Source organism: Anastrepha ludens, chromosome 6 (assembly GCF_028408465.1).
Source record: "Anastrepha ludens isolate Willacy chromosome 6, idAnaLude1.1, whole genome shotgun sequence".
NCBI lineage: Eukaryota > Metazoa > Arthropoda > Insecta > Diptera > Tephritidae > Anastrepha > Anastrepha ludens.
Window position 1 is genome coordinate 91,964,663 of NC_071502.1, and position 144,179 is coordinate 92,108,841.

At 38.2% G+C, this 144,179-nt stretch overlaps 10 protein-coding genes, 1 long non-coding RNA gene and 3 pseudogenes across 14 annotated transcripts in view; 9 read left to right on the forward strand and 5 right to left on the reverse strand.

The window, feature by feature from the left end:
* Positions 1-1,218: 1,218 nt before the first annotated feature.
* LOC128867172 (trypsin theta-like) lies at positions 1,219-2,611 on the forward strand (annotated as a pseudogene).
* Positions 2,612-7,912: 5,301 nt separating this feature from the next.
* LOC128866492 (trypsin-like) lies at positions 7,913-8,747 on the forward strand. The gene has a single exon (XM_054107289.1). It carries the CDS (start codon positions 7,976-7,978, stop codon positions 8,684-8,686), a length of 711 nt encoding a protein of 236 aa, XP_053963264.1. The 5' UTR covers positions 7,913-7,975; the 3' UTR covers positions 8,687-8,747.
* A 1,232-nt stretch (positions 8,748-9,979) lies between these two features.
* On the forward strand, positions 9,980-16,952 carry LOC128867173 (trypsin epsilon-like). Its single transcript, XM_054108267.1, has 4 exons — positions 9,980-10,009; positions 12,437-12,605; positions 12,933-13,084; positions 16,854-16,952. Exons 1-4 carry the CDS (start codon positions 9,980-9,982, stop codon positions 16,950-16,952), a joined length of 450 nt encoding a protein of 149 aa, XP_053964242.1.
* A 7,858-nt stretch (positions 16,953-24,810) lies between these two features.
* On the forward strand, positions 24,811-25,806 carry LOC128866617 (trypsin zeta-like). Its single transcript, XM_054107488.1, has one exon. It carries the CDS (start codon positions 24,869-24,871, stop codon positions 25,724-25,726), a length of 858 nt encoding a protein of 285 aa, XP_053963463.1. The 5' UTR covers positions 24,811-24,868; the 3' UTR covers positions 25,727-25,806.
* Positions 25,807-27,842: 2,036 nt separating this feature from the next.
* Positions 27,843-29,325, forward strand: LOC128867814 (trypsin zeta-like). The gene has a single exon (XM_054109339.1). It carries the CDS (start codon positions 28,364-28,366, stop codon positions 29,219-29,221), a length of 858 nt encoding a protein of 285 aa, XP_053965314.1. The 5' UTR covers positions 27,843-28,363; the 3' UTR covers positions 29,222-29,325.
* Positions 29,326-37,226: 7,901 nt separating this feature from the next.
* LOC128867174 (transmembrane protease serine 9-like) lies at positions 37,227-70,998 on the forward strand. Its single transcript, XM_054108268.1, has 5 exons — positions 37,227-38,114; positions 45,994-46,781; positions 48,571-48,616; positions 54,798-54,871; positions 69,809-70,998. Exons 1-5 carry the CDS (start codon positions 37,311-37,313, stop codon positions 70,722-70,724), a joined length of 2,628 nt encoding a protein of 875 aa, XP_053964243.1. The 5' UTR covers positions 37,227-37,310; the 3' UTR covers positions 70,725-70,998.
* LOC128866166 (trypsin beta-like) lies at positions 50,361-51,236 on the reverse strand. Its single transcript, XM_054106687.1, has one exon. It carries the CDS (start codon positions 51,175-51,177, stop codon positions 50,371-50,373), a length of 807 nt encoding a protein of 268 aa, XP_053962662.1. The 5' UTR covers positions 51,178-51,236; the 3' UTR covers positions 50,361-50,370.
* On the reverse strand, positions 52,888-53,068 carry LOC128868978 (U2 spliceosomal RNA; annotated as a pseudogene).
* Positions 53,134-53,250, reverse strand: LOC128868983 (U2 spliceosomal RNA; annotated as a pseudogene).
* Positions 70,999-75,237: 4,239 nt separating the features above from the next.
* LOC128866167 (trypsin alpha-3-like) lies at positions 75,238-76,192 on the reverse strand. Its single transcript, XM_054106689.1, has one exon. It carries the CDS (start codon positions 76,157-76,159, stop codon positions 75,356-75,358), a length of 804 nt encoding a protein of 267 aa, XP_053962664.1. The 5' UTR covers positions 76,160-76,192; the 3' UTR covers positions 75,238-75,355.
* A 4,795-nt stretch (positions 76,193-80,987) lies between these two features.
* On the forward strand, positions 80,988-105,570 carry LOC128868602 (myeloid leukemia factor). Of its 4 annotated transcripts, XR_008455137.1 has the most exons (6): positions 80,988-81,230; positions 88,368-88,579; positions 88,675-89,158; positions 93,679-93,993; positions 96,859-97,378; positions 97,443-97,956. XR_008455137.1 is itself a non-coding variant. In XM_054110881.1 (5 exons), exons 1-5 carry the CDS (start codon positions 81,178-81,180, stop codon positions 104,676-104,678), a joined length of 1,332 nt encoding a protein of 443 aa, XP_053966856.1. In that variant the 5' UTR covers positions 80,988-81,177; the 3' UTR covers positions 104,679-105,570. The 4 variants fall into 4 exon arrangements, 3 of the variants coding, with proteins under 3 accessions (XP_053966856.1, XP_053966858.1, XP_053966857.1); XM_054110881.1 differs by lacking the exons at positions 96,859-97,378; positions 97,443-97,956 and adding an exon at positions 104,411-105,570; XM_054110883.1 differs by having other exon boundaries at positions 96,859-97,956.
* Positions 81,237-83,032, forward strand: LOC128868604 (uncharacterized). The gene is made up of 2 exons (XR_008455138.1): positions 81,237-81,540; positions 81,607-83,032. It is a non-coding gene; the product is annotated as an uncharacterized LOC128868604 (long non-coding RNA).
* A 5,111-nt stretch (positions 105,571-110,681) lies between the features above and the next one.
* LOC128866113 (thioredoxin domain-containing protein 15) lies at positions 110,682-111,909 on the reverse strand. The gene is made up of 2 exons (XM_054106612.1): positions 111,719-111,909; positions 110,682-111,656 (listed from the first exon to the last, which is right to left on the reverse strand). Exons 1-2 carry the CDS (start codon positions 111,753-111,755, stop codon positions 110,767-110,769), a joined length of 927 nt encoding a protein of 308 aa, XP_053962587.1. The 5' UTR covers positions 111,756-111,909; the 3' UTR covers positions 110,682-110,766.
* Positions 111,910-140,738: 28,829 nt separating this feature from the next.
* The window catches only part of LOC128867175 (uncharacterized), a 5,669-nt gene continuing 2,228 nt past the window's right edge, over positions 140,739-144,179 (forward strand). The window contains exons 1-2 of the mRNA XM_054108269.1: positions 140,739-141,408; positions 141,729-144,179. The exon at positions 141,729-144,179 is cut by the window's right edge and continues 666 nt beyond it. Of these exons, the coding sequence (XP_053964244.1) occupies positions 140,739-141,408; positions 141,729-144,179 (3,121 nt within the window). The remainder of the gene's footprint in view (positions 141,409-141,728) is intronic.

The following is a 144,179-nucleotide window of genomic DNA, read 5'->3' on the forward strand; positions in this document are numbered from 1 at the left end:
CATGCTTTTGTCCCTTGGGCAGGGTATATATTATATATAATGTATAAGAGTGGTCTCAACATAGAATATAAAAAAGTGTCCACTCATTTCATTGAAATACAAAAAATTCAAAAACATATAAAGAACTCACGACACAGCTTAAAGATGCAACCAAAACAAAAAAAAAAAATCACTATTTATTTCTAATTTTTAACATTTTAAGGTATTTAGTACTTTGTTGGGTATTCTTTATTATCAATTACAGCTTGAAGACCACGTGGCATGGAGTAAACCAATTTTTTGTGTGTGATTGTATTTACCTACAGGACAACAAAGCAGCGAATAAAGAACCAGCGGCTTCATTGGCTAAGTCATTTCGTCCGAATGAATATTGATCAAGTTACATTTACACAAGCGTGAAAAATGACGAAACATTTATCAAATTCATGAAAGATATGTTCAATTTCGATTGTGCATCAGATGTTAATAAGTCAACAACACGAAGAGGCAACATCATCGATTTGACTTTTTCAAGAAACATTACACTCGAAACACTCCCTTTCATATTTCCTACTTTTCCTCTCATCGTCCTATTCTCAACAGAGAAATGGTTCATTACCATGCACACAGGAAGAAGGCATATATAAATACAAATATGTGAATTTATATACATATGCGCATATACATACATATTTATGTATGCTCACTCAAGTAGGTGTGCAGATGTCGAACGTTGCCGAATGCGGGGACCGATTGTGCTCTTTGTCATTCGTTCCGCGCTCTCGCTTGCAGTTCAAGCAAGGTAACGACCATGAGCAAGATAACGACGATTGAGCAAGATAACGACCATTGAGCAAGATAACGACATATTTTTTCGTGCGTGCAGCCGGCTAAATCGAATTATATGACGTTATCACGCCAAAAAAATTGGCACAATGGCGCGGGCTTGAATTTGACACTCTAAAAATCGGCTTTTTTCAGTTTTTTAATCAAAATGATTATGATTTGATGTTGATGCCGTTTTTATCTACATACATCTTTTTTTGTTTGTTTTAGATCACGACACTCTTGTAGCAAATGAATGATGTATGCTAAAACAGCTTTAATAAATATTTAAATTAATTTCAATTAACTTTGTTGTCAAACTTCTTGGAGTAGTAGTTACATAAGCGGCAGAATAGCAGAGTATATAAGAATGCAAAAACTTGAGCAAAGTCACAGTTGAAAGCTTTGCACCGAACCTAGCATATCCGTCAAAATGGCCAACAAATTCATTTGCACTTTATTGGTGATTGCCGTATGGGCCACAAGCACATCCGCCGATGGAATAGAGAATGGTAGTCCCACCACTATTAAGGCACATCCCTAGTCGTCTCTCTACAAGGAACCGATGGAACACGCGTATGCGGTGGTGCTTTAATCGATTCGAAGACCGTTGTCACAGCAGCTCAGTGCTTGGCTAACTACGACGTTTCACAATTGGTCGTGGGTGTAAGCAACGGTACTAAGACAGTAAAAATTGCAAAGAGTACCTTCGATGTTAACTTCGATTACGTGACCATGGAAAATGATGTTGCCGTCGTAATACTGGAAAAGGCAGTAAGCGTTGGTTCGATTCCAATAGCTAGCTCACAACCAAAAACCGGTGCCTCTGGTGTTGTCACCGGTTGGTCTGCAAGCAATGCTCTGGTAGATGTTTCGGAGAGCATCATAAGTGCCACTGATTGCGTTTCTGGAGACTACAGTTACGAAGAGGGTGAAGTTTTGGTCGCATCGTCCTTCTCTTTCGTGGGGGCGTGGGCGCAAATTAGCGAGATGTTAAAAAACCGCGCTTTGATGCGGATTATTGCGAGACGCTCGTCCACCGGAGTGAACACAGTACTTGGTGACGAAGTCTCTCTCCCACTACAAATCCGACACCGAATTTGCGCTCCTTTATATGGCAGCTGTAGTAGACGTCGCAAGGTCCTATGGTTTTCTTGCCTTGCCCCGTCCATCGCATCTCTTGGATGGCAGTGATGTCAGCCTTTACTCTCACGAGGACATCAACCAGCCGGGCAGAGGCACCTTCCCCATTAAGGGACCGGACATTCCAGGTGCATGCCCTCAAATCATAGTCCTTAGTTCATTTGCAGGGGTCGTCATCAGTGTTGGAAGTTCTCATCCGAGGCTTTGTTGCTGTCTTCATTGGGGGGGCTTTTTAAGTGGCGGGTCCCAAACCTAGCGCACAACCAGCTGGAATGCTTCGCTTTCTCACGATAGCTCACTTCCGAACGGGTGTTCGGAAGCTACCCAGAGGATACGTGGGCTAATCCCGGATGTTGTGAGCTGCTTGAGCCATATGCAGAAGAATCGTCCTGGCCACTCCCAAGTGAACGGCGGTCGGTAACTTTTCCCACTTGCGTGGACTTCTACACATGGAACCATCCTCCAAATACAAATAATTAATATACAAAAACAAAATTTAGTATTTGTTGAATAGCCACGATGTTTTGGGACTTCACTCACTCACTAAAATGACAAATTTCTGTGATTCCACAGTTGTAATATTTGCCCGTCTGCACACGTAACACATCGCAAAGCCACCTTACTTGAATTATTTTGTCTAACAGATCCCACAGATACTCAATAGAATTCATATTGGGCGGCTTTGGGGCATTTTAAGCTCAAAGCTCCATACCCAGAAGGCATCCCAGCTGAAGCCATCAAACTTTTGGCCGAAAGCCGATCAGACGTAATCCTTAAGGTTTACAATGCATGCATTGCTCAAAGCATCTTCCCCAAGCTGTAGAAAATACAGAAACAGACGCCGATCATTAAGGCTAAAGTCGACCCAGCGCAATTGTCAGCCTGGCGTCTGCTTTGTATGCTGGACAGCTTCGGTAAATTGATTGAGAAACTCCTATAGCGCAGTCTTGCAGAGTTTGTTGAGAGTGCAGGAGGGCTGTCAGCAAGGCAATATGGTTCCCGACTCGGAAAATCAACCCTTGGCGCAATAGAGAAGGTAGTAAGCAGCGCTGACGCTTATGATAAGGACGCAAATATGGCTCAAACCACGGCCTGGAACTTGGCAAACATAAGACCGAAGTCATCCTTATGACACGAGGTCACATGCCACTCGAGGTTAGACTTGCATGCTAACCCAAAAAGTAGCGAAAAATCTAAGTATTCAGCTTGACTGCAGGCTCCAGATACGGCACCAAATACCAAAGTAGCAAAGGTCACGGCCCACAACTCAATTATCCTGTACGGCAGCGAAGTATGAGGAATGTTGATAAACTGCAAAGCCAAGCGCAAAGCACTGGAGGTTGTGAAACGTACAGCGGCACTCAGAGTTGCCTCAACCTACCACACTGTCTGTGGCGCTGCAGTCTTTGTGATCAGGAGGGAGATACCCGTAGACCTCATGGCCCGGGAACGAATGGATGCGTGGGACTCTAAGAAGAATGGGCATGACAAACCATGCTACGGTGGCAAAGCCGATGGGGCACTAAACCGACTGGTAGAGATGGACGGTGAAACCATCAATAGGCAAATGTTTCCAAAGGAATATCGGGGAAGTGAATTACTTCTTAATTCAGTTCCTCTTGGGCCACGGATACTTCCAGAGATACCTGTATCGCATGGACAAGGTAAGCGATCCTAAACGCATATACTGCGAAGCGCCGAGCGATGACGCTGAACGAACGTTTTTTAGTTGTGACAGATGGTTCGCGGAAAGCGGTGCTCTGAGGAAGCAGATTGGCGACATCGCACCGAGCAACATAATCAGCAAAATGTTCGAACGCGAGGACAGCTGGAGCGCGGTAAAGAAATACATCGAAAACGTACTGCGGAAAAAAAGATAGACCTCGACACACTGCAACAAAGCGTAGCCGCTCAGATAGAGACAAAAGAAGACGAAGACGGCGTGAGAGTTGTCAAGAAATACGGTGGATTTAGAGCACAACATACTACAACTGAGCAAGTTCATCGAATAGTGTCCTTTATACGAAAGACCTTTAAGAAAAAACAGTACTGGACTGCACTGTTCTTAGACGTAGTACAAGCATTCGATAAGGTATGCCATCGCGGCCTAATTCACAAAATTACTAGTTTACTGCCTACAAATGTACATCTCTAGCTGCAAAACTGCATCACTAATAGAGAATCTGTTCTAAAGCAAAAATATTTTTTCTCTCGGCATTGTAGAATAAATGCTTGTGCTCCACTGGGCAGCGTTCTAGGACCTATTTTATACGTATTATATACATCTGACATGCCAACAACGAACCAAACAATGATATCAACATTTTCCGATGATACTGCAATACTTTGCACTCACAGAGACCCACAAGTGGCAACGTCTATACTACCAAGGCATATAGAAGCAATAAAAACATGGCTCAAAAACTTCATATCAAAGGTTAATGAAAACAAATACAAGGAAATTTGCAGTTACAATTAATGGTCAGAATATACTTAAACAAATGAAATAAAATATCTTGGAATTCACTTAGATAGAAGACTCATATGGCGGAATCATATTGAAAATAAAGTGACTTACCTGTATATCCAGCTTAAAATGAAAAACCTATATTGGATGCTTAATTCGAAATCGGCATTACCTCTAGAGTACAAAGTGCTACTGTATAACCAATATGGAAGTATGGTATAGAAATGTGGGGAACTGCTTCAGAGAGTGCAATCTAAAGTAATTACGGGAGCTCCATGGCATATAAAGACTTCTAACATTCACAGAAACATTTGCATACCTCGTGTAGCCGATGGAATAGTACGGTTGAACAAAAAATACCTACAAAATTTTGAAGACCATCTCAATAAACTAGTCCGAAATCTACTTTTAAAAGAAGGTCACATATGATTGAGTAAAAATAACATTTCTTAATTATCTCAACTTGCACGAAGATCCGTCCACGAAGGCAACGGAATCCCGGCCATTCTGATTTTTAGTACAGACTCAACAATCGCACTCAATCGTCGTGTGGAACAAAGGAAACTTTAAGGGAGACTGGGAACTAGGCCTTTCCGGTTCCCAGCTATGAAAAATCGGATACCGGAAACTCGTCCTTTTTAAAAAAAAAACAAAACTCGTCCCGAAAAAAAAACTTGCACATCTAGAATGATGGATAACGGAAGCTTTAAGGGAATCTGGAAACTAGGCCTTTGCGATTCCCAGCTACGAAGCATTGGAGACTCGAAACCCGTCCTTTCTAGCTCCATCCATTTATTTACTTTTTATTTATTTAATCATATATGTATGTACATACATATGTATCTCATTGAACAAATAGTTAGTTTCTTAGAACTGACAAGAAAAAATAATACTCTAGCACATAAGATTTGATAGCTTATTGCTAGTTTCTTATACAAGAAAGATTCAATAAATAAAGAAAATGAAAAAAAAACACCACTCGACTCAGTAGACGACGGTCGCTGTAAGTGCGAAGACATTATGAACCCTAACTAGCCCCAAACAAAATTTGTTTGGCACCCTGTTTGAAATTTCTTTTTAAAACCTTCAAATATTCCTGTTTAACCATTGACAATAAATTCGAGCTCCCCCTCCTAATTTGGGGTGTGCGACTTGATGTTGTTCCACAAATGGAAAGTATTACCAATTTTAAATAAACTGTGCAACTGAGTTCAATAACCGCCCAATTCTAATAGCAAAACATATAGGGAGAAAAAATCCTAATAAAATAACGGCATTGCTAAAAGAAACAAAGTGAACGCAGGCTACAATTGCTTGAACTAACGCTAAGTAAACGAAAAATATGTTTTGAATTATAAGTTTATAATGCGCTTATTTGGGCTAAGTTCATTTGTATAAATTGAACTAATTAGAACACTCACACATTTACTATTTGCATTTCATTCCTCTATTTACACATACATAGTTAGACAAACTTCTTAAAGTTACTCTGTTCATGAGTAATTGCGCGCTCCGCTCGTCGTGAGCTTGCTTTCATAAGCAAAATAGTGGGAAACGTGGGGTGTAGTTCATTCCATTGTCTATTAGCTTTAATATACATAAAATAAAAAAGTCAAATTATGTGGTATTGGAATTTAGGAATATTGCCTGAACTATATACATTTTATTATAGCCTTCACTTGCAAATTGGCGCATACTTTCATGCCTCGGTGTCAGGCCGAGCTTCTCCGCTAATTAATGGTGGACGCCTTGAGATAGTCTTACGAATAGAGTCTTACAGTGGCATGAGCCATTTTTTGAGTTTGATGCTTTATTTCCATGCGCATTGATCCTCGGCCCAACAGAATGCTAGTCATGTACAACTCACTCGATTACGGCGGCGTCTACATTTTAAAAGCTGCGCAAATATTTATTTATCTACTAATTTGGTTTGTAGAAACTTTCGTTTGAACAACTGTCAGCTTAATATGAATAAACGTACATACATACATACATAAGTGCGCACGTTTGAACTGATATAAGTTTGTTTGGTGATGTAATGTGTAGTTATCACCTCGATTTAAGTAAATACGTTTTAGTTATGCGTTAAAAAAGGAATCCTGATAGAGTTTTCGAACTTGGTATTAAAATTTACTTACATATAAATAATGGTCAAGTAGGTTCATATTAATCATTTTCAATAAGGAAAATTTTGTCAGAGCCCGATCGGACGTTGGCCTCATAGGCTTATTTCAAATATTAGCCAATGGGTGATCAGGAAACAAGGAGACGTTGACTACTATCTCACTCAAATACTGAGTGGCCACGGTTGTTTTTTGGAGTACCTCCAACGATTTAGTCTCGAGGACACCCCGTTCTGCCCAAACTGCAACAACGCGATAGAAAGTGCGGAACACGTATTCTTCTACTGCGGTCGTTTCAGAGAGGAGCGCCTAACGCTTGAAGTACTTCTGGGTGGTCAGCTGTGCCCGGAAAATCTAATCACCAAGATGATCGCATCAAATACTTGCTGGAATGCAGCAACAAATTTTGCAACAATGGTAGGGCTATATCGTCAACGCGTAGAGTGGCAACGCAACACGCAGCGAAGAATTCAGCAGCAGCTTTTGACTGGAGGTAGACTGCCTACGAACTGTCGGTAATACCTACGACACCTTATCCGATGTTCCATTTGCTGCAGAACCACTTATGAAGTGGAAGCAATGGCTACTATCGATAGCGTATAACCCCCATACGCCCATGTAAGAGGAACCTGGACACAGGTACCTGTTGTGTCAATAGACATGAACGCGGCTCCACCTTGACGAAATATAATATTACCACGGTCCCAGTAAAAGTCCCAAAGTAAAATTAAATGCAGCATAAGATTTATTATCTAGAAAAATTCTCTTTACAAAATTGGGCACTGAACAACTTGCATTATAGTTGTCCGAAGTTAATCAAATTGTTTGCTGCTAGTATTTCATATCGCATGATAATTCATTATCGCATGAGAGAAAACTATTTACCCTCAGCACAATAGTTGCTCGTGGATTGGCAGCACACAATGTCTAATGCACGCCAATGAGAAAGCTCGAAAAATAATTGCTTAAAGTTCGTGCGGGTACAGTTTACAATTTTTTATTATAATAAATGTGTCGTGAAAGTAAATTAGATTCCTTTCTTTTCCATTACAACGGTGATTTACATAATTATAGCAAAGGAAGTGCAGAAAACTTAGAATTTCATGTAATTTCACGCGAGGAACACTTCGCCAATTCATTAAAATTCTAAAGGTTTCAACCGAAAGGTTAAAACACCTTTTCGCTTTGACGAAAGCGCCACTCTTCCGCTATTAACATTTCGGATGCGATTAACATTTATCATATCACAAATGACTGGCGCGCCAAACAATAGAACACTTACCGATCGGAAGATAGCTGTAAAGAAATTATGGACTGAATACTCGTATAATTGATAATCGTAACTAGCTGGGTATATAAGCGCATTTACAATCTAGCAGAGAGCAGTTCAAAGTTTCGCACTAAACGTATCACACGATAACTGCTAATATACTTCAATATGGCCAACAAACTTATTTCCAGTTTATTGCTATTGATAGCGGCGTACGCTACAACTACATCTGCTGCTGCAGTTGAGAGTGGTGTGCCCACCACTATAGCGGCGCATCCTTACATCGCCTCACTGCAAGGCTCCGATGGATCACGCGTCTGCGCTGGTGCTCTAATCGATTCGAAGACCGTTGTTACCGCTGCAACGTGTTTGGCTTTCTATGATGTTGCACAACTGGTCGTGGGCGTAAACAACGGTGCTAGGACGGTGAAAATTGCCAAAAGTAGCTTCGATCCCTCCTTCGATTTTGTTACCATGGAAAACGATGTGGCCGTTTTGATACTGGCAGAGGATGTAGAGGCTGATTACATTCCATTGGCTAACGAGCAACCAGCAAGTGGTAGCAGTGGTGTAGTCACCAGTTGGGCTGCAAACAATTCTCTGGTAGACATTTCGGAGACTATCATAAGCGCCGACGATTGCGTTTCTGGAAAGTATAAGTACGAAGATGGCGAAGTTTTCAGCTCAATGTTGTGTGGTCTCGCTAAAAACGAAGCTTGCAACGCTGTAGCTGGAAGTCCTTTGGTAGCCAACAATCAATTAGTGGGCTTGGTTTCCTGGGGTCAGGGTTGCGCCAACAAGGACAATCCCGCTGTTTTCACCAATATCGCAGTACTGAAGTCATGGATTGAAAAGACTGCCAACAATTTAAAAAATTAGTAAAATTGTTTTCAAACTTAATAAGTGGAAAATAAAATATTAAATACAGCATTAAATAACAGAGGGTTTATTTAAAGTGAGATCGGAAAATCTATAGCTACTGCTTAATTAATGAAAATATAAAATTCAAGTAAATTATTGTAGAGTCAAACCACGTCAAGTGGGCCTCGAATTTTCCATCAAATTCCCGATTTTAAAATCAAATGCATTTTTAGATAGAGAATTTGTCACATAATAATTGCTGTGAATAGTTTTTTTTTATTTCGCTTTTTGTTTATGTTATTAACAATTGAATTTTTTTGCATGATATTCTTGTAAAATCAATATCTCAGAAACTACAATTGATATTTTGATGAAATTTATTTCGGTTACCGAAAAATATTTACTCTACCGACTTAACGTCCAAAGACTGTGTATTTGTTGAAACAATAATTTTTAACAATAATTTTTATGAAAAATCGCAATTATTTTTGCGTTCTTCCCGCTCTAAACGGACAATATTACAGTCAGATTAAGCGCACAATGCTCACCTTTAATAATCTGTAAAAAAAACTTTGTTCATCCAATCCATTCTGAAGATATCGAATTTTTTGTCAAACTGTGTAAAGTTTTGATGCGCAGTATAGTTTGGTGCAACGCGACGCGCTTCGCAGTTGGCCTTGCATTGTCCCATGGGATCATACGCTAAAACGTGTAGCACTTAAAAAATACATACAAAAGGATTGAGGATTCAAAAATGAGGTGTTTCATTACTAGAATTTTTATTACATACATCCATATCTACATGAAAACATACAAAATTTAATTAGTAATAATAGTCTCGAAACAAGATGTGTCCTCGGAGAAGATTTTACTTCGAATCTTTTTGTTACTTGCAGGTTCGAAGTGATGAATTGCCTCATTGAAGCGTTTGGAATTTTTTTTTTCATATGCATCATGATCTTTTTGCAAACAAAAAACAAAATCTATCGATTTAAACGCACCTTTTTTTTCGTTGATGATTTCTGCTATTATCTCTTTGACATTCATATCACTTAATTTTGAAAAACGTCGTTTTTTTATTGGCGGTTCACCAGGTTCCTGTAAAATATTGTTCACCTTTTCTAATTTTAGGTCATTCTGAATTTCCTGGTTTTCAAAATTAGCTTCACTATCCGAACAGACTCATTGTTTTCTGCTCCTTGGTCAGGACTAGAATAGATTAATCAAAATTTTCTGTCACAAATTTTGAGAACTAATTGACTTTATTTGCCTAAATAATAACTATTCAATGCAAAATATATGTATATAAATATGAAGATTATACCCACTGTGGACTTGGACGTATATACGCTGCACTTTCAGTAACACATCCATCTCTATGTAATATATCTTCATACGACATGATTTGCAAACGTATTTACCGATATTGTTTGAATTTTACATCCCAGTGAGCGGTTATTTGGAATAAATTATGACGTTCGCAATTATGACTTTTTCCCCCAACGGATTGCAACACTCATCAGGTAGAATTATTTTCATAACAATACATAATAATTTTTTTCTAACCCAAAGCATAGACAACATACTAGGAATCACAGCACACTGACACTAGAAGTTGCGGCGACTGTACGACTCAGCAAAGCCATGTTCATGCAAGTTCGTTTTCGTACGTAGTGCCTCGACTGACAAAAAATTCGATATCTTCAGAACGGATTGGATGAACAAAGTTTTTTTTACAGATTATTAAAGGTGAGCATTGTGCGCTTAATCTGACTGTAATATTGTCCGTTTAGAGCGTGAAGAACGCAAAAATAATTGCGATTTTTCATAAAAATTATTGTTTCAACAAATACACAGTCTTTGGACGTTAAATCGGTAGAGTAAATATTTTTCGGTAACCGAAATAAATTTCATCAAAATATCAATTGTAGTTTCTGAGATATTGATTTTACAAGAATATCATGCAAAAAAATTCAATTGTTAATAACATAAACAAAAAGCGAAATAAAAAAAAAACTATTCACAGCAATTATTATGTGACAAATTCTCTATCTAAAAATGCATTTGATTTTAAAATCGGGAATTTGATGGAAAATTCGAGGCCCACTTGACGTGGTTTGACTCTGTAATATTTTACATCGACATTATCACATGGTTTAGAGCGTGCAGAAACTTCAACACCAGATACCGCAACCTGTACAGTGCAGAACATTTACTTCGGGAGGCAGAGAAATTGTTTTTCCTCTTCATAGTACATTAAAATAGAAATTTCATTTTGGGTCATTACATGCCAAAAGAAGGCGCAGAGTTTTTAAAATTTGACTTTTTCTCCGTTACTGGAATGCAGTGGAAATATTATATATCAACTCAACTGTATCAGATAGTTTGACAACTGGTGGCAAATTTTAATGAAAGCACATTATAGGTAATATCATTCACTTGACTTAATATTCATTCATGTTTTTTATTTTAAGATAATAAATACTCTCAGTTTTTCGCAAAAACTGATTGAAAAACTGGTTGTCCGGAGGAGCTGCCCCCCACCAGTGCATAGTTCTTGGAAGTCTCACGGCAGCCGCTCTGTTGCGCACGGATTGTCGTGCAAAGTTGTAGCGACGAGTTTATTATTTTCATATTTTGTAAATAACCCGCACGAATAACGAAGCTACGCGCGTCCGTTCCCCACTCCACTTGATATTTAAAACCTAATTCCACCGGACACCCTGTGTAAAACTCGATAATTATATAAACCGAGCACTTAGCTTGTCATAGACTTATCGACCTAAAGGGTTAGAGGCCTAAATAATTTGAAAAAAAGATTGGCCTACATTGTTGTGTGCAATGTTGCTGGTTTGATTCGTATACCTCTGAAATATGCGGTTTGTTTTTTGTCAATCTGCGGAAGACAGCAAAGTTGGGAAATTTTACTTTAACAAAACTTCTTCTTCTTCTTCCATAGCATTACAGCGCGGGGTGCGTCAAAGCTTCCTTCAAAATGCCCCTCCAAAGCGGTCTAGCTTGAACTGTTGTTTCGTAGTTACGCATTCCCAACTTCTGAAGATCGAGCTCCACTGCATCTATCCAACTGTTCCTCGGTCTGCCTTTGGCCTTCATGCCCATTAGGGAACATGTGAAAAAAATAAAATAAATAAATAATTGGCGGGTACACTTCTGTTAGGTGTTTGGTCGAGCTGGTTCTTCTATTTGTGGCGTGCGTCTTGATGCTGTTCCATAAATGGAGGGACCTACAGTTTTAAGCCGACTTCGAACGGCAAATGCTGTTTTACTGGAAGCTTTTCTTGATGGCAGAAATACTCTCGGAGGTTTGTCAATACCTGCCGAGCGGTGATCCGTATTAGAAAACTCGCCCGAGCGGTACCAAATGGTAGTCACGCACCAACCCATTCGGCCCGCTTCCTACTCGATAGTACAGCAAAGCAAATCCCCTATTGCAAAATACATATTTGTTTTATATTGATTATATTGCTCATTGGATGCAAGCGTGCCATAATCCAAAAATTATATACAACTTTGAAGCCGTTTTTATTTACTTTTCTGTTGTTTAGATTAAAACAAGTGATCGATGTATGCAAAACAGCTTTAATAAATATTTAGTTTAACTCCAATTAACTTTGGTATTTAACTTCTTAAAAAGTAATTACGTAAGCCATAGAATGGCAGAGTATGGAAGAACGCAAAAACTTTTGAGTAAAGTCACAGTCGGACGTTTTGAACTAAACCTGGCATATCCCTCAAAATGGCCAACAGATTCATTTGCACTTTATTGATGATTGCACATCCGCCGATGGAATAGAGAACGGTAGTCTCACAACTGTTACGGCACATCCCTACGTCGTCTCTCTACAAGGAACCGATGGAACACGCGCCTGCGGAGGTGCTTTAATCGATTCGAAAACCGTTGTCACTGCTGATCAGGGTTTGGCTAACTAGTAGTAGTTTGAGTGTAAACAACTGCCAGATTGTAAATATTGCACGGTACTATCCTTCAATGTTGACTTCGATTATGAGACCATGAAAAAAGATGTTGCCATTATAATATTGGAAGAAGAAGTAGCGGTTAGTTCCTTTGAATTAGCTTGCAAACAGCCAATAACCGGTGCCAGTGGTGTAGTTACCGGTTGATCTGCAAGCAATGCTCTGGTAGATATTTCGGAAACTGTCATAAGTGCTATTGATTGTGGTTCTGGAAAATATTCGTACAAAAGGGGTGCCATATCCAAAACTATGTTGTGTGGTCTTGCAGAAAACAAAGCTTGCAACGCTCTACCTGGAAGCCCTTTGGTATCCAACAATCAATTAGTTGGTTTGGCCTCCTGGGGCTATGGCTGTGACAACAGTGCAAATCGAGCTGTTTTCACCAACATCGTTGTAGTGAAATCATGGATTAAAAAAACTGTAAAGAGTTTCGAAAGGTTTTATTTATTTAAAATTTCATTCATAAAAAAAATAGTTCTGCTTTATTGCTAATCGAACTAAAAAGTATAAAATAAATTTTAATGACAAAGAGACCTATAATGAAGTAATAGCACTTGAACGATCAGTCATAGTCAACTACCTCAGAACAGAATTATAACAAAAATTAAGATGCAAATAGAGTTAATTCAAATTAGAGTTAAAAGCGTGGGATGCTTGATATAGTAAATATTACAATCATTCTATTGGCAACTACCTATGTACAGAAGGTTATGAAAGTGAAGCAAAATGCTTCTACTTTTTAGTTCGATTAGCAATAAAAGCGTGTTTTTTAGTTTTTTTTAAACTATTTTTTGTATGAATGAAAATTATTGTTATCATTGCAGTCAGTGAATTAATGATTCGATATATTCGTGTTATATTTAATTCCTTTCTTATCGACTGTGAGTCTAAAGCTATGTAGTTATCGGCCGTGATAAAGAAGTAATCGGGATGAAGAACTTATTTTGTGGAGGGAGCCTGAGAAACGGCTACCCCACTCCTGAAACGGAGAAGTAACAACAAAATATACTGACATAATCAATATGTTACATACTTTTTCCCATATAGATCATTGATTGAAGGTCGAGCCTTGTTTTTCTGAATAAAAATTATTGCTTTCATTTAGTCAGTGATTTATAGTCCGATTTAATTGTGTTATATAATATTTAATTTCTTCTTTACCGACTATATGTCCAAAGAAAGGCCAGCATTGGCCTTGACACAGAATAGATACTCTCAGATACTACACAGAAAAAGGAGACCGTAGATTATATTGACACAATCAAAACGAGATTTAAAGTTACAGTTGGGTTTTTTTAGTTCATTTTTGTTGTGAATTGTACTTTAATCGATAAAATTTTATAAATGAAATTATGGTCATGATAAATTCCTTCTTTACTTGCCAAAATTTTGTTCCGTAAAAATTCAAATTTTAAAATTTATGTTTTGATTATTTTATTGTAATTAACAAAATTACATCTTATATGAAAATTATTTCATCTTATATGAAAATTGAATATAGTAAATTTGCGTGTATGAGACTTGTAGTATCTACGCATGTGTAAAGACTATACAAAGTGAGAATGCAACTACCCTGAAAACGTTTTAGCCTTCTATTCGTACTGCGGTGCCGCGTGCCCGAGCAAGTTCGAATTCGAAAGAGTAAGTCGTAGACTCCCGAAATCAGTAAGAGTAACTCGGAGAGTGCAGGCATGCGCAGACCGCGCGTTAGCTCTGTCTTTCTCACTCTTCTACAGAAGATCTAAAAAAGAAAATATTAATCCTGGCAATCCTCATAAGGATAATAGAAAACTTTTATCAAATTATTGCATTGTCATCGGTCCTTGATAGGTGTGCAATATTCCAAGTCGATCAGATTTTTAGAAGCCAGTGAAAATTAAGCTCAAAAATTCCGTTACATTCATACATACATACATACATACAATACATACAACCCGACCTAATAAAAGTGTGTTAAAAATAAGAGGCTGCTGATAACAATAAATGACAAAATTTTGATTTAAAAAGTTTTTATGTGTACTAGTGTACTCTAGTTTTTTGTTTCGCCAGCTAAACTTTTTAAGTGTTCAGCTCCAAATTGTTCCAAACTCTGTGATGGGTGCTTTAATTTGGCTTTGGTCTGTGTTTGATACAAGCCGCGAAAAATCACTTTTCTATGAAAGCGCTAATAAGACCTCGCATAAGACCATTCTGATATAATTTGAGTGCGCTTTAGCCCAACATCTGTTTGTTGTCTTTGTGTCGGCAAACAGTCATCACCCCAGAGAGGCTATGGGCCGGACAAGTGAACAATGGGATCCTGTGAGAGAATCCATTGTCAAATTGCGAAAATGAACAAGTGGCTCGCTACAATCGGTATTCTTGCAAGATTTCCCTTAAACGACTTCAACGGCAAGGTCTGCAAAGCGAGATGTGTTGCCTAACAGGCACCGTTTTGCTCGTCCGCTGTATGTTAGCAAGGCTGCTACCAAATTAGGCGTCAGATGTTGAAGCGCTCAATCAAACTCTGCATAGAAATCGGCGTATGCGCCTGAATGCAATATCTGAATATGAAATGAACAGCCGACAGCTTGGCAATCTTGGGATGAGATGTCGACTTTGATATTTAATTACACTATGCAACAACGTTGAATGCGAACTCGACCACAAACAGATAGAGTTTTGACAAAATTTGGTTTAAAGTGTAGAAAAAATGCCTGCCTGTTAGAAATGAGAATGAACACGTGTGTCGTCATTATCGTCATCATAGCATCATAGTTCGGGGGAACGATTGAAATGAAATTTGAATTGGTCGAGCCAAGGAACTCCAAGAGATTTGCTGGCTCCTAAAACACTCAGGCTAAAAAGCCCATTGTACTATATTTAGAGCTCTGGAAAGAGGGTAGATAGTCAAGGTGGAAAGGAGAAAAGTATCAGAGAAAGATATAGGAAAGAACAGAGACAGAGACAGAGACAGAGGTATTTCGTCCTGAGAGAATTTTCCAGATTCTTTGGAATCCAGTTTTAGAGAACGAATATTACTCATTCTCTCCTGGAAAGTAGTCTCGACTTCATAAACTTTGTATGTGCGAAGGAAGACGAGTGCCAACAACTATGTAATTGCAAACGAATTGAAGCTTTCTCTATTAAAACTTTCACGAACATTATTTGAGAGCCACCCCGGCTGGTGGAGTTGCCTGTCTTCCATCGGACGCGTCCCCAGATGGCGGATCGCGGTAGACTCGGCATCATGCAGGGTAAGTGGAGAATAAAAAATCACTCGCAGACCCAAACCCTGCTTGGAGGTGTGGATAGTTCAACTATCACCAAGCTGGGGTAGGAAGGCTAGCAACCTACGTTCAGCAAGTCGTACGTGAAATGTTGCGGTATGGCATTACAATTCTTTGCCTCACTGCAGTGCGTTGGATCGGCTCTGGTGAATTTCTATCCGCTGCCAGGCATACCGTCCTACTATACTCTGGCAAGGCCTCAAGTAGTCAGCATGAATTGGCAGTTGGTATTTTGCTGAACACTGCAGCTAGACACTTTACCAAGAAAGTCTTTTGACATCTACTAATCTAGCTTTCAAACGTATTGCTTTAGAAAATATGTAGTTTTGCATAGTTTTCTTGAGATCTTTGGTTTTATTTGACCAATATAAATAATTTATAAGCCAATATTTAGTAAAAGGTAAGAAAATGTGCACTTCAAATACAGCTGTCAAGAAAGTCTTTTTACATTTGCACTTAACATCATTACATTTATACATACATACGTTTTGAAAAATGTTATGTGAATCAGTAATTAATGACTACACCCAACATTTATACCACCTTTTAGTCTGCTTCTCATAACATGAATTAATTTTTGAACATCATAGTCCTCGGGTATCGTTTCCATTGGGGGGATTTGTACGTGGCGGGTCCCAAACCCAGCGCAGAACCAGCTATCCTGGGTTGCTTCGCCTTGTCAAATTAACTCACTATTGAACGGGTGTGCGGAAGCTACCTAGAAAATACTTGGGCGGAGCCCGGAAATTGTGAGTAGGGACACGATATCGAATATAAAGTATCGATCATGTACTCATGAGTAGTATCAAAAGAAAAGCATCGTACTCATTAAAATATCGGAACTTAAGTATCGATATTGCAAGGTATCGAGTATTTATTTATTTGCGCCAAATCTATTTTTTAACATTATTTTTAAATAGCCCACTCCTCCTCCGTACAATCCCCTAGGATCAGCAGCTTGTCAAGCCTTTTCGGTGAAAGTCGGTTGCGAGGTTTTGTCACAGTACTTCCAGCTTTAGAGAACAAACGTTGAGAGGGCACAGATGTCGCAGGAATTCCCAAATACTTCTTTGCCATATTGTATAGTTTTGGATATACCACTTTCATGTCATCCCATTGTTTTAAAGGGTCGATAGAGAGCGGCGAAACCTGGGCAGAAAGGTACCGACTTAATTCGTCATTATTTGTAACGTTCATTGCAGAACATGATTTTTTATGCAGCTTCTCTGTGTGCGCCAACTTCTTATAGTGACTCCAAAAATCGTATGCTGATTCTATGGAAGAATCACTTTCATTTTCACTCGAGTGAACACTTGAACTGGATGTTATATATTGTCTTAGTAACTTAATTGATTTCGCACAAGCTAACTTGCCTTTAAAAGGGATATTTTTGAATCTCGGATCCAGTAAACAAGAAATTGAAATTAAGTATATTAGTTTTCTTCAATGCATCCGAATCGGCGTTCTATTTGTTTAATCATTTCTTTTTTTACCGCATGTAGTACTGTCATATCATCGTAGTCCTCACCTACAGGCACATATACATCATTAATCTGCGCCTTCAGGCAATTCACAATCGGTATAATTTTGCTTATAGTCACATATCGTTCACCCGACAGCTCTTTGGTAACATATTCTAGTGGTTTCAAAATACTCATCAATGTTTTAATATTTTGAATTTCTAAAGCTGAGAGTGTGGGCGGTGCTTTAACATTCAACATTAAGACTTGATATTCTATAGGCGTTAGCTCAATAAATCTCTGGAGCATATAATAAACGGAATTCCACCGTTACATCCAAAATCAGTTTAAGAGGTTGAGAGCGAGCTTGCTTTTCTCGTAACGCATCGCTGGCAATTACACTGCTCTTGAAGTATTTTACAATGTCACACACTTTGCTTATTAATAAATTGAAGTCATTAACTGACATTGCAGATTCAGCGATGAGATTTAGTATATGGGCAAAGCAAGGCAAGTGAGCAACGGTGGCTATGCAACGAGACATAAGACTATCATTATGCAAAAAATGAGCAGTAACTCCTAAATAACTGGTAACAGTCATCATCTCGGTCCAAACATCACATGTTAGTGCCACGTGAGCTACATTTTCAAATGTGCTTTGAATTTTAGAATGCATTATATTAATATATAAAAATCATCCAATTGAGCTTTTAGCGTATCAACGCTTGGAATTTTAAATGATGGGCAGGCTTTCTTCATCAATTTGTTAAATCCACGCCCTTTTACGATATCAAATGGTCTTTTGTCGACGCAAATAAAGTAAAGCAACAACTTGCAGAGTTTTGAATGATCTTTTCCGCCATCCGAATACGAAAATTTGCGTTCCATTGATTGTGTAATGGACAGTTGCCTTTTTTTTTGTATGTGACTCACATATATTTTCCGCATAGATGTCATTTTCGGCATCAAGTGGTGTATGAGCTTTTACAATGTTTTCCAAAGCAGATTTTTTTGATAAAATTGTTGATGGTTGCGGCTCAGTTTCATGTCTTGATGGACTCAGCAGATCAAGATCTCTTGATAAAGTGGTTTGTTGTTTTCCAGTTTCTGTTGCACTAAAAAAATATAAAACATAACATAATTTGTTTTGTGCACATATGTACCATGAGGCAACAATATACATACATCGCATCGGGGTGGCTCTTTATATACTTATGCATGTTTGAAGTGTTTCCTGATGATTTGATAGTTTTGAAGCAAGTCTTGCACCTCACCTCGTCGTCGGATAGTTTGGTAAAATATCCCCAAACATTGCTTCGGCTTGGCGGCATTCTTCTAACGACACATATTTCAATAAAGTTCACATTATAATAGCTTTAATACTTACTTTAACTTTAAATCAAATTTACTTAAATGATAATTCACTTTTTCCTGCCGTTTATGAAGTGGCGTCGCAAATTGAGTGGTGTGGTTTACGTACTTCCGCGGAATTTGTTTACTCGATACCGCTCTAGAGATACTTGTTAAGTACAAATATCGAAACAAAAGTATCAAGTATAAAATATCGGTATCAATAACGAATATACTCGATACCAACAAGTATCGATATTTTTTTCGTGTCCCTAATTGTGAGTGCTTGGTCCATATGAAAAAGAATAGTCCTGGCCACTCCCAAGTGAATGACAAACAGGGACTTTCACCACTTGCCTGCACTTATGGACATATGGAACCAGATCTTATAGAACTTCGTTTATCTAAAAACCAGCATTAACACCGATAACAATGCCAGCCTTGAAATCCAACGGAGAATCTCTGTTGCCAAAAGTGTTACGAGGGGTGCCTTTTATATTTCGGGATTTGGCAACCCTGGTGTTGCAATCTGGCAACTGACAGCTGTATCGCAAAGTTTGACATTTTTTGGCTTTTACGTACTCAGAACGTTTTGAAATACCAGCACTATTTGTGTTGTTTACAGTAACTTAAAAGATTCATCTCGGTCCAAAAATGGAATTAAATCGTGAATATTTTCGAGCGATTATTTTTTACAACTTTCGACGTGGATTAACTCAGCAACATTGCATGGATGAACTTAGTTCATTTTTTGACGATGAAGCTCCATCAAGGACCAGTGTTTATCGATGGTATGGTGAATTCAATCGTGGTCGTAGTTCCCTCCAAGACGAATTTCGTGAAGGTCGTCCAAAATCAGTTGTTGTTCCGAAAACCATTGATGCTGTGCGCCAACTGATATTGCAAGAACGTCATGTGACCTATCGTGAGATTGAGACAATCTTAGGCATGAGTGGGACCAGCATACATTCAATATTGCATCAACATTTGACTGTCAAAAAAATTTGTTCGCGTTGGATCCCACACAATTTGTCAATCGCTCAAAAAAAGGCTCGTGTCGGACATGTCGCAACCGTACCACTAGAACAACGCAGAACAGTAAATTCTGAGTGGTACACAACCATTTGTTTGCCAGTTGTCTTCCAAGAAATTAGGAAAACCAATCGCCAAAGACGGATCACTCTTCACCAGGACAATGCGAGCTCTCACACATCGGCTCAAACAACTGCATTTTTGAGCACCCAAAACATCGAATTAATGGGTCATCCGCCGTATAGTCTTGACTTGGCACCGAATGACTTCATTTTATTCCCGTACGTAAAAAACAAACTGAGAGGTCAACGTTTTTCGACACCAGAAGAAGCGGTTGCGGCATTCAGAATGCATGTGTGGAGGTACCTCATTCAGAGTGGCACAACTGCTTCGACAATTGGTTCAAACGCATGCAAAAATATATAGATCTTCATGGAGAATATTTTGAAAAACAATAAAGTGATTTTCGATGATTAAAATTTGTTTTTGTTCTCTAATCCCGACATATAAAAGGCACCCCTCGTATAATACTTTGGACCATTGTTTTTTCTTTTTTGATTTTTCTTTTGGTGTTGAGGTTGGGTTAAAAACGCCTTCGCACCGTTTAGTAATCGACGTTACTACGTGCTGATTCCACTAAAAACATCCTTCCTCCTCTCTGGAATTGTTTCCTCAAGACCGGAACTGCTGCCGCATTGCTTTGAGGCAATGCGTCGAAGGAAAACCACTAACTTACGCACGCTGTGTCCAGGGCCGTCTGTTTTGAGAAACTCATCTCATATCTCAATCGTGGCGCTCGGCTTTAACTCCGCAATGGCAGCCGCGTGCAGCACAGTGCTTTTCAGCTGATGCATAAAACCTGGCGAAACTTTTTCTCCCCTGAATAGACCTTATCGCCAGCTAGCATTGTGAGATCGCATCTTCCTCTCATGTCCTCCTCATGTTTTTAATAAGATCAAGCCGAGGGACATTTCAATTGCGTCGATTAACACGCTCTTTTTTGTGGCGATCGTTTCTGTGTTGCCATTGGCTGGGGTGGGAGTGACGAGCCGTTCTGCCGCTGCAAGAGTGCTGGTTGGCGTATACTGCACTGGTTGTAGCCCTCCAATGGTGGTAGTGGAGGCATCCTTCATTTGAATGCTTATTTTAGTGTGCCCGTTGCCATTTGCGGTGCTATCAGCTTTGGTATTTTTGTACGCAATGCGGGCTGGTGCGCCTCCAGCTGCATTCAGAACAGGTGCGTTCTTTGACGGCGGGGATTTTAGCAGTAAGCTACATACTTTTTCTGAAGGCTGCTTTTGGCTCCACCATGTCATTTCGACCATCTCTCCTTCCTTCTTCTGTTTTTTGCTCTGTGGGTTGTTTTTGATTTTTGTTTCTCATTTTCAATTCTTTGGAGTTCCGATGGCAGGCCGCTATGCTAACATGAAAGTGCAGTATCCCCATGGTTATCTATGCAAGCAGGGAAGGCTTGCGAGGGTTGACTCTAAGCTTCATGGGCAATAGAGTTCTCAGAATTTCTCAACTGAGCCTGTATCACCAACTTAATGGTGACGTATAAGGAACGTACTCGAAGGCTTGCATTATCATAAATAAATTGTTAAATTTAAATGAGAAATAAATTAATTTGCTGCTGAAATGTTTTCCACTAACATTATCTTATTATGTTTAGAAAATATTTTTAATTAACACTTCAATTTCTTTATATGGATTCGCAAAATTGATCATACGATATCGTTAATCATTTGCTACAGTTTTCGTTTAAAGTATTATTAATAGACAACTGATAACACAATTTTGATAACTCGCAGGCAATCAGACCAGAGAATGATTAACATAACAGATTAACATTCTCTGCTATTAGGTCTATTATTAGGTCTGTTCGTGAAGCAAATAATTTGTAAGAATTTTATTACAAATTATTAGGTTTTGCTGTTCATGCATCTAAAAAACTGGCAAAGTAGGGGACAGCGAGAGAGCAAACGTACAATTAATTTTGAGGGGAAGGTGCAAGTTTTTGCTGTACAAATTTTTACTTATAAGAATTTGTAAGTGAGAAAAACAGTAAAATATATTTTATATAAAATTTATAAAGTTTATTTGAAGTCATATATTAAATGCCACGCAATGGACTAAATCAGAGTGAGTTCAAAGAGGTTTGAGGCACATTTTCTTTACCGATGGGTCCAAGAATGAAATAGGTTCTAGAGCCGTATGGTAATAAAACGGTAGCAATAAGTATCACGGCTGCTGTAACCGAATGGTTGGTGCGTGACTACTATTCGGAATTCGGAGAACGTAGACTCGGATCTATGTGAAAAACCATGTTGCAGAAAATGTTTTTTTCAAATAGTAGACGCCCCTTGGCAGGCATTGACAATTGATCGAAAAGTGAAGTTTGCGTGAGTTAGCTGACATCGTAAGGATATCGAAAGAACGTTTCGGCTTTATACTGCATGTGCAATTGACTATGAGAAAGCTCTATTCAAAGTGGGTGCCGCGTTTGCTCACTGTTGACCAAAAACAAGAACGTGTTGATGATTCTGAGTAGGGGCAAAACTACATGAATTGAACTTCGAATTGCTCCCATATCCATCGTATTCGCCAGATTTGGCTCCCAGCGACTGCTGGTTGTTCGCAGACCAAACAAAAAAATGCTTACCTGTAAGAAATTTTGCTCGAATGAGAGGTTATCGCTGAAACTAAGGCCTATTTTGAGGCAAAAGAAAATTGTTCTACAAAAGTAACATTGAAATATTGGAGCGTCGCTGGAATGATTGCGTTGTTGTTGAGGGAAATTTCGTTGATGAATAAAGCTAATTTTGAACAAAAAAAATGAGAAAATGTAACATTTTTATTAAGGTAATTACTTTTTAAATAAAGCAATTATATTTTATTACAAAATACGATTTTTATTTTCTCCTTAGATTACTTATAAATATCCATTGAATACTATATACAGTGGCTCAATAAGGAACTCGGACACCCAAGTGATATGCTTTTAAATAAAAAAATATATATTAAAATGCTATCTATTCCATAAATCTATTGCGTTTATGGTATAGGTCACATTTATTTTCGTTCTCCTACAAAAATCATAAACAAACTTCAACTCATTCATGCATAGAAAATGTAAATATAAAAACTAAGCAAAATACATGACAAAAAAGAACTCGGGCATTTATATAAAGTAGAGTTAGGCAAATAATATTTAAGAAAAAGCAAGGTAATTAATATTTAGTTGGCAAGCCTTAATGTTTTCTCCCGGCATTCAGTCTTCGTGGCATGGTTTCGACCAGCTTCTTGCATGTTAAAGGATCTATCTATTCCCTCACTCTTCTTTAAAAACATCTTCTAGGTCTTTCTTGCTTCTAATAACAAGATTTTTCAGTTGGTTTTCCAAATGAGTCTACAGCTGTTCAATTACAGTGATGCCTGGAGGTTGTGGAGGTGTTTCAAGTACTTTAGGACAGTTGTATATAAGCCATAGACGGACATCAAGTGACTTATGCTTGGGATCGTTGTCTTGATAGTACTGGAAATTGTATTGTACTTAATTTCCAACTTTTCAGCACTTTGTACCAAAATGTTCTCTCATAATTTTTAGGTATTGTTTGTGGTCCATATTGCCGTTAATGAGGCACAAATCTGTAGTACCAGCAGCAGACATACGACCTTATACCATTACCGACCCACCTCCATGTTTAACTGTCGGACGTAAGTTTTTACCCAGCAATTCTTCATTAGGTCGTCACCACATATATGATTGTTCATCTGACCTAAATATATTAAACTTGCTCTCATCTGCAAATAAAACGTGCTTCCAGCACTCGAAATTCGTATCCCTCCTTAATGTTTTGCACATTTTATTCCTTCGTGCCGGTTAATCTCGTTGATGAAAGGTTTTTTTTCGTGCAACTCTTCCATTATAATAATTCCTTCGCGGCACTATACACATAATTTCGGTGTTGCAGTTAATATTAAGGCGTTGAGTGATTTCTGTTGCGAGCTTAGGAACGCTCAAAGTTGGATTTGTCTTAATTTGTTGCACTATCCACCGTTCATCTGCACCCGATAACAATTTTGATCGTCCTGATTTCTTGTTATTTTCAACGGATTTTGTTTCTTTGAAACGTGTTATCACGTCGTACACAGTCGAACGGGATCTATCCACTATTTCTGTGATTTCCCGAACGGTTTTACCCTTTTCATGATGACTAATAATTAAGTTTCTGACTTCAATTGAGCTTTGTCTACGCTGTTTACCCCTGATAATTTGGATTTTTATTCAACAAAACACTACTGAAATTTTATTTTAATTTATTACGTTTGGTTTTTTTGCACTGTTCTACCAAGAGCAAATTAATTGTGGAATTCCCCGTTTTAAAGCGCCAAGCAATCGCAATAATGCCAGATGTCCGACTTATTTTTTGACACCAATTTTGCGAACGCTGCATGATAATTGTATTATAACAAGGAGGTAATGGATTTGTAAATTATTATTACTATTTTTAAAATCCTATTTAAATACCCAATAGAACAATAAAAATATTTAACTTGCATTTTTTGAGCCACTGTAGTTCGGCAGCGTCTACTCAATTAGAATTACTTCAGTGTAGGGTAAAGCTAACCTCAACAGGTATTTTCATTTGTGTGGGGTATACTTTTTTAACTGTTTTCGCAATTTCGGTTTTTATTCAACTCATTTGCTCCACATGTTATTTATTTGAGCCTCTTTGCAAACTAACAATAGCTTCTAAATTATTAAACTATCAAGTATTCTATGTACAAATTTCTGCTTTATCAGCTTAGCTGACCACCTCATAAATCATAACTTTTTATGTTGCCCTTAAAGCCAAGGGAATACTGCGTTAACCAAATTATATGGACATCATAGCTACCGATAATATCGATAAGACGCCAATTATCGCACGTATATATACAATTATGAAAATTGTACAACCATTTTGGGGAGATGTTTAGTAGCGTTTGACCTTCTGTTTGCCATTTAGTCTTCGGCCAATCGACTGGCCGACTAGTTTACCACGTACTTAATCCACTTGTGTGCTCATCTCTACTATCGCTAAAGTTTCATGATGAAAACCGGTACCATTTTTGGCGCCATATTGGCACTCATCCTAATGGGTACATCCTGCGCGCGTACTTTGAAAGAAGCTGATACTGTTGTTGTGACAGACACGGACTCCGCCATAAATGGACGTATTGTTGGCGGTAGAACCGTTGATATTTCGGCACATCCCCATCAGGTTAGCATGCGCTTGAAGAGTATTCAATCCGCCTCGTACTCGCATTACTGTGGCGGTAGCATTATCTCGGAGAGCATAGTCCTTACAGCGGCATATTGTGTAATCGGTAAAGAGCCTAGTCAATACCAAATTGTCGCAGGAGCGAACCAGCGCAGAAGTGCCGATGGTGCTATTGCAACCGTTAAGGAGATCATTATGCATGAGCAGTACACACCCAGTACGTATGACAATGATGTCGCTATTGTAGTGCTTGGTACGCCACTGCCAATCAACAATTTCACCATCAAAGCAGTGCCATTGGCGGAAGAGGGTTCGCTGAATGGTGCTACTGCTACGGTCAGTGGTTGGGGTACGCTTAGTACGGGTGGTTCCAGTGCAAATTTGCTGCAGGAAGTTAATGTGCCGATTATCAGTAATGAGCTATGCAATGCGAATTACTATAATGGACTAATTACGGACTCTATGTTGTGCGCTGGCGTACGCGACACTGGTGGCAAGGATGCTTGTGATGGTGATTCGGGTGGTCCATTGTTGGTTAATAACAAACTAGCTGGTATAGTGTCGTGGGGTGTTGGCTGTGCACAGGCTAAATATCCGGGAGTGTATGCGAATGTGTCATATTTGTTGCCATGGATACGTGAAAAAATCGCCGAGGTAGAGTTGACGCTTTTGTCGCAGAACTGAGAGTGGGTGTTCGGAGACGAAATTTGAATAAATAATTAAAGAGAAATGCATGTATGCAAAAATAAAAATTTGAGACGAAATATGGATTTTTAATAAAAATTATATTTTGTATATTTTATTTATTTTAATGTGATAAACTTACGTCTCTGTGGGGTTTGGCTTGAGTTTTTTGTTCTTTATCAATTTTTTTGTTGTCATGAATCTTTGTAGTATGTCACGGGAAAATCTCTCGACCCAAAAATGTTCCATTTAAGTTTGCTGAAGGCCGGGTAGCGGCAGAAAAAACGTTCTGTTGTATCTTCATAATTCAATAAAGGTGTACACAGTTCATTGAATTTTGCTACTATCGTGTACAGACTTTGGTTTTTTCAGGTGTGAGTAGGCGCTCCAAAGGTGCGCACCTTGTCAATTCATCAGGTAGTCCGTTGCCCTGTACTCCACAGTGTCCTGGAACCAACACAAGCTCACGATTATTTCACCTTGCTGAGGAGTTCAGCCTCAACTTACAATCCTCAACTATTATTGAAGAGGTGTGCGTGGCTCCTAAGGTTTTTAGAGTAGCTTGGTGCACTGTAGGTCCAGATTTTATAAGGACGTCATTTAGTATGAGTGGAGACACACTACTACTACTTCCTACTGGCTACAGATACAGAAATCAATCATAACTTTACTATTACAAAAACAACATTAATAGTATCTATGCATCAGTATCCTATAGAAATTATCTGCTGTAACCCTCTGAATGTGATATCCTAATTTATCTCCAAGAGCCAGCTGAATGGACGCCAAGTTCGTGCATGGCATAACAGTAACTGATCTTGGCTTCGACTAAAGGCATACAAAGTGATTTTTAATCTCCGACTGCATGTTTTTCGTGGTAAACATGTTGCCTTCGGCGATGAAACTCTAGTACCCTATATTTTGTAATAAATCATAAAGTTTATGTAAAAGATTGTACCAAATATCTGACGAGACTGTGCGCGCTATTAGGTCTATTATTAGGTCTGTTCGTGAAGCAAATAATTTGTAAGAATTTTATTACAAATTATCAGGTTTTGGTGTTCATGCATCTAAAAAACTGGCAAAGTAGTGGACGGCGAGAGAGCAAACGTACAATTAATTTTGAGGGGAAGGTGCAAGTTTTTGCTGTACAAATTTTTACTTATAAGAATTTGTAAGTGAGAAAAACAGTAAAATATATTTTGGATAAAATTTATAAAGTTTATTTGAAGTCATATATTAAATGCCACGCAATGGACTAAACCAGAGTGCATTCAAAGAAGTTTGAGGGATATTTTCTTTACCGATGGGTCCAAGAATGAAATAGGTTCTAGAGCCGTATGGTAATAAAACGATAGCAATAAGTATCACGGCCGCTGTAGCCGAATGGTTGGTGCGTGACTACTATTCGGAATTCGGAGAACGTAGACTCGGATCTATGTGAAAAACCATGTTGCAGAAAAAGTTTTTTTTTCAAATAGCAGATGCCCCTTGGCAGGCATTGACAATTGATCGAAAAGTGAAGTTTGCGTGAGTTAGCTGACATCGTAAAGATATCAAAAAAACGTGTTGGCTTTATATTGCATGAGCATTTGTCTATAAAAAAACTCTGTTCAAAGTGGGTGCGGCGTTTGCTCACTGTTGACCAAAAACAAGAACGTGTTGATGATTCTGAGTAGGGGCAAAACTACATGAATTGAACTTCGAATCGCTCCCATATCCACCGTATTTGCTAGATTTGGGTCCCAGCGATTGCTGCCTGTTCACAGACCTAAAAAATGCTCGAATGAAGAGGTTACCGCTGAAACTAAGGCCTATTTTGAGGGAAAAGAAAATAGTTCTACAAAAGTGGCATTGAAATATTAGAGCGTCGCTGGAAAGATATCGTTGTTGTTGAGGGAAATTTCGTTTATGAATAAAGCTAATTTTGAACAAAACAAAAAACCTGGTTTCTTTCCGGATTTTTCAGCCTATGTGTTATATTGAATGTTTTACGAGAAAATGTAACATTTTTATTAGGATAATTACTTTTCAAATAAAAAAATTATATTGTATTACAAAATACGATTTTTATTTTATCTTTAAATTAAATATTCATTAAATACTACTTAGTACGGCAGCGTTTACTTAGTTAGAATAACTTCAGTGTAGTGTAAAACTAACCTCAACAGACATTTTCATTTGTGTGGGGTATAATTTTTTAATACAATAGTTTTCTCAATTTCGGTTTTTATTCAACTCATTTGCTCCACATGTTATTTATTTGAGCCTCTTTGCAAACTAACAATAGCTTCTAAATTATTAAACTATCAAGTATTCTATGCACACATTTCTGCTTTATCAGCTTAGCTGACCACCTCATAAATCATAACCTTTTATGTTGCCTTTAAAACTAAACGAATACTGCGGTAATCAAAATTAGCAATAATTCAAATGTATATGGACATCATAGCTACCGATAATATCGATAAGACGCCAATTATCGCACGTCGCGCACACTAATTTAAAGCCCTAAAATTATAAAAATTACACAACCATTTGGGGAGATGTTTAGTAGCGTTTGACCTTCTGTTTGCCATTTAGTCTTCGGCCAATCGACTAGCCGACTAGTTTACCACGAATTTAATCCGTTACACAATGAAAACCGGTACCATTTTTGGCGCCATATTGGCACTCACCCTAATGGGTACATCCTGCGCGCGTACTTTGAACGAAGCAGATACTGTTGTTGCGGCAGACACGGACTCCACCATAGATGGACGTATTGTTGGCGGCAGAACCGTTGACATTTCGGCACATCCCCATCAGGTTAGCATGCGCTCGAAGAGCATTCTATCCGCATCCGCCTCGTACTCGCATAACTGTGGCGGTAGCATTATCTCGGAGAGCATAGTCCTTACAGCGGCACATTGTGTAATCGGTAAAGTGCCTAGTCAATACCAAATTGTCGCAGGAACGAACCAGCGCAGAAGTGCCGATGGTGCTATTGCAACCGTTAAGGAGATCATTATGCATGAGCAGTACACACCCAGTACGTATGACAATGATGTCGCTATTATGGTGCTTGGTACGCCACTGCCAATCAACAATTTCACCATCAAAGCAGTGCCATTGGCGGAAGAGGGTTCGCTGAATGGTGCTACTGCTACGGTCAGTGGTTGGGGTACGCTTAGTTCAGGTGGTACCAGTCCAACTCTGCTGCAGGAAGTTAAAGTGCCGATTGTCAGTAATGAGATATGCAATGCGGACTATAATGGATTAATTACGGACTCTATGTTGTGTGCTGGCGTACGCGGCACTGGTGGCAAGGACGCTTGTCAAGGTGATTCGGGTGGTCCATTGTTGGTTAATAACAAATTAGCTGGTATAGTGTCGTGGGGTTATGGCTGTGCACAGGCTAACTATCCGGGTGTGTATGCGAATGTGTCATATTTGTTGCCATGGATACGTGAAAAAATCGCCGAGGTAGAGTTGACGCTTTTGTCGCAGAACTGAGAGTGGGTGTTCGGAGACGAAATTTGAATAAATAATTAAAGAGAAATGCATGTATGCAAAAATAAAAATTTGAGACGAAATATGGATTTTTAATAAAAATTATATTTTGTATATTTTATTTATTTTAATGTGATAAACTTACGTCTCTGTGGGGTTTGGCTTGAGTTTTTTGTTCTTTATCAATTTTTTTGTTGTCATGAATCTTTGTAGTATGTCACGGGAAAATCTCTCGACCCAAAAATGTTCCATTTAAGTTTGCTGAAGCTTTGGTTTTTTCAGGTGTGAGTAGGCGCTCCAAAGATGCGCACTTTGCCAATTCATCAGGTAGTCTGTTGCCGTGTACTCCAAAGTGTCCTGGAACCAACACAAGCTCACGATTATTTAGGAGTTCAGCCTCCACTTACAATCCTTAACTATTATTGAAGAGGTGTGTGCGGCTTCTAAGGATTTTAGATTAGCTTGGCGGCTACTGTAGATCCTGATCTTATAAGGACGGCATGAAGTATGAGTGGAGACACACAGTCATAACTTAAGCTATGACAAAAACAACATTAATAGTATCTATGCATCAGTATCCTATAGAAATTGTCTGTTGTAACCCTCTGAATGTGATATCCTCATTTATTTCCAAGAGCCAGCTGAATGGACGCCAAGTTTGTGCATATTTGTTCGTGCCATAACAGTAATTGATCATAGCTTCGACTAAAGGCATACAAAGTGATTTTTAATCTCCGACTACATGTTTTTCGTGGTAAACATGTTGCCTTCGGCGATGCCATAAAACTCTAGTACCCTATATTTTGTAATAAATCATATAGTTTGTGTAGAAGATTGTACCAAATATCTGACGAGACTGTGCGCGCTATTATTTCCATTATTAGGTCTGTTTGTGAAGCAAATAATTTGTAACAACTTTATTACAAATTATCAGGTTTTGGTGTTCATGCATCCAAAAAATTGGCAAAGTCGGGGAAAGTGAGAGAGCAAAATGACATTTCATTTTGAGGGGAAGGTGCAAGTTTTTGCTGTACAAATTTTTACTTATAAGAATTTGTAAGCGAGAAAAACAGCTGATCGCGAATTAAAAGTAAATTAAAATTTGCGAATTCAGTCGAAATTCTAAATTTAAATAAAAATGGTGATTAAAATGGAGAATGTAAGTAAAATATATTTTGCATAAAATTTATAAAGTTTATTTGAAGTCATAGTCTTTGGTATTCGTTTATTTTTCCACTTGGGAACATTGGGCGCCGTAGCCGAATGGATTGGTGCGTGACTACCATTCGTGGTTCAAATCTCGGTGAAACACCAAAATTAAAGAAAAACATTTTTCTAATAGCGGTCGCCCCTCGGCAGGCAATGGCAAACCTCCGTGTGTATTTCTGCCATGAAAAAGCGCCTCATAAAAATATCTGCCGTTCGGAGTCGGCTTGAAACTGTAGATCCCTGCATTTGTGGAACAACATCGAGATGTCCGCCACAAATAGGAGGAGGAGCTCGGCCAAACAGGGGGTAAGCGCCAATTTTATGTATATACATATATAATATAATAAGTATCATTACGCAATGGGAGGAATGGTAACTGTTTTCCAACCGGAAATTTTTACCATTCTGAAAGTAGCAGCGGGAAGCAGATTGGAGTCTTTAGTGATAGTCAGGCTGCACTTAAGGCTGTGGAGAGCGCATAGCAAACCTCAAGGATTGTTCAAGAATGTAAGAAGAAGCTTAATTCTGTAGCGAGACAAAATAAGCTTTTACTTATATGGATTTCTGGACACTGCGTTGTTCGAGAGAATGAAATTAGCGATGAATTGGCCAACCGTGGACTAGCGGTTCCCCCACAGGGAACATAGCCAATAATCGGAATCAGTTCCGCAGAAATCATGAAGTGGATCAGTGATTATGTTTGCAATTTACATAAAAAGCGATGGTCCGGGCTAGAGCGCTGAAGAACTGCAAAGTATTTTGTGACAAGCCTGAACAGAAGACTGTCGAACTTTCTTCTAAAACTTGAAAGAAAAGACGAGAGGTTGATGGTCGGTATTATTAAAAGACATAATTCATGGCCTGTCACGATTTGCCTGTCTTGCTTAGAGCAGCCGGATAGCTCTGCGCATTTTCTCTGTGGGTGGCCTGCATTTGCTAGAGCAAGGTTGCGAATTGTAGGTTCCGATGTCATAAGAACCAACTCGAGTAAAACTCGTTCCCTCAAACTGGAAAATTTACTGTTACTTATCTTCCTTTTCAAAGAAACAGTGGGTATAACGAATTATTTCGAGTAGTTCAAAGCACCTTGGCGTATTTGCTGCCATTTCAAGCTAATTAATCGTAGGCGCTTGTCCGTATTTGGTGACATAATTAGAGGATGCGTCGACTCACCTTCGAGCCATAATCGTCAATAGAGAATAATATCGCCGAAATTGTGTGTTGTGTATATCAATCCATTCTTCACCACTTCACTTTGATTAGATAGTCAACTTTTGGACGTTTATAGTTTTTGAACACCTTTCAATTAAAGTCACACAAGCAAGCAAGCGTAGGAAAAGAAAAATAAAAAACCCAGCAGGAAAATCCATTAGAGTCCAAGTTGGTGATACTTTAGTGAATTTGGAACGATGACTAGTGCATGTATTGTATCTTAATTTTTTGTATTAATTGGGGGATTTCGCTCAGGAATTTGTTTTTTTTTTATTTTCTGTTGTTAGTTCGGATCTACTACTTGAGTAGACAAATTAGCTATCCAACATCCTATCTAGCGTTAATAATCGCCTAACGCTTTTTCTTCGCTGGTTCAGAAATAGTGCCGCTTAATTAAAATTGGCTCTGATTATCCGAACATTAGTTTTTATTTATCTATTTCTTCCTCTACCTGACTATATGCATAACATTTCATTTGCACAGCACTGATCCCGAAAGGGGATTCGGAGTACGCTTGCAAGCTCCAAAGCCTCTATTTACTATAGAGACCCACGAACCATAGAGCTTGCACAATTGAGCACATCATGTGCTTGAGTTTCGTTCGTCTATCCTATATTTCACAATTCTCATTTGGCTTATGAAGTAGATTAATAATAAAAACGCATCATGTTATTTTATAAAAGTAAATAACCACGTCCGCTATGTTCAGCAGTAGGCATAAGAAATGCTCACCTTCTTATGAAGCTGGTCACAAGCATGGTGAGTTCAGACTTGTGTGAATAGAACTGGTCCATTTCATGGACGTCGTTGTGTGGGTCCACCCGAAGTAATGCAGAAAGTAGTCCCGAAAAGTGAGTCTCCGCAGAAGAGGAGGAGATATTGTTTTAGTGACCCCACCACTCGACGCAATAGTCGACGCTCGCAGATGGACTGCCTCACCCACCATACATACAACATAATCAAATCACTGGGCGAATTTTTTTGTCAAAATTAAAATATACTACCGTACAATGTCGAGAACTGATTTATTTTAAGTTTTGCTGCCGGCGACAGAATCGTCTCTCAGTGAAAAATGATTGATGTGGTGTGGTTATAATAAGTTTTTACAGAGTTGCATTCTGGTAACCTTCAAATTGAGTTAGTTGAGTATTATTTTCTTTTACCTATTCTCAACACTAATTGAAGTACATATACATATTTATTCAGAAGGTGAGACCATTATCAGACCGTTAAGCCACTCTCAGTGGATTTGAAAGAATCAGTTGATTGGCTGACGTCACCGGGGTCATGACGCCGATTCGTTTAAGAAGAAACTGAAACATGTTGACGATATACGAAAAAAATCAACGCAGCTACTACTTCTGTTACTTCGTTGCCCTCTGAATAACGATTGATTAGCCGAGTGTGTGAATACGTGTGAAATGAGCGGGCAGAATTCTACTGCCAAGGTGGCGTGGCAGCCGAAGTTACTTTCACAATTTTGTTTTTCATCACAGTGGATCAAGAATGATAGAGAAATAGATTGCGCCTTCTGAATTCGCTGTGTCGTAAGAGACCATGAATAAACAAACAAAAGGAAGGGTACGCGAAAGCAATGGTAACAACCAAACTCAAGAAATTATACGCTGACACACTTCCGTGTTACGGCGTCTTCCGCATAAAAACGCAAAAAAATGCATTTGGAGGATTTGTATTAATTTGTGCCTTCACCTTTTTACTCACGGTACTCCGTTTTCATTAATTTGATTAGTGTGAATCTCACTCATAACAATATTACCAACTCCTCCTCTGAATTTTCAGAATCATGACCATTTTCTTCTCCTTTTGTTTGTTTTGTATCGGAAAGGGAGCTGACGTCTAACTTTTCGCAATTTCTAAAAATAAAGTAACTGTTTTTAAGGCGCCACCTAAGGTACTCAATTCGCCTTGATAGTGGATGGTCAAATCTGGTAACCTACAATATCATTCTTTTTTTGGCCGGATCCTTTTTGTGTGTTCGCTGGGAAAAGCAAACGAACACTCTCTCTTCGTTCAAAAAAAATTTTAGCATAACCACGTCCATATGTAAAACTGAAGTATGTGATTTGAAGTAAATAATTGAAAAAATTGGGGATTCATCGCTCGTTTTTGGTGCGAATTTTCGATGCCAAAACATAGTCCAGCGGTTCCGTTGGCTGGGTCATGTCGTCCGAATGGATACAAGCGTTCCGACTCTGAAAGTGTTCGATGCGGTATCAGCCGGTGGTAACAGAGGAAGAGGAAGGCCTCTTCTGAGTTGGAAATATCAAATGAAGAAGGACTTGGCTTCATTAAGTTAGCCCAACTGGCGGCGGTTAGCACGAGAAAGAAACGACTGGCGCACTTTGTTGAACTCGGACAAAATCGCGTAAACGGTTATCGCGTCAATCAAGAAGCAGTACAATAAATTTTTTATATTTGTGGACTTAACTCAAATGCACTTTCCACCAGTGAATATTTAACCACTTTCAACTGGTGCGCATTCCGATAAATCACAAACCAGTTCAAATGAGCACATTATTTCTCTGCAGGGCACACGAGTACGATTGATTTCAGTTGATCACAAATATTACTTGTATATGACTTTGGGCTGATAAACAGTAGACGTGCGCAGTAAGTCACGAAATGAAACTATAAAAATATTATGAAAATTTTTACGCATTTAAGTGGTTTTATTGAAGTTTCTATGTGAGTAAAATGTTTGTGTGTGCCAATAAAATTTATAAACTTTGATGTCATAAAATTTATGTACAAATAGGAACCGCTTTTACAAACAATTAACCTATATATATGTATGTATGTACATATTTTCTTCTGGGTTGGTTAATTGCAGTGCTTCCCAATTGCAAAAATTATCATAAAAACCGTCTATTTTCGGCAGCGGTATACAGCTGAGACACATCAAGCTATACACAATAAAGCAGAGCACCTGCTAGGCACTAGGTTGTATACGCCACACTGTTCGTTGGTTGCAATAGTGTTTTAATTATTTCATTGCCTGTTTATCTTAACCTTGAACCCGACGATAACTAACCGCCAGATAGTTTGAATTTTAATTTAACCAAAAAACTAATCAACTAAGTAACATCGGAATAGTTCTTGAAATACGAATTATGTATGTACTTCAAAAAACTTAAAGTGGGATATGCCCAGTGTATTTCTAAAAAATTTCCTTTGCAGGTATCATTTTGATAACAATCGAATATTTATTTAATAACTCCCATTCAGAATGAAATATTTGAACCAGATTGGTTTGGTTGGTTGGTTAGAGTGGTGATTCATCCAGAATTCAACTAGCGCTTCCGCACCATTTTGTTGCCACATCCTCGTTACCAACTTATTTAACAGTTATTTACAGCAAGACTCTATCCAGTCTGTGCGGTTCAGGAACCTTATCAGGTTGTTGACATCTAAGCCAGACAGCTGTTCCAGACTCTCGAACAGCGGTTTACCCAGGGTTAACATTCTGTCCTTCCATAGGGCAGGGCATTCGCAGAGGAAATGGAAGATTATTTCCTTTTTCTCCGGTTGTTTACAACTGTGACAGTATGTGTTGTGAAGGATGCCCATTTTGGCGGCTTGTTCTCCCACATACCAAAAGCCAGTTATGACTGCCGTTAGTCTCCAGGCGTCTCGTAGTTTCATGTTTATCAATGTCGACGATTGCTTGAGGTTGTAGGTGAGCCATAAAGTTCTGCTGATTTTGCATTTCGTCTGGTCTCTCCGTCTACAATTTGCGATTCAAAGGTATTTTAGGGAAATTGCATTCTTGACTGCACCTAATGGTGTGAACACCGCTACTGTAAGAACGTTATTCATTGCCAGGTCATCCGCTTTTTCATTACCTTCAATGTTCCGGCGTCCCGGGACCCAGATTAAGGTTACTTTGTGGTTTTCACTCACGGTGGTAAGGCTATTCCTACTTTGCTCCACCACTTTAGAGATTGTTATAGACGAATGCAGTGCCTGGATTGCAGCTTGGCTATCCGAAAGAATAGCGATATTGCCCTTAAAAGAGAAATCTGTGATTAGTAGCCTAAAAGCTTCCCCAATTGCCAGTACTTTCGCCTGAAAGACATTACTGGTTCCATTTAATTCTTCAATTCCATGGGAGACGCACAGATTTTTCAATTCCATGTAGGTATATGTACCAGCTCCAACACCACAATGCATTTTACTGTCTTGTGTATAGATTGTAGTATAGAAGTTGTTTAGGGAAAATTCCTTATTCCATTCCTCCTTAGATAGAAAGAGAGTGGCAAGATCCCTGTTTAAAATTACCGTTGGGACAATGTAATTAGTCCTCTCCGAGATTAATTGAGTTTATTGCAATAAAAGATTTGCGTGACCATAAGTCTTTTCTTTCCAGATTTTAATTTTTTAATGTTCAGTTATTAACTGCACAATCTTCATCAGTACTAGTGACCTCAGAATTGATTTTATTTACAGCTTCGGATGCCATTTCCACCAATCTTTACTTCTAAAGGCAAAAATTTCCTCTTGAACGTGGTTTTATCTTTCTCGGGCATGGCTTGGGACTGAAACTTAATGTTAAAAAGTTATTCTTCAACAGACCGCGGCTCGACGCAGACTGCGGATCAGCAGCGGGAGACACTTTTGATTTCAGGCCACGGAGATGAAAAGAAATTATTTCCCGCAAACTCGTTGAGATAGAAATGTATACATTTCAGTGGCAATACTGATCTTCAAGATGACAAGCCTCGCCGCGGCTGTAGGAGTACAGTACTTTACAAAGTTGAATTCCCTATTTGAAGCTGAGTTTGATCAATTGAAGAGAAACAAATGAAGGGATGCTGCTGTTGGAGATCTAGCAAACCTGTCGTCTATTTATTAATTTGTTTTTTCGTTCGTTTTCGTCACAAAAATTTCTCATATTAAGGGGTTTCCAATAACAGGTGTTAGGTGTTAAACAGGAGAGATTTTTTATGACCGGAATTGGATTTTATTGATCTGAACAACGCTTATTTTCAACAAGATGGCGATACGTGCCACACAAGCAACGAAACCACTGATCTTTTACGGGAAAAGTTTCCGGACCGTGTTATCTCTCTAAGAGGTGATCACAATTGGCCATCGAGATCTTGTGATTTCACACCTTGTGACTTTTTTCTTTGGAGCCACGTGAAAGAGAAGGTCTACGTAAACAGCGCAGGGTCGATTCAAGACCTCAAAGATGGAATTCGTGAGGTTATCGAGGACATAGGGTAGCCATTTTGCAATTCGGTTATGGAAAATTTCATGTTTAATTCATTTCTGTGCAGCAAACTTTTAAGCTCCGTCGTAGATTAAATTTGTTTCCATCTCTAATAATAATAATACAAATAATTCTTGATCGAATTTATGCTTTGGGTATAAAAATTCCAAAGCAATAGAATTTTCTGGGTTTTACAGTGCCAACTATTAGTATATGACATAGATATACGAGTAAGTATCACTCACAAATACCAACGGAAAGTTTAATCGCATATGAAAATCGCAAACACGATAAAGCGCTATCGATTCTTCGTCAACTTATGATAAGTTCTTCACTTTCAACAGAAGACAAAACTACACTGATTTTGCACTGTACGATTTCAGTATAAGGAGAGCTTAGTTCTACGCCAAATTCATTGTCTAACGGCAGCGTAAAACAATGTTCACGCATAACGGAAGATCACTAATTTTTCTACTTTTGGGCCTTTGCGCTTCAATCGTACCGAGCGGTGCCGCATCTGAAGGCCGCATTGTTGGCGGCACTACCGTGGACATTTTCGGTGCGCCACATTTGGTATCGCTACGCTACAAGCACAACAGCTCAACACCCTTCATACATCGCTGTTCCGGCACGATTTACTCACAGGATGTCGTGTTGACCACTGCGCGTTGCGTCATCGGTTTGACGCGTCAACAATTGCAAATTGTGGCCGGCACCAGCTATCGTTCACAAACTGATGGTTCTGTTTATCTCGTCAATACGACCGTCATACATCCGGATTTTAATATTTGGTTTATCGACAATGACTTGGCGCTATTGCATTTGGAATTTCCGCTAGCCACAAACAATTCAAAGGTGATCAAACCAATCGATTTGGCCGCGGCTGTGCCCGCAGCAGGCAGTGCAGCGACAGTGGCTGGTTGGGGCGCTACGGCAGAACAGGCGGCACTGGCAGAGCAGTTGCAGCAGGCGGACGTGCGCCTGATAAACGATACCCAGTGCAAGGCGACATACGGTACGGGACGTATTAGTGCGGCTATGTTGTGTGCAGGCGGCGTGAGTGGAAGTGGCAGCGTAATCGATGCCTGCCAGGGTGATGCGGGCAGCGCACTGGTGTCGAACGGCAATGCGGTGGGTTTGGTGTCGTGGGGAAATGGCTGTGGACGCGAAGGATACCCCGGAGTTTATACGAATTTAGTGCATTTCAAGGAATGGATTGAAAGTGAAGCCAATAAGAAAATTTAAAGCAAATAAGTGACGAGAAAAGCCAAAAATGTTTATTAGACGTAATTGAGTTAATTGCCAACATTTTATGATCACAAAAATAGAGTGGAACTACAAATTCGAAATGTACAACATAGTTTCTCCATGCACTGTATACTTATTAAAACTAAAGATAAACACAGCTAGATACACAGGTGCACAGGTAGATAAGCAAATATTTGATACGCCTTAACTGTTTTATTGACAAGCGACGACGATTACTTTGGTATGGTAAATATGAGTCGCGCAGGTATTGTGGGTGCATAGGTCGATTTGGAGGAAACGCATAACTAGAAATTTCTGCCTAGCTGATAAATACGATGACTAAGTAGAGAAAATACCAGAAATACAAATACTAAAATTTTTTGAGTAAAAAAGATACTGAATCCACGAAGCAGATATAATACATATTTTACGTCGCACTGCGAAATGCCCTCATAATAATAATCTAAAGAAATGTGTTTATAATAAATCAATTGAGTTTTCGAAGGAGTAGAGACATAAACATACAAATATGTAAAGTTCTTAACATTATTTGTCTATGCGTATTTTCAAAGACTTAAATACCTGCAATAAAACTCAGAAAAGTTCTAACAATTTTTTGTTCATATATATGTAATACAAGGTGCAGTCCAAAATAAACAAGATTGAACTAAAATAGAAACGACAGAAGCTTTGTTCTGATAATTTCGAGTGTATTTATTCAAAATAGTCCCCTCTGGTCTCGATACACTCTGTTTTGCGCGATCTAAAAGCTTTTCGAAAGAGTGTTTCAGAATGTCCTTCAGGATGTCGATAGAAGGCTTTTGGATAGTCTCTACGGACACAAAACGTTTTCTTTTCATGACCAAATGCAATTTTCCGAATAGGTAGAAGTCACAGGGAGCCATATCAGGCGAATACGGTGAGTGAGTGATGGTTAAAATGCTAATTCTAGTCAAAAAATCAGTCACAAGAGTGGATCGATGAGATGGTGCATTATCATCCAATAAGTGTCAGCTTCCTGCTTCACGGTATTCAGGGCGAATTCGATGAATGTGATGCAACAAACGCTTCAAAACGCCAATATAGAAAATTTCATTGACGGTTTAGCCCGTTGGCACGAGCTCCTTCTGGATAATTCCCTTGGAATCGTAAAAACAAATGAGCATCGACTTGATTTTTTGGGTGTTGGCTCGTCTGGAGCCTTCCATTCGGCACTTGACGTTTAGTTTCAGGTTCGTGTTGAAAATACCACGTTTCATCACCAGTTACAATGTTGTAAAGGAAGTTCTCGTCTTTTCTCGCCTCTTTAATGAGGTCTTTCGAATGTTGAATTCTGAGCAATTTTTGGTCCTCAATCAACTTCTGCGGAATGAAACGTGCATAGACCTTTCGTAAGCCCAAATGATCGGTTAAAATGCGATAAATCGATGTTTTGGAGATATTCAACTCCAATTCCCTGAATTTCGGTCCATTTTTGATAAATTTACGAACAATTTCGATGGAGTTTTCAGTGATTACTGATTTTGGGCGGCCCGTATGTTCATTGTCATTTATGGCCTCACAACCATCGCTGAAACGTGTAAACCACTCACGGACTCTGGCACTAGATAGACAATCATCGCCATGAACTTTTTTCATCAATTCAAAGTTTTCGGTAAACGTTTTACCGATTTTAAAACAAAATTTGGCATTAGCTGTTTGTGCGAAACTCAAACAGACGCAATAACTTCGCTTCCACTGAACCGAATGTCACCAAGCTTTCACTGGAAGTCAGCTTGGGATGTAACTTCCAACGCACTAACTCATTAAAAAGATGGCGCCATCTATAAAACATTTTTATGACGCCAGTTTTGTTTATTTTGGACTTCACCTTGTATAGCGCCTAAATAATCATTTATTTGTTGTTTTTTTTAGCAAATCAAGGGATATTAATCTCATAAAGATTGTATGTGGCGTGACTAAGATGGTCAGCCGAATACCGGAATTTTTGCCTTTAGTCACCAAAGCACTAAAAATAATTGACTAATTACTAGGTAATAGTTATTAGTGACTATAAACAAATTAGGGGAGACCCACAAAATGCCATCAAATGTGTGAAAATGGGGCTGATGATGAAAATTATAACCTCTCCCTTCCGAATGTGAACCTCACCTTCATGCGGTACTCCCTGTTTTAAACTAATGAGTTTTGTTTTACAACTAATGAGACTCTAACGACCGAGAAAATAGGCGCTATATCCTAACCATCTGTAGCAGAGGAAATGATGTTACAAACAAAGCTGGCAGCACGTCTTGGAGCTAAAGCCGACATCTCGGCACCAGAATCGGAGAAGTGGGCTGATAACCTGCTAATCTTAAACTCAAATCTATCAACGAAACTACAAATGTGGCCTTTTGTGCCCTCGCGGATCCATACAAACTTGTATATAAACAAATTACTATAAGGACTTCTCAATAGTCACTCACTGTAAGTTCCATTCCAAGCATTAGTGAGCGATTCCATGTGAAGTGACCCAAGTATTTTGGTAACTGTCGTTAATTCTTCTATAAATTGGTTTATTTGTAAGCTTGAGGTTGGCTGGTTGGTTAAATTGAAGATTCATTAAGAATCCAAAAAACGCTTCCGCACCATTTTGTTGCCGCATCCGCGCTACCAACTTGTTTATTTACAGCATGACATCCAGTCTGTGCCGTTCAGGAACCTTATTAGGTTGTTGACGTTTAAGCCAGCCAGTTGTGCGAGACTCTCGAACAGCGAATTACCCAGGGTTAACATTCTGTCCTGCCATAGGGCAGAACATTCGTAGAGGAAATGGAAGATTGTTTCCTTTTTCTCCGGTTGTTTGCAGCTGTGGCTCGGTGTGCTGAGGTATAATAAGAAGTGGACTGAAAGTAAATGTTGAAAGCAATTTTATAATTTTGAGATTTATGCAATTCAAATTGTCCATTGCCATTTTTAAAAACCCAAAGTTTGAAGCCAAAAAATATTTACAAAATATTAATCATCCAATTTTCTTTATGAATAACTTTAAGTAAAAAAAAAAGTAAATAACAATAATTATTTTGTGTGTTGATCAATTTATCATTTCATAAGCCATTTGAGAGGAGCGCAGATGTGCTAGGCGAATGAATTGATAAAAAATAATGCAAATTGATACATACTTATAGGCGAGGAGAGTATTAATGCAGCGTATACATAATGCCTAGAGGAAGTGATTTCTAATGAACTTTTAATGACACCTATTAGCTTCTTCTTCTTAATTGGCGCGATAAGCGCTTAAGCGATTTTGGTCGAGTTTATCAAAGCACGCCAGTCGTTTTTGTCTCCTGCTAACCAACGCCAGTTGAACACACCAAGTGAGGCCAAGTCCTTCTCCACCTGATCTCTCCATCGCAGAGGAGGCCTTCCTCTTCCGCTGCTACCACCAGCTGGTACCGCATCGAATACTTCCTATCACCTCCTGATTCAAAATTTGGTTTAGGAAAAAGCTCCGACCGAAATACGTTGCATTTAACCAATTCTTTACTTCTACCGATCGTCTGATCGGCATCGGAGCAGAGCGCGAGTATCGCTGAAGTAATGGCGAATCTTCTTCTTGTTGTCTTTTTGATAGCAAGGCATCAAGAAAGATTGCTCAATTATTCGATGTGGGTTTTGGGAAGTAACTCTTGTTTCTTAATTCAAATTTAGCTGCCATCCGCTTCGAGGCTAACTATGGAGGAATGGGAGATATGGCAACTATTTTCGAAACGGAAATTTTTGCCATTCTGAGAGTAGCACAATGGATAATTGAGAGGAAATGGAGCGTGAAACAGATTGAAGTCTTTAGTGATAGTCAGGCTGCACCAAAGGCTTTGGAGAACGCGAAGCGAACCTCAAAGATTATTCGAGAAAGTAAGAAGAAGCTTTGGATGGACTTCATCTTCCAACACTGAAAGGTGTGACATTTGGTCGTTCCGATAAGTTAAATGTCTAGGAGTAATCTTGGATAAGAAGCTGACTTGGGAGATAGACGTTTCACTGAAGGTGAATCGCTCATTAAAGATTTTTCAGCAATGCCGCAGAGTCTGAAACCTGCTGTGGTCCTATGGATATACACAGCACTCATCAGACCAATCATCACTTACGTCTCTATAGTCTGGTGGCGACGGACCATGGTTAAGTTCACACTCCGGGAGCTATACAGGCTGCAAAGAAGTGTATGTTTATGCATTACGGGTGCCAAGAGTACAACCTCCGGCGATGCTCTAAATTCTATGCTTGATTTACTACCCTTGGATCTTAAGGTACAACAGGAAGCAATAAAAGTAATGTGTAGACTCCATAAATATGGTTTCTGGCACGAAGACGGAACTTCGGGACACAGAGAAACCTTTAAGATGCTATCTGCGCAGTATCCACTGTGTTTGGAACCTAAAGGCATTTGGAAGGAAATTTGACATCAGATTTCCATTGCGTGAGCAATGGAGGAATTCAGAATGCATTCAGGGAGGTTTGGCGGATATTTTCTTTACCGATGGTTCCAAGAATGAAGTAGGATCTGGAGCCGGTTGGTACTTAAACGATAGCTATAAGTATCACTATGTTATGGGGGCAATGGCAACGGTTTTCCAAACGGAAATTTTTGCCATCCTGAAAGTAGCCGAATGGGTAATCGAGAAGAGATGGAGCGGGAAACAGATTGGAGTTTTCAGTGACAGTCAGGCTGCACTAGAGGCTTTGGAGAACGCAAAGTAAACCTCAAAGATTATTCAAGAATGTAAGAAGAATCTTAATTCTGTCGCAAGACAGAACAGTATTGTACTTATATGAATTCCAGGGCATTCCGGTGTTCAAGGAACGAGATTGCCGATGAAATGGTCAACCGTGGACGAGCGGTTCCCCCACAAGGAGCAGAGCCAATAATCTGCAGGAATCATGAAGTGGATCAGTGATTATGTATGCAATTTACATAAAGAGCGATGATCTGGTCTAGAACGCTGCAGAACAGCTAAGTATTTTCAGACAAGCCCGAACAGAAAACTGTCAAACTTTCTTCTAAGACGTGGAAGAAAACACGTTCAGTTGATGGCCGGTACTATTACAGGACACAATCCATGGGGTCAATATAAGACCACCATTGGAATCACTGAGTACCCGATTTGCCTATTTTGCTTAAAGGAGGCAGATAGCATTGCGCATTTTCTTTGTGAGGGTCTTGCATTTGCTAGAGCAAAGCTTGGAATTTTGGGTTCCGGTGTCATGAAAACGAACTCGAGTTGGAATCATTGAGGACCCGATTTGCCTGTCTTGTTTATGGGAGACAGATAGCAATGAGTATTTTCTCTGTGAATGCCCTGCATTTGCAAGGTTACGAATTTTGGGTTCCGTTGTCATGAAAACGGGTAAATTTAGGATAGAACCGGCCTTATTATGTGTAGTTTTGTACATCTTGTGCTTTTATTCCTTTGGCATCAATGAAGACTTCATAAGTTTGATCTGGCCGAAGTATGCTCTGTTAGCTGCCCGAATACGGTATTGTATTGATAAGGACAGATCCTTATTTATGATGAGTACTACGCCTATTATTATTATTGATTGCCTGTCTGTGCACTGCGACCTGAAGAGATCTATTGTGCATCCATGTAGCCTACTCCAACAGTTTTAGGCTGTTAATAAATCCTAAAACTGCTGTAGGCCTAATTTCGACCAGGAGGTTTGGATCTATAGCCCCATTTCCCAGGTAATTTAGTCTGCGTCGTGCCACTGCTGGGTAGTCGCATATAATCGTTTTCTATCACACCTATCTTTTTCATGTGATAATTAAGTTTACAGTGTCCTGTTAGTAGTTCAGTGTACAGTTGTATGTCCTTTTTGCCTAGGTTAAGGATTACTTCTGCCTTTATCCGTTCTGGAGCTATGAGCCTTTTCGATTGCCGCATGCCCGATTGGGCTCTCCAGTAATCGATTAGGCCTCTTTGTTCCAGCTCACGCAAAAAGGCACTTTTGAAGCTGTTACTTACCCCGCAGAAAGGTTCAACACCTATTAAGGGAGTGTTTACCCCCTTTTTCGCTAAAGTGTGCGCAATTTCATTCACTTCGCGCCCCTCATGTCCCAGAACCCACATCAAGGTAACAAAGTTGCTTGATGCTAGGGTGCTGAGGATTTTCAAATATTCCCAGACCAATCTTAACTGGAATGAGAAGCTATGCGCGAATTTAGAGTTGTTTGACTATCAGAGAGAATGTTACAATAATATTTGCACCGCGCGTGCCTCTTCGTAGACATTCTCTGGCACACAGCTTTAAGGTGTGGACCTCCGTCTGGAAAGTGGAAGTGGTTTTTCCCATTGCAATTGCTTTTTTGATATGTGGCCCGACAATTTCAGCCCCGGCACTACCGTCTTCCATTTTGGACCCGTCAGTTAGCCACACCTGTGCGCCCTGTTTTAAGGATATTTCATTGTTTCTCCACGCTGAGCGGTTCCTTATGACCACTTTGAATTTCCTGGAGAATTCTAGTTTCCTCTCCATCTTGTCTGGCACGGAGAGCTTAGAATTGAACCCAGAATCGTTACATGTGCTGTAAGATTGCCTTCTTTGAGATGGAATAGATTAGAAAGCCTTAGAGCTGCATTGATTGCCGTCCCTTTGGCTACAAGATATAGTGGAATGAGTCCAGTGACCATTCCTAAAGCCGCTGTGGGGCAGGCTCGCCTTGCATTGGTTTGGTCTATTTTTGGCCACCATACCAGAGAGGCATAGGTGATCACTGGCACTATTATTGCCTTATAAGACCATGCCATCATCTTTGGCCGCAGACCCCATGTTTTACCGTAGAGCCTTTGGCATACGTATATTGCTCTCAAGGCTTTATTTTTACTACGCCTATGTATTTCAACTCTTGTAAGAGCTCAAAAATATAGCTTCCGATTCTGATGTGACTATCACGAAAGGGTCGTGTCATGCATTTCATCTTATCTTCATTTATCTTGACACCCGCAGATCTTGTGGCTTACACTAGCCACATGAAAACGTTCTGAAGAGCCTCGGTATTTCTCTCTAAACCTTGCACTTTATTGTGCCAAAATTCAGTCGGCTATAAAACTGTATACTCGAAATTGTTTTGAAATTCAGATTGAAAAGAACAAAATTGAAATGAGAATTTGTTGAATTTTTCAAAATTTTGTAGTGAAATTAAAGTTTGAAAATTTAATTTATCTGATTTTGGTTAAATAATGTAGAATATGTAAAATAAATTGTTTTACCATGACTAGACGGCGTGCAAAAAAACTTGAGTAGAGCTTTAAGTTGGCGGCACCGAATGAATGATCTGTTAAACGCTTAAAAGCATTTCAGAAGCGATCAGCTTTGCATTAGCGATCAGCTAAAAAGCTTTAATTTTGCGCGAGTGATAAGAGAGAGTGACAATTAGGGAGAATGGGAAAGTTTATGGGTATAAGCTGCTTTACCTAAATCATAGCTTTGGCAATTCACCTGTAGAAAATATTTGTTATTTACACTTTTAACTCCATTGCATACAGGTTCCTCAATGAAAATTGTTAGTAAATTTATTTACGCTTAATTTACAATAAATATATTAAATAAAATATTTACTCTGTGCATAGCTTCTACCCATATATACCTATGTACTTATATGTATGTCTTTGTATAATGAAGCACCCATGCATACAAAAAATTCGTTGCAATAATCAGCATTCCTCATTTAAAGCGCTTATCACTGGCGCCGATAAGTAACCAACAAACAAACTTGACCATAAAACACGATAATCCAAAATGCTAAGTACCCCACACGATACTGCCCGCCATTGAGATCCGATCAGTTCTATTTAGTGTGTTTTGAAAATAAGTCTTAAAATCTGATCTACTTTAAAAAATGCAGCTGCAAAAACTGTTTATCTACATTTTCATCGTCGCCATTTCCTCCGCAGCGCTAGCGGCCACTACGCTAGAAATTCAACCCCGAATCATTGGCGGCAACGAAGTGGACATCGCCAAGTATCCCTACCTTGTGTCCATACGCTACCGGCTCGTAGAAAATGGTCCTTATTGGCACAAATGCGCAGGTGTTATAATCTCAGAAGGAGCTGTCCTAACCGCCGCGCAATGCATACACGAAATCCAAACGGAACGCGTTATGATCGTAGCAGACGCTAATCGCCGCACGGGTGGCGATGGCAAACAATATCCAGCTTCCAAGTGGGTTGCACACGCAAACTTTTCAACCTACACGGCCGACTACGACATTGGTCTGCTGTTCGTCGACTTGCCTTTCGAATTGTCTGCTGAGAGTTCACTATTGCGTAGTATTGGCATTCGTGCACAGCGCCCGGCAGTCAACCGATTAGCAACAGTTGCAGGTTGGGGATATCGCGAGGAATTCGGACCATCCTCAAACAACTTAGAAGAGACTAAAGTGCCGATTGTCAGCGCAGCGGAGTGTATGGCTATTTATGGTGCGGATGAGTTGAGTGAACGGATGATTTGTGCGGGTTATTTGCAAGCGGGCGGTCATGATGCGTGCCAAGGCGATACTGGCGGGCCGCTGGTGTATGGTGGAGAGTTGGTGGGCTTGGTATCGTGGGGGCGTGGCTGTGCGCGTCCCGGCTATCCCACGGTTTACACCTATGTGGCCAGTTTGAAGTCGTGGATTGACGAGGAGTTGCAGAAAGCGAATGCATGAAGTAGGCGTGAATGGAATAGATTAATAATAATAAAAAATTTAGGTTTGATTTTCAGTCGATTATTTACTATTATGGATGCTCAAAACTCTATTAAGAATAAAATGTCTTGTAGTTTTTACAACATTTTTTATCAATTTAACTTAATGACGAGTCATTTAATTAAATATTTCGCAGCTGATAACTTCATCTTCTGGTAAATAATAATAAGTTTGATCCAACAGCAATGTGGTCTGCGGCTCTCATGGCTTTGTAGTTTCGATAAGTTGACAACAGAAAACTTCCAACCTAAAACATCCGTTTATCAACGGGTTTCCAAAATTAGTGCAAATAAAATAACTGCCTATTGTATTTTGATGGATGACCATTTTTAATAAATTTTAGTGAATTGAGCTAAATTAAATTTATTTACATTCTGTCTAAAAAGTACCGGGAATTGTTCATTTAAAAAGCGCGCGTTACACAGATGTCTAGATTTTCTTTACTGGAATGTTTGCAGCTGTCCTCCATAGCGTCGCAGAGTCTGAGGATGATCTGTCAATTAGCTTGTTTATGGCATTTAATTATATCAGTCAACCGCAGTTGTGCTCTGCGATGTTCAGTATGGATAAAAATATCGAAGAAAGAATTTGTCTACAATTTTTTGTTTTGAACGGGATTTCGTGTGCCGAATCGTTGAAAATGTTGCAGAAAGCCTATGACGAGTGTGCTTTATCAAAATCACGGGCCTACGAGTGGTATAAGGCTTTTGCAGAGGGCCGAGAAGATTTGCCCCGATCTGGTCGCACATCAACGTCTTCAAGGGATGAAAACGTCCACAAAGTTAAGGAAATGGTGCAGGAAAACAATCATTTTCGTTTGAGGGATGTAGCTCGTGACCTTAGCGTGTCTCACGAATCAATGCCCAACATTTTACACCATCAATTTGACATGAGACGCGCGGCTGCTAGACTCATTCCAAGAGAGTTGAATTTCTTTCAAAAAATTCATCGGAAGAAGGTGGCTGAAGACAGCTTGAGCAAATGAATTCGGACCCAACGTTTATCCAGCGCATCATAACAGGTTATGAGGCGTGGGTATATGAGTTTGAGGCGCTATCCATGTGCGCCGAAACCCAAAAAACCGCGTGAAGCTCGGCCAAAAGTGAAAGTCATGCTACTAGTTTTCTTTGATTATCATGGTGTCATGCACTCGGAATTCATTTCAACTGGTTCTACGGTAAATAAAGAATATTATTTGGCAGTTACGCGGCGAGAGAGAATGTGCGTAGCAAATGACCCTATTTGTGGAAAGAAAACTCATGGATCTTGCACCATGATAACGCAGCGCCGCACAAGGCTCATATTGTGAAAACTTTTTTGACCAAAAACTCGACAAATAGCATTGAACAATCACCTTATTGACCGGATTTATCTCCTTGTAACTCTTTCTTTTTCCAAAACTTAAATTGCCACTCCGCGGACGCCGCTTCGAGTCGATTAAGGAGAATTCCCTGAAGAAGATCTCTTCAAACGCGTTTAAATGGAGTCTTGATGACTGGACTAATCGTTGGCATATGTGTATTGCTTCGAATGGAGCCTATTTTGAAGGCGACAAAAAACATTTTGATGATTAAACAATTATTTAGCGTTTTATTGAACAATTCCCGGTACTTTTTTGACAGAATGTATTTTCGCAAAGATTGCAGGAAGATGCAAATATCTAAAAGTATGTCCACAGTGCTTAGCAATAAATCCTGAAAAATTAATCTACCCGTTCACATATGGCAGATTAGCTGCAAAATTGACAACCAGCCGTCAAGACAGTTTTGAATGGGTTTTTCTTCATAGAAATTGGTTTAGTAGAATATTTCAGTGTTTTTTGGTTTATTTAATTATTATTAACGATATGAAGATAAGCCAAAGAGAAGCAATAGTTAAGCTAATTGCGCAATTTGCATCATTTACTTAAATGTCCACCATAAGCATGTCTCCAGATAAAATCAGACAAACAGAAAGGACTTACTTATATGCCGCAAAATCCTAATTTGGTATCCCCGCAAAATTAATACGGCTATGCAAAATGACGTTGCTCAACACCAGCAGCGCCGTCAGAATTGGAAAGGACCTCTCCGAGCCGTTTGATACCAAGCGAGGTTTCATACAGGGTGACTCGTTGTCGTGCGAGTTCTTTAACCTGATGTTGGAGAGTATCGTACGAGCTGCAGAACTTAATCGCTCAGGCACAATTTTTTATAAGAGCGTACAATTGTTGGCGTATGCCGATGATACCGATATCATTGGCCTTAACAACCGCGCTGTTAGTTCTGCCTTTTCCAAACTGGATAAAGAGGCAAAGCGAATGGGTCCAGTCATCAAACAAACAGTCGGTGCACTCGCGTGTCGGCACCCACGTCACTGTTGACAGCTATGAGTTCGAGGTTGTAAAAGACTTCGTTTATTTAGGAACCAGCATTACCACCGATAACAAAGTCAGCCTTAAAATCCAACATAGAATTTTTCTTGCTAACAAGTGCTACTTTGGACTTAGTAGGCAAATGAGTAGTAAAGTCCTCTCTCGAAGAACAAAACTAACACTCTACAAGACTCTCATGCCCGTCCTGACGTATGGCGCAGAAGCGTGGACGACGACAACATCCGATGAGGCGACGCGTGGAGTGTTTAGGAGAAAGATTCTGCTCAAGATTTTTGGACCTTTGCACGTTGGCGACGACGAGTATCATAGGCGTTGAAACGATGAGCTGAATGAGCTTTACGCCGACATAGACATAGCGCAGCGAATAAGAATCCAGCGGCTACGTTGGTTGGGTCATGTCATCCGAATGGATACAAAGGCTCCGGCTCTGAAAGTATTCGATGCCGGTATCAGGCGGTGGTAGCAGAGGAAGAGAAAGGCCTCCTCTGCTTTGGAAGGATCAGGTGGAGAAGGACTTAGCTTGACTTGGTGCTTCCAATTGGTGTCGATCAGCACGAAAAAGAAACGACGAGAAGAGAAGTAGGTACCAGAGATGCTTTAGGCTAATTTAATTGATTTTCGTTTTTAATCCGATTTTTGTGCTTTTTACATGTTTTATAAGATTTACGTAGATTTGTGTCAAAATTTCAAGCAAATCAGAGGAAAATTGAGGGAGTTATGGAACTTTGACCAAAAGAAGTTAGACAGGGCAGCTAGGCACTAGTGAGGCTTTAGGCTAATTTTGCCGATTTTGGTATTTAGTTTGACAGTTGTCACGCATGATCTGTCAAAAAAACTATATTGGAAAAAGTGAGTGCCTCCAATCTCATCACCCTTTACTATATGTTAGTAGTTAAAAACGTTCCACTCTAGCATCCGGTAAATTTTGTGTCGGTAAGTATAAAAAAATACCCAACGCAAACAAATGTGAGTAGCAAACGTACTTTCATTCTAGTTCTCACGTACTTGCACATAATTCTAATGCAATGATTTACAACCGTTATCGACACTTGACGCTACTGCTAGTAGATTTTGCCACCACACTGAAATAACCCAAAACCACAACCATAAATAAAAGTTTTATTTTATTCATATTATTTCCTTCTATAAAGTATTTACGAAATTGGATGTTCCAAAATTATGGTATTGGCTTTGGCCGTCGCCTCGATCCATTCGGCTAAATCTGGCACTGATGCATACACACCTGGGAAGTTTTTGCGCGCACATCCAATACCCCACGAAACAATGCCCAACAATTCGTTGCCAACGATCAGCGGACCACCCGAATCACCTTGGCAGGCATCTTGACCGCCGCCCACCACAGCCGCACACAACATACGATTCGTTATTAGCAGAGGATAGGATTTACGACAGCTCGAATTGGCCACCACATTAACATTGACTTGCTGCAATTGATTGCTTACGGTTCCATTCTCTACGAGTGTACCCCAACCGGTCACAGTAACCTCAGTGCCAGCAGCTGGACGCTCCTTCGCCAGAGCAATGGGCTGAATGTACTCGTTGAATGGCAATTTGCTGGCCAACACCAAAAGCGCCACATCGTAATCGTTAAGCGAACTATAGCTTTCATGCATAATATACTTTAGCACTGGCACTTCGGTACCTTGCTTACTCAGCAGCGAGATGCCAGCAACAATGCTCAATTGCGAAGCTTCCACACCGGTCACGCAATGTGAAGCGCTCACGATGATGGAGGGCGAGTAAATGCTGCCGCCACAACGATGACTTCCTTTGTAGCGCATGGAGATCTGATGTGGATACTGGCTTATGTTTGCGTCTGTGCCACCAACGATACGCCCATCGGGCATGGGTACAGATTCCAATGACTGGAGGCCAGCATTAGCGCTGCCACTGGTGTAGGCGATGACAAGCAACGCGACGAGTGTTGTGTGTGCAAACATTTTTACTCAATGCAGGATTTACGCAGTGTAGCGACACTTATATTATGGCTAAAGGCAAAACGCGCCTAACGATTATCAGCTAATCTCTAGGAGTAGTAAATCAATGCTTAAGTACCAGACAAAGACTGTCCAACTTCGAGCGTGTAGAAAGTGATCGACTAATAATACCGCAGGGAAACAAAAAAAATAAGTAATTTTAGAGTGCTTTAAAAAATGCTCATTATCGTACGCAACTCTTCACTAATCAATTTCCACGCTACTGCTACGAGTGCTTGCTTTAGAACACTTTCCGGCTGTCGAGCAATGCTCTCAACGGCAGTGCTTGGCGCGATTTTATATGAAACAAAGCGTATTTTTAGGCGAAAAAGTAATGTAAAATTCGAGCTGATGCTTTCTGTAAACCAAGAATGAAAGCCAATGGGTAGGGAAAGTTAGGTAGGGTTTATCAATAAGAGCATAAAATAACTTTTGGAGTGCCCAAAATGTTTAAATTAAAACAAAAATATTGATAAAATTTGATCATTTGAAGTACTAATTAGCTACTGAATATCCGCAGGAATGTATTGAAAGTTGCGCTTGAATCAAATCGCTCTTAATGATCGCTTCATTGCCATACTAAGCACTTGTAAGTGTCAGAGCAAAAACAATACGAGCAATGTATTTTGTATTTTCTTTGGGTCCTTAAAATGTTAAAGTGCCCAAGCAAAGATTGAGAGTTTAAAGTAATTTGAGCAAAATTTAGAGACCAAATAAATAGAAAATACATCAAATTGGCTACTCTACCGATGCAACCTGTTCAATGTGCCTTGGTATGAATGAAAAACCTACCGCATGGCACAGGAGAGAATATCAATCTGTTCTTTGTACATTCGGCATTCGCACCAGCCACGATTCATACTCGGCGGAACTGGGCAACCACTAAATTCGCTTACTTTGGTATGAATTACATTCATTCTGGAGGGTGGAAAGTAGTGAGTAAAAATTTTAGCATCACTTAATCGAGTCACTTCCGAAGAAAGTGGATTATCTTTGCCAATTTAAGATATTTAATGAGATCAAAATATAATTACGTACTACTTAAATTTCATTTCTCCCCATTTCATATGAACATAAATTTTATGCCCACAAAATATTTTCGAATGTGTAAGTAATACGAAATTTTTGACTATAAAAGAATTAAATTTTTTAATAAAATAATTCGGCTTTCTTTACTTACTTTATTTTTCGATGCCGTGCAATTTGCATAACTAAAAAAACGCAAAAAAAGAAAAAAATACCAGTCTAACGGTTAGACGCGATAGAAGTGAAACCTTCCGTAAAACAAACTGAGAGAGAATAAGACGAAAGCAGCATTAGGAGCGGGATAATTATAGGTTCATTATAATATTGCTATAAAGTTCATATTTTATTTTCTTCATTTTATTATTATTCATCCTCAATGTTTTCAATTTCAACAAATGATACGAGTGGCTTATGATAGATAAAATATGATACAAATGCTTTGGTTTCGATGTTGTCAACATATCTTTGAAATACCGCGTCAATGGTTGTTTTTGATCGTGTTGTCGATTCAGTGCGATTGTTACACATTTTTAAATTGAATGTTGTATTGAGAACGGACCGAAGAAACAGACTTACATTCATATAAAAATTTATGTCTCTTCCCACCAAAGCTAAATGTATTAGTATATTTCTTCTTGTATTTATTCAATAATTTGGGCCGAAATCCCGGCGGTACTGCAATACCGGGCCAACCCGTGGCAGAGGTGGAGCAAGCCCCTAAAACACTCCGCCCATTTCCAAAAATCAGTTTAACATTTGTTGTCCTCCGATGGAGGATCTGTCAGATGTTAAGCTGATAAGAACAGATAAAGTGGGCTTCAAGACCGTTTTCCCCGGGGGGACATTTCCCCCCCGGGGTGATACATAAAAAATTCCCGCACTCTTTTCGAGAGTGACGGTTCGCTAGATATATTAAAATCAGCTTAACATTTGTTGTCCTCCGATGGAGGATCTATCTATGTTAAGCTGATACACTACACTTTGATCTTAGCCATAAGGCCGAGAAGCGATAACCATACACAACCAACAAACTACCTTGTCAATACATTTTCTAATAAACCTTTTGAGAATTACACGCTCACAAAAATTAATGTACGAAATATTTATACCGATTCACTTAAACTGACTTTCAGTATCTAAACCAAAAACTATTATGAGCGTCGTAACGCGTATAATACACACAGATACCACACTTTGATCTTAGGCATAAGGCCGAGAAGCGATAACCATACACAACCAATAAACTACCTTGTCAATACATTTTCTAATAAACCTTTTGAGAATTACACGCTCACAAAAATTAATGTACGAAATATTTATACCGATTCACTTAAACTGACTTTCAGTATCTAAACCAAAAATAGAAAAGCCAAAAAACTGTTTTCAATAAATAATCAGAAATGTCCTACAATGCAAATTTCAAAAAAAAAAATTTTTTTTCATTTGATTCGAACCAAGAATTTTGGATCGGAAGCTCACATTGCTAGCCGCTCGGCTATCGCGCCATACTGTCGGCGCTGGCCTAAAAGTTATTTAGTTCGTCGCTACGTTTATATGTAATATTCGTAGCCAAGAGGGTCGCTTTTTTCGTTTCACTTTTTCTCAAATCACTCCCAACGATTCTAAAGAAGTTTTCACTTCAAAAATTATTAAACAATTAATAAACGAAACCGAAAATATCCTTGAAAATTATAATTTTAAATATTTTTGGCATTGTCATGGAGTTTCTTCAAAATTTATTTAATATTATTTCCTTCAAGTATAATAATAAGACATGGGTTCCTACCCATCGCGACATTAAGGGTAACTGTAGAGTCGATTAACTAGCAAAGCTCGGCACCAAATTGACCGATGAGTACATAGACAATGACATAGGAACGGCCTTACAAACATGTAAGCTACTCATACTTGTATAAATCGTAAGTAACGCAAACGAAAGATGGCGTTATGAAGGCACCTGCAAAATCGCCCGTCAGCTGTGGCCGACTCTCAATGCTAAACGTACAGAATCTCTGCTAAGCCAAAATAAATACAGTCTTGGCACACTGATTTCGGTTATAACAGGGCATTCGTTAGGCACGGCCAGAGGATGGATGTGCAAACACATGGCTTCTGTAGAAGTTGTCTAGATGAGGACAAGGAAGAGAATATCTCGCACCTACTGTGCCACTGTCCTGTTCTATCCAAACGCAGGTTTACTACTCTAGATAAACAATTTTTTAATGAGTTGGAAGATCTCAGTTCTGCAGAAATCAGAAATATTTGAAAAGCACACACTGGTTTTAAGAGAGATAGGGACAAGCTTCCCACGCGGCATCACAATGGGCTATGAGCCTGAAAGTGTCCCATAGAACAACCGCTTCAACCTAACCTAACCTATAATAATGAGAAGTACAAATTTAATAATTTTTAGATTGATGATCTTCGGAACAAGTTTGATTAGATGTTGAAATTTTGGTATCGAATTTTTTACTACAACGCCCACTCTATCGAGGTTTAAGTTGAGGGAGCCAATGAGAAACTGTTTAATCTGCCTCTGTTCTGGACTCTCCATTCAGTGTCGTGCGAATTTGGCAAGCCCACAAAAGGGACCTAGTCCATGCAGTTTTGAAGTAGCGCCTATTTTCCCAAGGTAGTTCACCTGTTTGGTACGATCATAACCTTCACGTCGTCATACTCAATCCAACAAAACGGTGTTCTTTGCTTGGCTGCTTGACTATACAATAAAATCTAAATAAACTTTGAAGGAATACGTCTCTTAAGGTATTCTTTGCGACAGATTTCTATGCCATTGAAATAGTATCGGACCGTCCATGGGTATCGATCTTCTAAAGTTCATCCCAAAAACACCCGCACTAATCCCACCATCCGTTAGCTTTGACCTATCTCTATACCCATTCTACCTATCTCTATACTCATTATGGGTTACTGACTCCCAGAGTGCCCGATATAAAATGGTTATCTTTTATTGCGAAAATGAAACTTAAGGTTTTTCGGTCAGGAATATTGTTAAGCCCAGTGCTCCTAAGGTAGCCTCCTTCTTTATCATGATAGGGTATTTCTATAAATGTAATGAGGGCATTCGTGGAGTAGGTGCTCATCGCCCCAGTAATGTCGATGCACACCAATCTTAGCAATTTACTTAATTTAGTTCTTCCAGCTCTTTGCCTGGTTTTAGGTCATCATCCGAAAGCAGGATAAGTGACAGTGGTAAATGACCACTAAGTCATTTTAAGGGACAGTGCTAATTTGGAATTGTGTCCGTAAATTTTTTATTAAAAAAAATCGTGCATTTGTTAGAACCAAGCTAGGGATTGTGATGCAAAGTTTGAGGAACTTTTCCAATTTTTTTCTTTTTGTACAAAGTTTGAAACTTGGATTTACTTATATGGATTTTGTTTGACAAAGACTTATGCTTTTATAAAAAAATAAAAAACTTTCAAGAACAAAAAAGAGGAGGCAGGATCGGCAATGACAATAAGAGCTTAATATATAACGTTGTGAGAGGAATCGTGGCAGACCACTAACTAATGATTGAAGGTGAAAATATGGAGCTTCCTCTTAAGTCCGCGTGCGTGTTTCTCATCTAATTATCTACGCCCATTAAATTGATTGTTCCCGTCAAAAGCAGGTAACAATCAGCCCAATACTACATATTCTCGCGGAATTTCTCCTTTCCGCATTTTTAATTCCCCTAAGAAAAATTCCTCCAATTTTAAACCCTTAGGGAAAGGGATTTTTGGCGAGTAGGATTTTTTCTCCCTTGTGTTTTTCGAAATCAGCTGTTTTGCTTATTGTTGTCAATTTTGAAATGCGTTTAAAATGTGAATATTGTTTATTTTTGCGAAATATAAATTGCATTTAAATAGGAAAGTGAAAAATGAATAGCTTAGCATTAAATATGTTAGTGAGTGAAATAAATGAAGAGGAAAGGGAGCAATTAAACGGGCCACGAGTGGCGAGGAGGAAGCTCCGGGACTTAATGAACCCCTTGGAGATGCCTCAATCTTTGTAAGTAAACGAGTGAAGAAAAGTGTGTTAAAATAACTAAATATTCAACTTTTTTTAATTGTTTAAACAGATTTCAGAAGTATTTCAGGTTGAATAAACCAGCGTTTGAGTACTTGTTAAAAGTGGTGACGACTCATACACAACCAGCTAGGAAGCAGTTTGCTGTTACTCCAGTAGTAAAATTAAGCGCATGTTTGCGATTCTTTGCAGAAGGCGGTTACCAGACGGGTGTGGGAAAAGACCACGACGTGGGGCTAGCGCAGTCCAGTTTCTGCAAAGCACTTGCGGACGTCCTCTTTATATTTGAACAATATCTATGTCCAAGGAGGATACAGTTTCCAGTGACAGCCGAAGAAAAAAGTAAAATTGCGACTGCTTTTTACATTGACGGTTGCGTTGATGGAACGCACGTTAAGATAATTGCGCCATCCGAAAATAGTCACCTATACTAAAGGCTGTTTTTTTTAGAGGTTAGGTTTTCAAGTTGGCACTACTTTTTTCGTAGATGGTCTTTTTGACAGCTGTCACTTGATTTATGCTCAGCTTGGTTTGCCATTTCATAATGAATAGACTTACACCTGAACAACGTTTGCAAATCGTGCAAATTTATTACGAAAATAATGGTTCGGTTCGCGCGACGCATCGCGCGCTGCGTCCAGTATTCGGTCGACATAATCGTCCATCAGAGTCACTAATTCGATTAACCATGGATCGGTTTCGCACCACGTTTGCTCTAGTGGATAATACGCATCCTCAGAGACGTCGTACAGTGCGCACCGAAGACGCTATTGCTGCTGTGGAGCAGAGTATCGAAGAAGACCCGAATGAGTCCATCCGCCATCGCGCACAGCAATTGGAGATGTGCCCATCCACTTTATGGAAGATTTTGCGGAAGGATCTTGGTTTGCGGGCTTACAAAATCCAACTCGTGCAAGAATTGAAGCCGAACGACCATCAAGCGCGTCGCACGTTCGGTGAATGGGCCCAAAACGAGATGGCCACCGATCCCGATTTTCACAAGAAAATTTTGTTCAGCGATGAAGCTCACTTTTGGTTGAATGGTTATGTCAATAAGCAAAATTGTCGCATTTGGAGTGAACATAATCCACAAGCCATTACTGAGACGCCGTTACATCCTCAAAAAATCACTGTTTGGTGTGCTCTATAGGCAGAGGGAATCATTGGTCCATATTTCTTTAAAAATGAAGCCGGCCATAATGTTACAGTCAATGGAGAGCGCTATAGAGCCAGGATTAATGACTTTTTCGTGCCTGAATTGGACGATGTTGATGTGGACGACCTTTGGTTCCAACAAGACGGCGCTACATGCCATACAGCCAACGCAACAATCGATTTATTGAAGGAAACTTTTGGTGAGTGCATTATCTCGCGCCGTGGACCTGTGGCATGGCCTCCAAGGTCGTGCGATATAACACCGCTGGACTATTTCTTGTGGGGCTATGTGAAGTCGCTCGTCTACGCAGATAAGCCCGAGACGATTGATGTCTTGGAAGAGAATACTCGGCGCGTTATTGCTGACATACGGCCCCAATTGCTGCAAAAAGTGGTCGAAAATTGGGCCTCTCGTCTGGAATTTATTAGAGCCAGCCGCGGCGGCCACTTGCCCGAAATCATTTTTAAAACATAATGGCAAACCCTTATCTTTATAATAAAGCTAAATTCTTGGCCATAACATTAAATTATATACGTTTTATTTCATCTTGAAAACCTAACCTCTAAAAAAAACACCCTTTACAACAGAAAGGGTTATTACAGCTTAAATGTTATGCTGGTAAGTTATTAAATCCTTTCTGAAGTACATTTAATGATTCTTTATAATAATAGGTATGTGACCATGAATTAAAAATACGCTACGTCGACGCTTCTCATCCGGGTGCTAGTCATGATTCGCTAATTTGGAACGTTAGCGAATTACGTTCACATTTTGAGATACAATTTTCAAACCACCAAAGAACTTTCTGGTTGTTAGGTAAAATTTTACATTTGTAGAAATTGTTTATTTATTAAATTTTATTTTATAAATTTATGTACTCACATAATTATAAATGTATCTTAACCGAGAAAATCTATTTCCAATTATTTATTAAGGTGATGCTGGATATCCGTTAGAACCATGGCTTTTTACTCCTTATCGGACGCCGAACCAAGCAGAAATTAAGTTCAACGAAATGCATTCAAAATGTCGCAACATAATTGAAAGAACTAATGGTGTTTTAAGGAACCGATGGAGGTGCATTCTTGGTGGACGAGAACTACACTACGCTCCAGAGAAAGCATCACAAATTGTAAATGTTACTTGTTGCTTGCGTAACATCTGCATTCATTTCAGAGCGAATATACTCGATACACCCGATGCCGAAGCGGAGTTAAACCTTCCTGAAATTCACGACGTACATTCCAACATACCACACAAAATATGGGGGTTGCGAGATCAATAAGAAATAATATCCGTGATTCCCCCAATAACTAAAATGTAAGAACAGAAATGTTTGCTATTTCTACGCTCGATCATTTAATTTTCGTAAGTTTAGTTATAAGTAAAATGCTTATGTTCTAATAAAAAATCAGTTAAATAAAAAACAAAACACAGGTAATTCAGTTACATAAAATCTTAGCTTATAAGTCTCATTATGAAATTAATTAATTGTTTTGGCGTTTGCATGTTTCCAGTTCTTGTATTCCAAGCAGTCTTTTATTTTTTTCTAATTTGTGTTCAATCTCTTTCCCTCTCATTTGTTCCATTACGTAGTTATGCCTTTTATTTTCTTCCAGCTTTTCTCTTTTGATAGCGTTAGCAATTTTGATTTCCCACAGTTTCTCCTTTTTAATAGTCGCGATTGCCTTCAAATGCGTCTTCTTTAGCTCATATAATTTATCTAGCCTGCATGAAGGAAAATGTTTAATTACTTATAAATTTTTGTAAAATTAATATTAACCTCTGGTATATTTTTTTTAAGTTTTCACGTTGCTCGTCCTGGTTTGTAACCGTATTTGTTTGTATTTTTATTTCCTCTTCTAGTGCATATAAGGAACTTTCTTTTTTCGAAGCCTTTTGGCTAGAATATGCTTTTTTACTTGATGATGCTACTTCGCTTTTATCTGCAGAGGGGTCTTCATTCGTAAACGCCAACGAATCTACAGAGACAACTGGTGGACTTATAGGACTTACTCCGCTGATGTCCATAGATCCATCCAATGCGCCAGTTTGGGTCAGATTTAATGACTCCACTTCTGGGCAGTTTTCTTCACAGGACATATCCAAGTTCTTCTGAATTCCCAACTTCTTAATCGCCAGCCCCTCTACTGACTGCTTAATGCCAATCAATTTGAAAATTGCTTCTTCAAGGGGGGAAAGTACCTTCTCCATATTTGGGCCGCCCCCAGTACCTTTTTGCATTTTTATAATATATTATTCGCTACTTTTTGGCGAACATATTTCTTCTGGTCTGCCCATACCTAAATAAAGGTTTCAACAATTAAACAATGTACGCATTTGTATAGTGGAAGCATTTACAAAATATTCTCCCAATTTTGCATGCATACACTGATTAACTATTTGAAACATTGGCAACTAACGAATCATTGCCACTAAGAACTTATAAATCTTCAAGTTACCTTTTTCCATTCGACAATTGTTTTAATTAGGGGACCTGCCGCATTCAGCTCCACATTCACCTTTTCCCAAAATCTGGCGGCCTCCTCCTTACTCCCCTTAAAAAATCCCGACGCAATAGCAGGATTACCTTCCATCATATTTACCAGCATTCCCATTTGCGTTTTATTTGTTGATTTCGTCTTTAAACAAACAAATTCTGTATTTTTCTCTCAATTTATTAAAATACTCACCTTTTTGCTGCAAATTCCCTTTCAAAATACAGATGAAAAATTTCTAACGGAATGTGAAAAGTTTCCGCAATTATTTCATGTTCAAAATACCTACTTTTCGTGTTCGAAATTTTCGAAGATGTTTAGGATAGGAAGAAAGCGGAAAGCGGGATATTCCGCAAAAGCATTTTCATTTAGGATAGTAGGATTACGGAAAGGGGAAAAACTCGTTCGGAAATTTTATTTAGGATTGGGCTGATAATTTAACTGTTCGCTTCGCTCCTGTTTTGCGGTCTGTCATACGAATGTGAACTTGAGATATGGCATGTGAACGTGAGCTCTCTGCATTTGCATCCGTTGGATGTTGAGTGCGATTGGAGTTTCCTTGTGCCAGCAGCTATTACAGATCACCAGCGCTATATACCACTCCATTCGAGTCCTCTCGAAGTTTTAATGGTCCCGTTTTTGTCAAAAGGTTCATTACCAATTCATTGTACACTTCTAAATAACTTACACCCACATCAAATTTATGGGTAGAACTTTGAGCTTGTATTTTTTCAAATAATTCACGCATAGTTAGAAACGTTAGTTCCGGGCAATTTTCATTGCCGAGCATAGTAAAGGTTTTCCCTGCTCCAGTAGCACCATAAACAAACACGGAACAAATGTCCCCGTTCAGAACTGAAACAACTAAAGGTGAAGTGCATTCCTCAAAAATTTCGTGATTTTTTGCTTCTGGGTCGAATACTCGATCAAAGTCCATATTAATCTTCTTGTTCACTCGTTTTGTAATATCGCGATAGTTCTGTTTTGTTCCTTGGAAAAAGAATTCATCATCTTCTTCATCGGGATTAAAGAGCAGCGTGTTATTATTCAGTACCTTGACGATTTGTCGCTATTTCTGTTCCAGCTCCCTTCGGTTGTAAGGCCGAACGCGCACAACCACTTTTATATTCGTTTGCTCTGCTGACATTTGATATAATCAGTAAGGGTAACTACAATAACAATCAGTAAGGGTAACTTTTTTCTAGCGTAGTTTTTTACAGTCCGGATACAATTTTCTATGTTCCAGGACACAGCGCAGCAAGAAACGTTTTTGTTCTTCTTCAGCCGCGATAAGACCGTTAAAATCTTGCAACCCTTTCAGCAGTATCATTCACATCTCCCATGACTTATTCTTCTTTTATCTTTCAGAAAAGCGGAACTATTTTCCCAAGAAGATACATCGCCCTTGGGAAAACTGTCGTAGATCTGCAGTCTTAATCGAAATGGTTTGCTCTTCTCCGCTCCCGTGTTTTGTCCGAAAAATAAGTTATGTATAAAAAAGAAAAAAAATCAACAAAAGATGAATGTTCCAATCAAAGAGAACTGTTGAGACGGCTTGAGCTTGATATATTCCAGAAGACCTCTCTAGGTTTGGCACTGCAAGAAATTGTTCTCTATCGTCAAACAAAGCAATAACTGGCAAACGTTCTCCTTTTGAACTTCGTAGATCCAACTCGGGTAATAGTTTTCCATTCCAATGGACTGTGACTTGATTTTCTAGTTTCAGTACGGAGTCGATGAATCGACGATTTGTTAATAGGGAAACCATCGCATTTAAAATGTAAACGGAGTCTCTAATGCTTAAGGGGACTCGGTGGCCTAGAAATTTCAAAAAATCGACTTTTTGTTTTTTCAATGTTTCAGAAAATTTTAACCGCACCATTTTGTCAATATATTTTTTTTGTTCTAGTCCCATAGCTACAGTCATACTGATTAATAATTTTTTTGGGTTTTTTGTTTCAGATAAATAGAAGAGCCAAAAGGGACAACACCGTCCAGGTGCAACTTTTCGGGAGAGTCGCTTTTCCTTTTTTCATTGTAAAAAAAAATTCCTGAAAATTAGAGTATTTTCGAGCTCTAGACCACCCGTACCCCTCACTGACGTCGATCTAAAGCTGCAACTAGTTTATGTGCTATGAGATTTTTTCTATCTCTTTTTGAACTTTGCTTATGACAGGGAACGTCCGGCAAACTAAGCTCAGAATTCAATATTTGTTCTTCGGCTGAATCTTCTACACCTTCTAAGTTATTTGTGGTGGAAGTAGATGCAACAGCCAGCAGTGATTCTCTTTGTCTTACAATCCTTTCCTCTTCTTTCAGTCGTCGTCGCCTAGATCTTTCTTCTTTTTCCGCCAATTTTTTGTCTACACCACCTAAGCATCCCGAGCAGGCTCGCTTTCTCTGTTTCATTCAAGCTAATTTATCTTCCTCTATTTTCATTCTCTCAAAAACCATCAGCATGTGCAATTTCAAACAAATTATCGAGATCAATTTTGAAATGGTTCTCACGGCTCTTGAATGTGACTTGAGTTTTCTCACAGTTTTTTTGTAACTCTTTCCAAATATGATATAAATCAACAAGTTTCTTTACAAAGTTAGTAAAAGCTCTTATTAGAATTCTTGCTTTTTCCCAATATATAATGCGCTCCCTAATCACAAGACTTGCACTTTCTTTAAGGGGGGAAGTCCATGTAAAATTTTCAAAAAATCGATTCTTTTTATTTTCGATATTTCGAAAGTATAAGAATGTACTGTGAAATTTTCATGCGGAAACTCCTAATATTATAGCTTCTATAGCCCATTAACTATGTAGAGAGCGCTCCGCGCGCTCCTGTCCCTCAAACTTTAAACTCATTTATCCCGAAACTGTATTTTTAAAAACTGCTCGTGCTGTAACTCAAAAAGTTATCGACCGATTTGTTTGCAGTTTGATGAGGCCTTTCTGTACATTACTATCGGAAGGATAAACCTACAATTTCAGATATTTCGCGTTGATAAATAACTTTAAAAATGTCAATAAAATAGCCCTAAATTTTGGCTTTTTTTCAAAGGCTTATTTTATAATTAATTTTATACTTGTTTTCTAATTTTATAGGTCCATCCTTTCGGTTAATATGTTATAAAAAAAATCAATTTAATTTTTTCGATAGATTAAGAGTAATAAATAGCGAAGTTTGGGACCTCGAGCCGTAGGCTGCCGACAAGAAATGGTCCTGAGGCGCCATTTTGGAAAAAATGAAAACAATTTTTTTTTGTACTCTCGAAAGGTTAAATAAAGTGTTAAAGCTTCAAAATAATATAATTATTTTATCACCTCTAAAAATATGTTTAAAAAGTGACCGATTTTGAGGCTTCTACATCGACTTGCCCCCTTAACAGGCAGTTTAACTTGACGAATATTTTAAAATGGGACTGACAGAACTTGTCGATTAGATGGTGACTTTGCACCATTTATTTGATAGCGAGACAATCCGATAAGGAAAATATTTTGTTTGTCACTCCGTAATTCCACCGACATGTTTACACACTAAACAATGGAGCACTAATAATCTCAAAAATCACGTATGAAATGACACATGAAAGTATGTAGTCACAGCTCAGTATACCTACAAGTATATGCAACTTGTATGGTCATGTTTAAATTGCAAGACGGCACGGGTTATAGTTTATAAATCTAGCTAATATTTTTTTCTAGACAATAGAGGGTTATTACGAAACTTTTAAGAAGGTATGCGTAACAAGTTATTGAACTTGAAATTTAAGGGACACCCTAACATGCATCTTATTGACTGTATGAGGATATTGAGATTTTCAACAGAAGCTGAACAAAAGGTCGACTATTAATAATGTTGCCGATGCTATCGATGTTCGATCTTCTTTGGATTTTTTCTCTTTCAATGCCACTTGGCCGCCTATATCGGTAACAATGGTATCGTCTTGACTAAATAATTTTTTCCTAACCACTCGAGCATTGACATCTACCAAATTTTTTTGATATCATTTGGGGCTCTGTGATTGTATGCATGCCTCTAGCGAACTCTTCCATGGAGATGTAGGTTCATATGTACGAATGAATGTGCTATATCTGTAGGTAGTTTATTCAATACAGATCAGCGTGGCATACCTTTCCAATAGTGATTAAGCTTTGCCCCATCTTACGCATTCCTTCACTGTCAGCCTTAGTTTACAAGAGGGCATCATCCTCCGAGGACTCTTAGGCTCTTAGTATTATATATACTTTTAAATAAATATGCTGAGTTCAGATGTGTTAGATGTGTCAGCCGGAGCGGAGGAGGCTTTTGGGGAATTTTTATTTTCACATTATTCCATAACTTTTTTTTCATTGCAAATTAGGCAATAAATTTAAGTTGCTTTGTATCACTTATCAGTTTTTAATAATTTGGGACTTTAAATTCTAATTAAACAAGCCGATTAAAAGAATTATTGTAGTAGTATTAATAGCATATGTAATTTATCAGTTGATAATATGCGCTAATTACTCATTCACTCAACAATGTCACTAATAATGTATATAATCGTATCAGTAGTCTGTTTCGTATCAGTAGTCCGATTCGTGCATTGTCATGGTGCTAAGTAAACGAGTTGGTTTCCCACAAATCCTTTTTATTTTGGTGAATTGCTTTAGGTAAACGGATTATAATGATAAAATAATAGTCCTTATTAAGTGTCTGACCTTCTGGCAAAAATTCGTGGTGTACAATACCGTTGCAATCCATAAAAACCGAAAATTACGTGGTTTTGTTTTTTGGTCTTGGTTCGTGCGGAGCTCTCCACTTACTCACCTGTCGTACTCATAAATCTACGTCTCATCTTCACTGATGATGCGTTTGATGAATATTGGGCCGAATTCAGCCTTGGATATCATGTCTTTGATTAAATCAATGCGATATCATCGCTTTTTTGTATGAAATTCAGGTCCTTTGGGGCCAACTTTGCAGCAACGCGAGTCAAATCCATATCATTAACTACAATGTTAATGTTCTGAACGGATCCTCTGCCAGCTCTCCTAAGCGGTTATTGATCAACTCTTCTTTCACTTTACTGATGTTTTCATCAGTTTTCGATGTCGACGGCCTGCCACTCACGATCTCTTCTGAAGCGTTCATGCCATTCATAAACGGCTGACATTCTACGAGGATATGAGGGATCGTAAGTGCGGCTGCGCAGCAAAATCGACATGATGGTTGTGGCTCATTGCTTAGCACAGGTACATGTGTGATGATAGAGTGTCCTAAGCGAAGTCTAACGAAGCATTTGTTCATTACAGCAGAGGTCGAAGGAGGAAATTTTACGGCCGAGCAGTTGTTGTTGTTAATATTTTTATACGCATGAGTGTAGTTGAGCCAATGTGACATTGTTCTATTGGTAGCGAAGCAGGAGACGACTTTTGATACTTTTCTACTGAAGAAAAGCATACAAGTGTGAAGAGGAGATTTCACGGGTAATTTCGCGACTTCATCTGCACGTTAGTTACCAGTTATGCCAACATGGCCATAACCACATTAGTTTCACGTTCTTCCCTAGCTCGATTAGCATTTACTGTATGCCCACTATGGGTTCACTGGTGTTGGTAAGGTTTCTGATGCCTTCAAATGCAGAAAGGCTATCAGTGCATATAATGTGGCGTTTTTCCGTAGATTTGGCAAAAAGAAGGTCTGCTAAAATTGCTTGCGCTTCCGTGTCAAATGCGCTTGCACTTCGAATGGTACGGTTTGAATCCACAACAGCAAAGGCTGCACCGGCATTGGATTTTGAGCCGTCTGTATATATATAGAAACTCTCAATGCCTTTCCAAGAAAGGCTGAATTGCTTCCAGAAACAACTGTAAGTACTCTAAATCATTTGTATCATGCTGGCGTGCCTTGTAAGATCCGTAATGAATGATTTAGTGTAAAGCAACCAAGGTGGCTGTTTTATAGCTGAAACCGGCAATGGAGTAATATCCAGTTGTATTTTGTCTATTAGCTCCTGTATTGTGCTAATTCCAGACTTGTGTTTCAATGGACATTTTCTGGATTTCAGCTGTTGAACCTCTTTAGAAAGGGCTGAGTTAGTTTTGCAGCATAGTTTTGATATTTCACGACGTCGAGTGAAAATTATTCAATCTTCAATGGAGGTTAATCCGCCCTCAGCTAGTAGGTTAGCCGTATGAGTTGTTCTAAACGCACGCAGGCTTCGTCGAACGGCGGCATGGTAAGCAGATTTATTATGCTATAAAGAGCTTCTTGTTCTTGCAAATTAAAATATATTTTAAAAAAATCAAAAACACCTGCAGCTGTGGATTTACTCTAGACGGCGCAACCTTTGCAAATGTCAAGCAGAGACGGTGAAAGTTTGGCAGGAATGTTAATAAAAAATCTGGCAATCTAGCAAAAAACAAAATACAAGTAGAACTCGAATCGGTTGACTTAGAGCACCTAGTTCACCTACCAGTTGTTCCGGGAACTCTTTGATCAAGGTGCTAGCTACAGAAACGGGCTACTGAAGTAGTCACGTGATTATGTCGCGTTTTGCATGATTTTTTATATAGTCCCCGTAAAAGCCAACTACAAACTTGTGCAAGTAATTGAACTTATTCAAGTGCATGCAACAACAATTGATAAGTTTAATTTTTATTTAGGCGTAGATTTGTTTACTAATATTTCTATAGCAACTACCGAATTTTTATGACGAATATAAAGTCTGTAATATGGAAATATTTGTGATCATAAACAGCTTTTTTTCATTTTTTCACCCAGCAGAATTTTTTCAAATTTTTTTCGTTGCATTTTAGTATCTTTTAATTTTTTGCGATGTTGTATTATTTTAATTTTTTATTTTCGATAATTTCTTTTATCTTTGAATTCCATTTTTAATCACTTATTTTATGGAAGTTCTTCAATTATTATCAATATCGTTCATTGCATTAAGTGAATTTTAATAGCGACATAATTTATTTACTACCGCTAATTCTTGCACTCTTATCTTGCACCCTTTAAAACGCAGTGAATTTAATCGCCTTCTTAAGGGGTCACGCCTATGGAAAGTCTAATTGCAGAACCAAAAAGGAAAGAAGAACAATACGCACAAGCTGCTATAGGAAGAGAAGAGTAGTAGAAAAAAGGCTTACTTTACTTTCGAACTTGAGAGCTGAGAATTTTGCAGGTATTTTTGAAGAGTTCAAAGAGTGGTATAAGAAAGCTCTACTTGCTGATGATAAATAGGATTAAAATTCCAAAGGTATGATAACTACTTCAGTGGCTACAGCATAGCGCTACAGCCAATTTGCCTACAAAATGGGCATCCAAAGGCATTGCACAGATCCATAAGTAAAAACACTCTCAGCTTGTTGTCAAAAAATGCTCTCAGCTGAGATCACCAGATTCCAAAACACTCTTTTATGTAACATGGTTGCATAAAAATGATAAATTTCATAGAAAATCGTATCAAAAAAATCTAAGAAAGGAAAAAAATCATTATTATACCTAGGAAATTTATAAGAAATATAAGTGGGCGTAGCAACCGCGCCCCCATCACACACCTGACTGCCGGTCAAACTCACACCAATGGTGCCTGTCAAAAACTAGGAAGAAGAAGAGAGTTTTTACTTGTGTTTTTGTACAATGTCCAAAGGTTTATGGATTCTCAAGTAACATTTTTTTGGCCTACTTAAATTTTGATTTATTTATCTGAGCGTTTATTGTTCTGAGGTTTATTGTTCCATAATTTATATGAGTGCACGGCAATACCACCGAGGTGGTGTAGCCTTTTTCTGCCGAGTACAGGATATTCACAAAGAATGTGTTCTGAATTCTCAGTGTCCGTTTCACAGTATCGACAGATGATAGCCTCAGAAAAACCTATTTTGCTTAAGTGATGTCTCAAGGCTACAGTGGTCTTAAGTTAAGTAAAGTATCCAGTTAAAACTTTTAAGTCTACTCTGCTGAGTGAAATTACATAGGTTATCAGAAATTCCTCTGTCCGGTGTTGGGAATTGTTTCGCTTGTCGCTGACCGATAGAATTTCGAATTTTTTTTATAACAATTTAGCTAAGAAAAGCGTCATCATATACTTTTTTATTGATGATTTCCAAAAAGTAAAAAAAAAAAAAACAAAATTAATTTTTGGAGGTCCCGAGAGGATTAAAATGTTTTATAAAACTATTTACCGAAAAATGTTACTAAAGACGAGTAATGTCTAAAACAGAGAATTTGCAACTCATGCGCCAGAACTCACAATGAAATTCACCATGTCAAAATCTAATTTGATCCTATTTAAATCAAACAATTGGCTTTTTGCATGGTGAATTTCGTTCGCGAGTTTTTATAGAAAACTTGCAAAGATGATAGATTACTAGGTTTGGCCGATAAATATCTATGGTGAAAAACAAAATTGTGAGGGCAACTGAGGCTGCTACGTTATGGGAGTAATCGCAAGCTGAAATCTGCACAATAATTTTACACACTCATCTAATCTGGTGCTGTTGAGACGGCAACGAAGTGACATTGTGTTCATTTTTTTCGTATATCACTAACAAACTCTTTTTCGTAAACAAACCGGTTCATAACTCCTGCTACGTCAGCCCATCCGCTGATTCTGTCAAATTCGCTGAGAGTCGACTATTGGCCACACCATTAAAAATCTGTTCACCATGGAAAAGTTGCTCATTCTCTGCATTAGGCGTTCTGTAGGGTTCTGCACTAAGCTTTCTAAAGGGAGAGAATATTGCCTGTCTGCAATTTTAATGAGCCGAAAGTTATGCACATTTTAGTTGCCATCAAATTCTTAAAGCAGATTAAAATAGGCCAAAAGTAACTACTCTTTACCTGTTGAAAGAATGAAAAAGGTTTAAATCAATATTATATTCCATTTACTTAATACATTATTTTTTTATTATTTAATACATACAAATATAAAATAAAATAAAACAAAACAGGAAAATAAGATTGGAGGTCTATTGTAATGACCAAAAATTTGTCCCATCACACTCCAACTTTTGCCAATCTTCAGTCTATATTTCAACCTTAACGGCACCTGAAAGGCTTTCTTCCCTTGGACATTCACACAGAGAAAGCTTTTAATGAGGGCCGTACTGGGGATCTCCCGCCATTCAACTTCCAAACTTTTAGCTGTGTTTACCGGTCATTGGACGATCGGAATACACGCAGAAAAGCTAGAGTGACCAATTAATCCTCATTACAGTAGATGTGGTGGCCTTTCAGAGGAGGGGACTTTTGAACACTTTCTCTGTGAATGTCCGGGTGTGGTAGTCAGGTGATTAAGGTCACTGGGTGGTCCATTATTCGACGGCCTGCAGCAGTACTCCAACTTCAATCCCATCAACCTTCTCCGTTACATCAATAGCTCTGGTTGACTGCAGTTATCTGTCCGTTGGAGGTCTCATAATGGTATCGAAACGGCACTTTAGTGCTACTTGCGGAGAGCCCATTTGGTACTTGAACCATTTCATCTACCTACCTACCTACCTCGTTTTTCCCAGCATCGTCCGAATACTGGCTAAAGTAGGCGCATAACACTGAGGATGGGAAGCTTAACCTGTCAGTTTTGCTCACTGGCATTGCTAGTCTTGAAAAGAGTTCACCGAAATAATGCAATTTTTCTTCAGCTTTTTTTTAGTTTGGAAGTTTCGGAATTGATCTTTGTCAGGTAGTTGAGAAAACAAAAATAGCTGAAATAGTATTCGAAATTTGGAATAGTTTTCATTGCCGAATCTATCGGCTCGGCTAGTAAACTTCACACCGAATGTTATGCCACAGCATTTTGCCTTTGCGACCTCATATAAGATAGCGGATTAGTTTTCGTACTTCATTCAGTTCGCCCCTTGGCCAACTAACATTTGTCGTATAAAAACACTTAATCATCGCAGATATGCCAACAGAGTGTTTGCGCAATTCGCCTTAAGCACATCGATTACTATTCGTTACTTCGTATACGCAATTGATAAGCTCAATAAGCTAACGATGAGTGGTGTTCTCCATTTCCGTCTACTTACACTAGCGAGCTTTTGCTTGCTAGGACTACAGGCCGCCGTTGTGCCTATCAATTCCGCCTTGCCAAACGCTCAACCGCTGCAGGATGGACGCATTGTAGGTGGCTATCAAGTATATATCGGCAAATTTCCTTATCAAGTTTCCATACGTCTCGACTCGTCGGTGCTAATACACATCTGTGGCGGTTCGATTTATGCGCCGCGCATTATTATTACTGCTGCTCATTGTCTGAAAGGACGTTTCGCTTCAACCATACGCATCGTGGCCGGATCATCCACGATCGCGAATTCCACAGAGGAGGGCGTGGCCGTGCAGAAGCTAATCTACCACAGCGGCTATGTGAAAAAGACGCATGACAATGATGTGGGTCTTGTCATTTTGAAAACAGCTTTGGTGTACTCCAGCACGATTCAAGCCATTCCATTGGCACAAAGCTCTGCACTGGTGGGCACACGAGCCATCGCCACCGGTTGGGGCAAGGACGATGAGAAAGCACAGCAATTGACCAATTTATTGCAGGCAGTCGAATTGCAAATTGTAGATAGCGAGGAGTGTGCCGTGCAATATGCAGTGAACAATTATGTAATCACCGATGAGATGATATGCGCAGCAGCGGAAGAAGGTGGCAAAGACACCTGCCAAGGTGATTCTGGTGGTCCGTTGGTGGTGGATGGCAAGTTGCTGGGCATTGTTTCGTGGGGCATTGGTTGTGCTCAACATTATCCTGGCGTGTACGTAAGTGTACCATATCACGTCGAATGGATTGTGCAGCAAGCAGCGCAATACTTGTGAGAGTGATAGTGAAAAATAGAAAGAGAAAATGCAAGTGTGGCGAGGTAGTAACAACTTGAGGAACAGGAAAAGGGTGCGTGATTATAAGTTTTTGTATGAAATGAGAAGACAGAGTGAAGAGGATGCACCATGCAAACAAAAGCGAAAAGAACAAAAGGCCAATGAACAAATATTACTTAATTTACATATTTTTTATTATATTGATAAATGCATGCGCTTTGATTTTTATTATAACAATTCAGGCTTACCTGTTTTCCAACTTTACTTGTTGAGAAATAAAACACTTTAGTTTAATATAAAAAACAAAAAACGGTTTCCATTTACATCGGTGCTCTTTTCCAAATATTTGGTAAGTAGCTGAATGGGTTGGTGCGTGATTACCATTCGAAATTCACAGAGAGGTCGTTGGTTCGAATCTCGGTGAAAGCAAAATTAATAAAAACATTTTTCTAATAGCGGTCGCCGCTCGGCAGGCAATGGCAAACCTCCGAGTGTATTTCTACCATGAAAAAGCTCCTCCTAAAAATATCTGCCGTTCGGAGTCGGCTTGAAACTGTAGGTCCCTCCATTTGTGGAACAACATCAAGACGCACACCACAATTAGAAGGAGGAGCTCGGCCAAACACCTAACAGAAGTGTACGCGCCAATTATTTATTTATTTTTTAAATTAAAAATATGCCAGATACGATTTCAGAAACACTGATTGCTGATGGTTTTGCCGAAAATCTTGAGAAGGTGTTGGCCTGTGGGTGATAATTTCAGGGAAATGCTGCATAATTGCATTAACTCTCCAACGGTCAATTGGGCAACATGTGACCTGCTGTGTCATGAAGGATAGTTGGTTCACATATGCCTGTTAGCCAGCTCTGGTAGGTTATTAAATTATTGCCAATTGCCAATTCAGTGCGCTTTCCCTGAACAAGACATGATCAACATCTTCTTCCCTCTTCGTGCAGGTAGGGCAATTAGGTGAGCTGTGAAATGACCAAATCTATGGAGGCATTTTCTAAATACCCCATGCCTTGAAAGGTATTGGGTTGGCTGATAGTTTGCCCCCCATGGCTCCTTTCTAGCCACATCGTGAGGATGGGTATTTGCTCATGCGTTCATCTACCCTTGGGTGTCCTGCTCCACCGGTCCTGCCAGTGGGCGATCGAACGACGTTTTTCCTCTACTGCAATTTCTTTCCGCCTTGCTTTATAGTTCTGATGACACAGTCAATGCATGAACAGTTACAAGCAACGGGACTTAAAATCATTATAGGAAAGACAAAAGCATTTAACCTGAATTGCTCATCGGATTCCTTAAAAGTGAGTGCGAAGATCTTTGAAATCGAGGATAATTTCCTTGGGATGTATATCACCGCAGATGGAGGAAGTGAGTCTGACGTTGAAAGCAGTACCAAAGCCAAAGCGACGTTCGGCACTCTTGCACCACTCTGGCAAAATAATAACATAACTACACACGCCAAACTGCGAATTTTCAACTCATGCGTCAAGTCAGTTCTGCTATATGGCTTAACAACGTGGAAGGTCACCGCAACGATCACAAGGCGTCTCCAAATGTTCATCAACCGCTGCTTGCGCCGCATAATGTGAATTTTCTGGCCTCGAACTATATCCAACACCGTTCTACGGAAGAAGGCTAATCAATCCGATGTGGCAACTGAAATCCGCAGAAGAAAATGGCAATGGATCGGCCACTCCCTGAGGAAGAGCGACAACAGCATCGCCAAACAGGCGATGCGATGGAACCCCTTACAGGACGAAGTGCGGGCAGACCACGAACCACCTGGCGCCGCTCAACGGAGGCGGAAATGAGGTTCGTAAATAAGGCCTGAACCGAACTGAGAGTCCTTGCACAAAACCGTGTTCGATGGCGAAGAGGAGTTGTTAACGTCGTATGATCCAACTAGGAGTTAGACGATCGTATATATACATATTTACAGTTTTGTTCATATAGTCTTATATTATTATATCTTATATAAACTAACTTCATTTCTTTTGCCAGAATGTTTATCGGGAGTAGTCCTGCAATGACGAAGAATGCGTAATCGGAAATTGTCCGGAAGCCGCAGATAGTTCGCAAAGTGTTTAGCCCATAGACGACTATTCTTTTTTTTGTTTTTTTGCACAGCTATTTATATTCAGTGCATCAGCCCAAAACGGTGCCGCGTACAAAAGGACAGTGCTGATAACCCTGCTATATAATATTCTTTTGCTATGGCTAGGGCCTACGTTGTTTGACATTATTCGTGCCAAGACAAGACTGTACACCAGATACCTTCTGCGCAGCATATTTTAGGTACATTTTAAAGTTTAAACGACTATCAATCATAATCCCTAAGTATTTAAAGCGGGTTTTGAATTGATAGTTACAGTTCAAATATAAATTCTTCTGACCTGCTGCTACTTATTAGAACCACATCAGTTTTGTGCTCTGATAATCCCAGGTTCATGGACATCAATCAAGCCTTGATCCTACCAAGGGATTCGATGGCGATCCACTCAATATCTTGGATGTGTTTTGCCACTATAACCACCGCGATATCATACGCGAATGGAATGAGTTTGGTTCTATATACCGTCATACATTAGGTGCCATAGTAGTGGGCCTAAAACTGAACTTTGGGGGACACCTGCTGTTACATTGCACAATGCCTTTGTCAGCTCTAAACCGCAGTATACGGTCCGAAAAATAGCTCTCAATAGTTCTGATGGTATAACTGGGAGCCCCTACTTTTATGACGGCTTCTATTATATGCTGCCAGCTAGCAGTATTAAAAGCATTTTTAACGTCCAAAGTTACCACAGTTGAGCGGGATTTCCTCAAGCCGAACTGGTATGTGGAGCAGCGCCGTTAGAATTGGGAAGGACCTCTCCGAGGCGTTTGATACCAAACGAGGTTTCAGACAGGATGACTCGCTGTCTTGTGCCTTCTTTAAGCTGACGTTGGAGAGAATCGTAGGAAGCCGTAGAACTTAATTGCTCAGGCACAATATTTTATAAGAGCGTACAATTGTTTCCGTATGCCGATGATATTGACCAATGATTGACCTTAACAACCGTGCTTTTAATTCTGCCACCTCCAAACTGGATAAAGAGGCAAAGCGAATGGGTCTGGCGGTGAACGAGGTCAAAACGAAGTACCTCCTGTCGGCGCAATCGCGTATCGGCACCCACGTCAATGTTGAAAATTATGATTTCAAGGTTGTCTGAAACTTCGTTTATTTAGGAAGCAGCATTAACACCGATAACAATGTCAGCTTGGAAATCCAACGTAGAATCTCTCTTGCCAACAAGTGCTACTTTGGACTAACTAGGCAAATGAGTAGTAAAGTCCTCTCCCGACGAACAAAACTAACACTCTACCAGACTCTCATCATGCCCGTCCTAACGTATGGCGCAGAAGCGCGGACGATGACAACATCCGATGAAGCGACGCTTGGAGTGTTTGAGAGAAACGTTCTGGCGCCGGTTAGCATGAGAAAGAAACGACTGGCGCGCTTTGTTAAACTCGGCTAAAATCGCGTAAGTGGTTATCGCATCAATTAAGAAGAAGAACTGGTATGTGGATAAAATGCCTCTACATATCTTCTGCGAAAGATGATAGACTGTCGCAGATAACTCTCTCGTGAATTTTCCCCATTATACCTATTAAGCATATCGGTCGATAAGATGCCGGTTCACCAGGCTTTTTATTTCCCTTGGGTAAAAGCACAACCTTACTGGGCAAGTAATTTGTGGTGATTGTGCGCTTTATGTTTTTGCTAGTACCACCCGGTAAGCTGCGGCCCAAGGGCTGATATCAGCTTCTTCGCAAAGTTTCTTAAAACTTTCTTGTTTACTTGTTTTCATAGCTGTTTTTAATGACTGCCTTGCTGATCTGAATATATGAACATTGTCAACGAAATCGTGTCTCCCTCTATTGCGCTGCATCTTACATCTAGCACGAAGGCAAATTGATCTCAGTAGTTTCATGTTTTCGTTCACCATAGCAAGGAGATATGTGTTTACGTACAACTCGGCTGGGCGTGGAAGTATCGCAAGCTTTACGTAGTCCATCTACTAGGAGTTTCATTCTAGTCTCGGCTAGACCTGCTGTGGGACTTCGCTGGCAAGTCTTTTGTCCTGCCACTGTGGACCTGTTAGTTTGGGTGCGACTTTGGTTCTTCTTTCGGTAACGTCCATTATGATGGATGATGTGTTTTTCGCTATGTATTTGGCCGAGCTCCTTCTCCTATTTGAGGCGTGCGTCTTGATGTTGTTCCACAAATGGAGGGACTTACAATCTTAAGCCAACTCCGTGCGGCAGGTAGTTTTTATTAAGAGATGGCAGAAATACACTCGGAGGTTTGCTATTATCTGCCGAGGGGAGATCGCTATTAGGGCTATGAACCTGGTAGTCACGCACAAACTCATACGGCTAGGACAGCGCCAAGGATCCATAATACAAGAAGAGCAACAAACCAACAAAAATTTAAGTCCTCTCTTCTTAATTTGAAGGAGATTTTTTTATTTTTAAACTTTATTTATATTTTTTTATTATAATTGTTCTCTGGGATAAATACATATACAAATCTACAACCTTCTTGTGTTGAATTTCGTTGCCCCTTATTCCTTCCATCATTTCACTTTTTAATCTGTTTATACAGCCATGTCCTTAACGTGTGCACATTACTGTATACTCCTGGCAAGTTAGGGCGCGCACAGCCGATACCCCACGACACAATACCCACCTGTTCTCCATCAACCACCAACGGCCCACCGGAGTCACCCTGACACGCATCCTTACCACCCTCAGGTACGCCCGCACACAACATGCGCCCTGTTACGGCATTATAAGTATATGGCGCATACTGCTGCTCGCATTCGCTGTGATCAACTACTTCAACGCTCACTTGTTGCAATGCGGTCAACAGTTGGCCGCCCTCCTGTCCACTACCCCAGCCAGTTACCACGGCGGCTGTACCGGCTGGCGGTGTCGCGTTGGCCATTCGTATCGGTTGTGCTTTGTCAGAGAATGGTATGCGCGTCATCAGTCTGATCAAAGCAATGTCATAGTCGATGGTATTTGCATTGTATTGCTCATGTCGAAAGATGCGGTCGACAAACGCTATGCCACCGGATTCATCTTTGTACTTCGTTACACCATATTTTATGCTGTGTTGCCGTGGTAAGGTGGGCGTAACACAATGGCCCGCTGTGACAACATATAAACCCTTATTTTTCTCATCGCCAGTGTCCAATATGGAGCCGCCACAGCTGTGTGAACCCAAGTAGCGAACAGAAACCTGATAGGGGAAGTTTCTGATATTGGCATTCTCACCCCCAACGATGCGACCGTCCAGTGCGTAGAGACGTGATGTGGAGGTGTATGCTGCATTGCCGATGGCCAATAGCCAACCTACAATCAGGACAAGAAAATGTAACATCGCCGAACTTTGCTGTAATTATTTAGCTTAACGTTTAATTGTAGACGTCGTCTGTCTTTATCTTGGGCACGCAATGCATTTTTATATGAAATCGAATGTATGATTTCAAAATTTTCTTTACATATCACTGCAAACCATATAGATAATGCAGTGCCAATTATCGTTCAATACAAATCATTTGGTCTTATCTATTCCTTATTGCCCATAGATACAAGTATGTGTAAGATAACCGATCTGGATCAAAATTTTAACTAAGGCGGAAATGATGCCTTCAACCTATGCAAACAGCTGGCTTGAATTTATACAAGCACTGATATTGAAAAACGATTGCATTAATTTACGAGTATTGGTTCAATGATATGATGAAACCATTAAGCCAGAAAGAAGCTTAAGAGTCATGAATTGATTTCCCCTGCTGGTTAATGGCCAGAAGAGTCACACGAACTCCAGTTAACCTTGGAAGCGGCCTTATGGCCAGTTCCAGATCTCTTTACGCTCCAAAATAGGAGGTGGGTACGGGAAGTAGGTAGATTGGTGAAGTACCAGCTTGGCACTACCCAAGCAGCACTAAAACGCCGTTTTTATTCCATTATAAGATCTCCAACGGGCAGATATCTACAGCGAACCAGAGCTGTTGATGTAATGGAGAAGGGGGAATGGAATTTAGGTTGGAGGACTGCTCTAGGCTGTCGTAGAAAGGAGCACACAAAGACCGTAATTGGGTACTCTGGCTGCCAAACCCGGATTTTTACAGAGAAAGTGCTCAACAGTCTTCTTTTCTGAAAGGTACCCACAGCTTCTGCAATGGGGATTAAATGGTAATTCTAGCTTTTCTGCGTGTGTGCCGATGGTCCAATGACCGGTAAAAACAGCTACGAATTAGAAATTTTAATGGCGTGGAGTCCCCAGCACTCTCTGCGTCCTGCATCTATTCCACTCTTATTAAGGGGTTTTCGAAGTATATTAACACACGCAGAAATGGAGTTCCATTTGTTCTACGCTTTTCTGCGAGATAAGTTGTGCAATTCGGTTTTAATAAAATACCGATAACCGTGTAGAAGACCTCTGAGACCAATTCAGTCGACCCCTTCCTGGCAAGCTCGTCGGAAATTTCATTTCCCTCTATATTCCTATTTCTTGGAACCCAGATCAGATAAATGTCACCTGCACACCCAAGAGATTTGATCTCCTCTCTACAGGAGTTGACCAGTTTGTATCTGCACCGTAGCTTCGTCAGAGCCTTGATCCCGGCTTAACTATCGGAAAAAATTTTAATATCTCCCTTGCCCCCGTTGCACATTCCTTAAACATCCTACATGTTTGCGGGATCCCAAAGGCTTCTGCCTTAAAAACACTAGCAGTATTCGGCAGTTTTAAGGAAATATATTAGATAAATTGGCTGATTTAGAGAAAACCTTTTTTCGACTCCCAATTCTATCTTGGAATCGTCATTGCAGACAGAGATACCAGGCACAACCTTCAAACTCCGGTATACGGGTAGAAAGATATTTTCAAAGTTCAGAGAAATGCTTGCGAGATTGCCTCCAGAGGCCAACCTCCTTTAACCTCATTGCACTTTGAGCAGCGGTAGAAATTACATCAAATTCGATGGGAAGTAGGTGCGAAGCGACATTAAGGGCAACACAGCGACAAGTTATACATGCGATAAAATCTTTTGCACGCTCTTCAGTTTAGTGACACTATAGCCCTTCCGAAGAGCTTCCCAACCAACCAGGTATCCGTATTTTAAAATTATCAGAACCACTACGTTGTACATTCAGAGAACGACCTGTGGCTTAAGTACCCATTCTTGGCAAAATATAGATTTACAGGAGTAGAAATCTATGCTGACCTTCTTTACCCGATTTTCAATGAATAGCTTCCAATGGAGTTTGGAGTCAAGTATCTCTCTAAGATACCTAACTTCTGTTGAAAGCGGGAAGCGTGCTCCCCCTTCAAGTTTTGATATGAGCCTTGATGGAGAACTCCACAGCTTATGCCGCCCCGAACGCTTTTAGTACCAGAACGGAGGTTTGCCATTGTCCTTTGCGGATCTACGACTATTAGATACTTTTGTTTTAATTTCCTATCATTTGATGTTCCGTGTTTATAGTGGGCATCAAACGTGAGACGAGCCGAATGGCAGACTTGCACAAATAAACTTTGTTCCAACGGCTGCAATACTTCTGAAAAAGAAGAACTTTCAAGATTTACTCCTTCGCCTGTAGATACAGACTTGGTGCTACCAAAAATATCTGAACCGCCTCACCTTAGCGAATATTGTTTCTGTCCAGAGTGACATGTAGATGAGGCCGTGGGCTGGGGCAACCAAAAATAAGTAAACGAAATTTAACATATAATAGAGGGAGGAGTCTAGCTCATCTAACGGTGGGCCCACGAAAGTTGCTGTTTCGACTGGTTGGGTCCAGAGGGAAAGGAGTGTTGGTGAGTAGGTTTGATTAGGCATGTGAAAAGGTGGCTAGTATCGTGCGGAGTGCCTTCACACGCTGGACATATGCTTCAGTATCCAGACCTATCTGTGCCAAAGTTACGCGAGTCTTTCGGGGTAACTGAATCTCTTCATCGGCCATGAGTGTTGTTTGGACTCTGTTTACGGCATTCAGCGGTCGGGAGATTAGAAAGGTGGAAAGTATCTCCCGATGAATGTCATTGAGCGTATGTGTGTCCGGTTCAGTGGTTGTCGCTTCGTTTTGTCCTGGATCTCGTCGGAGTAGTTGAAGAGATGCATTCTGATGAGCCTGGGAGGCGACTCAGGTTCTAGGAGGTGTCTAAAAGGGTGAAACCCGAGTAGAAACTGTTTGTTGTGCTCCTTGACTGGGAGCATTTGTGCCTCATTATGTAGGGCCTCAGGAGGCATCCCGTGGCTGTCCCGATTTCAGCGTTTTGGCATGTCTGGAGCTTTGTCGCAGCATAATTCAAAACCGGCCGCCCAATTGCTTTAAATGTCACCAGCAACATTTCTTTGTAATGGACCCAAGTACTGCCGTAAATCGATTTGAGGACCTTGTTGCGGTTGTGTACACAGAGAAAGAGAGCAAACTATCGAAGGTAACACCTAAAATTGTGGTGTTGTTTACTGTCGGTATTAGTATGGCGTCGACTATACCCTTAAACTGTAGTTTGACCTCCCTTGTCCAGGTGATAAAGAGGGTTGCCGTGGATTTAGTAGGGGAAAGTTGGAGATTGCTCGCAGAGAAAAAGCGAGAAAGATTAGTGAGGTAATCGTTTACTTTGTCACACAGGTCATCGCTGTCCTTGCCATACGCCATTAGCGAACAATCGTCAGCATAGGAGAACAGAGAGACCTGTTGGTTGGGGAAGCTTGGATATGTAGAAGTTGATAGGGTGATAGGATACCACCCTGTGGAACCCCTTTTCAACTGTATAATATCATCTAGTAGCGTGGAGTGGTTGACTGTCAGGTTTAGCGCTACTAGGACAGTCCTTTCGCAGGAGCGATTTTGGTTAAGCCTGCGCTTTATTTGGGTGCTAAGGCGGTGAGTGCAGTGGTGGTACTGTACACGCTTCGGAATCCATGCTGATGTAGGGCTGGGGGTTATTAAAAACAAAAAAAAAATAAATAAGCAACATACATATGTACATTGTATATCACTAATTTTAAATAATAAAAAAAATATTTATTTATTTATTCATTCTTTCATCAATTAAAGTACAACTCAAATAGATTACTAACACTAAAGCTTAATGTAGTATATGATAAACAATTTCCTAATTAGCATTTAAATGCATACTTGCTCAATTAAGTTAGTTATGTGCGACCACCACTGTAGCCAATGGCAGTCAACTCAACTATAATCATTATTCGTATTTCCATTGTGGGAACACAGCTGAAAGTGTCGTACGGGAACACACCTATACCTATCCTTTTGGCCACACTGAATTCATTATTAATTTCAATTTAATTTTAACGTCGTTATTCGTTCTAAGAAAGAGATGATTCGAGAAGCGTTCTTGCAAACGACAAGACATATAAAAATTAGAGTTCCTTTATAAGTTAGTAGTTTTATTTTAACTGCCTTGAATTAAACATCACAAATAAAGAGTGTTAATAAAATAAAAAGCATATGTGGGGGTTTTAGTCCCCTACACCTTCTCGAATTTTCTTAACATTATGGGAGCCAACCTGATTGCATCAGTGTTGCCAATTTCCAAGCTTAAATATCCCAGTCTGAGTGTAGCAAAGTTGCAATAAAATCGAAAGGATAATTTATTTTTATTTTTAGCTGTTTAACCAGATAAGAATTTCCAAAAGGCAGAAAATTTATAATTGACAAATAAACTTTTTTCAGCTATATTAAAAGAAATAATGAATAAATCATATTATGAGTCTCAAATCCCACGTGCCTTATTTTGTGTGAAAATCCCATATTATGAGCTTTAGCTAAAAAGTTGGCAGCACTAATTGCATTACGTATTGAAATTTGGAAATTCAAAGCTATCTCTTTCGCACTAATGACGGACGAACCTTTACACGAACCTCAACACTCTCAGGGTTGCTGTTGTTAATTGTAATAGACCCATTTTTTGTTTTGGATTTTAGAAGGTGATTTACAAACATATTTTGTAAATTTTACATCTGGCTGGCGGCATAACAGTTGTTTAATAAAATATAATTTAAAAAACACGTACACAAAATTAACATATGAGAGTAATTTTGTATATTTATTTATATATTCAACAAGCATCTAAATATGGTAAGAAAATTGTAGTATGAAGCGACATTCCATGCAACACTGCAAGGCACACACAAACACACATTTGATGCTCGTTTTCAATACAAAGCTAAAGAAATTTGTAGAATTTTGAACGAAGCATTGAAAGGTTAAGACGAATACGAAGACGCGTTTTACATTTTACATCCAAGTGCTTAAGCTCGTGTTTTAATTAATTTTCAACACATTTAATTGCTCATAAATAGCAAAATAATTGAGAAAAGTTGTTGAAGAAAACATTTGAAAAAAGAAAATCACTACAAAATGTCGCTATTCGGCTCATTGATGGGAGATTTCGATGATGACCTTTTTATGGGGTAAGTTTGTGGTTGTGTTGCTGTGTCTACTTTGCGCTTGGTGCTTGATGTTCGGTATTGGGTGCTCCGTTGCCGATATCGTTGAAAAAATTTGTGTTCACCACCATAACATGTGTACCAGTATATGTGAATGTGAATGTTATGTCTTAAAAAGATGTTACGCGGTGAGGGGAGTGAGAAAAATTAAGAAAATAAAATCCAGGTGTATGTAGGAAATGAAAATTTCGATTTTGTTTGCCACTACAGCTGTCATCAGAATAAAATCTAAGTGAAGAAAAATAGCTGAAAATGTTGATTGCGCACGATTGATGTGTGTATCATAAATTTCTTCTAGGTGGCTGATTGATGGAGAAAAATAACCTTTTGATATTTCCAGAATAATTAACATCAGACCTCTTCAAATGTATTATATGCCTGATTGTCCAGCTTATTGTTTGGTATAGATTAAATACACACTCTTGCCCTAAAGAAATGTGAGATGTTTGATAGCTACTGCTTGCGGTGGCCAATTTCTCCATCACTTAACTACGGTTATGTACAAAATATTTATGTATGTATAAATGTGTCAATATATTTGTACGTCAATGACGACGTCAGCTATAGCGCCGCCGCAACGACAACCGCGCATCATAGAAATCGATAATTTTTATATTCCTGCCGCTGTTGATGAAATTGCCTTGCATTTCCTCATAGGCCCACCATTCCCACCCTCTCTGGAACTTTCGATTTTTCCAAACATACTTTTTAAACTTTACTGACACTTGTATTAATTAATTTCTCACTGGTAATTTTTTTTTTTGACTGTCGGCAAGTGTAGATATTATTTCTAACTGTTGTTTATGATGTAAAGCATATTTGTTTATTCATAGTGTCCTAATTGATTTAGCGTACATGTTGAGCTATTAGGGTTAATGGCTCAATTTGCTAGAAGACGGGGGAAAATTGCACTTAATTGTTGATCGCCTATAATATCGTGTAATATTGGCTTAATACAAAAATAATGGCTGTAGCAACCTTTATTACACTCATTTGTATAAAATCGATTGTATCGCAAGTAATTTTAGTGATTTTCAGTATAAAGTATAGTATAAATATGCACGGTTAATCCTCTCTACATATTTTAGTTCAAGATTTTTTGGCTAAAGTGTTTACTTAACACGAAATGAAAATTTTCCAGAATTGAAAAGTAACTTATTTCGTTTGTCCTTAAAAAGGTTTTTCTAAACAAAAGCTGGTAAAAAATGTTTGAGCCTAAGAAACGAATTATGTCATTATAGGCAATATAATATACCTACTACATATTTTCCATTCTTTGGACTATGAAAGCTATATATTTCCTGCCACATCACTTTTTCATTAGGTATTCTCGTTGTGCCATCTTATGATAGGCCTTAGATCTGTACTGATCCGATTGAGTTGAAGAGTCAGAGAGAAAGTCATTAAGAATTAATTGAAGGAGTGTAGTTAGTTTCATCCATATACATACGTTCATAAACAAAATATTTGATGACTATGTCTGGGTCAGTTCGGGATATGAACGGGTTTAATCTACAGAACTTCAACATTTTGATAGTTTGGCGTTGCTTGCTTTATAGGCCTGTCACAGTAGGTTCCAAGACCAGTTTAAGGTGTTAGCAATTGTACAAAAGCAAAAAGCTGCATGTATTTTGTTTTTGTTCTTTGGGCTCAAATATCAAAATGCTTATTTCCAAGGCGAATTAGTTGAATAAAGATTCCTGAGCGATGAGCAAAAAGTTTGAAGCTTGTAATTTGCAACAGTGGAGGATATGGAACAGCAAAAACTCCCTCCTTACCGAACTATAATATCTGAAGGCTTATATTGATCCGCACATATTCTCTCTTTTTACTGTGATTTCCATACAACAAGTTCTGCTCCACACCAAACGCGTTTCTACAAATTTCGGTTCTTGGAAAAAAGTACCCATTCTGCCTTTCATTACTTTTACGCACAAAACACATTTGACCAGTTTTTTCACTTATATCAAATCTTCGTCGAAATAACATTTCCATTTCTTTTTGTTGATTGTTTGGATTTAATAAAAATTGCCGGAACCAAGATGAATATATTAAAAGTGGTCTCGGTAAATCAGCTGATTTGTATTTTTCTTTCGCAGTGGCTGCCAGTACAGAAAGAATTAAAAAGGAATTCATTCTTTGTTTTCTACTTTGCTAATAGGTACTTTGTCGTGACAATCCAACGTACAAAACATTGATGTTGGTCTAGTGCCACCGTTGTGGCAACGAATTCGCTGAGAGCAAAATAGATATATGTACTTGAGTCGAAGGCGCCACATACGTGCCGTACATGGAGTGATAGGACTGTCAAAAGGGGTCCTTTGTGTCCGTTGGGGCGACGTATTTGACTGACGTGACGTGCAAAACGTACAGTGGTGCCACAACGAAATAATTGCCGCATTTAAAAAAAAAACAGTAGATGTTCTTTTCGTGAAAGCAAATATGTACCATATTTCGTGTTGTATAAACCGGTTTTTGTTGATTGTGAAATATTTTATAAAATTAATGCTTATTGAAGCGAAAGAGGGTTTTAATAGAATTTATGGTAGTCGTAGACGGTGGGTGTGACCGTAACTTCGAGATCTGGGCGGACATTCATTTTGCGGGACAACTTGGTTAAGCCTTGCGTGTTCTCTATTCTTTAAGCTTTTATCGAAGAAATAAGGGTGCACTTGAATTGACTCAATCCATTTAAATTCCGTTTATTTTATGTATTTAATTAGATATAATAAAAAAACACCATCGATAAAAATTTGCGCGATACAAACTTGTTCTTCTTTAAACAGTTGTCAATTTCGCCGGACTTGTTGTACGGCAAAAGTAGAAAGTTGCCAAATTCTGTGCATTCTGCCATGACGCCTTCGAATCAAATACATGTAATCTTTTTTGCTCTCGGTCAAATTCGTTGCCGGAACGGACGCAACTGACCCATTGTAACATGTCTATTAGATATGTCAATAAGTGTCTTCAAATGAGTGGCTTGGGCAAAGAACTTATTTTTTCCAAACAATTCTTGTTGGTGTGCCTCCAAACTAACCAACAACCCTGCTTTGAACATTTCATCTTTACCTCAGCCTGAAATTATAAAGCTAAATTTTGTTTAAGCTTTGAAAAATTTTGGTATGAAACTCTTCTCTAAATTAACATACATACATATCTTTACCTTTTACCGTTATTAGTATTTTAATTTGTATTTGGGCACTTCCAAGGTTAGAGGAAAATTAAAAAAAAATTAAATTTTGATATACCTACACACAATTTAATCAATTCCTATACGACACTGTCTACTGAAAGTTTGTTTTCTTAAAAACCTTATCTTTTTTATAGGTTTGGCTTTTCGATTTTTTATTTACTTTCTATGCCAACAAATATGTATGTTAGAAAAAAAATCGAGCTTGAGAATTCAAAATAATAATACACAATAGAAATATTGTTGGATACAATTTTAGATTATTATCTGGTAGATAATTTCATGGCATTTATTTTTCCAACAAATGTTAGCCGCACCTACGAGTTACATAGCACATTTGAACAGTCCGCCTTTTGTCTACTACTTCCAATGAATCTGAATAAAAATTTTAAATGAGCCCAATCTGAAAAAATGCGACTCTAAAGGTGGTCATTTGACTTCTATTATTTTCAATTCTTGCACGAGCTGTATTTTATAGGCAAGTAAGCCAAGACCCTACGTAAAATATTCCATATCGTCGTAGGACTAAGGGCAACAAATTGAGAACGACGAGGAATAAAGACCGACGGTATCTTTTTCAACACTTCGCTCTATGAACTTCGCGAACAGATTTATTTTTTCAAAGAAAATTTCACACAATTTGTAAGCGTTGTTCTGGCCTTAAACGATTCATGATGACTTGTAAAACCATAATGAACAGAAATGTCAACAGTTTGCCATTCTCATAGTCCGGGAGCCAGTCGATTTTGGACTGCGTTTTTATACCGTTAAATTCTTGACTATACATACTTGTAATTTAGCTGCCATGAATAACGAAAGTGAACGTCAGCTGGCGCACCCACGGTGGGTGTGATTGTGAGAGGGTACGAAACGTGCCAAGAGCAAGAATGTATCATTGCGTTCATACATCTTCGCAGCGGGCGGAATTTTCAATGCTTCGGCTGACGGTCTTCCCACCGCTATAAACGCAGCTGACCATCATTATTATATTTTCATATGTGTCCAAAATTATGTAAAAAAATTTCAATTGGTATAAAGTAGTTTTACTTTTTAATTTATTTTACAAGTTTGCCTGTACAGCTGACGTATTTTTCCCCCTCTACCGCGCAGCTGACTATTTTTTTATTCTATATTACTAAATGTCAGCAATACACAAAAAAAATTTCAGCCGGTAATTATGAGTTAAAATTTTATTTTCGACCCGTTTCGCAGCACCCCACGCACGTACCCACCGCTACTGGACCAGCTGACGGTTGGTTTCGTCATCCATTGGATGGCGTCTACCTTCAATATTAAAATCAGTCGGCATGAAATGATGAGATCAAAATGACCCCTGGCTCCTGGACTATCAGCTGTTAAATCGTAGTTATCGATATCGATTTTCCGAGTGAGGAAGGTACAATGAGTGAGGAGAGTGAAAAAATAGTAGCACATTTTTCTGTTTTCATGTGGAACAAATATAATGCAACAATAAATCAGGCATTCAACAATGAAATAGGCATTAATGTGTTTCAAAAATTGTAACTTAATTTTATATTCTAGTTCTAGTACCATCATATTTTTTTCATTTTATTTATTTCGATTTTCCGATATCGATGTTCCATTCCCACGACAGTCGGGTCTAGGGAGCGGGAAAGACCCGGATTCAATGATGATAGATACCAGGTTTGCTTGTTGTTGTTTTAACAGTAACAAAAGCCCCGTCAGTGGGGTTCGTCTGGCTCATCTAAAGGTAGGCCCAGGAAACATGCTGTTTCGACGGGTTGGGTCCAGAGGGAGAGGGGTGTTAGATGAGTAGGTTTTATACCATACTGGTATAACAGTATACCAGGTTTGTTCGTTAGGTATGGTCAAAAAAAATTTTTGAGGGTAACTTTGGATTCTACGTCATTCGTTTTGTGTTTCGCAAAATTTAACTTTAGCGTAGTGAAATACAGAACGTATGACGTCGGCATATCTGTCAAATTCGTTCAGAGCCGAATAGCGGTATGCTAGATAGTACAAATCAAACAAATCTTTTCACCATGGACCTGAATTTATATTCCGCCAAGGACTGTCACTTCAGTAGCACTCCTTGTATAAGAGTGGGGAATATTTATGATGCTTCAACATCAACAACAACAACAACATATCGATTGTTCTCATACAGCTGCAAAAATTCCCGATACATAACAAAAACTGCGGGGTATTTGATGGCGATGACATATCAAACAGCTTACAGCTGGAATCCTTACATTTTTTTACATATTTCGGTTGCTGCAGCAATAGCTTCAAACAGACTATTAGTAATAGATTTTACATGCTAAAAAATTATAAAATTTATTATTTTTAACCCTATGCAATATGTTTGTGTTAATGTATGAAAACTTTAGTCTTGTAAAATCGTTTGCAAGGATCAGCATTGATTTTTTTTTCAAACTTAGCGGAAGTTTTTGGACATCATCACCAGCAAAAACGGCAAGAAAACAAATAAAAGCATTTGAGCAGCTCAAAGGTTCAGTGACATCATCGCAATTTGCAAGCCTATTCGCATTTCTTATATAATCTTTTTTTTTATTGTTTTAATATTAGGGTGTGCGCGAAATTTGACGAAATGGAATGGTTAAAATAGATTTTCACCGAATAAAATTTAGAATGCGTACTATATAAAAATAAAAATGATTGAAACTTAGAAAACAATATGAAAAAAATTATATGAAATTAAACTTTGAATGCTTGCCATTTACTGTAAACGCAAACTTCCACCTTAAGGGAGGGGTCTAGGGTTTGAGCATTTTTTTTAATGAATTTTTGAGACTTTGCTTTAGAGATATGAATAGTGAAAATGTATTTAAACTTTTTGTACATTATAAAGCATCATTTCAACAATATTGTACTAAATTTTTGTAAGAAAATATCGGGAAATAAGCCGGTGAGGTAACTTTTCCGAAAACGCCTTTTCCAAAAGGTGATTTGCGGTGACTATCGTATCTAGTTGTAGAATCACCTGAAATAAAAAAAACAGAATTATTTGGTTAAATTATCACCAAAACCTCCCCCCCACTGGCTCCGATTTTTTTTTTGCCAGCGCGTTTTTGAAGCAAAAAGTGCGATTTTCACTGATTTTTTCGCTGTATAAGTGTAAACCGCCCTTAATGTAAAACAAAAAAGTGAAAAATCTCTCAGTGGGGGGGAGGTATTTTATATATAGAAGTTGTATACCAAATTTGAAAAGGATCGGTTAAATATTGTTGAAGTTCTAATAGTCACGGACTTTGAAAAAGTGGTTTCGAGAAAAACGTAACGCTCCGCTCCAAACGCTCGCAGCTGTCGCAGAGGAGTGGGGACAAAAAGGTCTATAACTCCAAAAGTTTTGCTCCGATTGAGCTGAAATTTTGGGACAATATTTTTGAGATGATTTACTATAAGAAAAAGCTATTTCCAAAAACTCGATTTTTTGAAAGTCAAACCCTAGACCCCTCCCTTAACATGCATTTCTTATTCTAAAACCCATTCTGATCAAAGCGAATCTATTAAAGGTGGTGTTGGTAAATCAGCTGATTTGTTTTTTTCTTCTTTGGCTGCGTCCATGTAGCTGTCAGCACAGAATAAAACAAAGCGAATTAGTGCCACCACCTTCAATAAATGCGCCTTGATTTTGAACTTTGAAGAAAATTTACCATCAACTCAGTTAGCTGGGTACTTCAAAAATCAGAAAAGTCATGTTTTTGGCAGAATTAATTTTGTTTTTGGGCGTTTTGTTATCTACATATAATTTTTGGAAGTAAAAAATTTTGTTCGTGATAATGCCTGCAGGCGCACGTCGACGGTCACAACCGTATGCTACATTTAAATTAGTTTTATTCCTTAAATACCCACCTAGAATACCTTGTTTTGCTCAATCATTTACTAATAAAATTTTCACATTTCAGCAATCATATGAATGCAATGAATATGCAAATGCGTTCGATGAATCGTCTAATGAATTCACTCATGCCCGATCCATTCAATATGCTGACACCGTTCGATTCAGGCTTCCAACAGAATGCGCTCATGGAACGCGGCAATCCACATGTCGGTAATCCAATGGGTGGTTTTATGGGTTTTCCCCCAATGGCAAATATAAATCGACTACTCAACTCAGGTAAGTTGCCGCCGCCGAACAACACATTCGCGTCCTTGAATTTGAATTTTTTTTTCGTTAATAACAAATTAAAAATATAAATATTTCATTTGTAGATATCGGCCAACCACATGGCTCCTCTTATTGCTCTAGCTCAGTTATCACTATGTCCTCTGGCCCAGATGGACGCCCACAAATCTATCAGGCCACAAGCAGTACAAAAACTGGGCCAGGCGGTATACGTGAGACGCGTAAAACAGTGGAAGACTCAAGGCAAGGCATGAAGAAAATGGCTATTGGACATCACATTGGCGAACGTTCGCATATTATTGAGAAAGAACAAGACTTGCGTTCCGGTCAATTGGAGGAACGTCAAGAGTTTATAAATTTGGAGGAAGACGAAGCAGAGGATTTCGATCGTGAATTCACCAATCGCGCGCGCATGGGCGGTGTACGTGGTGCGCGTCCACAAGAGATGATCACAATTGAATCGGCTGACGATGATGATGCACGTCCGCGTCATTATAGCAGGCATCATGGCAGTGGTGGACAACATCGCAGACATTTGCCAGCATTGCCCGCACCACCACAACAGAATAGGTAAGTTTGCGTAAGCTGCTTTCTTTATGTTGGAGTTTATTTTAGATTTACTTTACATTTTGATTTTTAATTGGTGTGTGTGTATGACGTGTATATACTCTGAGACAGTCTAATTATCAACATTCGGGTAAATTGCTTGCGGGTATGAGCTTACACAACTAATTAAGCAAAATTTAGTGAAATATAATTTTTTCAGTTTTTATGCTGTTTTAAGTTAGATGTGTGATATGATTTTATATCTTACTTGTATATGTATGCGGATAAAATAGATATCTAATTATTTATGCAATATGAAATGGTGTTATTGAAAAAAAAAAAAACCGTTCTAAACAGGTTAGGATTATAAATTATAAATGTGATTGGTTTACCAATGCTTTAATGCTGCCGTTAGGCATATTTTTTATGCTGTCTAAAATTATGGAATTATGACTAATTTTAATAGCAAGTTTAACCCTAACTCACCGTTGGGCACCCGAAACTGGCGAGAATTTTCCGACTTTGGACGTGAATTTAACATATCGCACCCTAAATACAAAAGGGTCACAACTCAAAATTTTCCACACTCGAGCTTGACTTGTTTACAGTAGCACAGAAAACAAACTATGTGACATATCACGCTGAAATTTGCCATGTAAGCTTATAACAGTCGTACCAAAAAACGAAAAATTTATTTTTGCCATATGTCATCCGTGGACCGTTTTATTGTTAACGTCTCGTTCATATTTGAGCAGAAGGAACATTTTGAGTTGTGACCCTTTTGTATTTAGGGTGCGATATGTCTATTATAGCTAAACACTAGAGTTTCCAAGTAACTTCCTAAAATTTAATTCTCCCTCGCTTTATGGCTATAACTTTTTAAAAAAGTTACTCGAACAGCACAAAAAAGGCCACCAGATTCGGGTGCCCAGCTGAAGGTTTTAAAAACGGTGTCCATCGAAGCAAAGTTAGCTCGTCGTACTGTTTTATTAAAATTACTTTAACATGCGCGTAAATATATAGAAAAAAATCTTCCTTGTAATTCCCGTCCTTCCCTAATGCAATGTGTATTATTTTCTTTCTTTCTACATCTGAATCGGCCCTAATTATAGATATACCGAAATTTCTCTTTTCTACTTTTTTGCGTTTTATCGTCTTGTTTTTTTTTTTGTCCACTGTTGCATTTTCGAAATTATTTTTTATGTTATTTTTGCGTTTATGTATAATAACTATTTACGCTTTTCGTACAAATAGTAAATCACTAAAAAAAATTCACTGGTTTATTCAAAAAACAATTGTTACTTTATATCTACTTGCAGATATGATAAAAAATAAGAAACAAGTATATAGAAACAATGAAACAATTGATTGAGGATTGAATTTAACTTCGACTAGCATATAACTACTACTACTACTGCTACTACATACCACTAAAATGTATATGTATATATCTATATATCACTTATACAACTTATACTACTGCTATCATTCCCAAACCTCGAAACAGAATAAAGAAACAAACGAATTCGTAATTAACTGCAAGCAATAATCAGAAAATTTATCAAAACCAAAAATGAAATATTGAAAAAAAAAATGCATATTAAGCGTAACTAAATATACAATAGTGGCCAGCATACCTTAACTACATACAGAATATTAACAAAGAAAAGGAAGAAATATTATTAATAAAAGCAGTTGCAACTTGAAAAAATGAAAGCCTACGAGTTTTTTTCAATTTCACAACACCTTCCCACTCCACTTCACATACATAACGTACTTATTAATACTAACAACAAAAAAGGCCTAAATTAAATGCGTCCCGTAAAGCAATTTTTCGACACCCACAAATTCGTCCTAAAAGCAAAAATGAGGTAGGCCATTTTGTAAATTAAATAGCATAAATTTTTTTTTTTAGAATTTTTTTACTTATACTTATTTGTCTCGTTTATTGTGTTGGTAGTTGGAATTTTTATTTCCTATTTGATTTGTATTTCTTAGCATTTGTTAACTTTTTGAAGCATCACCTCTCAACTTAATTTCTTTCTGTAATATTTCTTGTGTGTTTGGAGTAAATGTTTTCTTTATGTATAGAGAATGCTCATTGTTTTCGCCTTACTTGCTTAGTCCACTGTCAATTGAAGAAAGATCAAAACAGAAGAGTTAATTAAATGTTTTTTAAACCAGCTTCTAGCAGACAGAACGTCATCCTTGAAATATTTACTGACAGGTTTTCTAGGCATAGAAATTTGCAAATAAAAAAACGTATATAATTTGATTCTATAGGAATTATTCTTAAGGTCTCTTCTTTTCGCCAACGTTAGCGAGTGGCGAATAGATGAAGCAACTGGTATGAATAAGTAGCTTGGCAGCGCTAGAATAGAGCTGCCTTAAATTAAATTTTTTTGTAAGATAATGAGTTAAACCAGTTGAATGAGGTATAGCCACACTCGCTAGCGGCGAAACTTGCTCAATAACTTTGTTGTTGCTTTCACACGCAAATGTTTCGTCAAGTTAGTCGAGCAGAGAGATAGCGAGCGGGGAAATGGCGAATAGAAAGGGCCTATAATAGTACTCCCTAGCGGCGCCACTTGCTCGATAACTTTTTTGTTGCTTTTACACGCAAATGTTTCGTCAAGTTAGTCAAGCAGAGAGATAGCGAGCATGGAAGTGGCGAATAGAAGAGGCCATCGATAACTTTGTTGTTGCTTTCACACGCAAATGTTTCGTCAAGTTAGTCGAGCAGAGAGATAGCGAGCGGGGAAATGGCGAATAGAAAGGGCCTATAATAGTACTCGCTAGCGGCAAATCTTGTTCGATAGCTTTGTTGTTGCTTTTATACGCAAATGTTTCGTCAAGTTAGTCAAGCAGAGAAGTGGCAAATGGAAGCGGCCTTTATATTTCATTTATAAAATATATTTGCCATTTTTATTACCCCAAAAGTGTACATTCGATATTTTTTGATTGTGTTTTTTTTTTTATTAGTACGAAAAAGTAAATGCCGTTTTTAATGCAGTTTTTAAGGGGGCAGATACCTACAAACGCCCATATTTTCTCTGATTTTCATTAAAATTATTTAAAATGAAGAAGTCAATATATTTTTTTCACAATTGGCATATAGTTTATTTATACATTAAAATAATATTAAATTTTGTTTTTTATTTTAATCATTTAAAATGGGGGATGTACACTCAATTCTTCCAGGAAGTCGCAGCGGGGCTTCTGAATCGGCGGGCATTGTAGCATCGGCGTCAGTGACCTGAATACAAAAAACCAAAACTTTTTTTGTTTATTAATGTCATAATTTCTTTATGAATTAACAATAAATGGGGAGAAAAAAATCGCGGAATAAAATGCTTAAAAAAATGAATTTTGAGGCGAGTTTTCCTACTATTTTTTCGAAAAGTTGAAATACATAGAAAGTAGTATCATAAAAAAGATGCGTGCAAAATGTCAGGGAGATCGGTCAATAACTTTTCGAGTTATCGTATACGCAAATTCGAAAAATATAGTTTTGAGAAAAACGCGTCTAAAGTTTGAAGGCGTAACTATACCTCTCCCAGCGCTCGAATGCAAAGAATAGAGTCGTCACGGTTGACGATCTATAATATAAGAAATACTTCAATTTACGTTCTAAAATTTTTTTGACATATTCTTAAAGGATTATATGATATTAACATTTTATGAAAAAAAACATATTTCGGAATTTTACAGGTATCTGTCCCCTTAAGCTCTAGCGTTCGGTCTGTATTCCAGTATAGCTAGAAAAATAAATTTTCGCGCCTAAAAGATACAATGTGAAGCTAAGGGTATATTTTCATGGCAATGGCATATTGATCCCCCGCTCATAATATTGCCTATTTTTAGGCGCCAACTATTTACAAAATTTCGCGATGTAGATTTTTGAAAAAAAAAAAAAACGAATTGAAACATACTTATTTTATGAAGCACATTTTCGAAAAGTTCCTCAGTACTTTTCAAAATGTGGAAATTTGTGAAAGTAGCGCGTTTTAAAGCAAAAAGCAACGAAAACAAAATAAAACTATAACTTGCAAGTGTTTAAAAGTTATAATTAAAGAAATATGGTATGTTATGCCTTCAAAAATCAATTTCTCTAACATCGATTACGCAAAGTAGGCAACTTTCGCTTTGATCCATTTGCAACTGATTATATCAGTTATATAGGTTCATTACAACTAATTATAATGCGCTTAAATAGCGTTGACTACATTAAAGTAGAGCACATTTAATACGTACATACATATAATTAAACACAATTTTTACTAAAATAACATTTCTACTAAATTATAAACAAGATGTAGGTCATAGCATCATCGACATCGTTCCTTATATTCGCGCTCATTCTATTCGTTTTCAGAAAAAGAATTGTAAGCATTGAAAAAAATCTTCATTAAAAACTTAGAAACAAATAAAAAAAAAAAAGAATAACACCACCACCACCACCAACCATAAATAAAATATGTTCGTAAAAAAATTGTATTTTCACTTCAATTTTCTTCGCCTTTCACACTTCGTTCCAAACACAGCTCTTCTTCTCCGTTGTCCAATTCGTCGTCGTCTGTTGATTTGTCGAACGCCAAGTCTAACTCTAATAAAAATACCACTACAACGAATCACAGCATAACCACCGAAGGAAATGCTACCACTGCAACGAGCAAGAGGAACACCAACAGCAATAACAACAGCTACTTGACGTCGAATGCAACGCGTCGTTCCCCAGCCGCCGCCGGTTATCAACATCGTGGCATTACAGCTCGTCGTCCATTGCGTACGCCACCATCGTCGCCACTCGCCACCACGCCGACCAATCACAGCCACAGCAGCGCATCGGTAACGACAAGGTTTGTGTCACAATATTTAAGAACAAACAGAGAACATCAGTCAAAAGAAAGAAAAATATAAAAAGATATAGCGAAAAAACCGCAAATTAATTTGCGAAAATTGGAACAAAGCAACATTTCCATCCCTCGCATTCGATTGAATATGAAATTGCAAAAGTGTCCAAAGCCACTGTTAAGCACTAAAGACTCTACACTACGCGTTTGTTTATTAATTTCGTAATTTCTTGAAATGCAGAATTTCTACGTCGCAATTTTTTTCATTTAATTATTGTTGCTACGATTTCCTGCGTCCTTTCAGAGAATCTGCGGCATTACAGTTGCTACATTTCGATGTTCTGCGTTTATTATTATTTTTTTTTGTAATTTTAGTTGGTAACAACATTCTGTGACAGTTAGGAAACAATTATCTCTCATTTACAGTATTATTTAGTGCAGATTTAGCAATTTTTTCAGTCTTTTTTTCATATGTTTTGCTACGAATTTGAATTAAATTTTATATACTCCTATTTATATAATTTTTTCTTAGTTGTGCCAAATTTACTGTGATTTAAATTTAACTGATTCTAAAAGTATTTAAAAATACATTAAAAAAAATCGCGAAAGTCGTTTTTACGTACACCTGTGTTCATAATAAAAGCAGGCCGGCATATTGCATTATGATTTTAATAATTAGAATTTTTTTATTACTTAATACTTTGTATTTAATTTTTTGTATATCTTATTATTTTCTATTAAAATTTTTTAGTTTTATATACTTATTACTTTTTATTTAATATTTTTTTTTTTGTTTACTCATTACTTTTTATTTATTATAATTTTTTTGTTACGTATTATTTTTTATTACTTATTATTTTTATAATTTTATTATTTTTTTATATTTTATTGTTTTTTTATAATTTTATTATTACTACTTTTATTTTTTAAAATGAAAAAAAAAAAATTTTACTCATTTTGTTTTATTTAAGTGCTTTTATTGTTTTTTCACTTATTGCTTATAATTTTTATTTAATTTTTTTATTAGTTATTATTTAAATGTTTGTTTTTATTTTTTTATTACCTATTACTTTTTTTGGACTTTTTAAACTTTTTTATTACTTATTTGTATTTAATTTTTTCGTTACATTTTGTATTACTTATTATTTTTTTAGTTAATTTTTATTACTTATTATTTTTTATTAGATTTTTAAATTTTTTGTTTATGACTTTTTTTTATTTTTTTATTATTATTTTTTCATTAAGTTTTTTATTGTTTTATTACTAATAAGTTTTTTTATCGATTATTACTTTTATTTAGTTTTTTATTACTAATTTTTTATTTAAATTTATTATTTTTTATTAAAGTTTTTAAATATTTTTATTAATTATTTTTATTTATTTATTTTTTGTTAAATATTAATTTTTATTTAATTTTTTTATTACTTATTATTTTTTATAATTTTTTTTAATTTATTTTTTATTAATTATTTTTTATTATTTATATTATGTTTATTATTATATTTTATTATTTTTATTATTATATTTTATTATGTATTATTATTTTTTATCATCTATTATATTGATTATCATTTATTTTTTTAGCTCAGACTACAACGAAAAATTCAAAAACTTCTAAAATTTTTTATCTAACTTTTTGGTCTGAATTTGTCGAAAAATTTTGTGTATGCTGTTTTACATATAACGATTGCTTGTTGATTTTTACATTGCACAAGACCGCCCAAAACCCGATTTTTAAGCCAAGTCTACAAATTTTTTTTAATTAATTAATTTATTATTATTGAATAAATATATAAAATTGAAAATAATGCATATTCGTAATTTTTCTAAAATTTTTATTAAAAAGTTTAAAACTTAATTGAATAATTTTTGTTATTGTAGGCGCTATGCTTTTATAAAAAATATAAAAAAAATCAATTTAAAAGGGTAAAATTTTGCAATATGCCACGCTGGTATTATTGTGAATACTAGGGCGTAAAAAGAAAATTGTATTTTTTAATTTTTTATTTTTTTTTTTTTTAATTTTGCACCAGCTGCTGTCGCAGCAACGGTATCTCCGGGGAATAAAACACTCCCCTTCGTTTGCCCTTAACACATTTTTTGTTATTTTTAAATTTAATATTTAGAAGATATTTTATTATAAGATAATTTTAATAATGCTTAGTAACTTTTATTACTGAAATAACCGTCAATTTCGCCCTTCATAAGTTAAACTTCATTTCTAAAATTTTTCCAAAAAAAAATATGCTAAAACTAATACTTCTCTAAAACTAAATTTAATTTCCCATGAAAACTTTTCAAACATTCATTAATCATTCTTATTGTTCGGCACGACTAATAACTTAAAAGCGCCATAAAAATATTAACAAAAAAATTCCTGACATTTTTTTTTAGTTTTTTTTTTTGTCATTTTAAGACTACACATTTCATGGGGAACCGATTCATTTCAAATACAAAAAGACTTAAAACCGGCCAAAAATGGAAAAATTCCCAACTTTTAAAATGGCAAAAGCGCCATAAAATGTTTGAAAAATTTTCAAATTTGTTTCCAATTTTAAATTTCGAAGTACAAATTTCTGCAATTTTTTTAAATTTATTTTTTTCTTCATTTAATTCATCTTAAACCTGCATCAAAACATAATTTTTTAATACTAATAATAAATATTCAATTTAATTTTTCATCGAATTTCAAAAAAAAATACTAATAATCATTGGCAAAACCTCGCTCCCTTTTTCAACACCCAATAATCCAATCTTTTCTCTCCTCTTCTCACGGCATCTTATCAACAACTTAACTACTTTTTTCTCGCTTCTTGAATCTTAATAAAGGCACAAAAAATTTAAACTTAAAATAACTTTTCCACCCAACAGAGATTGGCGTTTGTACAATCCACGTTTTTATCGCACAAATAAAATATAAGCAACCGCAACAACACAAAAACCAAAACCAAAACCAAAACAATTGCAGTGATTCGCGAGCATCGATAAAATATCAGAGTAAGCAAATATAACGCAGTAATTTAAGAAACTTATGGAAATTAGAAGTGAAGCAGACGGAAATAATAACAAAAACAATACAGATGGGAAAAATGTAAATACTTAGATATTAAAAACAAAAACAAACAAAAAAAATGCGAATTATCGAAACGAACGAACAATAAAAAAAACGAGTTTTTAACGAATAAACAAAAAATAATAAGCTAAAGCAAAAAAATAGTAAAAGAATCAAGTAAGCTAAGAATCGATTGAAATATAGTAAATACATGGGCTGTATAAAACAATAGTGAACTGTTACAGCAACAACAACAATATTGGCATGCTTTGAAATGCAGCGCGCGTCAACAAAACTGATTTGAAATCACAAAGCGCAACCAACATAATAAGAAACGCGGTAGTAAATAAACCTTCAAATAACAGACGTTTCACTTGAATGCAATTTTGATTTATTTGTGCAGTGAGAGACGACAAAAACGGAAACAAACTAAGGGAATGGAATGGATTGCTGCTGATCTCTCGACAGTCACAGCTACGTTATTGGAACGACCTGGCTTTTATTCGGTCAAAGACTGCCACTTCAACAGGATTCACTAAAAACGTATGGGGAATGTTATATATTGTTACAACAACAAATCGACGGATTGATAGAACAATTCGGATTCATACACCGTCAAGAATAGAATTATTACTCAAGCGGCACTCAGTAAAGTTTCTTGTGGGGTGCTTAGCTGTTTAAAAAAAATATGGTGGCTCTTCGATAGTTGAATCTATTTTAACGGCTCGGCTCGGTTGTATATTCCATCAACCACTGTCAAACTTCAGCAGCATTGCAGAAACATGGTTGGAAAGTGTTTTCAGCTTTTACACAAAAAAACTTGTTGGAAACCACTACTAAAGGTCGATGCACTCTCCGCGGCAGTCAGTTCTACGTTACCGGAACTACGGCGTCGTTGCATGGTGAATGTTTATGCTGCTAAAACAACAACATCGATACGCTACAAACTAAATATAACAAATAATAATAGTAAATATGTGTTAAAAATGTGGATTTTTTTGAAATTCTTTCGCCCCTAGTCAACGCATTCTTCTACTGCCGCCAAGCCTTCTTCACACTACTGACATCTTGACTGCCTTTTGTCAGTACAACTCTACAAATATTTAACAGTCAACGTCCTTCTGCTTTCACCTTGCAGTTTTACGTGTAAGAACTCAGTTTTACTACAACCGGCCGCTTTATAAAATTTTGTTTGTTCAAAAAAGTCCCGTCACTGTACATAAATTTCCATGTGAATGCTGTGTATACGTTTGTCGTCGCATTTTACAAAGAGATCTACAAAAATTCCATATTAATTGTTGCTTTTTGTTTTCATCGTCCATCGATGATGTGTCTCACCAACAAGACTTTGCTGTGCTTATTTTGCTGCTTAATACTGTAAATACTTGCCGCTGCAATAATGCGTTCAATAAAATCACAAAAAGTGTGTGAAAATGAATCGCTAGTGCACAGAACGTTGAAATATATATTAATAAATGGTAATTTGTGTAGAAATCCACGTTCGCAACGGAGTTGAATTGGCGGGATTACGGAAATCAGACAGATGGTTAGCTGATCAAAGCGTAACTACTATAATGGCATTGAAATAATTCATGGCCCTTGGAGAAATTGTTGTGTTCATACCTTTAGTTAGATGTGTATTTTGGTTGTCTTCATATATTACCCGTAGCCTGTAGTCGCTAAAAAAAAATGTGATACTGGTGGTGGGTGGTATTGGCTGCTCGGTGGTAGGATTTTTGCACGTCGTCGCTCTCATTTGTCTGATTAAAATTAGTAATTTGTATTTACGCAAGTGGTATATGATCTACATGCATACGTACACGTAAATATACGCCATATTTTGAATTCACAAAATTTCTAATGGTCGCGTTGGAGAAATTTGATTATCCTTTTACACTTGCAATGATTTTGCTGGCTTTACGGTCTTCACAAAGGTTTATAAAATGAACTAAAATTTAACTTTAATAAATACTATCATAAAACTTCTACGCATGCGCAATAAATTTTTTGATCGTGTGTTAGCCGTGGTGTAATATTTGAAGGACTTAACCCATTGAAGATTCATTGCTAGGATGCGATAGGTGGTGCCGCGGTCAAATTTCTAATATTGTTTGTATTGGGTATGGTTATAAGTTTCCGTCTTTTCTTAGCCAATTGTAGAGAATAAAGCGAAGTTGGAGGAATCTTGAAGCTTAAGCCCACTTTAAGCGTTCTTAGTGAGCGACTTGATAGTCTGTATATAGGTACTTCACAATATAGACCGAAGCTAGAAAATGCTTCTAGGGGGTTAAAAGCAGCTAATCATCAATGGCGTGTCAATCGATTAATAAAATATTGTAGTTAAAATTAAGATGTAATAACGAAATAGCAGTCAAAGACATTCAAAAGCATAGAATAAGAGAGTGTAAATCCTTCGTCACAGTATTTCCTTCCAATGAGGAATGGGATAACGGGCCTATTGTTAAGAAAAATGATATAAACATCTATACAGATGACTCAAAACTAGACAACAAAGTAGGTGGAGGGGTTTACTCCGATAAACTAGGAGTTAGCCAATCATTTCGCCTACCTGATCATAGCAGTGTATTTCAGGCGGAAGTCATCGCCATAAAAGAGGGACTTACGGTAAAAAAAAATGAGAGTATTATCCACAAATGAAGTCTTCATATACTCGGACAGTCAAGCGGCAATAAAAGCGCTAGGATCTAAAACACACTCGTCAAAAACAGTCTTAGAATATTTTAAACTTCTAAATGACGTATCCAAGTACTACAAAGTGCACCTTATTTGGGTGTCTAGCCACAGGTACAACGCTCGATCTACAACCGGATAAGACGCTGATACCCCTGCTTATAGTCACTTATAAATTACTTATAGATAGAGAAACCATCAAAAACGTTAATACAACTTTTCAAAACCTCACAACATGCGAACTAAGCAGACAGACATGGCCGAAATGGAGCAGCAGTCGGTCGAAAAGCTTGTTAAGATTTAACAGAGAAGCTATAAGAAATATGATAGGAGTATTAACTGGTCATTGTTTAATGGTAAACGTTAGGACTCTCGTACTTCGATTTCTGTAGAAGCTGTCTTAATACAGAAGAAGAGGAAACAGTCAGACACCTTTTATGTGAGTGTGAAAGCTTAGCTATGAGGAGGCTGCACACTCTTGATACGCCATTTTAACCGATGTAGCGGACATAGCGCATCTAAAACTAACGAAGTTCTGCTCGTTTATTAAAGCTACCGGATGGTTTGACAAAGGAACACGTAGGGTATGGATAAGCTGTAGTGGTGTCACAATGGACCTGCGAAAGGTCTAAGTGTGTCGTTACAACAACCATCCAACCTACCTACCTACCTAAGAGTGTGTCAAAATTTCAGAGAAATCGGAGATAATCTTACGGAGATATGTGGCTTTAGCCGAAGTAGTCAAGTTAGGGAAACTTAACGCAAAATAAATTTTAAACGGTTTTTGTGGATCTATTTTTAGAACATCTAATTCTGGTTTTTGCATGTTTTTAAAGCATAATACTTCCTGAATATTGGGGCGAAATTTCAAAGAAATCAGAGAGAAACTTACGGAGATATGTGACTTTAACCGAAGTAGTCTAGTTAGGGGAACTATAAAGAAAGGCGACTTCAAATGAATTTTATAGATTTATTTTTAAAATATCAAATTCTGGTTTTTTACTTCCTTCTAGAGCATACAGCTTTCTAAATATTGTGTCAAAATTTCAAGGAGGCCAGAGAAAAACCTACAGAGATGATCTATGACATTAACCAAAGTAGTCAAGCTAGCGAATAGATTTACATACATTTGTTTTATTTTTGTTTATCTTTAATACATTTTTTAAGGAGTAATTTTCAGTTAAATTTTGCATATTCTCATACATCCCCTCACCCCCATCACAATTTTTTTGTATTACTAAAATATTTGCATTGTTTATTGGTGCACTAGTCACTAAGGGCGAGAAAAAAAAATATAATATAATATATCCTAATCAGTCAAAATTCGAATCGCCTGAAACTCATGAATTTAACCATATGCCATTTGCTTGCCTGCCTGCCTGCTTGCTTGCCACCTCGAATTGATTGCACGCCCCTCATTTACAAATTTCCCTTCAATTTGCAAATCTATGGACTTTTTACAAAACAACTGAAATCGACTTGGCGCTGTATTGAATCGCGTGCCTGGTTATAACGAAATATTTGAACTGCTAACCCTATAAGGCCGGCCCTACTTACTCTTTATACAGTGCGGTACTTCTTCAACGAATCGGCATTTTCTATTCCATGCGAATTCTAATTGTTTGCTCCATAAAATACATTAAAAAAATGTTAGTTAAATGTTTGTGTTCTTTTACACATTTCTTGTTTTATTTGAATTAATTGCCCATTTCTATTTTTCATTGAGTTCTAGAGAAAGTGAGAGACTCAAAATTAAGGTACATTAAACAGTTAGAGCCTATTTCCACGAAGACTTTCCACCATGGGTGACATTCTTTTTCAACGAAATCTGCGAAAATCTTCGTGCATTTACACGGTGACTTTTTATTTGCGGGGCTTTCCTTGCGTGTTTTTGACGTTAAAGCGAGCAATTTTCTTTGTTCATTCGTTCGTTATGCGCGCGTCCAAAGTGCACTTGAACAAAAATACGAAATTGTGAATGCCATCAAAGCGAAATGCCAAAAAAATCACCTCTATTTAGTTGACCGTGCGTGCATGCCTACCCCATTGACTTCTCTACATTTTTTGCCATCAAACTCGACTCGCATGACTTTCTACTCAGGGTGAAAACTCATCGTGTAAACTGGTGCTTAGTTGGCAGTAGAACAAAAACAACAAGAGCAATGAATTTTGTTTCTCCTCTTGGTCCTCAGGAGGCCAAATCTATAAACGAAAACTGACAGTTTAGCGTAATTTAAATAAAATTTAACGATTTAGATGGCAAATAAATAGGAAAACTTAAATCAACTGCTCTACTACCAGTTCAATCATTGCCACGACAGTCGGTTGTACATTACCGCAATGACCCGCATTTATGTCCGGCCAAGTACTTGTCACTCTAGCACCGTTCCCCGTTCATGTAAGGCAAATGTTTATGCCGCTACAGCAACAACAACAACTACCTGTTCAATGTGCCTTGCTCAAAATGAAAATTCGGCCGATTTGACGAAGATGTGCATCATCTAGTAGAGTTGGTTACTATTACTTGGAATTCATGATAATGAAAATTGCATTAAAATATTATTAAAAAAATATATATTTTCCTAGAAACGTTGCGTATTTCTTCATCTTTAACGCAGCAATTTTAGTGGTGCCATAACCATAAAGCCATAGCCGTAACCATAAACATTGCAGTATTTGTCGATTAAGTCGCGCCGTAACCATAAACAGCTGATAATGAAGTATAGTTCATGGGAACATTTGCATTTGGTCGTAAAAATGCGGAAATTTTTCACTAAGTCAGCTAATTTTTCGCCCTTCATTTCCAATATTTTAAATTTTTATCGCAAATATCAAAAGAAATGTAAAGTACCTTCTGCTCAAATATGAACGAGACGTTATGAATAAAACGGTCCGCGGATGACATATGGCAAAAATAATTTTTTTTGTTATTTGGTAGGACTGTTATAAGCTTACATGGCAAATTTCAGCGTGATATGTCACATAGTTTGTTTTCTGTGTTACTGTAAACAAGACAAGCTCGAGTGTGTTTTTCGAATTTAACGATGGAAATTGAAGTTGAACAAAGAATTTGTTTGAAATTTTGTTATTCCAACAAAATTTCGGCTTCAGACGCCTTAAAAATGTTACAGACAACCTATGGGGACTGCTTTATCGCGTGCACGTGTTTTCCAGTGGTACAAATCGTTCAAAGAGGTACGGCCCTCTCAACCCAAAAAACCACGCCAAAGTCGCTCAAAAATTAAGGTTACGCTGACTGTTTTTTTCGATTACGAAGGTGTGGTGCACTCGGAGTTCCTTCCGCAAGGCCGATCGGTTAACGCTGAATATTATTTAGACGTTTTAAAGCGTTTGCGCGAGAACATTCGTCTTAAAAGGAAGGAATTGTGGGACAATAAGTCATGGTTCTTGCATCACGATAATGCACCAGCTCACACATCACATCTTGTTCGCGATTATTTGAACAAAAATAATGTTAATATCGTTCCGCAAGCACCGTGTTCGCCTGATATGGCTCCATGTGACTTTTTCCTGTTTCCCAAGCTCAAGTTGCCGCTCCGTGGAAAACATTTTGAGACAATTGAAGTCATAAAAGAGAATTCGAAGAACACACTCGAGCTTGACTTGTTTACAGTAGCACAGAAAACAAACTATGTGACATATCACGCTGAAATTTGCCATGTAAGCTTATAACAGTCCTACCAAAAAACAAAAAAATTATTTTTGCCATATGTCATCCGCGGACCGTTTTATTGATAACGTCTCGTTCATATTTGAGCAGAAGGTACATCATGTTTCGACTTGACTTAAACAAAATTAAAAAAAAAAAAAGTTGTCGCTGTTTGTGTGGAGCTCGTTTTTCCGTTTTCATCTCAAGTCCTTGGAGATGCATCTAAAATGAATCGGACAAGAGAAATTAGTTTTATTAATAGATAATCTTGTGCCTGATCGAAGCTTGTTTTTTTTTCAAAATTAACAATATGGCGGCCTCAGGAAATATTTTTGAGATTTTCGAGAAAAAAACCGACAATTAATTGTAAAAGAAATCGAAATTTTGAAAAAAAATCCTTCGATCAGGTACGAGTTTTTCGTGTTTTTCAAAAGCAGTATAAATTTTATTGAAACCTACCAAGCGGTTTTTAAGTTACAGTGATCACCAGTTCAAAAAACATAGTTTTGAGAAAGACGCTTTTAAAGTTTTGCTCTCGAACGCTCCGGAGCGCCCTTTGTTAATTGTTGAATAACTCGAAATGTATTTGCCGGATTCACTTAAAATTTTCACACAATATCTTTAAGATATTTGAAAATGCAAACAAAAATCCAATTTTTTGAAAATTCTGACTAACCCCAACCCCTTAACAGTGCTGCCCATTTGTTTGATCAGAACAGCTGATTGCTACGGTTACGGTCGGCGCCACTAATTGCAGTTTAAAATACATTTATTTACACAGTTATTTTGTTAAAAGTTCACAGATAATTCATATGTGTATGCCATCTGTTGTTTGCTTGCATCCTCTCCTATTTGTGTGTTAATTTTAATTTTGTTTCTTTTATTTTCTTCAATTTAATTTTTGTTATTAACTTTAAACATTAGTTTTTTTTTGGTTTTAGCTTTTAAGCTTGAAATTCTTTGTCACTTGCCGTTGCTAATTTTTATAAATTTTATTCGAATTTTTACAGCGTACATCCCCATCCATATAATGCTTCGGCCGCGCGCCGCAATTATCGCTCTAAACATACCAAACAGCATCAGCAGCCACATCAGCCGCAGACCTTGACCATAACCGAAATAATCGATGACGACGATGATGATGAGCCACAGCCAACAACAGCAACAGTAACAGTAGTTGAAGAAGATGATGAGGCAGCAGAAGCTACAACCGTTATCAATCCAGCAGCCCAAGCAGCTAAAACACCGGCTAATAAATGTCACACATCGGCTCATTAAAATTATTAAAAAAAAAACATAAAACAAAATAATAATAATAATAATAATAATAAATAATATAATATAATATATAAATAACTAATTCGCACATGAGAGAATGAGTTGTAATGCTAATGCCGACAGACGTATTGGATTTTAAGTAATAGCCCGACGACGACGACGACGACGACGAGCACATTCATCGATTATAATGAAATGTTCAAAAATTGAGGTGGTTCACAGAAGCGTAACGTGCGCTGTTTAATTATTTAGTTAAAAATAGTAGAGGAGCGCGTTGAAGAGGAGGGGAAAAATAAGATATGGTGGCTTGGGGCACATGGAAGTGTGCGCGCTGTATGAAAAGCAGCGCCATTCAAACATATTTCGTTTAGGATTTTAAGCAATGGAGGCAAATAAGCAAACAAAACAACAAAAAAAGCCACCTTAGGATAACATTTAAAACTTTATCATTTATAGTATCATTTTATTGAAAATTACCTGCACTTTGTTTGAAATGTATGCTGCGCGCAAGGAACATTCTATAGCAGTGAAGTTTGTGATTAATAAAATCAAAAATAGAAGAAAACATAAACAAACAAACATAAATTAATTGTATGAGATTGGCAGGCTGATCAGGCTGTGCTATGCTGTACCGTAGTAGCTGCCGCTCAATTCAAGGCGTATACCAATTCAATACAAATTATGCTTTCAACAAATTTAATCAAATATTTTACTTGATTTCCCTACATACAAATATAAGAAATTCTAAACCTTACTTGTGTATTATGAAATATATTTGTGAATTACTTGCAACACAAAAACAAACAAAAAATCACACAAAAGTTATGGCTAAAATATGTATGAGAGTATTAGTAAAGGTTTGTAAAAATAGCTGAGGCTACGGCAAAGAAAATTGTATTGATTCAAACTGGCAGGGGATGCGTGTGCGAAGCTACTTTCATTTTGTCAGCAATTTGGTCAGCAGGCAGTAGAAATTTTATGCCAACAGCGCCGCGTACATGAATTATTTTAATACTTGCGCCGCTTTGCTTGACCGGCGCCTCAAACGCTCTTCAATTGCTACGATAAGGGAATTGTCAATTTTTGGTGTTTTTAAAATGTGTGTAAAATTAAAAAAAAGAATGTAAATTTTTGGCAAATTATGAATTTTTCAAAGCAATTGAAAAAATTGTTGAAAAGCAAATTGAGGATAAGCAAAAGGGTGAAACAACAAAAATACGCAGATTGTAAGGCAGTAAATTGTGCGTCAAAATTCAAATTCTACCGTAAACAAACATAAAAAAGAAGATAGTTTTATCAACTTGAATTTATGTGCGAGATGATAGTAGCATATTTAAGGCAAGGCGGCGACTTTGAAGGGAAAAAGAAAAAAAATGAATCATTCTAAAAACCTAGGCGCGCACAATCAAAGTCAGAATAGAATATACTTTGAAGTTGCTGTGCGCTTGCAAGTTATTTGCCAGAGATATCCCAATAACTTTCCGTTGGACAACTTTTTTAAAACCTACGGTTGGGCACCTGGGTCTGGCCTTTTTTCGCCCTGTTCGAGTATCTTTTTCAAAAGGTTATATCCATAAAGCGATAGAAAATTAAATTTCAGGAATATTCATGGCAACTCAAGTCGTGAGCTATAAAAGAAATATGTTAAATTCACGTGCAAAGTCGAAAAAGTCTGGTCAGACCCAGGTGCCCAATGGAGGGTTAAAAAAAAATTTTTTCAAAAAACTGCGACAAACTTTGAAGTGTATTTTATTTTCAACCTGACTGCGTGCCAACGTATTTATTATAGTTCGAGTTAGAAGTGTCCATTTAATTTGAAATTAAAAGTTTTGCAGTTCAATGAATTCTTTATTTTAATAATTTTTTCAATTTATTTTAATCTGTTAACAAAAAAATATATAAATTTTTGTATGATTTAGTGATTATTTATGACAAATAGACATCAATCGAAATTCATGTGATCAGCGCTGCAACGGCTTCCTACCGAGTTTCACGTGAAATGCTACAGTTAAGTCTCGGTTATTTTAAAAAGCAGCAAAGTTAAGATTATTTTAAACATTTCATTATTTCCTGAAAGAAATTTTCGTTTTTAAAAACAAATTGGCAGGCGCTTACGCTTTCTACCTTAGTTTAGTGTGCGAAAGTCGCTTCGAAATTTAGTTTTGTGATAGCTGATCGATGACGAAGCGCAGCAAATGAAATATTATTCGAGAATATAATACCCGTTATTTTATTAGTTTCTTTTTTTTAGCGAATGTTCACATTCACCACGTGCGCTCGAATTTCGCAGTCACGTTTTTAATTTAAAATTTTATTTTTGGCTATATTCGTTTTTTAAACTCGTTAAGGTCCGCTACAGTAATGTTAGTATGATATAAAAGTAAACTTTTGCGATATAGAAAAGATACAAGTTCAAGTATAATAATAAAATATAAAAACTTACCATCACGCATCTGTTGTGTGTTTTTTTGTGCTTCATAGTGTAAAGGAAATGTAGCTGGTAAGTGAAATTATTTGCCGCAGAAAGCTTTGTTGTTGTATTAAACAACTTATTGGGTTATATACAGTTAGAATTAAAAAAAATCGATTTTTTTTGTATTTGTTTTCTTAAGGGGTTATACGCAGTTATGAAGCAAATAAAAGACGGGTTGTCAAAGGATTTATCCTGAAGAAACTTCAGAATATTTTAATTTGAAAATTTTTGGCGGTTATAAAAGCATCCTTCAAGAACGTAACAAAATTTTTTATTTATGAAAATGTTGATTATAGAGCGCGCTTCAGGCGATTTCTGAAACCTCCTTTAAAAAAAGACGATTTACGGTGTATATCGTAACTCAGGATTGGATTATCTGAAATCAAAAAACCAAACAAATTTTGTTAATATATTAGATTATCTAGTAATTAATCGTTCGGCTAATCAAAATAGTGAATTTTCACAAAATGGCAGCTTTTAAAAGAAATGATTTCGATTTTTACGTTAAAATTTGGCCGTAAATTGATTATAAAATGGAAAATAAGTATCAGATTTACAAAAGGAACGATTAATTACTAGAAAATGTATCTTTAAAGATTGAGTTAAAACGGTTGACCGATCAAACAAGCCGTTTTCGAAATATCGTGTACACCGACTTGAAAAATGCCGTTTTGAAAAAAACACGTTTAAAGTTTCAATACCTACCTTAAAACGTGCCGAGGCATCTCTACATATTTAGGCATAACTCCGAAAGTATTGCTTAGATCTACTTCAAATTTGAATATATGCACATTACAAAAATGCAATAAAAAAAATCGATTTTTTTGAAAGTCATAACTGCGTATAACCCCTTAATGTACATACATATCGCACCCTAAATACAAAAGGGTCACAACTCAAAATGTCCCTTCTGCTCAAATATGAACGAGACGTTATCAATAAAACGGTCCGCGGATGACATGGCAAAAATAAATTTTTTGTTTTTTGGTAGGACTGTTATAAGCTTACATGGAAAATTTCAGCGTGATATGTCATAGTTTGTTTTCTGTGCTACTGTAAACAAGTCAAGCTCGAGTGTGGAAAATTTTGAGTTGTGACCCTTTTGTATTTAGGGTGCGATATATTTAAGAATGCACACAGAAAATTTAATATCGTTCTGGTGAATATTTTCTAAGTTATACACAAATTTGAAAAGTCATTTCAGAGTGCTTGAAAGTGCGTTTCAAACTTAAAAGGCGTTTTTCTCAAAATAATGTTTTCAAAGTCGGTGACCAACATCAAATCTCAACATCTCAAATTTTAACACGAGTTTCTTAAATATATTTTTTAGTAATTAATCGAAGATTTTTCCTCACCGATAAAAAAATTTGGTTTTTATCAAAAATTTAAGACGGAAATTTTGGTCAGAAATCGATTTTTTTTTTGCGAAACCGCCATTTTGTCAAACAAATTTATTTTGCTTATTCCTTCCATTAATTACTAGATTTAACATTACTTTAACGAAATCTGTTTGGCTTTTTTTAATTTCAGTGTATCCGGGTCGGAGATATAGTGGTCTCCGCAAAACGTCTTTTTTTGAAAGTAGCTCCCGGAAATCAGCTGTAGCTCCTTTCCAAATAAATATTTTTAATAATACTAAGTCTTAAAATATAGTTAAAAGATAACATAGAATGTGCACAAATTTTTAGATCAATAAATTTAAAAGTACTCTCAGAAAAAGTTGTGGAATATTCACTTTTTTACGGCCTTCTAACTGTATATAATCCCTTAAAAACACCGAAAATATATTAGGGTACGTTGCTCTAGACAGGGTTCGTCACTCGTCAGTAATTTTCCGAGGTCAAAACTCAAAACAGGGGGAGATAGAGCAAGGTGTTCCGCAGGGTGGTGTCGTATCAACCTTGCTTTTCAACTTCTACATCCTCAGCCACCAGATGGAGGCCCCCTGGTCTCCTATGCTGACGATTGTTCGATAATGGCGTTGGGCAATGACGTCGATGACCTGTGCGCCAAAGTAAACGATTACCTCACCAGTTTTTCTCGCTTTTTCGCTGCGAGGAATTTTCAACTTTCCCCCACTTAATCCACGGCAACCCTTTTTACCACCTGGACAAGGAGTTCAAACTGCAATTGAAGGTAAAAGTCGACGACGCACCAATACCGACAGTAAACATGTCCACAATTGTGGGAGTTACCTTCAATAGTTTGCTCTCCATCTCTGCATACACAACCGCAACAAGGTCCCCAAATCGCTATCCGGCAGTACTTGCGGCAAATACAAAGAATTGTTGCCGGCGACATTTAAAGCAATTGGGCGGCCGGTTTTGAATTATGCTGCGCCTGTCTGGTCGCCTGGAACTAGTGATTCGCAGTGAACAAAGCTCCAGACATGTCAAAACATTGCGATCAGGACAGCCACGCGATGCCTCCTGATGTCCCCCCTACAACACCTACAAATGAGACGCAAAGGCTCCCAGCCAACGAGCACAACAGAATGCGCAGCAAACAGTTTCTAATCGGATTTCACCCTTTTAGACATCTTCTAGAACCTGAGCCGCCTCCCGGGCAAGTCAGGAGGCATATCTTCAGCTATTCTGACGAGATCTAGGACAAAACGACAACTACTGGCTCGAACAGTGTTTAGACAGACTTAAACGACATTCATCGGGAGGCACTTATCACCTTCCTAAACTCCCGACCCCTCAATGCCACAATCGAAGTCCAATCATCACCCTAGCAGATGAAGAGCTTCAGCTACCCAGGGAGACTCGCGCAATTACAACTCTGGATACTGTAGCAGACTAAATTCGCACATATCTAGAATTGACCCTGACACCCAACAAATGTCCAGCATGTGAAGGCGCTCCGTACGATACTAACCAACTTTTCACCTGCCCTTCAAACCCACTCATCTAACACCCCTCTCCCTCTGGACCCAACCTGTCGAAACAGCAAGTTCCCTGGGCTTACATTACTCTGACAGGGTTTAGTGAACTGCTACAACACTAACAACAACATGACATGTTGCCGGAGTAACTGCTTGCTAAGAATTACCTGCGTAGCCGATCCGATTTGTGCGTGATTGTCATTCGACTATGGCCCTGACCAATGTCTAGTCGGGATATGACACATGAAATAATAAGAAAAGTGGTTTCTAACAGCGTTTGCCGTACGGCAGGCTATGTCAAAGATCTGTTTATAATTCTGCCACGAAAAATTTCTCATAAAGTTAATCTGCTCTACGGACATTCCGAAAAGCTATAATGCCATTTGTACATTAAAGACACAACAGGTTTTTAGATGTGTTTGTGGCTGTGGCTTCGCTGACGTGAAGTGTACATTTTCTGGGTTTTACGTTAGGTGAGTTTAACGTTCCCACGTCAGTCGGTTCTACGTAAACGGAACGACCCGGATTTATCCCCGGCCAAGGACTGGCACTTCAGCAGCATTCCCCGTATATGTGTGGGAATGTTTATACTGCTACAACAACAACGTGTATTTTGTGCCTAATTCAAAGGAATCGAGAAGTGTACGCTTTTTATTAATTTTATTTTATTCGAATTTAAAATAATCCTACGAAATAACATTTATAACTAAAACTTAGCAACGCCGTCTTCAATTGCGTTCCATTCGTGCCTCTGATTCCCGCCAATTCCGCTTGATCATTTCCACAATTTGCTTACACAGCCGTGATTTTGCAAAGTAATTGCCAACGCATAGCAAAATGAATGACCAGGCAAGTAGAAGCACATAATCAACTTGCGGCACAGGCTGTACCGGTAATGGTCCAGTCATTTCAGATTCCTTTGGCATTGGTTCAATATGCTTGATGCCCGTGTGCCGCGTGACGAAAGCATGAAAAGTGCCCACATCACTGTAGAATTTCACAATCGGTCGGCCCTGATGGAAAAGTAACAGCGTTGGCAAGCCAACAATGCCAAATTCTGTATTGAAGCTGGGAAATTTGAATGCATCAATGGCGGCGAAACGCAATGTCGGAAATAGTATGGGCAGCATATTGGCATAGGGCGCTACATGTGCACAGCCGAGGCTGGATTCGGTGTAGAAGAGTACAATGACACAACTGCCCGGCTCATGGCGTTTAGTTGCAGCGCCTTGTGGCTTCAGCAGCGCAACTATGTCTTTGACACTCTGCATTATGAGTAGGGTATTGTCGTTGCGTGTAGCATTCTCGGGCAGTTCCGGTTGCAGGCAACGCACCATTATCGGTGGCTTACGAATTGGTTCGGTAACATTGGAAGGCAAAAGATGCAGTATATAGAGATCATCAGGTGTGCAATACATGCGTTCACTATACGTTATGTACGGCAGAAAATCATAGCGACATTGTCCACGCGAAATGCCCAGCTCTTCGGGCGTCATTTGGGAGATGTCCTTGGTACGCGTACCATTGCCATTGAATTCGACGCCATTGCCACCGCCAAAGAATTTAAAGATCGTTTTAAATGCGGGCATTTCAGCGGCGGCGAAGTTAAGCAAAGCAGCTATGGGAAGCGGAAAAGTGGTCAATCGTATTGAATTTGCCAAATATGCCATTAAATCTTACCCAAGGTAAGCACGATGAGCGCTAAGAATTTAGCCATTGTTAACGTTTTAGCTAATACCGATGATGTTATAAATTTGAAGTCCGTTGGATAAATTCTCTTTTTATTGTATAAAGAAATATTCCATCAAAAACAAATATATCGGCCTTCCCTGCAGCTGTTCATCAGCTGTCAAAGGCGTAACGGTAGGTGTACAAGGTCACAAGTGGTTGCCAGTGCTAAGAATATTTGTTTCATGTATGAGCCACACAAAATGGTCGGCAGAGGTCGATGGGTCAGTAAAATATGCGCTGTGTGTGAGAATAGCAATAAATATTAAAAATACTTGTTTTTAGAACTTTAATTAAATATGCAAAATAGAAAAGTATTTAAACCTGCTCTTAAAAGCTATTTGACGCTACCTCCAATTGAAGCATTTTAACGCAATTTGGGAGTAAAAGTTGGACAAACACACCCGAAAGGATGTGAGCGATTCCATGTCGAGTTATTCAAGTGTTTTGTATTTTGTAGTCAATTTTTTTAAATATTAACTTGTTTGTAGGTTTGAGTATAATAAGAAGTAAACTGGAAACATTTTGAAAAAAATTTAATAATCTGAGGCTTATTCAATGTTGAAAATTTCGATACATCTATAGTTTTTTGAGGTGAAATACCTTCGCTTTTTTTAATATTTTTGTAAAAAAAATGTTTTTATATTTAAAAAATTATTTGAGAAAGAACTATATTTTTTTATTGACAATTTTTGGAAACATTTTGAAAAAAATTTAATAATTCTGAGGCTTATTCAATGTTGAAAATTTCGATACATCTATAGTTTTTCGAGGTGAAATACCTTCGCTTTTTTAATATTTTAGTAAAAAAAAATGTTTTTATATTTAAAAAATTATTTGAGAAAGAACTATATTTTTTTATTGAAAATTTTTTGTAATATTTGAAAGTCCATCTCGCAAGTTTTTTTCTTATTAATTTTAACGCCACATTTACACCTTCTATAGATTATGTTAAAAAAACCTATATTAAAACAGAAATTACAGGTGGAGATCGCGTGCTTTACTGAAAAAAATATATCTGTCTCTCTGAATTTCTTGCCATTACTGTCTTATAGCCTTGACAGATGGCGGCGTTAATCGGGATTGCCGGGATTAACTCAACGCAGTTAATACTGATTAAAATTGTAGTGGGACAGACGCCTGTTACGCGGATTAGTGAACAACTGATTTGCTTAGTGTCTGGTTTTGTCAGTAAAAAATGAACCGCAGGCAACAAATACGTGTATTAGCTGCCCTGACACTAAGAAATAATTTTTTATTTAAAAAAATCTTAAATTCCAATTTTTCAAACTGCTCCGAAATATTGAAACAATTAAATTTCGAACGTGTTAGCGCAAACTAACATTGCATACATTCTTTCTTGTTCTTCTTCTTCAAAGCTTCTTTATTTATCATTCGAAATAGTTATAAACTGTAATTTTTCGGCAATGTTGGCAACGAAAATTTCTCTAATCCGCTTAAATTATGAGAATTAAGTCTAGTTGCCATTTCGCATTAGTTGCACTTAATACCTGAGATAATTCAACATTAAGTCGTTAATCTCGATTAATGCCACCGTTTGTCCAGGTTATTGACATCAGCTGTTATTTCATAGTTTGACAACTCAATTTTCATTTTACCGCGCCTTCTGCATGTGCAAATATAGCGACCTGATTCAAGCATATCAAGCCATTTTGAAAATGAAATAGCTTTCTTACATGAGAAAATAAGATTAAACCGAAATAGGAATTTGACAGATGTTAGCAGAAAGTGCGGAGGTGAGGTTAAGGCGTTATACGCAGTTATGACTTTCAAAAAAATCGATTTTTTTTGTTGCATTTTTGTAATGTACATATATTCAAAAGTATACGCACGAAATTTGAAGTAGATCTAAGCAATACTTTCGGAGTGATGCCTAAATATGTAGAGATGCCTCGGCACGTTTTAAGGTAGGTATTGAAACTTTAAACGTGTTTTTTTCAAAACGGCATTTTTCAAGTCGGTGTACACGATATCTCGAAAACGGCTTGTTTGATCGGTCAACCGTTTTAACTCAATCTTTAAAGATACATTTTCTAGTAATTAATCGTTCCTTTTGTAAATCTGATACTTATTTTCCATTTTATAATCAATTTACGGCCAAATTTTAACGTAAAAATCGAAATCATATCTTTTAAAAGCTGCCATTTTGTGAAGATTCACTATTTTGATTAGCCAAACGATTAATTACTAGATAATCTAATATATTAACAAAATTTGTTTGGTTTTTTGATTTCAGATAATCCAATCCTGAGTTACGATGTACACCGTAAATCGTCTTTTTTTAACGGAGGTTCCAGAAATCGCCTGCAGCGCGCTCTATAATCAACATTTTCATAAATAAAAAATTTTGTTACGTTCTTGAAGGATGCTTTTATAACCGCCAAAAATTTTCAAATTAAAATATTCTGAAGTTTCTTCAGGATAAATCCTTGACAACCCGTCTTTTATTTGCTTCATAACTGCGTATAACCCCTTAATAATAGATTGGACTATGCTCAGTAATCTGTGCACGCTTCACATTTTTTTTATATTCTTGTCCACTCCCATCTGATGTCGGCATCTGCTAGCTCGCGCAACATCGACCTTCGCCAAGTGATCTTTGGCCGACCGCGACCTCTGCTGCTTTGCGCCTTCCAGTCCAGGCCATTATCGTGATGCTATATGGTGGTTTTCTAGGCGTGTGACCTATTCATTCCCACTTTCTTCGTTTGATTTGCCATAGGATGGGCTTCTCGTTTGTTGATCTCTACAGCGCACCGTTGCTAATGGTGTTCGGCCAGAATATTCTGCTGATGATGCGGAGGCATTTGTTGACGAATGATTGTAGCCTCTGTGTGATGGTGTTGGAGACCAACCATATTTCACTTCCGTACAGCAATACAGACTTTACACACCTGCGAATATTCGAAGATTTGCGAACTCGTTCATACTGTATGCATTCGCTCGAACGCCTGCCGTGATAGTGCAGCCGAGGTAGTAGAAGCTTTGGACAAATTCCACCGGAGGCTCGTCAACCATTAAAGGTCTTGCTTTATGTGGTTGACTCTTATAGTCTTGCTCTTTGCTATGTTGACCGCGACCTTCAATCCGACAGTGCGGACCAACGTGACTCATCTGTCCGCCTTCGCTTGCATGCCAGTGAGTTTGTGAGAGAGGAGGCAAATGCCATCGGCGAAGTCTAGGTTCTCGAGATGTAGTGATCTCCATACGATCTGGTGAAACTCCATATGATGCCTCTTTCGTGGAGGCTCAATTGGCTCATAAAGTCGTCTAGGGCGATGGCGAAGAGAAGGGGGACAACCTTGGGAAGAAAGGGGACAACCTAGCCTTATGCCTGCGTTTGTGGTGAATGGTTCGCTGATTTTGCCGTTCTGAAGCACTGCCAGTTTGGAGTTCTCGTAAAGGGCTGTAATGAGGCGGATTATCTTAGCGGGAACTCTCTTTCTACTAAGCGCCAGCCATATTGACTCTCATTTGATTGTGTCGAATGCCTTCTTAAAGTCGACGAACAGCATTTAAATTGGGGAGCGCCACTTAACTGATTGTTCTACTATGATGCGAAGAGTGTCGGCTTGGTCAACACAGCTTCGGTGACGGCGCAATACAATTTGTTCGTCCCTGAAGGAGCGTTCGATACATTGGATGTAGAATTTTGTAGGTGGTGTTGAGCAGAGTTATTCCTCGCCAGTTGCCGCAGTCACGCAAATCGCCTTTCTTGGGCAGCTTCACGATGTGGCCACTAAACCAATTCCTCCTCTTCTTCTGGGAAGATACCCTTCTCGGGACTACTTTCTGTATTATTTCGGGAAGGACCCCAAAGGTATTTATAAAATGGACCAGTTCTATTCACCCACGTCTGGGTCCCTCATACATATTTGTAGCCTGTTTCATGCTATAGGTTCCTCTTCGTGTGTCTAGGGCGACATCATCAGCATATCCCACTAATACAGCACTATGTTACCCGATAGTGCACCTTCAGGCCTGCATCATGCATTGTGTTCTACAGGGTTGGTCCAAGTATTGATTCTTGTGGTACTCCGCCAGACACCTGATACTTTTTTAGGCCCTTCTCTGTATGGTATCGCAGAATTCGCTCGCTTAAATAGCTGTTGATAATGCGAACAAGATAAGCAGGAACGTTGAAACTTTTGAGTGCCGCAATGATGCTGGACCAATTGGCCGAGTTAAAGGAATTTTTTACATCCAGGGTGTTAACAGCGCAAAGCTTTCTTGCGGACCTCCCCGCGTTGATAGCTTTTCGTGCTATCTCTACCACCGCTCTTATTTGATTAACCGATGATCTCGCTCTCCGAAAGCCGAATTGGTTGTCTGATAGGGCGTTTGAGCCTTCAAGATGCTCCTGTAGTCGTTCACAGATAACATGTTCCTGAAGGGAAGTGAAGGTCTGGTAGTTTACCAGTAGCAGCAGTACGCGGCGCTGTATTTTCCATCTGGATGGAAATTTTCCCTTGGTAACACAAGCGATGTATAAGTCCTACTGTTTTTTGATTTACTCGTATCGTCTCCTTGAGCACCATGTTGGAGGGCCTTGGTGTCTTTTATCTGCTTCAAGGTTTTGAACACTCCTTTCTTCGTCACATGTGCAGCACTTGTATCCTCTGGCATAGAACCTTTTTGGGTCTTCTATCCTATGAGTGGAAAGAGTGCTGAAACAATTTTCTCCATTATGACGGGACAAATGGGCTGTGGAGCTCTTGGCCCTTTTATCTTCCTCATTACTATTTGGTATGCTAGTCCCCAAGGGTTGTAGTCAGCCCTATCTCGTAGATCTTTAAAACATACATGTATACTGCTTGCAGTTCCCCATAGATTGGTCATTTCCGGGTCCTTTGAGCCTTCCTTCTACCACTATTGCAAGTATTGCGAAGTTTAGCTATTTTATCCGTCTACCAGTAGGCTGTTTTTCTGTTTCTGGGGTATCTTGTTCTCGGCATACTTGAATCGCAAGCTAATTCAATCATCATCTGCTATATTCTCCGCTGATGTACTCGTATGCATAAAGCGCACGTCGCTCCAGGCTTATTCGAAAGTTATGACATTAAAATCCTCTTGCTTCCATCTGTACTGGATCGCCTTATTTGCTCTCTGTGGATCAACGGCCAAGTGGTCTCTATGCGTTAAAATGGACTTGTCCAATTTTCAATTTGTGCGGTTCGTCGTGGTACTATCTGCAAGAGATGTGCAGGGTAGATAGGTCATGGGAAGACATGTACCGTGCTTTGTAGTCTATTTATTGTGGTGGGCTTCTTTATGTTTTTCCACAAATGGAGGGACCTATCATACAATTTTATCCCGCCTCTTAGCCGCAGATAGTTTTTTAACAAGACCTTTTTTCATGGCAGAAATATACTCAGAGCTTTGCCATGACCTGCCGGGGGGTGACTGCTAATAGAAAAAACGTTTTCTAACATATGGAGTTCCATGCTTGGTTTTTCGAATTAGAGCACTACTCACATACCAACCCATTTGGCTACGGCGGCGTAGATTTCACTGTAACTAAAACTATAGCCATTATTTTCACTGACAAATAAGATCTAGACATTTTTTAGTGAAAAATGAGCTTTAAACAATACATTCAGTAACCGGCGCCAGTTGGAAACACCTAGGGAAGCAGAATCCTTCTCCATCTGATCTCCCCAAAGCAGCAGAGGCCTTCTTCTTCCTCTGCTACCACCAACTCGTCCTGCATACTTTCAGAGCCGGAGCGTTTGATCCCATTCGGATAGCCAAATGTAATTTTTCGAATAGGTAGATGTCACAGGGAGCTATATCAGGCGACTACGGTGAGTGATTGATGGTTAAAATGCGGAATCATGCAATGAGCGCCAGCTTCCTCCTTCACGACATTCAGGGCAAATTCGATGAATGCGATGCAACAAATGCTTCAAAACGCCAAGACAATGTGGGCAATTCACTTGGAATCGTAAAAACAAATGAGCATCGACTTGATTTTTGACTTCCCCAAACGTGATTTTTTGAGTGGTGGCTCGTGTGGGTCCTTCCGTTCGGCACTTTGACGCTTAGTTTCAGGTCTATGTTGGAAACACCACGTTTCATCACCAATTGCAATGTTGTAAAGGAAGTTCTCGTCTTCTCTCGCCTCTTTTATGATGTCGTTCGAATGTTGAATTCTGAGCGCAATTTATGGTCCTCAGTTAACTTGTGCGGAATGAAACGTGCACAGACCTTTCGTAAGCACAAATGTTAAAGTTAAAATGCGATCGGTGATTACTGATTTTTGGCGGCCCGTATGTTCATTGCCATTTATGGCCTCACAACCATCTCTGAAACGTGTAAACCACTCATGAGCTTTGGCACGAAATAGATAATCATCACCATAAACTTTTTTCATCAATTCACATGTTTTGGTAAATGTTTTACCGATTCTAAAACAAAATTTGATAGTAGCTCTTTGTTCAAAACTCAATTTTGTACCGATGACACAAACATACTGACACTTTAGACTCAATAACTTCGCTTCTATGGAACCGAATGCCACCAAGCTTTCACTGGAAGTCTGCTAGGGATGTAACTTCCCACGCACTAACTTATTAAAAAGATGGCGCCTGCATTTTTGGACTTCATGTTATATGTCGCCGTTAAGCTCATCCAGCTCCTTGCTCCATCGCCTACGATAGTCGCCGTCAGCAACGTGCAAGGTCTAAAAATTTTCCGCTGAATCTTTCTCTCAAACACTTCAAGTAACGCCTCATCGGATGTTAGCACGGGCATGATGAGGGCCTTATAGAGTGTTGCTTTGTTCGTCGAGAGAGGACTTTACTGCTCAGTTGCCTACTTAGTCCAAAGTAGCACTTGTTGGTAAGAGAGATTATCCGTTGGATTTCAAGGCTGACATTCTTATCGGTGTTAATGCTGGTTCCTAAATAAACAAAGTCTTTTACAACCTCGAAATTATAACTGTAAACAGTGACGTGGGTGCCGATACGCGAGTGCGTCGACTGTTTGTTTGATGACAGGAGATACTTCGTTTTGTCCTCGTTCACCACCAAACCCATTCGCTTTGCTTCCTTATCCAATGTGGAAAAGGCAGAACTAACAGCGCGGTTGTCAGGGCCGATGATGTCAATATCACCAGTTCTTGCCACCTTTGAAAAATTAGTAGCACAATTTCCCCATTCTAGATATTCAAATGAGTAGTTTCTTATATGCACTCCTACCAGAGAATGTTAATGGAATGAGAAGGTGCAAATGTTAAACAACATTTTTTCGAGTACTAATTTGTAGATTCGTTGTAGAGAATTTCAGATTTTTTGCTGTTTTTACCATACTAGTAGAGGATCTCAGATCTTTACTTACCACTCCCATTAACATTCTCTGCTCCTACATGCTGTAAGTGCAATCGCCGTTAGACAAGGACAGCAAACAAGGAAATGCAGGTGGTTAAATTGCAATTTCCGTGATTGCGCTGTGCGGGTGAAAAGTGCGATTAAGTGCAAAAGCAATGACTGGCGTAATAAAGTTCACGCGCATATAAATTCACACACACACACACCCACACACAATCATTTATATGGAAATGGAATAAAAAATGTTCCAACGACGTTGTTGAATTAAATGACGCGAATGTGGACCAATAATGCCCTGGAAGTCGATAAGTATGTATTTACTTTGTACTTACACATACATACACACATGCAAAGAAATACATACGAATGCATAATTGCAGCTGCTTAAGTGCATTCATGCAATTACTATTCGAGTGAAATGAATTGCATTTGTGCCTCCATAGCCAAGTAGGTGCGCCTGACTTAGTAATTTGATACTTCCTTGCAATTGAATGCAAGCAAGACCGAGTGTGTACTGTGCCAACTTGTGTGAATGGCTGTGTGTTATGGAAGTCGTGTAAGCATGTGTTGCGAATGTCCAGCGCAATCGTGTGGCATGCATGTTGCACTCGTAACTTAGTTGCATATTGTTGTATTGTGGATGTAAACAAGTACATTGAGGCGTGTTAATACACAGGCGTTTCCATTGATACAATTTGTTGTATATTCATGTAAGAGACATGTTTGTGAGCACTCATCTACATTGTACGCAAAATAGTTTGCTTTCGATTTAATTCGGTTTAAAGAGAAGGCATTAACTATTACAACTATGTACCAAAGTTTGTTCAATGTCGATGAGAAACACTAAAAATATTACAATAGAATATACAAATATTGAATGGTTTTCAAAGTCAGTGCATGCTTGGAAACCTATTTTTAATTTACTTTACTTTTTTTTTTATTTTACTGCTAGTGCATATGGCAACCACTACCCATTCACAGTTGACAAAACAAAAAAAAAATATGCGAGTCAAGCAAATTTGTGCACTAGCATTAAGCGCGAAAATTCTTTAGCGACGCGAAAATTTACAGGTGTGTTCAGAAAATTAGGTGAATTTTCATTTTTCTCAAAAAATATTTACAGTTTGTGACAGAAAACAGGCGGCCGCTTTAGCCGAATGGGTTGGTGCGAGATTACCATTCGGAATTCACAGAGAGAACGTTGGTTCGAATCTCGGTGAAACTCCAAAATAAAGAAAATATTTTTCTAATAGCGGTCGCCCCTCGGCAGATAATGACAAGCCTCCGAGTGTATTTCTGCCATGAAAAAGCCCTTCATAAAAATATCTGCCGTTCGGAGTCGGCTTAAAACTGTAGGTCCCTCCATTTGCGGAATAACATCAAGACGCACACCACAAATAGGAGGAGGAGCTCGGCCAAACACCCAAAAAGGGTGTACGCGCCAATTACATATATATATATATATATACAATATAAAATTTCTTTTTAAATGAAATTATGTACAGGGTGTACCGTCTTTTATGTCGGTATGAAAACATGGAAAAACCTTCAAAAAAAAACAACTGATTTGTATAAGTGAGGTATTTTTATTTGGTTTGGTTATTTACCATTCATTAACCCATTAAATCCCAACCTTATATAAAACAATTTTTTTTAAATGCGTTTATAAAACGTTTATTGAAATAGTGTAATTAAGCTCCTTAAAAACAAAACACGAAAAAAAATCAAAGAAATGCATTTTTTTGGGCTGTACCCAATCGAGTACAATGAGATAATATGTATATATAATACATTGCCTGTATATGAAAATATGGAGTATTAAATAAAAAGACACTTTCAAAGACTTGCTTGGTTATTAGTTCGGTTAACAGTATGGAAGTTTTTGAAACATTCTCTCTCCACGCAAAGGGCTACATTGCATAACTCGCAAATCCATCGAATTCTTTGGTGACACTCCCTGCACCTCAGCTGATTTGATAGGGAGGAGGTCAACTCCTCCCATTTCTGAGTTGTATTCCGCTGATGGGCATTCACCTTGCGCCTCTCTTGTGTTGACCATCGTTTGACGGTATGTAAAGGTTCAATTCTATCAAAGTTTGTTCCCACTGTCACAACGCTATTGTCATTCCACTTCACAAAAAGTATTCCTGAGTCAAAACACCTACAAAATTTGATACAAAACAACTATTCAAATAAATCATTATGATAAACTTACATAAAATCAAACTCTCCCCGTTGCTTCTTTCGTAGTTCTTTGTTCGTTTCCAGAGGACATTTTTTGGTCCGCCGTTCACCAACAGTCCCAGTTGCCTTAAATCCTTGTTCTTTCAAAATTCTAAGAAGGTCATATGACGTAAAGAAGTTGTCGAAAAATACGATGTGATCGGTCGGATGTGGAATGTTTGCCAAAAGATCAAGGACGACCCTTGAACCTAATGGGAGACTTTCTTTCTGACCGTTTTCGCACCGCAATATGTGTCGAACTCATATAAATAACCACAGCTACTCGTGATCATTCAATTTTTGAAGCCAAAACGAACTGGCTTACCTCTAATGAATTGTTTTGCGGAATGGCTTCCAAAATACCTAACCATAGACTCGTCAACAGACAGCTTTTGGTGCATATAACCAAACTGACAAAATTTTTTACATAAAATTTGAGAGAGTGGTCTTATCTTTGCCATTTTATCGCTAAAATCTAAATTAGAGTTATCAGTAATATGCAAAAACTGTTTAATTCCTTGAAAGCGATTTCGCGACATATTGTTGGCTAAAAATGGTGTTCTGGTATCTTCATCCAGTTGCCAGTACATGCGTTCTCTTGGCATTGAGTGATAGCCGATATAGAGTAAAATTCCGATAAAAATTATAAGATCCTCCTCATTGAAACAAAAATCATGCTTGTTATGCTGCAAGGCATATATTTTCGTTAGATCGATTATTAATTTTACCACCTCATCGTCAAAAATAATTTCAAAAATTTCAACTGGGTTCTTAGTTACCAATAAAGAACACGCTTCAAGTTGGGATTGTTCGTAAAAATGCGTTTCTGGGATTTCCGCACTTTTTATTCTCTTTCTCCATTTTACATTTAGTGCTTTTTCTGTACTCAAGCGAGTACAATGGGATCAAATGGGTTAAAACAATTTTTTGAACACAATATCAATCAAGTGGCCACCTTTATTCGCAATCACACACTGCGATCTTTTTTCTGCGATGACAAGCCTTGTCAAGCATTTCGGGTTTTATAGCGTCGATTTCGGCACGAATGTTTGCCTTAAGCTGGTCAATAGCCTGCGGATTGTTGGGGTAAATCTTACTTTTCAGATAACCCCACCAAAAGTAGTCTGGGGGGTTAAGTCAGGTGATCTGGGGGGCCAGGCGATGTCACCTCTTTTTGACACTACACGTCCCCGGGAATTTTCTTTGCAGAAATTCAATTGTTGCATTCGCAGTGTGGCATGGCGCACCGTCTTGTTGAAAGCAGTAATCGTCTAAACCTTTCTCACGCATTTGCAGGCAGACATAATGAGCCAACATCCATAGATATTGCTTTCCATCGACCGTTTCGTTTTCTCGGACCCGCGTTTTCTATGACCCAATGATGGTTTTGGCGCAAATGCCGGCCCAAACAGTTAGTTTCCGGTCATGCAAGCGTTTCATGGATCTCGTGTGGATTCTCAGTTCCCCAAATGCGGCAATTTTGTTTATTCACGCTGCCAGAGAGGTTAAAACATTAGATTCAAATATCCTCCATTTCGTGCGCCTGGATAACATATGTGATGAACTTCACATTTTGTTCAAAAGACCAAACACAGCGCGTCCCTTCGATATTCGACTCCGCATGTCCGCTGCTGAGTCGCAGTGTTGCCGCACAACATCTTTGTCTTCGCAATATTGATGGGGCTTGAAACCATTTTCGCTGCACATTTGCTTACCGCTGCGATGTTTGAGTATACATGTATATGTGAGTATTTGTGCGAAAGCGGACATATATCGTCGGCGTAGTCAAGATCTTTTACGTCGCCGCCCACAATCCAGGATATACCTCTGTTAGCCACGGATGCTTGATGTATTACTAGGTCCCACACCAGGTTGAATAGGAGCGGGGAAAGTGCGCAGCCCTCTTTTACTCCTGTCTGTAATTGAATGCCCCCGCTCAGCATGTTCTCAAATCTCACCCTGCAAGTGGCATCTGTTTATAGTTCTTTTATGTATGTAAGCAGCTTTAAACCAGAAGGAAATTATTTTTAAAAAGGAAAAGAAAATGTATTTTTAAAGAGTAGATAATTTTTATCAGACAGTTGAAATACCGCGCATACATCCTTCGCAGGGTTTTTGGCCAAGCTCCTGCTTCAATTTGTGGCGTGTGTCTCGATGTTGATTCACAAATGAATATGTAGATTTATAGTTTTACCTTGCCTCCGAGCGGCAGATGAATATTTTTCATGGCAAAAATCACTCGGCGGTTTGCCGTTGAATGCTGAGTGGCGACCGCTTTTAGAAAATATCTTTTCTATCATTTGGCATTTTATGCCGACAGTGAGTTTCGATTGCAAGACCTGTCGAATTGTAGTCACGCACAAGCCCATTGGGCTAGGACCCTTAGTGAGGCTAAAATGAAGCAAGGAGTTTTCGTTAGATCACAAATTGAATAACCGTGATTTGCATTTCGTAACTCTCGAGTGAACTTCTGGGCTTTTTGAGAACCTTTTGAAAAAAAGAAGTGATTTTGTCGCTCAAATCGAGAAATTTTTGTTATCAGCTTCTCTTACTCTTCTTAATTGGCGCGATAACGGCTTACGCGATTTTGGCCGAGCTTGACAAAGCGCGTCAGTCGTTTCTTTCTCGTGCTAACCGGCTCCAGTTGGACACACCAAGTGACGCCAAGTTCATCTCCACCTGGTCTTTCCCATGCAGAGGAGATCTTCCTCTTCCTCTGATATGATCAGGTGGTACCGCATTGAATACTTTAAGAGCCGAAGCGTTTGTAACCATTCGGACGACATGACACAGCCAACGTAGCCGCTGGAGTTTTATTCGCTGCGCTTTGTCTATGTCGTCGTAAAGGTTATACAGCTCATCGTTCCAACGCCTGCGATACTCGTCATCGCCAACGTGCAAAGGTCCAAAAATCTTGCGCAGAATCTTTCTCTCAAACACTCCAAGCGACGCCTCATCGGTTATTTCCATCGTCAAAGCCTCTGCGCCAAACGTTAGGACGGACATGATGAGAGCCCCGAAGAGTGTTAGTTTTGTTCGTCGAGAGAGGACTTTACTACTCAATTAACTTAGTCCAAATCAGCTTGCAATGCTATAAAAGAGAAATGCCTCTTCTATTGCATTTGCTACATTCGCACTAGGATTTCTTGCCTGAAAACTTAGGAATAGTACGAACGGAACGAAGTGTGGGGAATTGTGCGATCTGGGCAGCAAGCAGGTTGGCATAGTATTGCTGTCGCGTATTTAGGCGGCCACCGTAGCCGAATGGGTTGGTGCGTGACTACCAATCGGAATTCACAGAGAGAACGTAGGTTCGAATCTCGGTGATACACCAAAAACATTTTTCTAATAGCGGTCGGCCCTCGGCAGGCAATGGCAAACCTCCGAGTGTACTTCTGCCATGATAAAGCTCCTCATAAAAATATCTGCCGTTTGGAGTCGGTTTGAAACTGTAGGCCCCTCCATTTGTGGAACAACATCAAGACGTGCGTCTTGCCACAAATAGGAGGAGGAGCTCGGCCAAACACCCAAAAAGGGTGTACGCGCCAAATATACATACATATATGTATATTAGGCCGGGTCGATTTGTGGGGAGGCAAAAAAATCGCCCATTGCTCTGTGAAAATCATATTCTAGGGATCAAAATAAGAAACTTTGCCGAAGGAACCATACCTCTAAAACGAATTCTGATGTTCCCCAATTTGGGTCGAACCTTTATGGTTTCTTTTCTCATGCAAAGGCCAAAAATGGTGATATTTTGAAATTATTGTATGGGGAACCCCCCAGGGGAGTTTCAGGGGGTGTGCCACTGGCATGGGTGGATCGGCCGTCCAAAGTTAGTGGGGGTCGGTCATACATTTGGACTCGATTGGAGCACTCTAAATGGGTCAAAGTGGGATTTTTCGGTCGACCCAAATTGGGGACATCAGAATTCGTTTTAGAGGTATGGTTCCTTCGGCAAAGTTTCTTATTTTGATCCCTAGAATACGATTTTCACAGAGCAATGAGCGATTTTTAAATCGACCCGCCCTAATATATATATACATATTAAGTGCCAGAAATAAATACTTCCTTATTGCCTTCTCCATCCATATACTGGAAGTGCTGCTGAAGTGACAGTCCTAGACCGGATATAAATCTGGGTCGTTCCGGTTACGTGGAACCGACTGTCATGGGAACGTCCTTATTGCAGCAATTTAATTCAATTTATCCATAAAATGAACGAAACGAAAAGTGATGAAAATAGCTGGAGGGTGGAGAGTTCCTCCGAATATATGGTTTAGCAGGCCACTTTAAATCAGCCTCAGCTGGAAGGGAGTCAAGCCTGGAATAATTTGTTGCTGTACATCATTGCAATTGCTTCTCGCTTTGAAACTACAAAACTGCTTATTGCTATTGTTAAAATATATTATTATTTTAATTCATACCTACAACAGGATATGTTTCGAAATGTTCTGTACGAGTGTGTGGACTCTGGCTGTTGTCTTGTTAGTTTTGGTGTTAGTGTTACAATTTACGCACTGTTGCATTATTTGGGTAAGCGAGGCTGCTCGTTCGTGCGCTCGTTGCGCTCACTGCACTAGACTCGTATTATCCAAATGCAAGGCTACATCAACTTGCACGCATACACCCGCATACCGCATGCATATATAATTAAAAAGCAGCACACAAATGCATATGCAAATATATATACAAGTAAATACATACACATAAGCGCATTTAAATGCAAGCTCTGGGCAAATCCTAAGCCTCTATGCTTACGCATAAGTACGTAAGTATGCCTGCATGTATTTATGCTTGTAAGTTTATGCCTGCCTGCCTACTACAATGCCAGCTATGTTAAGGCATGCCATTTGCGAGTATTAGTCTGTCATTGTCCTGGCAATGTTTTCGAAATAACTAACTAATGCAAATAAATGCATGGGATATTACTGTTGGCATTGTTGTTGTTAATATTGTATTAAATAAACATTGAGAGAATTTTATTTAAATTTTGTGTTTATTATTATTTTCCGCAAATGGTTAGTATTTCGTAGTGTACGTAGCTATTTGCCCTTGGGCGGCAGACTTGGGAACTTTTTGCTTGAACAATTTTTGTAGTAAAAATTCATAGAAAAAAAAAATAAAAAAAAATTAAGTGAGAGCAATCGAAAATTTATCTTGTGATTAGTAAAATGTTACAATTAAATTTCGCTAAATTGAATATTAAATGAGCTTGCGTAAAATATTCGTAAAGGAGTCAAAAAGGAAAATTAATGCATTTAATTTCAAAGTAGCACATTTTACGGCGAACTAAACTAGTAAGTAACTTAAAACTCATTTGCATTCTACGCAAAAACTATGAAATTACTAATTAAATTAATTACAGCGTAAGTTACGTTGGTTGGTTGGTTAGAGTGGTGATTCATCCAGAATCCAACTAGCGCATCCGCACCATTTTGTTGCCACATCCTCGTTACCAAATTGCTTAACAGTTATTTGCAGCAGGACTATATCCAGTCTGTGCGGTTTAGGAACCTTATTAGGTTCTTGATGTCTAAGCCAGACAGTTGCTCGAGACTCTCGAACAGCGGTTTGCCCAGGGTTAACATTCTGTCCTTCCATAGGGCAGGGCATTCACAGAGGAAATGGGAGATTGTTTCCTTTTCACCGGTCGTTTACAACTGTGACAGTATGTGTTGTGAGGGATGCCCATTTTGGCGGCTTGTTCTCCGATAGACCAGAAGCCAGTTATGACTGCCGTAAGTCTACAGGTGTCCCGTCGTTTCATGTTTATTAATGTCAACGATTGCTTGAGGTTGTAGGTGGGCCATAACGTTCTGCTGATTTTGCATTTCGTCTGGTCTCTCCATCTACAATCTGCAATTCGAAGGTATTTTAGGGAAATTGCATTCTTGACCGCACCTAGTGGAGTGAATACTGGTACTGCAAGAGCGCTATTCATGGCAGATCCCCCTCTTGCCAGATCATCAGCTTTTTCGTTACCTTCTATGTTCCGGTGTCCCGGGACCCAAATTAAGGTTACTCTATGGTTTTCACTCAAGTTGGTGAGGCTATTCCTACTTTGCTCCACCACTTTAGAGGTTGTTATAGTCGCGTCCAGCACCTGGATTGCAGCTTGGCTATCCGAAAGAATAGCGATATTGCCCTTAAAAGAGAAATCTGCCATGAGTAACCTACATGCTTCCCCAATTGCTAGTAATTCCGCTTGGAAGACCCTGCTGGTATTAGGGAGACGAACAGATTTTTCAATTCCAAGTCTATGAGAATATATACCAGCTCTAAGTTACGTAGTCAAAATGGATTTAATATTAATCCGAGAAAGGCTAGCAATGAAATTTTCTACTGTAAATTCACGAACTACTCAAACCATTTCTTCGAAACACTCCTTTCTTCGACAGCTTAGAGCAGTGCGCCAACCTACATAAATCCCAACAATCTTCTCCATTATATCAACAGCTCTGGCTGGCTGTAGATATCTGCCTGTTGGAGGTCTCATAATGGTATCATAACGGCGCTTTAGTGCTACTTGGGTAGTGCCAGAATGGCACTTCAATCATTTCACCTACCTATCTAGAGAAACACTTCTTCAAAGAGTTTATATAACGCTGATTGATCCTTTTAATATAGCTCCCGGAGGCACCTCTACTCAAATTTGTGCCTATGCGGATGACATCGTAATTATAGCCAGAAACAAACAGGCTCTGCAAGAAACATTTCTGCGTCTAGAATCATCTGTTAGAATGGTAGGACTTCAGGTAGAATAATCACTTCAGAGCTTGGGTTAAGCCGCATGAGAATGTACGCCGTCAAAGACACTCCTCAAGGCGGAGTACTTTCACCCCTTCTCTGGAATCTCGCTGTAAACAGTTTGCTTCGGAATCTCGAAAAAGCAGGCTGCAAGGTTGTAGCCTATGCAGATGATATTGCTCTCTGCGTGTCAGGCAAACACCTGAATACCCTCACTGAGCTCATGCAACGCTCAATCAATATTCTGTCAAAATGGTGCACCGAATGCGGACTAAATGCGAATCCAGCAAAGACAGATCTTGTTCTCTTCAATAGGAAACAACAATCTCCTCCACTGCAAGCAATAACTTTAAAAGGGGAATCATTACTTCTATCAGATTCAGCTAAATATCTAGGAGTAATTCTAGATAGGAAGTTGAGTTGGAAATTGAACATTACAGATGTAAAAAAGCTTTCATAGCACTTTATACTTGTAAGAAAACTATAGGAAAAACCTGGGATTTTTCACCTCGGATCATTTATTGGATATATACCTCGATCATCAAACCGATACTCTTCTACGGTGTGGTTGTATGGTGGACAGCACTCGAAAAACGGTGCAGAGTAGCCACAATAGATCGAGTCCAAAGAACAGCCTGCCTCCTGATAACAGGATGCTTAAGTACAACACCTACTAAGGCTCTAAATACGTTGCTTCACTTGTTCCCTATCGATCTGGCTGGTAAAGCGATTGCAGCATAAGCAGCGACACGCATGAATGCCATATCGAAATGGAAAAAGTATCTTGGCCATTCGGCCATACTGAACAGAAACACTGTTACTCTTCCGACATAGACTATCATGTAAGTCTTCCATCACCACCCTTGCTATTCTCCTGGGAAGAATGGAAGACAAATCTTACCGAAATCGATGAGCCTCTGATTATATATACAGATGGTTCAAAACAAAACGGTAAAGTGGGATTTGGAATCTTTTCCAATTTCCCTCACATCAATCTATCATTTAGATTAGCCGACTAATGTAGTGTATTCCAAGCGGAAGTATGTGCTATCTGGTATGCTGCGAAAACTATCTTAGAAAAGAGAATATCACTTGAGGATATCCGCTTTTTCACTAACAGTCAAGCGGCCGTTCGAGCACTCAGCTCCTCTTACACCCACTGAGATGTGGTTCGATCCTGTCTCTTATCTCGTAACGAGATAAGTGTTCAGAATTCTGTCGAAGTTATCTGGATGCCGGGTCACAGTGGATTCGAAGGTAACTGCAAAGCTGATGAGCTCGCAAGAGCTGGAGCTGCGCAATCAAATATTAGTAACTTACCCACAATCCACATTCCGCTCGCAACATGTAGAATGATCATTGATCGAGAATTTCCCAGCATTGCTGATCGGAGGCGAGTGGAAACTACTTGCGTTACGACCAGACAAATCTGGCCATCCTACAATCTGAAACAGACAAAAACCCTTATAAGTCTTTCGAAACACGAACTAAGGCATATAACATCTCTTATCACCGGCCACTGCCTTTTGGGCACTCACGCACGTCGGCTCGGGCTTCCTCAAAACGACCTGTGCAGATACTGCGAGGACGAAGATGAGAAAGTATCGAGCAGGCATTTGCTGTGCAGTTGTCCCGGCCTAGCCAGAAGTCGACTCGCTCTTCTAGGCTCTCCAACAATTGACAATATTTCAGCACTCTCGGACCTGAAAATCGAATCTCTCATCAAATTCTCTAAACGAATTAATATTTTGGACCAAAATCTATAATAAAAATTTCGGTTAGGTGGGGAAATCATATAAAATAATGAGCTTTAGGACACCACAACGGACCCAACTTGCGGTCTATGTGGCACTCCGATGCGGGGTCACCCTTAAACCAACCAACCAACCATGGTAGGACTTATCATCAACGAAGAAAAAACCTAAATATATGGAAGGTGCGGCGCGCAACGCAACACTTAACTTAAAAATAGGCAGCTATAGCTTTGAAAAGGTTAATGAATTTAAGTACCTTGAAAAGGTGCTGAGCGCACAGAAAGACAAATCTATTGCCATGCAAGACCGGAAACAAACTGCAAATAAGTCTTACTTCGCACACATAAAGTTGATGAAGTCGAGACTACTTTCTAGGAACCAGAAACTGCGAATTAACAAAACTGCAATAAAACCTACACTCACATACGGGTGCGAAGTCTGAGTTCTGAAATCCAATGAAACCGATCAGTTAAATTGCTTTGAAGGGAAAATTCCAGGAAAAATATATATACACCTGTACGACTTGAAGACGGTACTTACCGCATTCGGTACAACAACTTGTTAGACACATTTATCAGGGTTGCAAATGTAATCAGGTACATCAAAGCGCAAAGGACTCGATGGTACGACCACATTTTACGAATGAGCAACGACAGAACTCTAAAAAAGATCTTCGAAACCAATCCACAAGGCGACAGAAGAAGAGGCCGGCCGCGAAAACGATGGAAAGATGACATTGAATGGGACTTTGGGGCTACATATGGACATATCTGATATCAAACGAAAAGCTTATGTCGGAGTGACCTGGCGGCGAATAGTAACGGAAGCAATGGTTTACAACGAACTGTAATGTTATGATGATAATGTTGGTGTTGATCCTTGATGACAAGTTCTCTTGGTATCCGTAGCTCGATAAAGGTTTTCAAAAGATCAAACTAGCCAAGTAACAGTGAGAGTATAGACCTTCTACTCTTGAGAGACTTTAAGTTAATTAAAATCAAACGAGAATTATAGGAAGTTATAAGATTTGAGCATTTTAACGACCAGAGAGTATATTTAAGGAACATCTTCTGTACACGTTCAATTCTCTTAATTGCACATTGGTGGCAAGGCCTCCAGATAACTGTTGCATAGGAAGTAAAACGTAATTTGAGAGTGTAAGAGCACAAGAACTTCGAACTATTACGCCGTATGAAACTTAGGATTGATTAAAAAGTGGAAGCAATAAAGTTAATGAGACTATTAAATGAAAAATGGGAGTCAAAGATCACTCGAAGATCTTTGTATTCATGAACAGATTGAAGTAAAGTGTTAGTAACCCCTTCAATGCTACCTTGTCAAATGTTACGTCCGCTTGTTGGTTGTAGATAGAGGCGAAGTTTTTGCAGGCTGTGCTTGAGATACTTCAAGGACTGGCATGAGAGGATATCACCGGAGCATTGCTAATAATACTCATCTCAGGAGTTCTTGATATGCCCGACCAAACATATCTCTTTGTATATCATAAAAAAGAAATAAGTGCTGCTTTCTACACCTATGCTCATGTCAGGAGAAAATTGCGAGGGCAATAAGTTAATATAATCACTCACTTTCACTAAGGGGCCGTTCAAGTATTACGTAAGCAGATTTATAACAATTATTTACCCCCCATCCCCCTTGTCAGCAAAAGTAAGCATAGCTTTTACCCCCTCCCCCCATGCTTACGTACACATTTTTCAATTAAGAATGTATTTTTTTATATTATGATTATAATGTTATAATTATAATTTTAAAAATAAGAAAATAGATTTAGAATAGAGATTAGATTTTACTGATTCAGTATTCAACATAGAGTAAGGGACAAAAATATTATAATCTTACGAACATAACAAACTTATTTTAAATTTTTGGTACACATATTAATTTCAAATTAACAGTCTTCAGTCCATGAAACCCGAATGCATGATTCTAAGTTTTCGAAGACATTGGATTGCTTGGATTGCTGCTCAGTGTTGTGAATCTGCTCCCTTTCATCCGATTTTGGAATGTCTACGTCGTTCTCATCGAGCCATTCAACATCATGGTGCTCTAAATTTTGAATAATGCACATCATTTCATTAGCACGACGAGCAGCGACTCTTACAGGTCTAACTTTCCTATCAGTGTGCGTGTTTGCTTTTTTATGGATCTTCTCGATGTGACGATTTAGTGACTTGATGAGAGCATGATAAAGACCACACGTTTTGGATGTTCGACTTGATAGTCTCAATTTTCCTGAGTTCTTCAAGAGTTTTTGCGCTGCAGAGATAATCTTTTTTTTATTTCTGGATTTTCATGACAAATATCTTCCAACTTTCTTTTCATACCATCCCTGTGTTTCTTCTGGGCGACTGCGTTTTGAATCTTCCTGTTTAATCGGACCAAGTCAAAATTTTTGGCTATATCACCCGATTATAAAAAACGAAAAGTCCAAATAAAAAAAAAAAAATTGTTGTCACAACAGCCAGATTTACCTGGCTCATTATGTACGGCTACTAGTACGTGTACTGCAGTATACTGCAATGTCGACAACGTGGCTCACTATAAACGTACTCTAAAGCGAGTGCCTAAACGTATGCGTGTATATATGCGGGAATCCCCGAAAATGCGTTTCGTTTTAAAGCATAGACAATGTGAGGGTTGCCATTCGTGTAAAAAAGTAAATAACTACCGATGACGTAATCATCATCTAGACTCCCCTACCCCCATGTCATCTAAAATAAGCAAAACAAAGACTCCCCCAGTGCTTACGTATGTTAATCTTATCTTTCTTCTTTTTTTATGTGAGGAGTTCCTACAAAAATTGTGCAGATTATAAAGGCACTCTACCGTACTGCAGAGCTAACAGTTCTCCATAATGGCGTCACAAGCGAATCAACAATACAGCAGTGAAGTATGTTGAAAGTTTCTGTTATCTCGGTAGTATAATTTCAATGAATGGTGGAGCTGAAGAAGACGCAGAAACCCGTCTGCGTAAAGCTAGGTCAGCCTTTGGATGGTTACAGCCAATTTGGAAGAATAGACAAATTTCGCAGAAAACTAAAACAAGAGTATTCAAATCACTCGTAAAATCTACACTTTTATATGGCAGTGAAACGTGGCTGGTGTCGGGAAGCATTGCGCATAGACTACAAAGCTTCAAAAATAAATTCCTTCGGATAATATGTAAAGTTTTTTGGCCGAACACTATCCGAAATACGGACTTGTGGCAGATCACCGAGCAAGATGCAATCCAAAAGGTGATAAGTGGTCGTAAATGGCGATGAATCGGGCACACTCTCAGAAAGGACAGGGAAAGCATTTGCATAACAGCATTGGAATGAGACCTACAAAGACACAGACGATCTGGTCGTCCACGAAATACTTGGAGGCGTTCTAGCCTTCGTGAATTAGAAACAGTTAACCAAATGCGGGATATCGTAAAGAGAACAGCGGTTAACAGAAAAAGATTTAAATGTTGTTAAAATTCATACAGAAAGAAATTAAATCAGCTGTTGCATTACAATCGACTTACATATATGAATTGTAATTGCTGACAAAATTTATTCAGCTCTAACCGAGCAACGGCGAACGGTATTGGTTTTTTTTGTAAACTTTTAAAGCTTTTTTAAAGAATTCGTCGTTGCATTGCTATTGCCGTTGTGTTATGTAATGTTATGTTGTGCTATGCTATGTTAAGCTATGTTATGTTATGTTATGTTTTATTATGTTATGTTAATTTATGTAATGTTGTATAATGGCATGCTATGTTATTTTATGTTATGCTAAGTTATATTTGGTTAGCAACTAAGTTCCCGCTGTTTGTCAATAGATGCCGCCGGCAGTGTGTGCTAGTCGATTCTAACATAACCTAAGCGTCATAAACCAAGCTTAGATACATGGTAAACAAACTGCTTCGACACCTTAGTGATTTTGTTTTGGTATCTTATACTTTTGGTTCTGTGAAAATGTCTGCTTTTGTGCCGAATAATCGTCATTTGCGGGAAGTGTTGATTTTTCTCTTTCATTCGAAAAAAGGGCGGCTGAAGCGTATCGAGAGCTACAAAAAAGTTTATGGAGATGCTGCTTTAAGTGAAACAACGTGCCGATATTGGTTCCGTCGCTTCAAAGACGGTAATTTTAATGTTGACGACCGTCCGCGTGAAGGAAGGCCAAACCCTTTCGAAGACGCTGAATTGGAGGCATTGCTCAATGAGGATCCATGTCAAACGCAAGAAGAGCTTGCATCAGTATTAGGAGTTACCCGCAAATCCATTTCCAAACGATTGCGTGCTTTGGGAATGATTCAGAAACAGGGGACTTGGGTTCCTTAAGAGTTAAAACCAAGGGAAGTTGAACGTCGTTTTTTCGCCTGTGAGCAACTGCTCCAACGGCAAAAAAGGAAGGCGTTTCTTCAAAACTGGATTCATTACAGCAATCCAAAGAAAAGAAAGTCATGAGGACTGCCCGGTCATGCTGCTACGTCGTCACCTCGACCGAATATTTCCGCTGCAAAGGTTATTTGGTGGGACCAAGTTTTTGTTATTTATTATGAACTGTTAAAACCAAGCGAAACCATCACTGGGGATCGGTATCGACTTCAATTGATGCGATTCAGCCGAGCACTGCGCGAGAAGCGGCCGCAATACGCGGAGAGGCATGAAAAAGTGATTCTACAGCATGACAACGCTCGGCCTCACGTTGCCAAACCCGTTAAAACCTACCTGGAAACACTGAAATGGGAAATCCTACCCCACCCGCCATATTCTCCAGATATTGCGCCATCCGATTATCAACTGTTCCGATCGGTGGCACATGGTCTAGCTGACCAGCAGTTCCATTCATATGAAGAGATCAAAAAATGACTTGATCCGTGGATACCTCAAAAGATGAACAGTTTTACCGCGACGGTATACGAGATCTACCAGAAAGATGTGAAAAAGTAGTAGCCAGCGATGGGAAATACTTCAAATGATTCGCCTGTAACCATTTTTTTAGAATAAAGTTGTATTTTCATCAAAAAAGAAAAAACAGTTATATTTTATTATATAAATTTATACAGCGTTACATATTGCCATGTTATGCTATGTTATGTTATCTGTTGCCATTTACATTTCATTGCAGATAAGTTTTATTCAAGTCGTCCATTTTTTTTCTCATCACCTCACCAAACTTTACTTGACTTTTAACATTTTTATTTTTAAAATATTTACCTATTTTCCTTATTAATTCATGTAATTATTTATACCTACTTGCACGGCACAAAAATTCATCACACAAAATAAATTACCTATTCTTACATTGCTTAATTCACACAAATTAGAAACAACAAATTGTAAAATGAACAGTAAACAGCTGCATGCGGGAGCATGAAAAAAAAAACGAAAAAAAGCAGAAACCACAAACATATGACAACATTTAGCAAAACATTTCAGTAATTACTTTAACGATTTCCGCCCGCAACATAAGATTGCATGCACACGCATACACACACATGCACTTACATACCTGTACATTCGAGTGTAAGCAATTTTTGCAGACGCTAGCCGCCTTTCGTTTTTACAGCAGCCATGTTGAGATTTTAAGAGTGTGTATAACTATATTTACTTATATGTCTCCACACACACACACACACACACAAGCTAATACTATCATATTTGCTTGCCTATTGTGGTTGTTGCATTATAGCTTTTGTGCACTACTCAGCTTTCTCAACCATAAAGTTTAATTAACATTTCATTTTCCTATTTTTCATCGTCGCCTACAGGTCTGTCCGTACACTGCTTAGTCAAAGCGTCTGCAAATACAAAAGCCAATGGCAACATTGGGTTAGAGAAGAGAAGAAAGTAAAATTCACATGTATGCACATCTAGGGGGTGGTACATATGTATGTATGCATGTGCCCATGTATGTATACCTGCTTTGGTGCACAAACTACATTTACCCACCTACGCCTCCTTCTATGGGCGACCGCTTGTAGCAGATGTTTCCTACACACGTCGTCTACTCTAACTTTATTGGTATTGGAAAGTTGTCGGCAACACCTCAATATTTTCTACTTTTGCCGTTACAAGCGCTTCGCCAGCACCTCGACCGCTCTGCCGACTGTGGGGTCATGCGGCTGTGAGGTTCGAAACTTTTTGGTATCGACTAGATGAACAATTATTACGGTGTATGACATCCGGCGAGTATGTGTGTGCGTGCATGTATGGATAAGTATAGAAGCAATAATGCCGAAATATATGCGTATATGTGTGTGTAATCAGACTGTCAGTTGTCTCGCTTGCTACGTTTGTTTAATTTAAAATACAACTGGCAATTAATAAAGTTTTTGCTTTTTTGGGAATTTTTCTCTTTTACACTTCATGAATTTTGAAATATTTTGGGAGCTTACCTTACATTGCATTTAACTATTTTTCAAATCAGCACCAATTATGTGTAGTTTAAAAGTAGATATTTGTAGTCATATTTGTTTATGTGTGTGTTATTGAAATTGGGTATTTGTTGTTTTAGTTATTGTGGACGAATGGTCGCAAGTTAAACCGACCACAAATTGGCAGTTTTAGGACGAAAAATATTGCCTTAGAAACATTCGAGAATGTGTTTTTTTACAAATGATAAAAGAAAAAAGAGTTTTGCCAAAAATATTGAACAAAAAAAAATAAAATTTTTTCGCATGGAACATTTTTTTAAAAGGTCATTTTATTCTATAAGGTAAAGAAAAAAATTATAAACATTCGGGGATGTGTTTTTCACAAATGATAAGAGAAAAGAGTTTTTTCGCAAACAAATAGAAAAAACAAATTTTTTTTCCAGTAGAAAATTCTTTTTAAAAGTATATTTTATTAAAAAAAAAAATAAAAAAAAAAACTTAAGGTTGTGGTTTTCGCAAATGATAAGAGAAAAAAGTGGTTTCCCAAAAATATTGAACCAGAAAATTACATTTTTTCCATAGAATTTTTTTAAACGTACATTTTATCCTAAAAAATTAGGAAAATGTTAAACAACCGAAGATATTTAACATTGAATAAATCTCAAAATTATAAAAGTTAGAAAAAATAATTGCAATTTACTCAAAAAAATATGTTAAAAAACCGGAGAACCAATTTTAAGGAAAAAAAAATTAAAAAGAAATTTTTAATTAACTTAATTCTTTTGAAATTCAATTAAAAAAATTTGCTTCCATAATTTTGTTGTTAATTCAAAATACAAAATTTAAGACAAATAAACACCATATTTAAAAACTTAAAAAAAAGAATTTCAAAAATTAAAAATTAAATTAATTTTTTGTGATTTCAATTAAATTTTTTTTTTTAATATTACTTTGTTAGTTGAAAATACAAAATATAAAATAAAAAAAAAAAATTAAAAAAAAAAAAAATTAAAAAACTTAAAATTGAATTTATTCTTTTGGAATTCAATGAAAATTATTTCTATGATTTTTTTGTTAATTAAAACTACAAAATTTAAGAAAAATATAATTTTCACAAAAGATATTTAACATTGAATAAATCTTAAAATTATAAAATTTTCCGAAATATGTTAAAAAACCGAAGAACCAATTTTAAGGAAAATAAAATTTAAAAAAAAAATTTTAAATTAACTTAATGCTTTTGAAATTCAATTAAAAAATTTGTTTTCATAATTTTTTTTGTTAATTCAAAATACAAAATTTAAGACAAATATGGCTTTTTAAAAACTTAAAAAAAGAATTTGAAAAATTAAAAATTCAATTATTTTCTTGGGATTTCAATTAAAATTTTTTTTATCATTACTTTGTTAGTTGAAAATACAAAATATAAAATAAAAAAATATTAAAAAAAGAATTAAAAAAAATGAAAAATTAAATTAATTCTTTTGGAATTCGATTAAAAATTGGTTTTATGATTATTTTTTTTTCAATATATAAAATTTAAGAAAAACAAAAGTTTTTAAAAATTAAAAAAATAATTAAAGAAATTGAAAATTTGAATTAATTCTTTTGGAATGCAATTAAAAAATTGTTTTTATGACTATTTTTTTTAATTCCAAATATAAAATTTAAGAAAAATAATTTTTTCAGAAAAATTAAAAAAATAATTAGAGAAATTAAAAATTTGAACTAACTTGTTTGGAATGCAATTAAACTATTATTTCTATGATTTTTTTGTTAACTCTAAATACAAAATTTAAGAAAATTAGAAATTAAATTCGTTCTTTTGGAATTCAATTAAATTGTTTTTTAATGATTCTTCGTTAATGCAAAATACCAAATTTAATAAAAATATAATTTTTTTAATGGATAAGTTAGAAAAAATTTGAAAAAAATTAAAAAAAATATTATTTTTTTGTGCAAGAAATTTTATTAACTATGTTTTTGTAGAATCGATTTCAAAAAGATCTTTAAAAATTCCATTACAAAATTTTCAACATTGAAGAAATCTCAAAATTATTAAACTTTTTCAAAAGTTTTTCAGTCAACTTCTTATTATGCTCAAAACTAAACTAATTTAAAAAAATCAAAACCATATCCAAAATACTTGAATCTCCTGACATTTGTGTTTCCTCTGTGTTTTCTCCCATCCAAATTTGTTTGGTTTCATCCAGCGGCTTCTACTTAAAAAAAATACATTTCGTCGCTACCAGCTGAATTACAATTCTCGCAGGATTTCAGTCAATCAACTTATCCAACGGAAAACTGAACAAAAATCGCCAAACGTCGCCGAAGCGCCAAATTTTTCAATCGTCCTCCAAGACATTTGCATTATTACGCTTAATCAGAAAAGCCCTCCTTTGAGAAAATCACACAATTTTACACTTACATGCAGTCCAATTACTAAATTTCATTTTACTGTCAACAATTTAGTATTCTTAAAAAACATTCAGTCGCTTGCGCTTCGCTTCTCAAAATGATCGATTTTCAATGCCATTTAGATATGACTGAGAATTGAAGCAAAATTCCCATACTTAACCGGCCATTGACTGCAGGCAGCATGGCAACTCAACGTTTAAGTTTGAGCTTTATTTCCCACCCGCTTTCCACCTTTATCGCTTTCGCTACTCTGCCTACTCTTGCGGATGCCAGCTATCGACTGCAGTGTTTGGAGAATTTATTTACTTGTTGGCGTGGGTCTATTATTTCGATTGAAATAATAAGCTCTTCAGGGAGGCCTGTAGCGAGATAGCGTGAAAGCGGCTCATACATCTTCACTTCCCCCCAAGTGCATAGTTAGCCATTGCAATTCTTCCGGCATCCTCGGCGAAAATTGTGTGTAGGCACAGTTTGCCCAGTTTGGGTTTTTACGAGTTTCCCGCAACGGCTTATATTGTTTTTTATTTATTCTTTATTTCTTCATTTGCGCGTCAATGCTGTCAAAGTGTTTTTATTTTCCACGATATCCTTCTATTTTATTTGCCTACCTTTTTTATTTGCTATTATCATTATTTCTCCTTTATATTTCGCATTTTATATCTTCATTGCAGTTTCGCTAGCGGCTCAGCGCTTGTGAACTTTATCGGACTGTTTATTTGTTTATTTGGCCAAAAGCGCTTGGTTAGGAAGCCCCCTCTCTCACACTCTCTCTCTCTCACTATCTCTCTTATGCCTTGTCACATCGCATAAAGATTCAATGTCCTTTTGAGCCTTCACATCGCTTACTGTAATTTCGTATTGACAGCAAATGCGGGCGGTTCAAACGCGCGTTTACCCCATACTTTGTGACTCATCAGTAGAACTGGCTGTTTTTTATATTGCGCTTTGTCCTTCCATTTGTTTTGTATTTTATTGTTCTGCGTCTATTATTTTTTATCGTCAGTGTCAATATTTATTCTGGCAATTTGACGTTTATTACTTTAGCAGCGGAATCAGTTGTGGGGGATGGAAATGCATTTGTTTGGGTTGTTCTTGCTTTTGTCGCTCTTCGTTTGGAAATTGAATTGTTCGTGGCGTCCAATTATGGAAGTGTTTATTGTTATTCTCAGTGGTGACAAAAAATGGGATAATTATATAAAGAGGGCGCTGTAAAGGATGGAACAAAGGAGGAAAGAAGGGACACTGTTAGGTAGGGTTTTATTTTCGAAAGCTTTCTATTGGCATTGAGTGAGCGGTTTGTCAGTGTAATTAGAAAAAATGGCGTGATTTAATAACCACAGGGAGGCAAATTCAAAAGGTGTGGCTGGCTATTTCAAGAATTCATTAATTCTATGAAAATAGCTTGAAAAGATAAGATCTTTCGATTTTGTAACACTCAAAGTCTTTTTTCATGTAGCCGAATTAGAAAAAATCTGAAGTTTTATTATTTAATTGAATCAATTTTTAGCAATGCAACATTTTTTAAATGTCTCTTTTAAAATAACTAAATTTTTTTAGTGAACAAAATTATTAGATTTTTTTATTCCTTTGGAATTCAATTAAAACATCGTTTTTATGATTTTTTGTTTATTCAAAACACAAAATTTTAGAAAAAAAAATATAAAAAAAAAATCTAAAATTAACTTAATACTTTTGTAATTCAATTAAAAATTGTTTTTATGATTTTTTTGTTAAAAAAAAATACAAAATTTAACACAAATATGGTTGTTGACAAATGATATGTAAAATTTGTAATAAGTAGAATTACAACCCTGCTTGTGAACCAAAGTTGCGCACTCATTCTTCTTCGTTCTATTCTATTTTTCATTCGCATACGATCAGTCGAGGAAGAAGGGGTGCAAAACTGTGGTAAGTTTCTATATTTTATTAAAATACAGAATGTACAATATTAAATTGAATTTCAGAATAAACCGTTCTTTGCCATTGAGTTAGTAGCAAACCCCTTTCATCTCATCGTAGCCGCGACATCTTTATTCACAATTTGATTATTTGCGATTAACTGCGTATTTTTCCCTGCCGTAAAAGAGTGAAAGTTTGGGGCCGTTTAAATGAATGATCCGGAGGAAACCATAGAAAAACGCCGCAGTCCTCGGCTCAACAAATTAGAACCAGAGTCAGGTGAAGTTCAGCCTAATTCCACCGCCATCATAATCGACGCCGCCTCCGCCGCCACCACGCATACCAACGCCACAACTGCTGCCAGCACGTATACAAACGTCACAAATACCGCCCTCTCATCAGAATCCGTAAGTTTAAGATTGGAAATGAAGAATCAAATCGCCACTCTTCAAAGACAACTAGAAGAAGCACAGGTAAGATTAAGTGAACAAAACCGCCACTGCCAAAGGCTAGAGATTGCTTTGCGTAGCTCAGGTCATTTAGATAGTGCTACATCCACCGCCACGACAACAACAATACCCGTCGTTGCGTCATCGTTAGCACCCGCTATAGGTGCTCCGTTATATGAATTCCCAAATTTTTCATGTACTTCACGTATGCAAAAATTGTCGGTTAACGCAACAACAAATAACATCACGCCATCGACCATAAACAGTTATGCACATTTTGCGACGTCGACTATCACGAGCAGCGCTGCCATGCTGCCAGGCCAGCAAGCCGCTGAAAACGGTGGTAGTTTTTTTTCGCTGCCGTCGTTAACTGCGAGCGCCGTCTTTGCGCCAACGTATTCAATAAAGGGCCAAACACACGCTACACTAGGTAATTCTGGCGTGCCGTTTACATCGTCGTCGATAATTTCGCCCCCTGTTTTTAATAATTATAACAGTATTGTTCATGGTCCTATGCCAACAAATGACTTAAACAATTTTTCATTTTTAAACAATTCTGCAACAGTACCACGGAAGTTGCAAGATTTACCCGAATTTAGCGGCGAGCCAGAAGACTGGCCAATTTTTTATACAGCCTACGTCCAATCGACTTCAATGTACAACTACACTAATCTGGAAAACAATCAACGGTTGCAGAAAGCTGTTAAAGGAGAAGCGCGGGAAGTGATTAAATCGCTTTAATTCATCCAGACAACGCCAGCGCCGCCATAGAGCAACTCCGTTTTCGCTTTGGCCGACCCGAACAATTAATTCAGAGTCAGCTACGTCAAGCGAGGGATTTGCCTAATATTTCGGAGAATGCATTGTCCAAACTGGTACCCTTTGCCACTAAAGTGAGAAACCTAGCAACATTCTTACAGTCAGCGAATGGACAACAACACATCGCCAATCCTACGCTATTAGAGGAACTATTAGCTAAGCTTCCTATGAGTAAGAAACTGGAGTGGGCCAAAGTCGCCGCCTCAATACAGCCGTATCCGACAATTGTACATTTTAGCGCTTGGGTAAGTGAACTTGCTAATCTGATATGTACAGTGCAAGACATCGACAATAAAGATCAAAAGCGTCGTGCGGTGTTACATACATCCGAAAAACAGTGTCTAGGTTATGCAGGTGTAACTCCCGTTAAGTGTCCATTATGCCAGGAGCAACATAAACTGCAAGATTGCCGTCGTTTTTTAAATGCCGCAGTGTCTAATAGATGGGAGTTCGCGAAGAAACATCGCGCTTGTTTTTCATGCTTGAACGTGGGCCATAACACGCGTAACTGTCGCCGTAAAAAGCTTTGTTTAGAAGAAGGATGCCAGCGTAGACACCACAGTTTATTGCATGAGGCCAATGCTGTTACGCCGACCTTAAGTTTATTAAAGGAAGAACAAAGTGACGTACGAGGAAACGTGTTGAGCTGCGCAAATGTTAGCAGCACTAAGCCCAAGCTGCTCTTTCGTGTGCTGCCGGTAACCTTGTATGGCGATAATAAGCGCATCGATACGTACGCCCTATTGGATGAAGGTTCTTCAATTACGATGTTAGACAGTGATTTGGCCAAGGAGTTGGGAGTACGCGGCCGTCGACATTCGTTAGATATACAATGGTTTGGAGGAAGAACAGCCCAAGAGTCGACTGAGGTTTTCAATATTGAAATTAGCGGTGTTGGTAAAAATAGGCGCTACCTACTGCGCGACGTGTATACCGTAGCTAATCTAGGTTTGCCCATGCAGAGTTTAAGTCATGATGATTTAAAGAGCAGTGACAAATCAATTTCGTCTCTGCCTCTCCAGCCATATTTTGATGCTGTGCCTCAACTTTTAATTGGAATCGATCATGCACACTTAGGCCTGCCGATTGACATAAAAGGGATTAGTGAGCAAGGTCCGTACGCTTGCAACACTAAACTAGGGTGGGTAGTTTTTGGTCCAACCAGTCGTGCGTCGTTAGCAACCCGCTCTTGTCTTTTTTTACGTACCCAAGAAATGCAAGAAGAAGAAGACATGCGTCAACTTGTGTTCGACTATTTCAATATTGAAAGTCTTGGCGTTAGATCTTCGCCACCTGTCGAAAGCAATGATGACGTCAGAGCTAAGATGTTACTTGAAGGCACAACTAAACGAGTGGGAGGTCGATTTCAAACAGGGCTATTATGGAAGGACGACAGCATACAACTGCCCGATAATTATACGGCTGCTCTACATAGGCTTGAAGGGATTGAGAGAAAGATGAAACGCGACGAAACGTTCGCAACCGCGTACAAAGAGATCATTGATGGGTACCTAAGTAAAGGCTATGCTCGAAAGCTTACGCCCAAGGAATCGAGTATGACTTCATCCAGGAAATGGTACCTCCCACACTTCGGTGTCGTCAACCCAAATAAACCTCAAAAATTACGCTTTGTTTTTGACGCAGCGTCGCGATTTGAAGGGGTATCTCTGAACTCCAAGTTATTGAAGGGACCACAGCTCTACATATCACTACCTTCGATTTTATTTAATTTTAGAACACGTGCAGTTGCAGTTTGCGGAGATATTAAAGAGATGTTCCACCAGGTAGCTATACAGCCAGTAGACAGGTGTGCACAGCGTTTTCTTTGGCGTGATGGCGAAAATACTAAGCCACCTGAGGAGTACGAGATGCGAGTGATGATTTTCGGCGCCGCGTGCTCGCCTTGCTCGGCGCAATATGTCATGAGGCTGAACGCCAAGGAGCACCACGAAAGTCATCCTCGTGCAATTAAAGCTATTTTTGATCATCATTATATTGATGATTTTGTTGACAGTTTTGATGGAATTGAAGAGGCCGTAGATATCTCAAAGCAGGTTCGTGACATTCACAGCGATGGTGGATTCGAGTTACGTGGATTCGTATCGAACTCAGAGAAGGTAGTTAAAGAATTAAATGGTAGTACGGCAACGAAACAGATCGCAGTCGCTGAGAGCACAGAGAAGGTTCTTGGGTTATATTGGGAGTCAGCAACTGATAATTTTAAATTCAACCTGAAGTTCCATCGCATTGAACAAGCAGTAATCACAGGCGAAAGGAGTCCCACAAAAAGGGAACTTCTTAGTATTATTATGTCAATATTCGACCCGTTGGGATTTTTAAGTCACTTTACTGTTGCAGCCAAATCTCTTATGCGTGAAGTAT

Bases quoted from the DNA above. Each gene is read 5' to 3' on its own strand.
- LOC128866492 (XM_054107289.1), top strand. From the start codon at position 7,976: ATGGCCAACAAACTTATTTCCAGTTTATTGCTATTGATAGCGGCGTAC.
- LOC128867173 (XM_054108267.1), top strand. From the start codon at position 9,980: ATGAAGATTATACCCACTGTGGACTTGGAC. The intron at 12,606-12,932 runs GTTTGGCTAACT...GTGGTCTTGCAG, and splicing joins CGTTGTCACTGCTGATCAGG to AAAACAAAGCTTGCAACGCT. The intron at 13,085-16,853 runs GTAAAGAGTTTC...ATTTTTAAATAG, and splicing joins AATCATGGATTAAAAAAACT to CCCACTCCTCCTCCGTACAA.
- LOC128866617 (XM_054107488.1), top strand. From the start codon at position 24,869: ATGATGAAAACCGGTACCATTTTTGGCGCCATATTGGCACTCATCCTA.
- LOC128867814 (XM_054109339.1), top strand. From the start codon at position 28,364: ATGAAAACCGGTACCATTTTTGGCGCCATATTGGCACTCACCCTAATG.
- LOC128866113 (XM_054106612.1), bottom strand. From the start codon at position 111,755: ATGGCTAAATTCTTAGCGCTCATCGTGCTTACCTTGG. The intron at 111,657-111,718 runs GTAAGATTTAAT...CGCTTCCCATAG, and splicing joins GCTCATCGTGCTTACCTTGG to CTGCTTTGCTTAACTTCGCC.
- LOC128866166 (XM_054106687.1), bottom strand. From the start codon at position 51,177: ATGTTTGCACACACAACACTCGTCGCGTTGCTTGTCATCGCCTACACC.
- LOC128866167 (XM_054106689.1), bottom strand. From the start codon at position 76,159: ATGTTACATTTTCTTGTCCTGATTGTAGGTTGGCTATTGGCCATCGGC.
- LOC128867174 (XM_054108268.1), top strand. From the start codon at position 37,311: ATGTTCACGCATAACGGAAGATCACTAATTTTTCTACTTTTGGGCCTT. The intron at 46,782-48,570 runs GTTGCAGAAAGC...CACATATGGCAG, and splicing joins AAGTCGTGGATTGACGAGGA to ATTAGCTGCAAAATTGACAA. The intron at 48,617-54,797 runs GTTTTTCTTCAT...CTCTCCATTCAG, and splicing joins GTCAAGACAGTTTTGAATGG to TGTCGTGCGAATTTGGCAAG.
- LOC128868602 (XM_054110881.1), top strand. From the start codon at position 81,178: ATGTCGCTATTCGGCTCATTGATGGGAGATTTCGATGATGACCTTTTT. The intron at 88,580-88,674 runs GTAAGTTGCCGC...TTTCATTTGTAG, and splicing joins AAATCGACTACTCAACTCAG to ATATCGGCCAACCACATGGC. The intron at 89,159-93,678 runs GTAAGTTTGCGT...TTCCAAACACAG, and splicing joins GCACCACCACAACAGAATAG to CTCTTCTTCTCCGTTGTCCA.